At 41.5% G+C, this 144179-nt stretch overlaps 1 protein-coding gene and 1 pseudogene across 3 annotated transcripts; one reads left to right on the plus strand and one right to left on the minus strand.

The window, feature by feature from the left end:
- The first annotated feature begins 10086 nt into the window (after window positions 1–10086).
- On the plus strand, window positions 10087–102874 carry AKAP19 (A-kinase anchoring protein 19). 3 transcript variants are annotated; one of them, XR_016314990.1, is made up of 3 exons: window positions 10087–10547; window positions 19385–19480; window positions 19574–19860. XR_016314990.1 is itself a non-coding variant. In XM_089690197.1 (2 exons), the coding sequence occupies exons 1-2, from the start codon at window positions 10498–10500 to the stop codon at window positions 102742–102744; spliced, it is 453 nt and encodes a 150-aa protein (XP_089546323.1). In that variant the 5' UTR covers window positions 10094–10497; the 3' UTR covers window positions 102745–102874. The 3 variants fall into 3 exon arrangements, 1 of the variants encoding a protein (XP_089546323.1); XR_016314991.1 differs by lacking the exon at window positions 19385–19480; XM_089690197.1 differs by lacking the exons at window positions 19385–19480; window positions 19574–19860 and adding an exon at window positions 102342–102874 and having other exon boundaries at window positions 10094–10547.
- On the minus strand, window positions 41456–42932 carry LOC149451761 (uncharacterized; annotated as a pseudogene).
- Window positions 102875–144179: the final 41305 nt, after the last annotated feature.

Below are 144179 nucleotides of genomic sequence, written 5' to 3' on the forward strand. Positions count from 1 at the left end.
ACCCAAGTCCTGATTAAGTGGAAAGGTTATGGTCCTGAGGAAAATTCTTGGGAACCTGTTCAAAATGTTCATGCTCCTAGACTTATGCGGGAATTCGTGTGGGGTCACCCACAGTGGAGAGATCAATTGGGCACCCGGAGGGTACCCATGGGGGGGGGGCAATGTCAGGAACCATCGCGACGCATGGGTCTACACATGCGTAGGTGTCTGCCGAGACGTATAGGTGGCAGGGCACTAGGACCCAGGCGCACACGTCGTCTGGACAGTACTAGGCAGGCACTAGGACCCAGGCTACTCCTGTCAGGTGCAGGGCAGCCTATTTAAGCTAGCCCTGCACAGACACTTGTTGCCGAATGGTCTTTGTATCCTGTTACCTGTGTGTGAGTACTTCTGATCTGGATTGTTTTGACCTTGTTGCCTTCTCCCGTCCTGACCCCTTGGCTTGCCTGACTCTGCTCCCGGATGTTCCCGTTTAGATCTGACCTCCTGGTATTGACCCTGCATGTGACCCGACTATCCTTTGCCTACCGTTTTTGTACCTTACCGATCCTCTAGTTACCGTCCCGGCCTGCATGACTCTGATTTAGCTCATCCATCCATCCACCCCGCAGGGATCACTAGGCTCCCTTACATCAGACTCCTAGCTCTCTGGAGCCCCTGTCAGACTCCTCTACCCCTGTTGAAGATACCTGGTACCGGAGCGCTCAAAGTCCATCCCCACCATCAGGGGCCCTGGTGAACAAGTGCTCCGGTGCTTAGACTCCGCACGCTGGGGAGGCTCTACCGGGGGACTGATAGAGGTGCTGTCAGGTGGTCCCTTACACCATCCCTTGCAGACTGCCATATATTATCCTCTACTTCCATGCTGCCACAATCCTCCTCCTCCACCTGGGTGTTCTGCGGCCCCGCAGGAATGGTATCTGCATAAAGGGTGCCTTGAGAAGAAAGGAAGTCCTCCTCTTCCTCCCACCTGGGTGTTCTGTGGCCCCGCAGGAATGGTATCTGCATAAAGGGTGCCTTGAGAAGAAAGGAAGTCCTCCTCTTCCTCCCACTGTTCTGCCTCAAGTGCCCTGTCCATGGTTCCACACAGCGTGTGCTCCAGCAGGAAGAAAAGAGGGATAGTGTCACTGATGCATTCATTTTCATGGCTCACCATCCTTGTGGCCTTCTCAAATGGTGACAGGACAGTACATGCATTCTTTAGCAGCAGCCACTGGTGTGGCAAAAAGAAGCCAAGTTCCTCTGAGCCTGTCCTTGTGCCATACTCACACAGGTACTCATTGATGACTCTCTGCATGTGCAGCACTGCAGCATTGCCAGTGTTGAGTTCCACCTGGTGGGCATGTCACAAATGAGGTGATTGGTGAGGTTAGTGGGCCAGCTGAATTCCCGTTGAATTTCAGCCAGCCGAACAATGGCAGTGTATGATCCCCAGAAATGGGCAGAGACTTTTCTGGCCTGTGTCAGAAGATCTTGTAAGCCTGGGTACCTGTTCAGGAAAAGCTGCACCACCAAATTCAGGGCATGTGCCAAGCATGGAAAATGTGTCAAGTGTCCCTGTTGGACGGCGGAGAGAAGGTTGGTGCCATTGTCACATACAACCATTCCTGGCTCAAGCTGCCGTAGCGTCAACCATCTCTGAGCCTGCCCCTGCAGAGCTAACAGAATCTCTGCCCCAGTGTGGCTCCTGTTCCCTAGACACACCAGCTGAAGCAGCGCAAGGCATCTTTTAGCCTGACTGCTTGTGTAGCCCCTTGAACGCTTAGGGAGCACTGCTTGTTCAGAGGACAATTCACCAGAAGAGACCATAGAGGAAGAGGAGGGGGTGGAGCAGACAGATGTGGCAGAATCACCACCAGCTTTTTGGAGGTGTTGTGGCAGAAAGGGCTCCAGCGCTGAATAACTGGGTAACTACCCAGTGCGCTGTGAAGGAAATGTAACATCCCTGACCATACCTGCTGGGCCATGTGTCAGCAGTAATGTGGACCTTGCTGCTGACCGCACTGTCCAACGAGGCCAAAACATTGCCTTCCACATGATGGTACAGAGCTGGAATGGCCTCATGTGAAAAGAAATGTCTTTTCAGAACCTGCCACTGTGGTACAGCACATTCCGCAAATTCACGGGAGGGGGCAGAGTCCACCAGATGGAAAGGCAGAATTTATAATGCTAGCAATTTGGCCAAGCTAGTATTTAGACGCTGAGCATGTGGATGGGTGGGACAGTATAATGATGTAGAGAGCAGGTCTGACATCATCACATCAGTGGTGTTCTCTGCATCACTGGAGACTGCCCAGTACATGCTTTGCCATGGAGCTGGCCATGAGAGCAAAAGAGTTGGGGATAGCTAAAAAAAAAAAGTGTAAGTTTCCCCATAATTCATCCTAGGCTCGTTAGGCCTATCGGTGTAAGTGTTAATAAGGCTCTTTAGGCTTGGTATGAATTTTAAGGGGAACCCCATGTAAAAATCAAGAAAAAAAGAGTAGGGTTCCACCAAAAATCATACGCTTATCCTGGCATGCAGCATGGCTGGTCAGGAAGGGGGGATAATGAGCTCCCCCTCCTGAACCATACCAGGCCACATGTCCTCCATATGGGGGGAAACATCCTGGCAAAGCATGTTTGTTACCCCAATTACAAACAGAGCAAAGCAGCTGGGAACTGTTATTTTGTCAGAATTTTAATTTTGCAAATGTCAGTGTTGCTGTAGTAGGTTGTATACATTACACAAATATGCCACATCACAGGCAGAATTAGGGCATCTCCCATGTATGTTCTTTAATAAAGTTTTTAGCATTTTTAATGTTTCTATTTTTCTAACAATTTTGGTTTTGTCAAATATATTTAAGAAGCACTGGAAAATACTAAAAAATTATAAGATATTAGGACCAGTTTTAAGAACCCACCTATTTTTCGTAAAGCCTCAACATTGAGAGATTGTCTTGCTCCCCATGTGGTTAACCCTCCCCCAAAAATATCTACGTTTGGAGATTTAAAGGGCTTTTTTTCCATGCCGTATGTGTTCTATGAGTAAGGTACTCAAGAGAGGGGTAATGAAAACCAAGAATTTAGCTCTTATGTCACGCATAAACATGATAAAATGCAGGATTTTATTACATGTGTAGCACTGCCCCTTGGGACAAGCTGGAATATATTATGGGTCCTGCGATCAATAGATCCAACCCTAAGCAAACCCAATCCCTCTGGCACAACTGGTAATGAATAGCAAATACCCCACCAAGAAATTTGCTGATACAGGGTTAAATGAAACAAGAACAATTTTATGGAGAATGAAATGCAGTGTAGAGGGGTGGGGTTCCCCTTTCAACTTCAAAACTTACTTTTCTTCTTTTATGCAATGCAGTAAATTTGGTCTGCCACTAGAGGGCTTCACAGCCAAGAGTCTCCGGATGGCAGAGTCGCACTTTAAGCAGAATACAACTGATATCAAAGAAACAAACTTACTTATACTCTATCAATGAAATGTATTACCCACACCGGTGTATGATTCTGCTTCTGAGGGGCGTTAGCCAAAAATCACCTCAGAGTCAGAACAGAATGCAATAAAGAGGTACCTCTAATAAGGCTACTAAGCCAGATTCCCCCACTTCAGTCCTTGTAACGGTGGAGCTCTAGTTGGTGCACGTTTAGTCCTTACAATGAAGTAAATAGCAGCTGAAGGCTTCTTTGGAGTTTCAGCTGGTGTGGGTTACATCCAATTTCATTAGGTTTCTGGGCTGAGAGGGTCCAACCCCAGTGTCTAAACGCAACACAAAGCACCCCAAGACCAGGAGCAGTCGCAGGATGCAATCTCCCAGTATGTGTCAGTCCCCGGGGCAGACAGTCTCAATTACACTGGTGGTGAGGGACAAAGCAAGCAGAGGGATCTGTGGCTTGCACAGGGCCCCGGATGGGTGAGATCCCAGCAGTGGGGTGCGGATGTCCCAGTCTATATGCAAAGTGTAAATGGTGTGTCTTACTCTCTCCAGTGGGACAGCTCACCAGACTCTGAACACACAGCAGGGTCCCTCTATCCACGCTGGGTGCTGTAGTGCCTCCTCCTCTGCTTGGACGGGCTCCACATGTCCCTGTCTTTTCTCCAGCCTCGTGTCTCCCTGTTCTCCCCCTTCACTTCCTGCTTCCTCCCCCCCCCAGCGTTCTTTGCTGTGTAGTGGATGAGTCATGAACTTGGCAGAATGCCCATGTTTTACAAACAGGAGAGAGAGAGAAAGGACTGACTGCTGAACATGTGATTCCTTCTGAATCCTCTTGTACAAGGAGCCTGCTACACATGCTTTTCTAAATTTGTTGTTTACTTATTGGTTGTCCATGCAGATTTCAGTATATAGGGAGGACTTCACGAACCCTACAAGTGAGAATTAATGAACACATTGCTAATATTAAAAAAGGTTTTAAAGGACATAGTTTATCTAAACATTATAGATTACAGTATGCCATAATAAAGATCCATCTTCCCTTAGCCTTATAGGTATAGATAAATATAATGCTCATTGGAAGGGAGATAATAAGATCTGTAGAATAGGGCTGTAGGGCTGAAACTCGGTGGATATATTTACTAAAATCCTACCATCCCCATGGACTCAATATAGAGTGGGATCATAGAGTGGGATCTCAGCTGTTTTGTAACTTAATGGATATTTATGTGTAAACCCTTTTTTGTCCTGTTGTATATGAATTTTTTAAAACTATTTTGAAGTCATTTTTAGGAAGTTTGCCTATTTTGCGTTTTAAAATAAACTTCATCTTAACCACTTGAGCTCCTGAGGATTTATCCCCCTTAATGACCAGGCCTCTTTTTGCTACTCGGCGCTGCACTAATTCAACTGATAATTGCGTGGTCATGCAATGCTGCACCCAAACGAAATTTACGTCCTTTTTTTCACACAAATAGAGCTTTCTTTCGGTGTAATTTGATCACCTGTGCGCTTTTTATTTTTCACGCTATAAACAAAAAAAGGCCAAAAATTTTGAAGAAAAACAATATTTTTTATTTTCAGCTATAAAAAATATATAGTAAACTCAAAGTTGGTTATAAATTTAGGCCAAAATGCATTCTGCTACATGTTTTTGGTAAAAAAAAATCCCAATAAGTGTATATTGATTGCTTTTTGTGGAAGTTATAGCGTCTACAAACTATGGTATAAATACTGCAATTTACGTCCTTTTTTTGCTATACAGCGCTGCGCTGGTTTAATGGACAATTGCGCGGTCATGCAATATGGTACATAAATTAAATTTACATCCTTTTTTCCCCACAAATTGAGCTTTCTTTCGGTGGTAATTTATCGCCTGTGCGGTTTTTATTTTTTGCGCTATAAAAAAAAGTCTGACAATATTGAGGAAAAAAAAACAATATTTTGGACTTTTTGCTATAAAACATGTCCAGTAAAAAAAAATGCAAAAATCAAATTTAGTCATAAATTTCTGCCAAAATGCATTCTGCGACATGTCTTTGCTGGAAAAAAAAACCCAATACATGTAAATTAATTGGTTTACGTGAAAGTTATAGCGTTTACAAATGGCGGGAAAGATACTGGGATTTTTAGGGGTTTTTTTATACTAATAATGGCGGCGATCAGGGACTTATGGCAGCGACCAGCGACTTATGGCGGGACTGCAGCGGACATTCTGACATTGGGGGGTACTGACTTGGGGTCACTGACATCCCCAAAAACACTAATACAGTGATCAGTGCAAAAAAAAAAAACTGACACTGTACTAATGGCAATGGGGAGGAAGGGGTTAACTTTATTTTTCAGGGAAGGGTTATAGGAGTGAGGGGAGTGTTTTACTAGGGGGCGGGGGTGTGTACTGGGAGGGACAAGGCTGATCGAGAAAGAGAGAAACTGTTCTTTCTCGATCAGCTCATCCTCGAGCTGAGAAGGAAGTGACAGACAGCACAGCTACTGCAGCTGTGCTCTCTGTCACTGTTTGCTGCCGATCGCCGGGACATAGCCGCTAAGGAGCGGCTGTGACCCGACGACTGACATCTGCGGCGGTGATCCGCAGGACAAATAGGGCGGCGGCGCGCCTCGCGTGCGCCCCCTATTTGTTTACAAAACACACGTCTTAAAATGTGGTTTTGCCTGTGAGTGCCGCCCTGCTGCCGTATATGTACAGTGGCTGGGCGGCATGCGGTTAAGTTGTCCACTGGATGGCGTAGATTGATTGGTAATTTTTGAAATGATGCATTTAAGGGCTATTTCGATTGTTTTGATCAATTAGATATATAATATATCCTTTTCAAATTGCTCCAAGTATATAGCTTTTACAGTAGTTTGACACATCTATAAAGTTTGGTATCAAGCCATGTGTTTATACTATTGACAGTTCACACATGTGCAGAATAGAAAACCTCCGTGATATATAAGATCTGTTACTGGTGATGCCGACCATGCTCCATTCCTCTGACGATGCTGATTGGTGGCGAAACATGTTGGGCGGGGCCAAGCCAGTGATGTCATTGACATGCTGATATAATCCCTTCATTGGCTTCCACTAAACCAATGTATAAAATTCAAGATAGTAACCACAGCTTACAAAGCCATGCCCCTAGCTACACCACCAACCTCATCCACAGATATCGCCCATTCCGCTCCACTCAAGACATCTTCCTCTCTAGCTCCCTCATCACCTCCTCCCACGCTCGCCTCCAGGACTTCTCCAGAGCCTCTACCATCCTCTGGAACTCCCTACCTCAGTATGTCCGGTCAGCCCCTACCTTGTCGTCTGCCTTTAGGCGACCTCCACCAGATCATCCCCCGCAGCCATCACCTTTTGTATCACCTCCCCCTTCCTTTAGATTGTAAGCTCCATGAGCAGGGCCCTCCTATTCCTTCTGTACTGAAATGTATTGTAATTGATCTGCCTCCCTCATATTGTAAAGCTCTGCGCAAACTGTATATATAAATCCTGTATTATTTTATATACTCGAGGCTTTGATGTCTGTTTCTTTTGTGCTCCTATACTTCTTATGTTGGCGAGTATATATCTGCTTATTTTAAATAAAAAATTGTTTTATGATATAACACCATTGCAGTCCTGTGGTCTTTTTCTCCGGAGGGAATATCTGTTTATTACACAAGAAGATTCCTTATGGTGTCTGTCGCATTATGCTGAGGAGGAAAGTGAAAGTATCCTATCAGTGAGATGAGTGCTGAGTACGAGCACACAAGCATGTATTGATCTCTGGAAAGTGAGATCAATATTTTTGGTAAGAGGTTGATAATTTATTTGGTGGAGGAATCATGTTTTCTCACCACCTTTCAAGATTTGATGGAATCTCAGAGAATATATGCTGGACTAAGCACTTTTTATATGGCTGGTTTCACTTATTTATTATAAAGTTGTGGTTTGTTAGCCTTTGTCAGCCTAGAAAATAGTCAGAACTGATTGTCAACATTCAGCTCCCATTGACTTCAAAGGGGTGTGGATTCAGCAGCTGAACTTTACTCATGTTTGCCCATCCCTGCTCGAACCAAACCAAGGTGTGTTTGGCTCTTCACTTGTAAAAATCTGCCATAAAAATTGTCATAAATAATAGGCTGCTCATAAGTTCTCATTTGAAATCAGGCTGGCACCCATGCTGTGTGCATGAGCTATTTTGGTGTCTGCATCTGCCCCCAGCTGTGCGCAGGCCTATAAAAGCAGATGCAGCTGCATGTCAAAATGTTTACGTGTTAAGGTGTCCAGGAGTGGGTGCACGGCCCTGACTGCAGGTAGTGTGCATTTGAGGTTGTGCACCCGCTCCTACATGCCTGTAAAATTGTAAATTGCATATATGTCTGTAAAAAATCTATCCTGCTTCTTCTAGCTCCCAGAATTAAAAGGGGTATGATTTACACACTTATTGACATGTACATGTAAAATACTAAATTTTAACACAGATTTTTTTCTTTTCTGATTTTAAAGTGGTGCTAGTTTAGCTAATCAGCCTAATTGAATATATTCCCGTGAATCCACAACTAACTCCTCAGTCTGAGCTGTACATGATTGGGACTTCCAATAGGAAAGATTGTTCTGGTTGGTCATAATTATTTATTTATTTTATTTCAGTTACTTAAATAGAGCTGTCAATTTATGCAGTGCCTTACATATATATATTGTGCATTCACATCAATTCCTAACCCTCAAGGGGTGTACAATCTAGGGTCCCTAACTTACATTCATACCTACACATACTAGGGCCAATTAACCTACCAGCATGTCTTTGGAGTGTGGGAGGAAACTGGAGTACCAGGAGGAAAGCCATGCAGATATAGGGAGAGCATGCAAACTCCAGGTAGGTGGTGCTGTGGTTTGGATTATGAACCATTGACCCTAGTGCTGCCAGGTGGAAGTGCTAACCATTTAGCCACTGTGCTTCCTCCACTAGGCGTTTCTTTATTTTCAAAAGAGCTACTCTTACTTGCTGTTGTATTTTTACAATATAGTTCAAGACAAGAAAGTTAGAGTTGTGTTAATGCACTGTTTCCCTTTATTCTTGAAAGAGCTACACAAACTGGTGGTGTTATATAAATCCTGTAATAAAACAAAATCTTCAAATGGGAAGAGGAAAAAATTCTCCCCAAAACAGCAAGAAAAAAATAACATGGGTTTTAACCATTTGTTCCCTTATCCAAAAAAAGGTTTGGCTTTAGATATACTTTAATCCCTTAACACCGCCTCCCGGTGGTCCCTTAACCAGTTCTGCACCGCTCTATAGCAGAAATGCTGCTACAGGGCAGCACATGTGCGCAAAATCGCGTGTATATATATGTAATCTTGCAGATCCTGGTAGGGGGCGTGTGCAAGCCGTGCACGTGCCCTACCCGTGCCGCCATTCGCAGCCTCGGCTGTCAATCACCGGGTCCCGGCCGCTGATTACTCACTGGCAACTGGTGATCGCCAAGTATCTTCGACGGAGGATTGACCTGTATGTAAACAATACAGATCTCTCCTCTGTCAGCTCCTGCACACTACTTTGTATGGCTCTGCATATAAAGCAATGTGCTTACAGTTAATCACACACACAGCCTCCATTGTGAAACAACACACAGTTAACCCTTTGTTCACCCCAGATGGTAACCCCTTCATGCCCAGTGCTATAAGTACAGTGTCAGTGCTTTTTATTAGCACTGATCACTGTATTGGTGTCACTGGGGATGTCAGTGACACCAAGTCAGTTCCCCCCAATGTCAGAATGTCTGCTATAAGTCACTGATCACCGCCCTTACTAGTTAAAAAAAAAATATCCAGAATATATACCTCCATTTGTAGACGCTATAACTTTCATGTAAGCCAATTAATATACAGGCATTGGGATTTTTTTTTAGCAAAGACATGTAGCAAAATACATTTTGGCTTAAATTTATGACAAAATTTGATGGACATGTTTAATATCAAAAGGTCAAAAATATAGTTTTTTTCTCAAAATTGTCAGTCTTTTTTTATTTATAGTGCAAAAAATAAAAAACGCACAGGCGATCAAATACCACCAAAAGAAAGTTCTATTTGTGGGAAAAAAAGGATGTAAATTTAATTTGCAACATTGCATGACCACGTAATTGTCAAAGTAATGCAGCACCTTATCACAAAAAAAAATGGCCTGGTCAGGAAGGGGGTAAATCCTTTGGAGGGAAAGTGGTTAAGTGGGCTTTGATGCCTGGGAGGTGACACAGCTTCTTTATCATATGAACCATGTCAACGTTGCGATTGGCTCTCACAGCAGTCTTATGACTGGGAACAGGTCCTGCTGGCTCCCATTTAAAAGTCTTGACTGACAGCTGTCAGTGACAGCTCGTTCAGTGTGCTGAGAGTGCATAGTGAGCGTGCTCTCAGCATGTAACCTCATGGCGCTGTAGATGCATATGTGTTGTGTCTGGGCATTAAAGCCTACCTTTCTTGCCATTACATATGTTACACTGTCTGCAAGCAGTTAATTGTAGGAATTAGAATGATACATTTCTGAGTGTGAATAATTTTTAGTCATACCTGAATAATATGCATGATTATTCTTACCCATAGCACTTTGAAACAGGAAACGTATTAGCAGTATGAAATTCAATCACTAGGTGGCTCCATGTAGCTTCTGATCTAAGCACATTACAGCCCTGAAATTTTCAACCTTCTCCCAGTGTTTACTGTGTGCAAGATGTGGCTTCTCAGGGAAATGAATTCAGCCAGCTGGATCAGTTCTGGCAAGAGAGCAAAGCAGACGTGTGTGTTTACACCTCTTACGGTAATCCAGTGAACACATTTCTTGTTTTTGTAGCCATGCAAGCAGGATCTGCAGGAGAAAAGCACAGGTGCAAGAACAAGAAAAACTGCTGGAAGAAGCTCAGCTCATTCCTCAGGTTCAAGCTTTGCACTCCAGCCTCTCTACAATCAAAAAGATTACTTGACCAGATCGTCTGAAAGGAAGTCAAGTGATTGGAGCACCACCACTCCCCAAATGTGTCTGTGCTTGCTGATCCAGCTGTAGAAGAAGACAAACAGATGCAGACTGGGAGTTTCCTGCCAACGAGGAGACAAGGTTTCATCACCAGGTGAGATCCTCGAAATATGGCACACACACAGACATGTTGGGGGGGGTTTCCTAGAACCCCGCAATGTTGGGATTGTTAGAATTGTAACTTTTGGAATTTAAAACATACAGAATTGCAAGTTACTTTTCAAAACTCCTTTAGCTATAGTAACAGTATGCTTTTCTTTCTTTTTTTTTTTATATTTATTTTCTTCAGTGACTTTGCAAGGAAGAATGTAGATAAATCATAGATCCATAGAAAGGTTTGGGGCAAAATGTATAGGCCTAACATTACCTAGTTTTCTTGTGTGGATGTCCCCGAATGCAAATAATTTGGATTCAGGGTCACATGTCCACATCCACACGGATAACAAATTGGGAGCAGCAGTTTGCGTGCAGCTTTTGCATCCTAATTGACATGAATGGGGACAGCCTGCACAGGAATGCACGGAAAACACATCCTTCTACGTGAATGTATGCTTAAGTACACCCTGTGTGAGCGAGGCCTAATGACTGAATGAGAAAAGCTGACTATTATGGGCAACATCTCAAGCTGAGCTCTGACAAGAGGAATGCATACTGCTCAAAGTTCCTTTTTTTTATCAGACTCACCAGAACTGGGTGTTGGCCAATGTCAGGCCATGTCTAATCTCACAACTGGCACCTTGAATGTCCTTAACCACCTCCCGCTTGCCATATAGTAATATGATGGACGCAAGGTGGTTCTCTCGTTCTGGGAGGACGTCATATGATGTCCTCCCATTCTAACCGTGCATGCGCAGCTCCCGGAGCACGCAGTGTGGCGATCGGCGGTGCGCTGTGTCCCTCGGACACAGCGGATCACCGATCCACAGAAAGAGCTGAAGATGTTGGCTCGGTCATGTGATCAGCTGTGTCCAATCACAGCTGATTCCATTTAAAAAGGGAAATGCCGGTTATCGGTAATTCTCTCCTCTCGAGCTGTCACGCTGACAGCTCGAGAGGAGAGCCGGTAATTGGCATTCCACGGAGGGGACATGTACACTGATCATCAGGGCACTGATAATCAGTGTGCCCTGATGATCAGTGTCGCCCCAGCAGTGCCACCTGTCAGTGTCCATCAGTGCCAGCTGTCAGTGCTCATCAGTGCCATGTGCCAGCCAGTGCCACATCAATGCCACATATCAGTGCCTACCAGTGCACATCAATGCCACATATCATTGCCCATCTGAGCTGCCTTTCAGTGTCACCCATCAGTGCCAGTCAGTGCCACCTATCAATGCCAATCAGTGCTGCCAATCAGTGCTGCCTATTAGTGCCAGTCAGTGCCGCCTATCAGTGCCATATATCAGTGCTGCCTTTCAGTGCCCATCAGTGATGCCTGTCAATGCCCATCAGTGCCACCTACCTGTGCCTTATCAGTGCCAATCAGTGCAGCCTATCAGTGCCCATCACTGTAGCCTCATTAGCACACATCAGTGAAGGAGAAAAATCACTTATTTACAAAATTTTATAACAAAAACTAAGAAAAAACGTTTTTTTTTTCCAACATTTTCAGTGGTTTTTGGTTTGTTTAAGAAAAAATAAACCCATAGTTTATTAAATACCATCAAAATAAAGCTCTATCTGTTACAAAAAAATGATAAAAATTTCATATGGGTACAGTGTTGCATGACCGCGCAATTGTCATTCAAATTGCAACAGCGCTGAAAGCTGGAAATTGGCCTGGGCAGGAAGGGGGTATAAGTGCCCTGTAGGCTTGTGGTTAAAGGATAAGTACAGCCAAAGCTTGTTTGGCTGTATTTCTCCTGTGGATCTCAAGAGTGAAGTTCGTTATGCACTCCTGTGACGCATTTTCAGCTAACAGCAGACTGAAGTCCGCTGTCGAGTGACACCACTTCAAAAGTGACTTCAAAATCAGGATCCACCCAGGAGTCTGGAGCAGCACCTGGCTCAGCCTCCACAGCACTCCAGTGAGTGAGGGAGTGGGAGGGCCTGAGCAGACTGTGGTGACTGGCAGTCCCGCTCTCTGCTCAGAGCAGAGAGGAGAACTAAGTGATCAGCGGTCATGTGATTTCTGAGTTCTCACCCTTAGAGCTGCCGGGGGACAGATGAAGCATCGGACTGATGCTGAATCCACCTAGGTAAGTATAAATAGGGGGAAAAAAGCCCTACTTCTCTTTTAAGCCACACTCCGATGTGCTCTCAAATTACTTTTTTGCACTTTGTAAAATCCCACCCTGATAGACTCCCTCCATCTGACATGTATCACTCTGTAAGAAAGCTTAACTCCATTACATGAGGAAACCTTCTCTTCCACCCCATCTTTTTATTTTTGTATTCATTACACTGCAGGTTGGCTTAGGAAGAGTTGGACTTTAATCATAAAGACTAATCTGCAGAGAAATATATATTTTTAATTCTAGGAAGGTCCACTATAAAATATTAATGAGGCCAGTGATGCAGATTATGGCTCTCCTTGAGGATTAGCACTGGGTTTTTAAACTTTTCATTATAGCTCAGCTTGCTACCCCTTTGACTGACTGCTCATTTGCCTATATACCTCATACAGTTCCACCTCCATTACTGGTGCAGTGTTTGAGCTGATATTTTTTTAGGTTTCGACTTTCTTTTATAAAGCAAAAAGTGGCATACATTTGCAAGTAACAACTGACATCTGACACTGAACAATGGAAAGAAGTTGGCACCACTGTCCCTAAACAACTATATAATGCCAAGGCTCTGAGCAGATGACTACTTTCATATTTGTTGGCTCCATTTTTACTGTATTGAATTACCATGTTCCTTTATAAGAAGGGAAACTATATATAAATTATATGCAAGCACTTCATATTGTGTAGGAATTGTCTTTAAAATGAAGGTTAGAGAGGCAGGAAGGTCCCATAGAAGGTTTTCTATGGGACCCCATCATACATAGTTATGACCCTGATAAATGCTAATGAAGAAACACTTTAAAAAGTGAGCATGCTTCTATAATTGTATATATATTGATAGGGATGTTAAGGCTAAAGTTTAGGTATTATTTTCTTGCATAGTTACATTGGTCTAGCTTCGGGACCAACTGTGGGTACAGGATTCTGTATATAGACATTTCTTGAACTAGATGGAACTGAGTCTTTTTTTCAACCTGACTTACTATAGAACTATTTATATGTTCAGATCTGCATTTATTAGTGCACAGTTGCATCCTGTTGTTAATTTGGACAGGCGGCTGTATGCAACGTCCGTGACTACAGAAATAAGGCAGTTTTTTTACACTGTATGGCCCTCTGAAGACTCGTTTCAGTTGATTTCTAACAGCCTAGACACACCTGCTTATTGTTTACATTTTAGGGCTTGCAGCTTTCCAAGATATGTTCTCATAGGAAATAAGCTGTACCTGCGTGGTGAGATATGAAAATGAATTTCACCACAATGCTTATAGATAGAGCTGAATGAGGGCTTGTGTTTTTACCGCTTGCTCAGAATGTGTAAATACATGATATTGGCACATTTCTGTGCATGATCTGGGCACAAAATTCATTTAAAAATGTTAAACAAAAGAAATAAACCGAAACCCTAATGTTCACTGCTGCATCCCAATAGTGTCAAGGAGCACAAAAAACTGTGCTGCCTGAATAGCCAATAAAGTGTGTTACTGGAAAATGTACAAGCAAACAGACACACAGTTCCAAAGGTAACAATGACAATAACACATAAACAAGTCCAATCAAAGGATTTAAATACAGTGCTGTGGAAAAGTATTTGCCCCCTTTCTGATTTTTTAATATTTAGCATATTTGTCACATTTAAATGATTCAGATCATCAAAACAAATTTTAAAATGACATAAAGATAACCCGAGGAAATACAAAATGCAGTTTTTAAATGATGATATATAAAGGAAAAAAGCTGTCCAAATCTGCTTGGCCCTATGTGAAAAACATTTGCCCCCTAAACCTAATAACTGGTTGTATCACTCTTGGTGGCAACAAATGCATCCAGGCATTTGCGATAACTGGCAATGAGTTTTTCACATCATTGTGGAGGAATTTTGTCCCAGTCTTCTTTGCAGTATTGTTTTAATTCAGCCACAATGAGGGGTTTCCAAGCATGAACAGTCTGCTGTTTAAGGTCATGCACAGCATCTCACTCGGATTTAAGTCTGGACTTTGACTAGGCCACTCCAAAACCTTAATTTTGTTTTTTGAGCCATTCAGAGGTGGACTTGCTGGTGTGTTTTGGATTTTTGTCCCGCTGCATAACCCAAGTGTGTTTGAGCTTGAGGTCATGAACTGATGGCTGGGCCTTCCCGTTCAAGATTTTCTGGTAGAGGGCAGAATTCATGGTGCTGTTTTGGAGTAGACCAATTGTCTGAGTATCTGCCCCGTCCTGATTCGCTGTATGGTAATAGTGCATGCACGAGAAGAATCACACTGAAGCTGTGTTCAGACAAATGACACTTCCTTTATTGAACTAAGGCACAGAGGTTTTTATGGGCAAGCAGCTAGTGCAAAGGTCATGCAAGCGTAGCATCACTAGACTACTCATAAGCTTCTGATTGGTCATGTCCATATAAGGTAAACTTCCTCCAGGATCTAAACATCATCGTCTTGGGTGTAGCTCCGGATGGAGGCGCCATCTTAGTTACACATTCTTCACTCGATGGGAGGGGGTGCATCTGGCAGCCATTTTGAGCAAGGAATATAAAAGAGTAGCTGCATATATATATATATATATATATATATATATATATATATATATACATTACAAAATGGTCATTTTACTTAATTCCATCACAGTCCCCCCTTAAAATGACTATTTTATTCTGTCCCTATAAAACCATGAAACCTAACTCATCTGTCCTTATGTGCCTTGGAACTCTTTTGAGTTGCACGTTAGACGAGTGATGGCTACATTATCACCCCTCTTGCCGCAGACTTTGCACATAAGAAAGTCAGATGCTTTCCCTACGGGGCAATAGTATTGTAACTGGGGAGGAGGGACTGTAATGGAGTATATGATTTCTCTTCCTCTTTTGCATAGAAAACCCCCTCTTCTTGATTCAGGAAGGTTGGGGTGCCACTGTCTACTACCTTTTTCATTAGCTTCTTTATGCAAGGTAGGAAACAACAAACTATTAGGGCAAGAATGAATAGGATGATCAGTATGGTCATTCCCACTTGAGCCAGAATCTTCTGCCACCCACTCATCCAACTGAAATATCGGTCCCATGAGTCTGTGATACCTGAATTCTTTTTCAGTTCTACTGACAGGTCTTCTAGCTTCTTAATGGCTAATGTAACCTTACCATTCGGTCCAGTATTATCAGGAGTATAGGTACAACACGTCCCTGTACCTTCTATCATTTTACAAACGCCCCCTTTCTCTGCTAGAATCATGTCCAGGGCCATCCTATTCTGAAACGTCATAGGATGTAGGGGCTAGCTGATCAGCAATTCCTTGGAGGGCATCCCTAGTGCAGTTCACAAATCTCTGTTGGTTGTAATATATGTAATTTATCCAATCTACATACTTATTAACGGTTATTATGGGAATTAGGGTCTCGAAGCCTGCTTTAACCTGATCCCTGGCTTCGAATTCATCAGGCACCCCCCTTGGGACTGCAATGGCATCTATATACACATGAGGGTCAAAACTCCCAGGAGGAGCTTCACACTTCCTCCTGCGGCTTGGTGCTGGGTCAGAGTGTGTGTCAGGGGTGTCTTCTGCTAGGATATGGAGAGGCATAATGGCCTTTATAACGGCACATTCACCAGTCCAGGTTCCCTCTAACCTTGTCCTGAGTTTTAGGTCCCCGCAGATCCAGTATATGTCACCAAGGGACTGGGTTTGGTTTTGTACCAGCTCCCCTGGGACACTACTATAAGTGGAACAGTAACCTTTGGTAAAATTACCCAGGAACCTTCCTCTGCCCTTATAATTGGAGTAGCAGGTGATGCCCTCACCTGGCTTTGGGGTCTTGATGACTATGGAGTACTCCTTTTTCCAACTTTCACATGCAGAGTGATTGGTGCTGGTGTGTGTGAACAGACTGAGGAAGCATTCCTCACTTTCTGTGGGGATTGGGAGGGGAACAGTACCCAGATGTGGCCTAGCACTGCCACAGACATAAAAATTGGATTTATCGTGTGAATTTGCACTGTACCTCATCCATTCAAGCCAAACATTTGTGTCAGAGAACCCAGTTTCTGCGGCCATGGTGTCCTCAAAGGTGGGGTTTGCTATTGCTACCATGTCCTCCAGGGTGGAAACGTGAGGCCTGAGGGGGTTAACTACTGGATGGAGGGGTTGGGGAGGTTTCCAGTCTGTTGAATTATACATGTCTTTTAGTTGAAACTTTCCCCTTGAGCCACTATACCCGTCCCCAAAATGCAGTCCCCAGACATAGGTTTCAATGTTCGCGCGTCCTTGGTTCTTTATAGTCAAAGTAAATTTCCTATAATTATGTCCCTTACCTGTCTTCAGCAGAGTCATCCTGCTGATCAGGGATTTGCCATTCTTGTCTTTCCTTTCTAATGCACTCTGTGGTTTGTACCCCCAGTCTCTCCCCATATTCCACCCCACTGATCCCCAGTCATCCTCGAAGTGACCCTGAATTTGACAGGCTCCACAAAATTCAGCCCCTCGTAATTCACCTTAACCAAAAGTTTGCAGATGTCTATACTCCCCAGCAAAACATCTGTGTTGGTGAGTTCCTTATTAATTGTTTCTGTCTGCTTTACATTCAAACAATTTCTCCCCAGCAAGTGTGCCAGATATGGGGTCAAGATGTATAAGACCTGTGAAAGGGCAACAGGCTATACTAATAAGTTTCAGATTTACAAGGGAAAAGATAGTCATGTGGAGCCCCCCGGATGCCCAGACTACATGGGGAGCAGTGGCAAGATAGTTTGGGACTTGGTGTCATCCCTTTTCCATATGGGGTACTCCTTATACGTGGTAAATTTTTATTCAAGCGTGCCACTATTTAGACATTTGTACAATCTTGGAACTGGCGCATGTGGCACCGTGCGACCTAATGTGTGCCCACCATAAGAAGTGGGTGGATGCAGGGCGGTATATTCTAATGGTAGGCATACCACACACTTTTCTGGCAGAGATTTCTTCTTTTTTTTTTTTCATTCAGCCCACAGGCTGCATACAAAATAAAAAAGAACATAGCATACAGGTGAAACTCAAAAAATTAGAATGTCGTGCAAAAGTTCATTTATTTCAGTAATGCAACTTAAAAGGTGAAACTAATATATGAGAGACTCATTACATGCAAAGCAAGATAGTTCAAGCCATGATTTGTCATAATTGTGATGATTATGGCTTACAGCTCATGAAACCCCAAATCCACAATCTCAGAAAATTAGAATATTACATGCAATCAATAAAACAAGGATTGTACATAGAGCAATATCAGACCTCTGAAAAGTATAAGCATGCATATGTACTCAGTACTTGGTTTGGGCCCCTTTTGCAGCAATTACTGCCTCAATGCGGCATGGCATGGAAGCTATCAGCCTGTGGCACTGCTAAGGTGTTATGGAAGACCAGGATTATTTTTTTTTTTATTATACAGTATTTATAAAGCGCCAATAGTTCGCTCAGCGCTGTACATTACAAAAGGGGACAGAACATGTGACAGAACAATACCAATACAATGCAAAACATGGGGGGATTGAGGGCACTGCTCTTTCGAGCTTACAATCTAGGAGGGAGGGGACGATGGCACAGGAGGAGATAGCTGTGGGGGATGGAGTGGTAGGAAGAGTGGAGGAGGTTGGCAAGTTAGCAGGGGGTGGGGTAGGCTTCCCTGAAGAGATGGGTCTTCAGGGTGCACCTAAAGGACAGGAGAGTAGGTGATAATCTGATGGGTTGGGGCAGGGAGTTCCAGAGGATGGGTGACACCCTGGAGAAGTCCTAGAGGCGGGCATGGGAGGAGGACACCAGGGAACTAGAGAGAAGGAGGTCTTGTGAGGAGCGGAGTGTGCGTGCTGGGCGGTACTTGGATTTTAGGTCAGTGATGTAGTTCGGGTCAGTATGGTTGACAGCTTTGTACGTCAGCGTTAGGATTTTGAATTTGACCCGTTGCGCAATCGGAAGCCAGTGGAGGGATTGGCAGAGGGGGGTGGCGGAAACAGAGCAGTTGGAAAGGTGAATGAGTCCAGCAGCCGTATTTAGGATCGACTGAAGCAGGGATAGCCAGCGGCGAGGCAGGCCAGTGAGGAGGGAGTTGCCAGCGGCGTTGCTCCAGCGGCATTGCTCCAGCTCCATGCTAGGAAGGCACAAGGCTTTGAAAAGACTACCATAAGGCTACTATTCCAGCAGTCCGCACATGGCAATCCTAATAAGAGCATACTTCCACCGGTGGCAAGTTATCTTTGCTTATTTGGCTCAGTTAGCGGCTAGCAGCTGTTTAGATTTATAGAGCCTATATGGAGTTTATATTGAATGCTATATGTGCCTAGTACCCCTGTTTTTCAGGGAATTTTTTGGAAATCCTCTTTAGAGGAATATATTTACTCTATGTCACACATGTGCTGAACGCTGTGAAGTAGTCATATCCTTAAGGAACCGCTTTACTCTCTCAGTTTGAGCAATTTTTGTAAACCCTTCACTGGGTATATAGACTCAGGTATATACTGCCTGCTACATATATAATACTCTTTTTTGGAATTTATATATTGAGACTACCTGGCTTCCCACTCATATATTCACTATTGCTAAGCAGAAAGGACCTGATCTTATTTCAAGTCGACGTGAAGTCCTCTTGATCTTCATTGATGGTAATATATACCTTTATTTTGTTTTTTATTATTCAGGGATTCTGCTTGATATTCATGATCTATATCTTTATATATATCTCTAGAATCACTTGTTACTGTGGACTTTGTTTCACTTGGGGTGGTTACCCAGGAAGTCTCTACATTCATCATGTTGGTATGACAGCGTAGCTATTGAGAAGGTAATGGAACTATTAGTTCACTTTAGCATGGGGCAGCTTTAGTGCGATTTTTGTGAAATTTAAGTTTTTCATTACTATATCTTTTTGTTCTAGTTTCCATTCCTAGGAAGTTACTCTACATATCCTGGTATATACCAAGAATACGTCTGAAGAATGTATGCCTAATCTAAATACAAGATTGAATCATATGGAAATCTAGGATCATATAGGTGGATAAAACCCCATTGCCTTACATGGTTCCCTATGTGCCAAATATCACCCAGAAATGAGGACGCCAAGTGCTTTTAAATGATTTTATTTGTCTGATATGTTCTGTATACTTCTGTTTAACCTCCCTATGATCTATGTGATCAAATAAAGTACTGTTTGTAACTACTGAATATATATTACTCCGCGTGGATCTTTAAGTAACCACTTTTTTTCTGGGGGGTGTTGACCTTGTCACACTCCCATATTTTCTATTATGTATTCCCGGTTTATAAATCCACACTTTTATGACAAGTGAGTCGGAGATAGTATTAGGACACAAATTATTTGTGTTATTACAGGTGGCTTTTCTTTCTTATTTTCTTGATATGTCACTCAGTAGGTGTGTGATTCGGGCGGAGACCGAGGGGGTGAGGTGGGGGGTTGAGAGAGATTTGTGTGTCGTCAGCATAGAGGTGGTAGTTGAAGCCGTGAGAGTGTATGAGTTGGCCAAGGGAGGAGGTGTAGATGGAGAAGAGAAGGGGCCCGAGGACGGAGCCTTGAGGGACCCCAACAGAGAGGGGGAGTGAGGGGGAGGTGGTAGCATTATAGGTAACGCTGAAAGAGCGTTGTGACAGGTAGGATGAGAACCAGGAGAGAGCAGAATCTCTGAGGCCAAGGGAGTGTAGTTTTTTGAGGAGGAGGGGGTGGTCGACTGTGTCGAAGGCCGCAGAGAGGTCAAGGAGTAGGAGCACTGAATAGTGACCATTAGCTTTGGCGGTTAGCAGGTCGTTGGAGAGTTTGAGTAAGGCAGTTTCGGAGGAGTGTAGGGGGCGGAAGCCGAACTGTAGGGGATCAAGGAGGTTGTTGTCATCGAGGTGAGAGCATAGGTGGGTGTAGACTAGGCGCTCGAGGAGTTTAGATGTAAATGGGAGCAGGGAGATGGGTCTGAGGTTGTTCGAGTCATTGGGGTCCAGGGAGGGCTTTTTAAGTATGGGGGTGATGTGTGCGTGTTTCAGAGGGGAGGAGAGGGAGAGATTGAAGATGTGGGTGAGGGAGCGTAGGATGGAGGGGGAGGGAGGTCGTAGGAGTTGTGAAGGGATAGGGTCGAGGGGGCAGGTGGTGAGGCGGGCATCAGAGAGGATCTTGGAGACTTCCTCGATGGTAGTAAGGTCAAAGGTGCGGAGTGTTGGGGGAGCTTCAGTATGAGGAATGTAGGGTGGGGTGGAAGTGGAGGTCAGAGCAGTGGTGGGGCCGTGGGAGAGGGGTGATGAGGGGGTAGCTGAGTGAGGGGGAACGGGGTTGGAGGGAGTTTGAGCAGCGACGAAGTCCCTGCGGGTTATGTCGAGGGGGAGGGGGGATGAGGGGGTAGCTGTGTGAGAGGGGACGGGTTGAGAGGGCGTGTGATTTGCGGCGATGTCCTTGCGAATTGTGTCAATCTTGTTTTTGAAGTGATTGGCAGTCTCAAGGGCAGTGAGTGAGGTGCTGGGTGGAGGTGGGGGTGGCGAGAGTAGAGAGTTGAAGGTGGAGAAGAGTCGGCGAGGATTGGAGGAGAGGGCCTTGATGAGGGTCAGGAAGTAGGCTTGTTTGGCTGTGTGGAGGGAGGAGGTGTAGGTGTGGAAGGCAGATTTGTAGCGGGTGAAGGCTTGTTGGGATTTGGTTTTGCGCCATAGTCGCTCCAGGGCACGACTGTGTCGTTTGAGGGTTTTGGTGTGATCAGTCTGCCAGGGCTGGAGCGGTCGGGGTCTGATGTTGCGTGTGGTTAAAGGTGCTAGTGAGTCAAGGGTTGTTGACAGCGCGTTGTTGTAGGCAGTCATAGCCAAGTCGGGGCAGGACAGGGGGAGGATGCTGTCATGGAGTTGATCAGCTGCAGAGTGGAGGGGGGCAGGGTTAAGGTTGCGGAGGTTACGGCTGGTAGTAGTGTGACATTTGGAGGGGTAGGTGTTGGAGGACGAGGAGATAGAGAAGGTAATCAGGTTGTGGTCAGAGAGAGGGAAGGGGGTGTTAGTGAGGTTGTGGGGCGCGCAGTGGTTGGAGAAGACAAGATCAAGGATATTACCGTTAGAGTGGGTGGTGGATTGTATGTACTGTGCAAGTGCAAAGGAGGAGGTTAAGTGGGAGAGATGGGATGTGTCCGGGTTGTCGAGGTTGACAGGAATGTTGAAATCCCCAAGGATGATGGTGGGTAGCTCAGAGCAGAGGAAGAAGGGTAGCCAGGAGGAAAAGTCATCCAGGAAGCGGGATATGGATCCAGGAGGCCGGTATATCACAGCAATCTTCAGGGGGGGTTGGGGAGAATAGTCGGACACAGTGGGCTTTGAAGGAGGAGAAGGATAGGGAGGGGGTGTTTGGGAGGACTCGGAAGGTGCTCTGCGGTGACAGGAGCAGACCAACCCCACCACCTTTACGACCGCTAGGCCTGGGTGAGTGGGTCCAGGTGAGACCTCCGTAGGAGAGTGTAGCAGGGGAGGTAGAGTCAGTGGCCTGGATCCAGGTTTCCGTAATCGCTAGGAGGTTGAAGGAGCGGGAAACAAATAGGTCGTGGATGGCGGTAAGCTTGTTGCACACCGATCGGGCGTTCAGGAGTGCACATCCTTCAATAGCGGCCTTCAGCTCTTCTGCATTGTTCAGTCTCATGTCTCTCATCTTTCTCTTGGCAATGCCCCATAGATTCTCTATGGGGTTCAGGTCAGGAGAGTTTGCTGGCCAATCAAGCACAGTAATCCCACGGTCATTGAACCAGGTTTTGGTGCTTTTGGCAGTGTGGGCAGGTGCCAAGTCCTGCTGGAAAATGAAGTCAGCATCCCTATAAAGCTCATCTGCGTAAAGAAGCATGAAGTGCTCCAAAATCTCCTGGTAGACAGCTGCGTTGACCCTGGACTTAATGAAGCACAGTGGACCAACACCAGCAGATGAGATGGCTCCCCAATTCAACACAGACTGTGGAAACTTCAGACTGGACTTCAAGCATCTTGCAGTGTGTGCCTCTCCATTCTTCCTCCATACTCTGGGTCCTCTGTTTCCAAATGAGATGCAAAAGTTGCTTTCATCAGAAAAGAGGACTTTGGACCACTGAGCAACAGACCAGGTCTCTTTTTCTTTAGCCCAGGTAAGACGCTTCTGACGTTGTCTGTTGTTCAGGAGTGGCTTGACAAGAGGAATACGACATTTGAAGCCCATGTCCAGGATCTGTCTGTGTGTGTGTGTGGTGGCTCTTGATGCACTGACTCCAGCCTCAGTCCTCTCCTTGTGAAAGTCCCCAACACTTTTGAATGGCCTTTTCCTGACAATCCTCTCCAGGCTGCAGTCTTCCCTTCTGCTTGTGCACCTTTTTCTTCCACACTTTTCCCTTCCACATAACTTTCTATTAATGTGCTTTGATACAGCACTTTGGGAACATCCAACTTCTTTTGCAATTACCTTTTTGAGGCTTTCCCTCCTTATGGAGGGTGTCAATGATGGTTTTCTGCACAACTGTCAGGTCAGCAGTCTTTCCCATGATTGTGATTCCTAATGAACCAGACTGAGAGACCATTTAAAGGCTCAGGAACCCTTTGCAGGTGTTCTGGCTTAATTAGCTGATTAGAGTGGGACACTTTGAACCTAGAATATTGCACCTTTTCACAATATTCAAATTTTCTGAGATTGTGGATTTGGGGTTTTCATGAGCTGTAAGCCATAATCATCACAATTATGACAAATCATGGCTTGAACTATCTTGCTTTTCATGTAATGAGTCTATCTCATATATTAGTTTCACCTTTTAGGTTGTATTACTGAAATAAATTAACTTTTTGCACGATATTCTAATTTTTTGAGTTTCACCTGTATATACACAACAAGGACCAGAGACGTACTGGACTTTGAATAGTTTTTACCAGGATGATGCCTACAGCTGCAGGCATCATCCTAGTATCGTTTTTTTCAGCTGGTGATCAGCTTTCATGTAAAGGCAATCCTAGTGGCTAATTAGCTGCAGGATTGCTTTTACAAGCAGCGGGAGATGATGACCCCCTCCCTCGCTGCCATCCACGACCTTCTCGGGCAGTCCCGTTCCATCGGGGGAACCTGAGAATGCAGCCAGTGTTTCTGCCAGCTGACCATAAAGCTGATTGGAGACCAGAATGGTGCCAATCATCTCTATAGTCTAAGAAATTGGAAGCTACGAGCATTTCATCACTTTTGTAGTATATTAACAGTGCCATTTGTAAATTGGCAAAGTATCTGATCACACTGATCTTGGTTTGATTAGATAATGTAAGGGCAGAGGAGATATCTAGAGTCTGATAGACCCCAGATTTATCAAAAAAGAATATATGACAATGCCCATTGAAGTTATAGGGGATATTTGTATTCCCTGTGATAGCATTAACCACTTTAAGTCCGGACACTTTTACCCCCTACCTGTCCAGGCCAATTTTCACCTTTCAGCACGATCACACTTTGAATGACAATGGCGCGGTCATGCAACACTGTACCCATATGTATTTTTTAGCTTTTTTGAGACAGATAAAGCTTTATTTTGGTGGTATTTATTCACCACTGGGATTTTTATTGTTTTGCTATATAAATGAAAAATATAGCAAAAAAGTGTTTTTCTTACAAATTTTTGCAAATAAATAATATTTCATCGTAAATCTTGGCCAAAATGTATTCAGTTATCTTTTTAGTAAAAAAACAATAACCCAAGTTAGTTTATAACCAAAAATTTTTCACATTTTTATTTTTTTTATATTATTTGTTTTTTGTTTTTTTACATACTGTCACCATGGTGATACTGTACTACTTGTGGGGGGTGATGAAGATTTTTTTTTTTACACTGATTTCTTTTACACCCATAAAGGCTGTAAAAGCAACAATTTCTCCTTCTCTCTGGCTGCATTGTTGCAGCCATTGAGAAATACCGTGTGAGCTGTGATTGGTCATGAATAGCCTTGCTGTGAATAGCCTTGTACCATGTGACCTCTGTGATCATTCACAGATTTCACATGTAGTAAGCAATGATGTCAGACGTGATATCTTGCTTACTACTATTCATGTGATCACTGATTGGCCAATCAGTAATCACATGATTGGAAACTCGCACAGAGGTCCCGTACAATGATCGGTGTTCCACTGTGCCCAGAGGATACAGCGGGCACCGGATTGTAGTGCTGCACGCTCCAAGGGAGCACGTACAAGCAGGGGGTGGGGAGGCCATTCATAAACAACCACCCGCCCCTGCACTGCCACCACCCAGCCATTTATATACAACGGCCGGACGGAAGGTGGTTAAAAGTGATTAAAAAAAATAAAAATGAAAGGGACAGTGTAAAAATAATTTAAAAAATCAATAACTTAAAAAAAAAGTACTCTCGCCCCCCCTTCCCCCACGTGCATACCTGCGTGCGAGAGCGTTGACCCTATGCCGGTATGTAAACAGCAGTTGCACCATGCATGTGAGGTATCGCCGTAAACATCAAATCAAGGTCAGTAATTCTAACACTAGACCTCTTCTGTAAATTATTATTATTATTATACAGTATTTATATAGCGCTAAAAGGTTTGCTCAGCGCTGTACATTATAGTGGGGGACAGAACATGAGACAATACAGTAACAAAACACGAGGGATTCAAGGTCCCTGTTCTTTCGAGCTTACAATATAGGAGGGAGGGGATAGTGGTACAGGAGGAAGTGGCTGTGGGGGATCGAGTGGTAGGAGGAGTGGAGGAGATTGGCTGTTAGGTGAGGGCGGGGTAGGCTTCCCTGAAGAGATGGGTTTTCAGGGTGCGCCGAAAGGTGAGGAGGGTAGGTGACAGTCTGATGGATTGGGGTAGTGAGTTCCAGAGGATGTGGGAAGTCCTAGAGAAGTCCTGCAGTCGGGCGTGGGAGGTGGAGACCAGGGAGCTAGAAAGTAGGAGGTCTTGTAAGGAGCGAAGATTACGGGTAGGGTGGTATTTGGGTATCAGGTCAGTGAGGTAGTTTGGGGCAGTATTATGAATGGCTTTGTATGTCTGTGTTAGTAGTTTGAATTTAATGCGTTGGTCAATCGGGAGCAAGTGGAGGGAATGACAGAGGGGGGTGGCAGAAGCGGAGCAGTTGGGAAGGTGGATGAGTCTGGCCGCTGAGTTCAGGATAGACTAAAGCGGGGATAGTCTGCGATGAGGTAGGCTGGTGAGAAGGGAGTTGCAGTAGTCCAGACGTGAGACAATAAGGGAGTGAATGAGTTGTTTAGTAGTGTCTGGGGTTAGGAACAAACGTATTTTGGAGATGCTGCGGAGGTGGAGCCTGCATGAGTTTGCCAACAATTGGACATGGGGTAGGAAGGACAGGTTTGAGTCTAGAGGGACACCTAGGACTTTGGCTTGCGGGGTGGGACTGATGGTGGCGTTTTGGTCGTGATGGAGAGGGGGGGGGGGGGTACGGGCTGGGGGGAAAATCAAGAGCTCAGTTTTGGAAAGGTTCAATTTGAGTAAATGGAGCGACATCCAGTCTGATATGTTGTTCAGTGGGTGGGTGATACGGGTGGAGACTGAAGGGGTGAGATGAGGGGTGGAGAGGTAAATTTGCGTGTCATCGGCATAGAGGTGATAGTTGAAGCCGTGGGAGTGTATCAGTTTGCCGAGGGAGGAGGTGTAGATGAAGAAGAGAAGGGGCCCGAGGACCAAGCCTTGGGGGACCCCAACAGAGAGGGGAAAAGAGGGGGAGGTGGTAGCATTATAGGTAACGCTGAAGGAGCGTTGGGATAGATAGGAGAGCCAGGAGCGGATTCTCTGATGCCGAGGGAGTGTAGTTTGTTAAGGAGGAGGGGGTGGTCGACTGTGTCGAAGGCCGCGGGAAGGTCGAGGAGTAAGAGGACTGACTAGTGGCCATTAGCTTTGGCGGTTAGCAGGTCATTAGTGATTTTGAGTAGGGCGGTTTCGGTGAAGTGTAGGGGACGGAAGCCAGACTGTAGTGGATCGAGGAGGTTGTTGTCAGTGAGGTGGGCGCTTAGGCAATTGTAGACTAAGCGCTCAAGGAGCTTGGAAGTAAATGGCAGCAGGGAGATGGGTCTAAGGTTGTTCAGGTTGGTGGGGTCCAGAGAGGGTTTTTTGAGCATGGGGGTGATGTGCGTGTACTTTAGGGGGGAGGGGAATGCGCCAGTAGAGAGGGAGAGATTGAAGATGTGGGTGAGGGAGCGTAGGATGGAGGAGGAGGGTGACCGGAGGAGTTGTGTGGGGACAATGTCAAGGGGACAAGTGGTGAGGTGGGCTTCTGAGAAGACCTTAGTGACCTCCTCAGTGGTTGCAAGGCTGAAGGAGCAGAGTGTTGGGGAGGTTATAGTGTGCGGGACGTTAGGTGTGGTGGGGGGTAGGGCGGTTGCGAGGTCAGAGGAGGTAAGAGTTGGTGGGGTTGTGGTGGGAGGGAGGCTAGGTGGGGAGGTAGGTTGAGCATTGGCGATGTCCTTGCGGATTGTGTCGATCTTATTTTGGAAGTGATTGGCAATCTCGTGGGTGGTGAGTGAGGTACTGGGTGGGGGTTAAGAGAGTAGAGAGTTGAAAGTGGAGAAGAGCCGGCGAGGACAGGTGGAGAAGGTATTGATGAGGGTTACGAAGTAGGCTTGTTTGGCGGCGTGGAGGGAGGAGAAGTAGGTGAGGAAGGCAGATTTGTAGAGGGAGAACGCTCGAGGGGATCTGGTTTTGCACCATAATCGCTCCAGCGCATGACTACGTCGTTTAAGATTTTTAGTGTGGTCGTTCTGCCAGGGTTGAAGCGGTAGGGGTCTAATGCTACGTGTGGTTAGGGGTGCTAAGGAGTCTAAGGCAGCTGACAGTGAGTCATTATACGCAGTAGTGGCCAGGTCAGGGCATGACAGTTTAAGGATACTGTCGTACAGACGGTCAGCTGCAGAGTGGAGAGGGGCCGGGTTCAGGTTGCAGAAGTTACGGCTGGGGATGGTTTGACGTTTTGGGGGGAGGCGTTATAGGACGGGGAGATGGAGAACATAATGAGGTTGTGGTCAGAGAGAGGGCAAGGGGTGTTTGTGAGGTTGTGGAGGGTGCAGAAATGGGAGAAAACGAGGTCCAGTGTATTCCCATTGGTGTGGGTGGAGGACTGTGTGCACTGTGTGAGTGCAAAAGAAGAGGTTAAGTGGAGGAGTTGGGATGTGGCCGGGTTGTTGACATTGATAGGGATATTGAAATCTCCAAGGATGATGGTGGGTAGCTCAGAGGAGAGGAAGAAGGGCAGCCAGGCGGAAAAGTCATCAAGGAAGTGGGATATGGGTCCAGGAGGCCGATAGATTACTGCAATTCTCAGAGGGGTGGGAGAGAAGAGTCGGATGCAGTGGGCCTCGAAAGAGGAGAAGGATAGAGAGGAGGGGTTTGGGAGGACCTGGAAGGTGGTCAGCGGTGACAAGAGCACACCAACCCCACCACCTCTACGTCCGCTCGGTCTGGGTGAATGGGACCAGACGAGACCTCCATAGGAGAGTGCCACAGGGGAGGCGGAGTCAGTGGCTTGGATCCAGGTTTCGGTGACCGCTAGGAGGTTGAGGGAGTGGGAGATAAAGAGGTCATGGATGGCGGTGAGCTTGTTGCAAACAGATCGGGCATTCAGGAGTGCAACCGAGAGTGGAGGGATGGATGCGGGGAGGAGGGGGACAGGTATAAGGTTGAGGGGGTTGCGGCGGTTCGTGGGGGTAGGAGGGTGCCTAGTGGGTAAGTGAGGTGGAGAAGGACAAGGGTTTGGGGAAATATCCCCAGAGGTTAGGAGAAGGGTGAGGAAAGTAACATGGGAGCGGGATGTACATGAGCGCACATACCTTTCAGTCCTGGTGTTTGGGTCAGCAGGAGAGTGAAGTATCAGCAGGAGGTGATGAGAGCAGTAGTAGGGAGATGGTAGCGGTGAGGGTGAGATGTACAAGTTTTGGGGTGGAGCAGAGGGGTAAAGAAATTAGATTTTGGGAACACAAGAAAGTGATATGAAAAGGAGGAGTAGAGGGGACATATTAAAAAGGTACATGAAATGGGACTCAGAATTGCAAGAGATGTTTCCCAGGGTGTTTGCTTGCAGTCTGTCCAGCGTGCAGTAGAGTTTCTTGCTGTTGTGTCTTCCTGCTGCTTGAGTTCTCCTGCTTTAGTTCAACTGCTGTGTTTAACTGCTTCTTCTTAGCACTCCATCAACGCAGCACCCCCATCAGAGACTGTGCCCCCCCATCAGTGATCTCCCCCCATGAGCTGATCTAAATTTATAGGGAGATGCTCAAAGGAACATTCAACTCCACCCCAATTAGAAGCTGATAAGGATCACATGAATAGTGGGGGGTGTTTCTCAGGAAACAGACTACAGTCATAAAACGGGTGCAGCTAGAGGTGAGAACTGGTCAACATATACCGTTTCCCCGAAAATAAGACAGTGTCTTATATTAATTTTTGCTCCCAAAGATGCGCTAGGTCTTATTTTCAGGGGAAGACTAATTTTTCCATGAAACCCCTTTTGATCCTCCTGTGTCATTTTGATTGTTCCCTCTGATCCTCCTGTGTCATTTTGATTGCCCCCTCTGATCCTCCTGTGTCATTTTGATTGTCCCCTCTCATCCTCCTGTGTCATTTTGATTGCCCCCTCTGATCCTCCTGTGTCATTTTGATTGCCCCCTCTGATCCTCCTGTGTCATTTTAAGTGATCCCCCTCCCCCCACCCCTGTGCCACTGAACACCTTCACCAGACATCCCCCCCACCCCTTTATCAGACATTTCCCCCCTGGGGACTGTCACTGGGCTGGCTGGGGCCTGGACCTGGGCTGGAGCAGGGTCTGCCACTGACTGAGAACCTTCAGTCATCATGAGGGCGGTGTCACCAGAGACAGACAAGCACTCACCACCTTCGCCGCGTCCCGTCCGCTCTGATCCTCCTGTTCTTCTACATGCATCTCTCTCCCGCTCACTCCGACCTCCGCTCCGCCTCCACACAGCAGTGACGTCACTGGTTGCTAGACGCCAGTCGGGGCGGCCCTAGCAACCAGTTTACGGTAAATTAATTTTCATTCCGAAACAGAGCCTAGGGGGGCCTTATTTTCGGAGGGATGCCTTATATTTCACCCAGAAGGAAACCTGTAAGTAGGTCTTATTTTCGGAAGATGTCTTATTTTCGGGGAAACACGGTACACAAATATAAATACACTATTTGTTCTGAATTTAGCAGGAGTCAATGTGTTTCCTAGTTAAGAGTGGAGATAATCTAAAATGGTAGCTTGTAAAGGCTTTTAAACATTGTCTATGAATATTAAAAACGTATGCAGTTTGTCGCCGTTGCACGGATAATGCGCAGTTTTAAAGCATGTCATGCTTGGTATTTATTTACTCGGCATTCCATCATCTTTTACCAAATAATTGGCCAATATATTGTGTTTTTGTGCATTAAAAGTAAAAAAAAAAGGGTATATTTTTTAAAAATTGCGTTTGAAAAATCACGTACTATGTAACATATGTAACATAAAAAATTGCAGCACCCACCATTATCACTAGGGTGTTCGCTTTAAAAAAAATGTATAATGTTTGGGGGTTTAAATTAATTTCCTAGCAAAAAATACAGATTTTTTTTCATGTGAACAAAAAGTGTCAGAAAAGGCTTGATCTTCAGGTGGTTCGAAGAGTGAGTGATGTGTGGCATAAACTTCTAATGCTGGGCATAAAATTATCCACCCCCCAAAACTACCCCTTTTTGGAAAGTAGACACCCCAAACTATTTACTGAGAGGCATGTTGACTCAATAGAAGAATTAATTTTTTTACCACAAGTTTTTGGAAAAAGACAAACTTTTTTTTTTTTACACAAAATTGTCACCTAAATGATTTATTGTTTACACATGCCATTGGTATATGTGGAATTACTTTCCAAAATACATTCTGCTACCTCTCCTGAGTATGGGGGTACCACAAGTGAGAGACGTTTTGGCAGTCTAGACAAGTACTGGACCCCAAACCTTGTGAGAAAAAATTAGATCTGCAAAATACTCACCGTGCCTCTTTTTAAATTTCTTGGGGTGTCTACTTTCTAAAAAGGGATCCGTTGGGTGGGGGTTTGGTGCTATTCTGACATTTTAGGGCTTCCGAAACTGTGATTGGTAGTGAGGAAGTGAAATGAGGAAGTTACACACCTTCAGGCTTTCAAAGTGGTCATTGCATTTCAGGCTCCTGTATGTGGCTAGGCTCCCAAAAAGTCTCACACATGTGGTATCCCCATACTTGGTAGAAGTAGTAGAATGCATTTTGGGGTGTAATTCCACATATATCCATGGCTTGTGTGAGAAATATATCATTTAAATGACAACTTTGTGCAAAAAAACAAAAATGTTTTTTGTCATATTCCAGAAACTTGTGGGAAAACAATACATCTTCCATGGACTCAATATGCCTCTCAGCAGATAGCTTAGGGTGTCTACCTTCCAAAAAGGGGTCATTTGGAAGTGTTTGTACTATCCTGGTATTTTAGCACTTCAAGAAATGTGATGAGCAGTCAGAATGTAAAAGTTGTGTAAATTCCATTATCTATACCATAGTTTGTAGATGCTATAACTTTCACACAAAGCAATCAATATAGATTTGTTGGGATTTTTTTAACCAAAAACATGTAGCAGAAAACATTTTTGCATAAATTTATGATGAAATTTTTTTTTTGGGATATTTTTTATGACAGAAATGAGAATACATTGTTTTTTCAAAAAATATATTTTTTTCAAAACTCTTTGTTTATAGCGACAAAAATAAAAAAAGCACAGGTGATCAAATACCACCAAAAGAAAGCTCTATTTGTGTGAACAAAAAGGACATAAATTTCTTTTATGTACCGTATTGCATACTCGTGCAATTCTCAGTTAAACTAGTGCAGTGTTGTATAGCAAAAAAATTGCGTAAATTGCAGTATCTATACCATAGTTTGTAGAAGCTATAACTTTCACACAAACCAATCAATATACACTTATTTGGATTTTTTTACCAAAAACATGTAGCGAAATACATTTTGGCTTAAATTTTATAACTGACTTTGAGTTTACTATATATTTTTCATAGCCAAAAGTAAAAAATATAGTTTTTCTTAATGTTTTTTTGTTTATAGCGCAAGAAATAAAAGTGCACAGGTGATAAAATACAACCGAAAGAAAGTTCTATTCGTGTGAAAAAAGGACTTAAATTTTGTTTGGGTACAGCCTTGCACGACTGCGCAATTATCAGTTTAATTAGTGCAGTGCAGAGCAGCAAAAAGAGGGCTGGTCATTAAGGGGGGTAAATCCTCTAGAAAGCAAGTGGTTAAAGGGGTTATTCTTCCAGATATATTGGTTCTCCCACAAACCCATTGTTAAGTTAGCGTAACTGGAGCGAAATTGGCTCCCATAGCAGTTTCTTGCTTTTTTAAGCAGTAGTCACCGTCAAAGGCAAAATAATTACGTTCCAGGCAAAATGTAGTAGCTGTGAGGAGGAAATTAATTTGTTCGGTGTTTAAATACTGATCTTCCATTAGAAAATGTGACACGGCTCGTAGGCCTACCGCATGGGGAATCGATGTATAGAGGGAACTGATGTCTAATGATGCCCATGGATAGGATGGTTCCCATGAATAAGGTTTCAGGAGTTCCAGCAAATGAGTACCATTTCAGATATAAGAAGGAAGAGCGTGTTCCAGAGGCTGGAGGAAATTGTCAATGTACAAGGAGTAGCTGGTAGTGATGCTCTCCATGGCAGCGACAATTGGTCATCCCGGTGGATTTTTAAGGTCATATGAATCTTGAGTAAATTATAAAAATACAGAACCTTGTAAAAATCTTTTTTAAAGGATGCCTCAGCTTTTGTGAGGGTACCTTCTGTGAGGGCCTCACGGATAATGCATTGGGACTCTTCAATGAACTGAGGTAGTGGATCTGTTTTTAGGCGGGTGTATGTGTGGCTATATGATAAGAGTCGGTGGGCTTCAGTTCCTCCTCCTTTATCTGCTGATTTGATGATAATATCAGTATTGTGACTTAGAGTGTTGAGGGCTTTTTTTCTTGGCTGGATAGGTTGGATATGGGATGTCGATGTTTGGAAGTCTATAAGTGCACATGTCGGTGACTTCGCTAAAAACTACTTGGTAGAAGGTATCCACATAAGGTCTTTTAGATTGGGTGGGATTAAAAACTGATTTTGGTCTAAAATTGGTATGTTTAATGGGAGGGGACGTAATTGAATATTGTGACCAGAGGATGGCATAATCCTCTTCACTAGTATTCCAAAGATCACATAGATCCTTAAGGACAGATTCCTCCAGGGATCCTTGTCCCCATCCTCATCTTCCGATTGGTCGCCTGCCTGGTCCGGACTTCCGTGGACTCCACGCTGGTTACAGCGCTGGTCTCCAGCGTCCTCACCGCTGACAGCTGACGGCTTCCATCTCAAGGGACTAGGGCTCTGACTGACACCATCAGCCCACCACTGACCAAGCTGAGAACTGACATACTTGCTTGCCATTCTCCTACCTTTTGTGAGTAGCTATAGGCTGTTGTATTTTAATAAATGTTTTTACTCCTCTGCACTTAGGTTGGCGCCCCCTTGTGTCCTTTTATATTTCCTACAGAGTATTGCCACTGCACTTCAATATGGACTCAAAGGACTTCATGCGATATTTTTACATTTTATACAATTTTACATGGTTTATTGTTGCCACATTTGTTTATCCAGTTTTATCTTATCATGAGTTCCCTCTCAGCGCCAATTATCCTACTGGTTCCGCGACAATGAAGATTCAGCCTGATGAAAATTAACATTGCAATGGGCCAAGGTTTCCAGATTCAGGTAAGAGCTAATTCACACATGCGCAGTGTGGATTGAAGCTCAAGTTTCACAGCTAATTGATACAGTAGTTGTTCAGCGGTTCATGTCAAGTTTACATCAGGTTCAGGACAGAATAAGCTCAGGATTGTATCCTGTTCACATATATGTGGTTTAGAAACGGTTCCCATAGAAGTCAATAGCCTGTAATCCATACCTGAACTTGAAGGCACTGCTCAAAAATCGTACATGATTCTTTTTTAAACCGCATTAAATCCACACTACCAGTGCACCAGACATACAGTTGTGTTCAAAGTAATAGCAGTCAGACATCACTAACTTGATCAATCACTGTTTTTGGTAGAAATGATATTTCTACATGGCAAATAATTTACTAGCAGGTGTAGTAGAGTAATAGAAATCCAACAGACCCAACAGTCATGACATGCATGCTGCTGATTCTGTGTAATTGAATCACTAATTGAAAGGGGCATGTTCAAAATAATAGCAGTGTGGAGTTCTATTAGTGAGGTCATTCATTCTTTGAAAAACAGGTGGCAATTATTGCCCTTATTTAAGGAAGGAAGGCAGAAAATGTTGTGCATGCTGGTTACAGTGCATTTCTCTCTGAAATTCTGAGGAAAATGGGTCGTTCCAGACCTTGTTCAGAAGAACAGCGTACCTTGATTCAAAAGTTGATTGGAGAGGGGAAAACGTATAAAGAAGTGCAGAACATTAAAATGGCAACCAAAACCTGAAAGACGTGGAAAAAAGCGGAAAAACTACCATTCGAATGGATAGAAGAATAGCCAAAATGGCAAGGACTCAGCCAACAATCAGCTCCAGGAAGATCAAAGAAGGTCTAAAGTTACCTGTGAGTACTGTTACAATTAGAAGACGCCTATGTGAAGCTAAGCTATCTGCAAGAAGCCCCCGCAAAGTCCTACTGTGGAAAAAAAGACGTGCTGAAAAGGTTACAATTTGCCAAAGAGCACATTGACTGGCCTAAAGAGAAATGGCGCAACATTTTGTGGACTGATGAAAGTAAGATTGTTCTTTTTGGGTCTAGTGGCCGGAGACAGTTTGTCAGATGACCCCCAAACACTGAATTCAAGCCACAGTACACTGTGAAGACAGTGAAGCATGGTTGCGCAAGCATCATGATATGGGGATGTTTCTCATGCTACGGTGTTGGGCCTATTTATCGCATACCAGGGATCATGAATCAGTTTGAATACATCAGAATACCTGAGGTCATGCTCCCTTATGCTGAAGAGGAAATGCCCTTGAAATGGGTGTTTCAACAAGACAACGACCCCAAACACACCAGTAAACGTGCAACATCTTGGTTCCAGACCAACAAGATTGACGTTATGGAGTGGCTAGCCCAATCCCCAGATCTTAATCAAATAGAAAACGTGTGGGGTGACATCAAAAATGCAGTTTCTGAGGCAAAACCAAGAAATAGAGAAGAACTGTGGAATGTAATCCAATCATCCTGGGCTGGAATACCTGTTCACAGGTGCCAGAAGTTGTTTGACTCCATGCAACACAGCAGTTCTCAGAAACAGTGGTTAAACAACTAAATATTACCGTATTTTTCGCTCCATAAGATGCACCTGACCATAAGACGCACCTAGGTTTTAGAGGCAGAAAACAGGAAAAAAAAATTCTGAACTAATGGACTGCAGACATAGTACAGGAGATGACCAGAGACTGCGGACATAGTACAGGAGATGACCAGAGACTGCGGACATAGTACAGGAGATGACCAGAGACTGCGTACAGTACAGGAGATGACCAGAGACTGGCGGACAGTACAGGCGATGACCAGAGACTGGCAGACAGTACAGGAGATGACCAGAGACTGCGGACAGTACAGGAGATGACCAGAGACTGCGGACAGTACAGGAGATGACTGCTGACCTTTGGGGAGGGGGGGGAGTGGGTACCTGAATTTGACAGGTACCCGCTCTTACTTCCGCGGAGTTGTTCTTTGATCTTACCTGTTCCTCTATCCAGATGCCCAGTGCGCATGAGCGAGAAGCGCTGCGCTTTGTGATTGGTCCGGCGGCTTCTGGGATCTGTCATGTGTCCCTGGTACCGCCTTACCATTCACAAAGAGCGCCGCTTCTTGCACATGCGCACTTGGCACCCGGCTGTCAAGCACACTACAGAAGCCGGGAAGACCGCACGCTGCTGGATAGAGGAACAGGTAAGGTCCCACTGCAGAGCGGAGCAGCCGGCCCGGTATTCTGACATGGCGGCGGTGGAAATACCGGACCGGCCGCTCCATATTCGCTCCATAAGACGCACTGACATTTTCCCTCCTTTTTGGGGGGGGGAAAAAGTGCGTCTTATGGAGCGAAAAATACGGTAATTAAGTGATTCAAAGGAAAGCAAAATCTTCAAACATTTTTCAGTTTATATAGTGAATGTTTGAGTTTGTAAAGAAGAATACAAACACTGCTATTTTTTTGAACAGTCTAATATTCACTTTTCTTCAATTTTTTTAGAGGAACAACACAAATTTGATATATTTTCTTCATGTTTTGATTTGGAATAGAATGTGTAGTGTTCCCAATGCATTTGTGTGCATGGAAATAAAAGCTATTAGAAGGATTTTGAGCTTTATTCACTTTTTTCAACGCATTGCTATTATTTTGAACACAACTGTATGTGAACAGGCACCATAGGAAGCAATGTTTTTTCATATGTCATGCGGATTGGATGCGATTCAAACCGCATCCAATCCGCATATATGTGAACCGGCACAAAGTAAGCAGGTGGAGCACATGGGGTGTAAAAATACCAGTAGCTCAGCAGTTTTTTAAATAATCAGACCAGCCTGCCTGGCACCAACAACAATGCCATGTTCAAAGTCACTTAAATCCTCTTTCTTCCCCATTCTGAGGCTCTGTTTGAACTTCAGCAAGTCGTCTTCAGCACGTCTAGATGCCTAAATGCATTGAGTTTCTGCCATGTATTTGGGGGATTAGCAAATTTTGTTACCAAGCAATTGAACAGGTGTACCTAATAAAGTGGTTTATTTTCACCTGAGACCCAGAGTCAGCTAACAGTGAGCATTAGCCCGCTGTCAGCTGATGTCAAGAGCCACTCCAGACTCTGGAAGAATCTCGACCTTATTGTTGGGATCCACCCAGCTGCCTGATGGAAAGCTTGGAGGTGAGTACCGTATTTTTCGCACCATAAGACGCACTTTTTTCCCCCCCAAAAAGGGGGGAAAATGTCAGTGCGTCTTATGGAGCGAATGTAAAGCGGCCGGTCCGGTATTTCTGCCGCCACCATGTCAGAACACCGGGCCGGCCGCTCAGCTGTTCTCCCCTGCAGGGCCTTACCTGTTCCTCGCTCCAGCGCTGCACAGTCTTCCCGCGCTGGCTTCTGTGACAGCCGGGTGCCCACTGCGCATGTGCTGCGCTTTGTGAATGATCCGGTGTCTTCTGGGACACATGAAAGGTCACAGAAGGCGCCGGGCCATTCACAAAGCGAAGCGCTTCTTGCACCTGCGCAGTGGGCACCCGGCTGTCACAGAAGCCGGCCCGGGAAGAAGAGGGAAGGCAACTCCGCGGAAGTGGGAGCGGGTACCTGTCAAATTCAGGTACCCGCTCCCCCTCCCTCCCCAAAGGTCAGCAGTCTCTGGTCATCCCCTTCACTGTCTGCAGTCTCTGGTCATTCCCTGCACTGTCCGCAGTCTCTGGTCATCCCCTGTACTGTCCGCAGTCTCTGGTCATCCCCTGTACTGTCCGCAGTCTCTGGTCATCCCCTGTACTGTCCGCAGTCTCTGGTCATTCCCTGTACTGTCCGCAGTCTCTGGTCATTCCCTGTACTGTCTGCAGTCTCTGGTCATTCCCTGTACTGTCCGCAGTCTCTGGTCATTCCCTGCACTGTCCGCAGTCTCTGGTCATTCCCTGCACTGTCCGCAGTCTCTGGTCATTCCCTGCACTGTCCGCAGTCTCTGGTCATCCCCTGCACTGTCCGCAGTCTCTGGTCATTCCCTGCACTGTGTTCGCAGTCTCTGGTCATCTCCTGCACTGTGTCCGCAGTCCCTGGTCATCTCCTGTACTGTGTCCGCAGTCCCTGGTCATCTCCTGTACTGTGTCCGCAGTCTCTGGTCATCTCCTGTACTGTTTCTGCAGTCTCTGGTCATCTCCTGTACTGTTTCTGCAGTCTCTGGTCATCTCCTGTACTGTTTCTGCAGTCTCTGGTCATCTCCTGTACTGTTTCTGCAGTCTCTGGTCATCTCCTGTACTGTTTCTGCAGTCTCTGGTCATCTCCTGTACTATGTCCGCAGTCTCTTGGTCATCCCCTGTACTTTGTCCGCAGTCTCTGGTCATCTCCTGTACTATGTCTGCAGTCTCTGGTCATCTCCTGTACTATGTCTGCAGTCTCTTGTCATCTCCTGTACTGTGTCCGCAGTCTCTGGTCATCCCCTGTACTATGTCTGCAGTCCATTGGTTCAGAATATTTTTTTTTCTTGTTTTTCACCTCTAAAACCTAGGTGCGTCTTATGGTCAGGTGCGTCTTATGGAGCGAAAAATACGGTATGTATGTATTTTTGAAACCACAAAGCTCTCCTTTAAATCATCCAGGCACCCATGCTATGCCAACAACATACACTGCCCATAGACAGTTCAGGCTTCATTCATGAGAAAGAATGCTCCTCTGTGTGTCTTCCCTGCATTTAAAAGCCTACTCACCATCAATGTTTCATCAAAAGGCTTTGGTTCCACTTTAATTATATATTTCTAAAAAAAAATCTTGACTCTCAGCATTCTACTTTTCAATATTCCAGTTATGCACCATATTAGGCAACTTTAGCCATGCTTTTGGTTTACAAATAGGGCATATTCAGCAAGGAAACAGTCTTTACACACTGTTACTCTATGTGCTCTGCTAATGTTCAATTGTACAATGGGCTTTTGTGGTGTTTACCTGTTTGTGACTAGCAGGTCATGCTTACAGTTGTGAGCTTAGTAAGTCTTACCCTTCACAGCAGGCATGCTCGCTAGGTTTAGTCCTCTGACTAAGCCATAGTTATAGTAAAACGCATCAGAACATTGCCTGTGTCAGGCAGATCCTCTCGAATGTCTATACGTCTTCATCTTCAGTCATTATTTCCAGGATGTGACTGTCTATCATTTGTAATATTAGTGTTGGTTATAAAGAGATTTAATGTCTCTTGGATACACACATGACATGAATAAAGGTCCAATAAATCCTTTTTTATAAAACTATCAAATGAAAAATAGGAAGAATTTCTATTCTTAAAATAGGTCCTAACTCCAAACATTGCCATGTTTGACAAACTATATGATTAATTTCCAATCTAACAAAAAAAAACTATACTCACCAAACACGTAGGGTGAACTGAGGTTCTTCCTATGCCACTATGTTATGTTTACTGTTTAATCTCATTTTAACCTAGTTTGTACAGTGTTTCACTGCTTCATATGATCCCCATTGGGTGCTTAACCTAAAATAAGCCTCACTATTTAGTAACGTCTACCAATTTTGATTAAGTTGTGTTTGGGTTAAGAAAATGTTTCCCCCATTACACAGTGGCCCTCCCAGATTGGCCCTGGAGTGTGCACTGCCTTTTTTGTGTGCTGTAACCCAGATGGCTCCGAGAGTCCACCTCTTGTACTGACACTGCATCCAATTGCATGGCACACTTGCAGGTGCTTGTATTTTTTTTCATCCATGTCTTTTTTCTTCTTGTTTCTCTTTCCCTCCTCTCCCCCCTCCTCTCCTTCCCAATCTGTTATCCCACTTTGTACTTCATTGGGCACTAATATGTTGCATAGGGTTTTATTTACTAAAGCTGCAGAGTGCAAAATCAGGCTCACTTCTGCATAGAAACCAATCATCTTCTAACCTCAGCTTGTTCAATTTAGATTGGCAATAAAACCTGGAAGTTGGTTGGATTCTGTGCAGAAGTGAGCCTGATTTTGCACTCTCCAGCTTTTTAGTAAATAAACCCCATAGTGTTTTGTGTTTTTGTGTTACCATGGCGACCTTCACTACAGCTTCCTATAGTTTTAGGGGTCTCCACTCAGCAGGAAAATGCCATCAGCTATTTTGAGATGCATACTACTTCTACCAGGCTCAATTCACCTCTCTACCCAACATGGTATTATAGCAGGGCTTGACAAATTTGCTTTAAATCTAGGAGCCAGCTAAAAAAGTTAGGGGACTTTTTTCATATGGGGTGTTGCCAAAGTTTACAGTGGGAGGGGCTTAAGTGGCATGGTTAAACAAAACCCAGGTTTCGGGTATGCCTGGGGGGTTGCTTTCGGAGGGAAGGGGACGTGTGCTACAATGTGGGGTAGAGTGGGGAACAGATATATACTGGGGAGGATACTTTGGGAGGGAAGAGGACTTGTGCTATAAGGCGGGGGTGGAGGGGGGGTCATATATGTACTAAGGGGGCTTTGGGAGCAGGGCCGTCACATTATAACACATTATACTTACCTGTTCTGTGCAGTGGTTTTGCACAGAGCAACTCTGATCTTCCTCTTTTTGGGTTCTGTGCCGGCACTCCTGGCCCCTCTCCATTGCCGAGTGTCCACAAAGAAAGCTGCTTGCTCTGGAAGCACTTGTGCAGGCTCACTCCTGAGCCAGATCTGTCAGCAGGATGGGTCTCAGGTAATTTGGGGGGAAGGGGGGGTGGGATTAGCTGCGGTCTGCATACTGTTCCGGTTCACACCGATGCAATGTTGGAAACACAGCAAATCCTGTGCGTTTACCGCACCACATTGAAGTCGCACAGCATCCATGAGATCTGCTGCGGGTGTCAATGTTAAATTAAAAGCACCCCAAAACAGATTGCAAAAGGCAGCACGATTGCCAGAAATTGGATCGAATGGGTGTGAATACCCATGTGATGCTGTAATGGTTTTGAGCCACAATCGGGTTCAGGTTTGGATGTCTGCTGCTGTTTCTAATTTTAAGTATGGATGGGCGTGCACGCCAGAAATAATTACACTGACATTCATTCAGTTCAATTAATTCTTCATCTCTGTTTATTGCAGGGCGGTGCTTAACCTTTTATACACAGAGAACAATAGAGTATACGTCACTATTATATAAAAAAACAATCACAATCTAAAAGACACATTTTGGTTGGCTGAAATACAGAAAAAGTGCAGGAACTTGATGCTTGCTGCTTGTTATCTCTTTACTCCCTCACATATCCAAGGCGTAGTTACAAGATCTTCAGAGCTCGACGGGAGGGGTTGAGAACATTGAGCAGACATTTTTGCGTTAAGGAGGACTACAAAGCCCAGCAGACAAAAGATATACACACAACATATATATTTAGAAATATGAAAAAGTATAAAAGCAGATATGTATAAAATGTATAGAAAAATGTATATATTCAAGAGGAAACCAGATAGGCATTTTACCATATCCATCACAGTCCCCCCTTAAAATGACTATTTTACTCTGTCCCTATAAAACCTAGCTCATCTGTCCTTATGTTCCTTTGAACTTTTTTATGCTGTACGTTAGACAGGTGATGACTATTTCATCACCCCCTCTTGCCACAGACTTTGTACATAAGGAAGTCAGATGCTATCCCTACAAGATTGAGAGATTACTGTTGGCGGGGAGGGACTGTAGAGGGGTGAAGGGTTTATCCTCTTCCATCGTAAAGGGGTCCTCCTCTTTTTGATGGAGAAATGTAGGTGTGCTGTTGTCTACAGCCTTGCTCATTAACTTCTTTACAAATGGTAGAATACAGCATACAATCAGGGCTAAAAGAACTAGAATTATTAATACCGTTACACCTATTTCGGTGAGCACTTTTTGCCACCCACTCATCCAACTAAAATATTGATCCCACGGGTCTGTGATACCTGAGTTCTTCTTCAGCTCCACTGACAGATCTTCCAATTTCTTTATAGCCAGAGTAACCTTACCATTTGGGCCGGTATTGTCAGGAATGTAGGTGCAACAGGTTCCCGTTCTTTCTACAGACACCACCTTTCTCAACTAACACCATGTTTCAGGCCACCCAGTTCTGGAATGTCTTATAGGAGGTGGGGGCTAATTGGTGAGCAATTCCCTGGAGGACATCCCTGGTGTAATTCACAAACCTCTGTTGGTTATAGTATATGTAGTTAATCCAATCTACATTCTTGTTAACAGTTATTATGGGGATTAAAGACTCAAAACCTGCTTTTACCTGGTCCCTGGCTTTGAATTCATCAGGGACCAGCCTTGGGACCCCTATGGCATCTATGTACACATGAGGGTCAAAGCTTCCGGAGGGAGCTGTCCGCTTCCTCCTGTGACTAGGTGCTGGGTTAGTGTGTGTCAGAAATATCTTTTGTTAGAATATGGAGAGGCATAATGACCTTTGCAAGGGCACATTCACCGGTCCAGGTTCCCTCTAACCTGGCCCTGATTTTTAGGTCCCCGCAGATCCAGTATATGTCACCAAGGGACTGGATTTGGTTTTGTATTAACTTTCCTGAGATGCTACTGTAGGTAGAGCAGTATCCTTCGGTGAAATTACCCAGGAACCTTCCCTTACCCTGGTAATTAGAGTAACAGGTGTAATTCCCTGGATAGATAGTAATACCTTCTCCAGGCTTTGAGCTTTAAGTAACCATCGGATACTCCTTTTTCCACGTTTCGCACGCAGAGTGATTGGTGGATGTATTAGTGAACAGGCTGAGGAAACATTCCTCACTGTCTTGTGGGATCTGGAGAGGGACTGTCCCTAAATGTGGCCTGGCACTACCACAGACATAGCAGTTACATCTGTTATGTTGGTTGGCACTGAATCTCATCCACTCAAGCCACAGGTTAGTGTCAGAGAACCCGGTTTCAGCCGCCATTGTCTCTTCAAAAGTAGGGTTTGCTATTGCTATCATGTCTTTTATAGCAGGGATGGAAGGTTTAAGGGGATTTTTTGTTGGTTTTGATGGGTTATACATGTCTTTTAGGTCAAATTTTGCTAGAGGTATACCATACGATGGGTACCTGCCTAACCAGTAAAGTCCTGCATCACAAGGGCTGGGATTCTCAATGTTTAGGATGAGTCTTTCTCCATCATCACTGCACCCTGACTTCCAGATGGACATGTGTTTAATGAGAGGCTTCCCCACCTTATCTTTCCTATCCAAGGCACTCTGTGGTTGATACCCCCAACCTGCTGCTGTACTCCATCCCTTTGATCCCCAATGGTCACAGTTCTGTCCCCAAAAATCATCCGTTATACATTTGTATATCTGATCCGGGCGGATCGCCATGCAAGCGCGCTGTGCCCAACCTGGTCCACATCTGTTGCAATATCTAGGTATCATACTACAGAAATCAAAGGTGAACGCAGCCACTTGTGTGTTGGATGAATTGTACCAAAATGTGGTGGTGCCATTCATCTTAGTGATGGCCACATGTTGAGCACCTGTTTTGGTGATAGCCACCTGCTGAGCTTTTATCAAACTTATTAGAAAAAGGATATACAACACAATCATCGTGGTGCAGGCAGGGTCTTGTCTTCAGGAGATAGGGCTTTCTTGCAATGGGAGGCATGTATCCAGGTGCTTTTCCCTTCTAGCTTGACTGATGTAGCTGTGGTCAACAGCACCTGGAATAGTCCTTCGAATCTGGGATCAAGTGAATTTTTCCTCGTGAATTTCTTCACCAACACCCAGTCTCCTGGCTGAAGACTGTGGATTCCCGAGTCTGTCTCTGGATCTGGAATGGAGGAAAACACTCAAGAATGGATATTGGTTAATTCTCTAGACAAACAAGTGACATACTGTAGCTAGTTAACACATTAGATTGTAACTGGTTCAAACTGCTGTTACTTCCCACAGCAGTTGCAAACAAAATTTCATAAGGGGACAGGGCATGTTTCCCCGGGGGTGTGTCTGACACTGAACAGGGCAATGGGCAAACTGTCTGGCCAACTCATGTTAGTCTCTTGGGCTATCTTTAGCATCCTGTTTTTTAGAGTCCCATTCATCCTTTCTACCTTCCTGCTGCTTTGAGGGTGGTATGGGGTGTGTAGGGCCAACTGAACCCCCAGTGCTGTCCAAATCTCTTTTGTAAGGGTTGCTGTGAAGGCTGGACCCTGATCACTCTCTTTCACCTCTGGGACCCCAAATCTACAGACTACCTCACTCAGTAGTTTCTTAGCCGTGGTCTTGGCTGTCATGTTTGTAACAGCATAGGCTTCCGGCCAACCAGAGAATATGTCCACCACCACTAGGGCATATTCGTATCGGCCACTTTTTGGTATCTGTATATGATCAATCTGTACCCTCTAGAATGGATAGAGGGGGTTTTGCCAGATGTTTCTGTGGTGTCTTTTCTGTCCTCCCTGGATTGAATTTTGCACATACTACACAGGAAGTGCAGTAATTTCTGGTTAAAGTGGTTATCCCTGGAGCCCAGTAATACTTGCTGATCAGTGAGTTCATTAAGTTCTTAGAGAGATGTGCATGTCCATGCGCCCATTGGACAACTGCTGGGTACATATATTTTGGTAAACAAGTTTTTCCTTTCATCGAATACAGTTCTCCATCGTAGTCTGCTCCTTTATCGATTCATTCCAACCTTTCTTCTGTGTAAGCAGCCATTTGCATAGAGACTAGGTATTGCTTGTCAGATGGCACATGCACCGCCAAAGGCATCTGTGCTGAGGTCTCACTCTCCTCTTCGGCCACCTCGGCCGTTTTTTGTTGGTTTGTCGCTGCTTCTTTGGCAGCTATATCCGCCAAGTGGTTCCTTCTGGCCTCTTGAGAATTCAGCTTGCCATGCGCTTTAACCTTTAAAACAGCTACTTGGTCAGGCAGGAGCAGTGCATCCATTATAAATGCTTGATGGCTGGGCCGTGTTTCACCGGTGTTCCAGCCACTGTCAGAAACCCTCTGGCTTTCCAGATGATACCGAAGTCATGAGCTACTCCAAAGGCGTACCTTGAGTCTGTGTAAATGTTGGCTCTTTTGCCTTCTGCCATCTTACATGTCCTAGTGAGGGCTTGAAGCTCTGGTTTCTGGGCAGATACAGTTGTTGGTAATACTCCTTCTTGTAGAATTTCAAATTCAGAGGTCACAGCATAACCTGTGTGGTACTTGCCTCCTTCATCTGCATATCTGGAGCCATCCACAAAAAGTGTGTAATCAGGGTTTTCCAGAGGAAATTCACTCACTGCAGGGAGATGTGTGGTTTCCATGCGCATCATTTCAAGGCAATCATGTGGAGTAGTGCAGGGGTCTCCTTCTTCACCTTCTCCTTCTTCTCCCCCCTCGAAAAATGGCAGAAGGGTGGCTGGGTTGAGGGTGAGACACCTTTGGAGGGTCACATTGTCAGGAATAAGGAGAGAGATTTGCAACCGTAGATGTCTGGCCGTGGACAGGTGTCGGGGTTGTACCTGATTCAGGATGGCAGCAATGTCATGCGGTGCCAGAAGAAGCAGGGGGTGTGCTAAAACGAGGTCTGAAGTTTTGTCCAACAGTGCTTGAGCAGTGAAGACAGCTCTTAGACAGGAAGGGCCACCCCTAGCTACGGAGTCCAAGTGGCAAGAATAGTACCCCATGGGTCTGGTCTGCCCTCCATGTACTTGAGCCAGGACCCCCGTGGCGTGGCCTTGCTTTTCTGACACAAACAGTTTGAAGGGTTTCTCATAATCTGGAAGGCCCAAGGCAGGAGCGGTGGATATTGTTTGCTTCAGCAGAATAAAATTGTCCAGGGCCTCACTTGACAAGGTAAATGGCACAGACTTGAGAGCATCATAGAGTGGTTGCATGAGGACCGATGCATCAGGGATCCATGCCCTGCAATAGGATATGAGTCCAAGAAAGGCATGCAGTTGTTTAGCTACTTTTGGTTGGAGAATGTCCTGGATTGCAGCTACACGGTCCGGTGTAATATGTATTGTGCCCTTGGAAATACAGTGGCCCAAAAATGTGACTTTCTTGGAACACCATTGTAGTTTGCCTTTGGAGGCCTTACAGCCTTGTTCGGCCAAGTACTGGAGCAGCTTTTCAGATGCTTCTGCTGCTAAGGACAGGGTGTCTGCACACAGCAAGAGGTCATCGACGTATTGGAGCAGGGTCACAGTAGGATTCTCTGCCTGCCACGTGCCTAAAATCCCTGCCATTGCCTGAGCAAATTGGTTGGGTGAATTTTGGGCTCCTTGCGGTACAACTGTCCAGGTGTACTGCCGGCACTCATGGGTGAAGGCGAAAAGGTACTGGCTATCTTGGGCAAGGGGCACTGTCAGGGCTCCAGGAATGACCAGAGGTGTGTGGATCGACACAGGGAAACACAGACTTCAGGTATAGTGTGTAAACAAGATAATTTATTAAGGACAACACAAACATAAACGCAGTGCAACAAACCAAACCCAAAGCTAACACAAATACATACAACAAGGTGAAACAAACCCAAACCCAAAACTAAACTGATATACAAATCAAACGTAGTCGGGCAGGCTGGGTCGGTAGCAAATGGGCAAACAGGGTACCAGGAGTGAGCAGAAGAGTGGTCAGGAATAGCCGAGGTCAGGACAGGCGGAGTTCGTTCAGAGTCAGGATCAAAGCAGGATCAGGCAGGAAGCAGACAGGACGCAGGTACAGGGGCTCATGGGAAACATACACCAAGGCACTGACTGCAGGTCTGGCCATTCCTTAAATACACCTCCTGCACTCAGCCTCAGGTGATGGCCTGATTGCAGGAGTGAGATTCTGGCTGCTGAGAGCACTCGCTGGCAAGCCTTGGTACTGCAGCCCACAAGGCAGGTGAGTCCCACCACCATTGGTGAGTCCATTCCTGACAGACACACTGAAGAAGGCATTGGCCAGGTCCACCACTGTGAAGTACTCAGCCTCTGGAGGTACACCTGATAATAAGGTATGTGGATTTGGCACAATTGGGGTACCCAACACCATGGCTTCATATGGCTCGCAGATCCTTCACCATTCTGTACCTGTTTGTTTCCCCCTTCAGCATTTTCTTCTTGACAGGAAATAGGGGTGTGTTACATGGTGAGGTGCAGGGGACCAAGGCTCCGTTCTGGACTAGAGCAACTACATGTTTTGATATAGCTGCTGACTGTGCCAGTTTGAGTGGGTATTGAGGCTTTCGGGGCAATGATGTGCCCTCTTTAAGCTTGACTGAAACCGGTGGCACCTTCAAGTGACTAATGTCTTCGGGTCCTGTGGACCATAAGCATGTAGGGATTCTATCAAGTACTTCCTGTGGTATTGCACCTGGGGTTATTGCTTCATGTAATGTCGTCATGAGGGGTAAGGAGCACAAGGCAGAGGAGTCCTCCAAGGATAGGGGAGTGTGTAGTTTTACTCCCCCTTCAGGCGTGAAAATGATTGAGGCCTGCAGTATGGACAGCACATCAGCTCCTAGCAGATTTAAGGGACATGTAGAGGACACCACAAATCTGGCAAGCAAATCAGGAAATGTTCTGACTTGGAGTGGCTCTGTAAGTGGGCTGGAGTGGGGCACCCCATCCACACCCACGCAGGAAACGTCAATAGTGGAAAGGAAAGAATCAGCAGGCAGGTCCTCAGCCCTCAGCGCACTCCTGGCTGCACCCGTGTCAACGAGAAAGGTGGTAGGTTTTCCTTGTATGGGTAACGTGACTTTTGCAAGGGGTCCCCCAGTCCCATTCGAGGACACTGCCATAAGGGGTGACACGGGTTTGCCCATTTCCCAGCGAGAGTTGGGGCGTGGTGGTTGATGTTCGCGCTGCCCTTCCCGGGGGTCCCTGTCTTGTCTGGGATGTCTGGGATGTCTCTTCTAAAGTGTCCCCATTTCCCACAGTTATAACAGGTGATCCTTTCCCTAATATTGGGCAGTGGTGGTGGACGAGTATAGGTGGGATCTTCGTCATTGACCACCATGAGGGGCGTTGGTTTTTTCCCTATTTGGTTTTCTATGCCTCTGGCCACCAACAGTAAATCGGACATCTTCATAGAGTGGTACTCAGGGCTGGCCACCATCAGGTCTTTTCTGATATCCTCTTTGAGCCCTGAGACAAAAGCAGTTGAGAACGTGTGTGTGTGTGCCTTTTCATATTGAGAGAAGTCCAGATCATCAAAAGCCTGTGTGGGTCTGGCATGATACTTCTACACAGACTCCCCTTTATCTTGGGTGATGTCTTGGATCGTGGTGGTCTGATCTGCCAAATTTCTCCTTTGCCCAGTCGTGGAGCTGGGCACAGAACTCCACACCTGAGGAATTGGAAGTGGCACTTGTCAGGCAAGCATCACTGAAGGCCGTCTGCATGACCGGACAGAAAACATGTCCTGCTTTAAATTGGCATAGGCTGGTCAAGTCTCTCCAGGCTTCTTGTATCTGCACTACCCAGCGGTAGAAGGGCAGGCAGTTTCTCTGGGTCAGGCCGCTGCTTGTGATGGGGTAAAAGCGACATACATTACCGGTGCCCCTTTTGGTAATCGGGATTGGTGTTGAGGCGGAGGCTGAAGAATGGCACCGTTCCTAACGGTCGCCAGTATACGCCTGAGATCCTCTCGGAACTGTGAATCCGGAGCCAGATTGGGGGTGAAATCGGCAGGTGGCCTTGCTGCCTGCTGTTGGTCTTCCAACTCGGACGCTTCTTCATCATTAATATATCTGGCCTGTGAAGGTGGCGCTTCCGTATTGGGGAAAAACAGGAGTGTGGTAGGAACCATCCTGGTTGAGAACAGGGAGAACTGGGTATATGCCTTGGCTGGGCCTTCTGGGTGTACCAAGATGGCCGCCAGGCGGAAGTGAACTGGGCTGGACAGGAAGTGACAAATCAGGTGCAGCAAGATGGCTGCTACCAGGAAGTGTACTGGGCTGGGCAGGAAGTGACAATACAGGTGCAGCAAGATCGCTGCTACCAGGAAGTGTACTGGGCTGGGCAGGAATTGACAATACAGGTGCAGCAAGATGGCTGCTACAGGAAGTTGTCATGGTGGGTTGTGCTTGGGCTGGGGTGGTGGGAATAAAGTGGGCATTAGATGAAGGGCAGGGCTGTCCCTCCCCTCCTTTGCCCCAACTTCCGTCATAGGGTGGTGGTTCTGGCACATTTAAATTTTCATACTTGTGATACACATACATTGTACAGTACCATTTTTCTGAGCTTCTTTTATCCTTTTGTGTAATGCTTTTGCAGTTCTATACCAAGCTTCTGCCACATCCAGCAAACCTTTATCACATAAAATTCCTCTCGGTTCCTTCAATAACATAGGCCACTCTGGCTGTAATTGGGCAGCACCATCCTTCAACTCACAAACTTTTGCTACTTTAGATAACTTTTTAACTGCTTCACTACCTTCTCTCCTCTTCACAATATCACATGCTAGCAGTCCTTTCTGTGGTTTGGTTGTCTTCTGACCCATTTTCCCCTCCGCTCTCTGGGTCACCCAACTCGTATCCAAGCTCTCTAACTCTGTTCTGTTCTTTCACCGTAGTCTCGGCTAACAGCTTCAGGAGGCAGCGCGGGTAACTAATGGGTTAATATTCCCTCTCTGCTGCTTTGTTTTATCTCCTCTGTACGTTTAATCTCAGAACATACACTCAGAACAGGACATTACCCCTGCCGCCCCTCGTGCCGCGAAGCCTCAGCAGCTGAGCTAACCCTCAGGGGTCTCTCATACCGTCAACCCCGAGTCACCGTCCATAGACGCTTGTTGCAAGGTTCCGTCTTCTCAGGGGCCAACAGCTCACCTGGGTCAGAACACTCAATTGCAACTATACTTTCAGTCTGCTGAGTCTCAGTCCCTCAGGACGACAGACACTGAACAAATAATACACAGTAAGCAGAGATCCAGTGGCAGGTTCGTTAAACAGCCCCAGACGAGGAATAAAGGTTACCTGCCTCTAGATGACCTCCGGAAGCTGACAAGACCGGCTGCCAGACCGGACAGAAACAAGTCGTACAGTGGTAAGAGTAAATATGCCTACCATACTCTTAGGGTTGCGCAGGCCCTCTTGGTCTGTCCCAGCCAGCCACTCAGCCCCTCGATCGCGGTCTCCCTTTCAGTCGGAACCTGGGGCCCCACATATGGGTCGCCAGCTGTAATGGTCCAGCTGTAATGGTGTTGAGCCACAATCGGGTTCAGGTTTGAACGTCTGCTGCTGTTCCTAATTTTAAGTATGGATGGGCATGCACGCCAGAAAGAATTACACTGACATTCATTCAGTTCAATTAATTCTTCATCTCTGTTTATTGCAGGGCGGTGCTTAACCTTTTATACACAGAGAACAATAGATTATTTGTCACTATTATATAAAAAACAGTCACAATCTAAAAGGCACATTTTGGTTGGCTGAAATACAGAAAAAGTGCAGAAACTTGATGCTTGAGGCTTGGTTGCCGCTTGTTATCTCTTTACTCCCTCACATATCCAAGGCGTAGTTACAAGATCTTCACAGCTCGACAGGAGGGGTTGAGAACATTGCTGAGCAGACATTTTTGAGTTGAGGACTACAAAGCCCAGCAGACAAAAGATATACACACAACATATATATTTAGAAATATGAAAAAGTATAAAAGTAGATATGTATAAAATGTATAGAAAAATTTATATATTCAACAGGAAACCAGATAGTCATTTTACCATATCCATCACAATGCAATTCAGGTGCAGAAAAAAAAAAAGGGTTGTGCGCCATTGTGGTGGATTCCATTCAATTTGAGCCATAAAAAATGCATGACTCAAAAATCACTGCACAGACATCTCATGTGATGTGCACAGGAATGCGGTGAGATTCCTGTGTGAATCTAATGCGTTATCCCACACTGCACAAATGTGAAGCTAGGCTGAAGGTTTTTTACCTTCATGCATAGAATGTTCTTTATGTTCACATTATTTTAGGAGTACAGCCAAAGCTCTTTTGGCTGTACTTCTCCTGTGGATCATAGGAATGCAATTTGTTCTGCACTCCTGTGACCCGTTTTCAGCTGACAGCAGGCTTAAGTCACTCGGCTGGCCCAGGCTGAGGAAAGATCCTGACTTCAAAGTCAGAATCCACCCTAGAGTCTGGAGCGGCACCTGACTCAGTCTCTCAGCAAGCCCCTGAGAGCCTGAGCCAGCTGCTTCCTCCCCCTCCACCGCCCATCGCTCCAGTGAGCGCAGGGTGGGGGCAGAGCAGACAGCGGTGACTGACAGTCACAGCTCTCTGCTCACAGCGGCGGTGAGAAGTCAGTGATCAGTGGTCATGTGATCGCTCAGTTCTCACCCTTAGAGTTGTCGGGGAACAGATGCAGCATCAGACCGATGCTGCATCCACCTAGCTAAGGATAATTCGGAAAAAAATACCCAAACTGCACTTTTAATTACTAGTATTTGTTTTTTGGGGGGGATGTTGGAGTGAAGAGTGAAATTGTTTGTGGGGTTGTGGGGGCAGGAAAATGTTTGCCCATGATCCAATCAATATTAATGATGGCCTTGTTTGGGAGGGGAGAGGACTTGTACTAGAAGGTGGGGTGGGGGGGGGTCATATATGTACTAGGGAGCCTTTGGGAGAGGAGAGGACTTGTGCTAGAAGGTGGGGCAGAGTAGGGGATCAGATAAGTGCTGGGGGGGTGCTTTATGAGGGGAGTGGACTTGTGCTGGGGGTTGGGGGAGTTGGATATGTACTGGGGGTGCTTTGGGAGGGTAGAGAACTTGTGCTAGAAGGTGGGGGGGAACATTGGAAGGGAAGTGTACCTGTGCTGAGGGGTTAGATACGTACTGTGGAGGTGCTTTGGGAGGGGACTTGACTTATGCTGGGGGGGTCAGATATGTACTGTGGGGTGCTTTGGGAGGGGAGTGCTGGGGGGGGTTTGGGAACTTGTGCTGGGAGGTCAGATGTATACTGAGAGGATGCTTTGAGAGGGGCTTGGAATTGTGCAGGGGGGCACTTGTGCTGGCGGGTGGGGGATCAAATACTTACTGGGGGGGTGCTTTGGGATGGGAGAGGACCTCCATCACAAGTTCTCTACCCTCCCAAAGCACCTCCCTGTTGTCTTAAAATAATGAAGTCCACACAGAAACAGTTCATAAGACAAATCTGTTGTTTTATATCAATAATGGAAGATGTATGACCAGTGTATATTTATATATATATATATATATACTATTCCCGCAGCAACCAATAGTCCTTTTCCAGAAAGATGCATTTATTTGGATAAAGATATTTGTTACAGATGACAGAAATTCAGTTGAATACTTGTAAATGTTACAATGAACAACAGCTCTCAAAGTCCTATTCAAGATACCTCATATCAAGCATAGAGATACTACACCATCCAGCATATGTCCAATTTATAATATGCAACTAGGTAGCTTCCATGCAACCTGTATTCTGTCCCATGTATCCTGACCTGTGCTCTATCCCAAATATACTATCCTGTGTTCTATGTCCTGTGTTAATATACACATTTTCCCCATTCAGTACAATGGCAAGCACTCTGATTGGCCACTTTTATTAGCATGTTTGATCTTATGTGTCTACACTTAGAATAGCTGTATGCATAGCTTTTAATTAAAAAGTTAAACAGATACTACTTGTCTTGTTTATGGCAAATCTTCTCTCTTCACCATAAACAAGCACATCATGAATATTTAAGACTTTTCCCAATCTATTTGCAACTAATTGTTCTTAAACTTCCCCTGACACTCCATATATTTACCCAAAACAGGTTAACCCCACACAACAAAGGTAAGGTAATTACCTCCTGCATACATTAACATAGTAAGGTGTCCTTTTGGTGTGTAAAGTGGTCTTATCACTGGCCTGTCAGTATGTGTTTCAATGTCTTCAATATATATATTACACACAATATACTACACTCCCCAGTACATATCTGACTCCCCCAGCACAGGTCCACTCCCCTCCCAAAGCACCTTCCCCCTCCCCAGTTACTATGTTCCCTACCCAACCCGCTGCACAAGTAAAATGTTGTTCCTTCTCCCCGGCTTCACCTCCTGTCTGTGTACAAGAAAACATCAGAGCCGGGGAGGAGGAAAAGGCGGTTTCTGTTTGATCATATGCAGTAGGTTTCATGGGCATGGGTTGCCCCTGACCGGCTGCTTGTGATACCACACAACATGATCCAATCTCTATTGCAGTTGACATCTGCCCACTGGCACTTACAGGCAGTCAGCAGGGAGATGTCGGCTGCAATGCATTGGGCGTAAAGCTTCTCTGTCACTGTCCAAAAAAAAAAGAAAAAAGTTTTTTTGCCTATGCAGACTTTTGCCTATTGCTTTATTTTGCGATGCAGTCTCTATTGCAGCCAACATCTCCCCACTTGCTGCTTGCCACAGTAACTTACTGTGACAAGCATCCGGAGGGGAAATGTCAGCTGCAATAGAGACTGGATCATGGTGTGTGGTATCACATACACTCTGCACAAGCAGCGAGGCAGAGTCAACCAGTGCACATGCTAGCGCGCCCCCGCAGGACAAGTCACTGAAACCTGTTCGGCACTGGTCTCCACTCTGGGACTTACATCAGATCACAGGAGGGTTGGGAGTTATAGGGGCTGACAAAAGCCCAGGTGCCCTGGCACCTGGGATTTGTCATCTCTGTAATATAGTTTCTCAGACATTACCAAAGCTAAAGGTTTCGACATTTACTTTCATAAAAACATTAGCTTTCAATTTCTAGATATGGCAGCGGACCCCCAAGGTAGATTTTTGTTTCTAAAGGGACACATTGGGAATACGCTTTGTACCTTGGCAAGTATTTACTCTCCTAACCAACACCAAGTCAACTTTCTATCTCATATCCTCTCTAAACTGGCAGATTTCTCCAAGGGTTCAGTTATCCTAGCTGGTTATTTAAATATTGCCGTAGGCCGGTGTATTGATATTTCCCAGGGTTCCTCCTCAATATCTGTTAGGCATTTGGCCTTTACACAAAAGTGCCTCCATGAGAGCCAGCTACTGTAATTGATACCTGGTGTGTAGCTCACGCAAAAGGCCAGGACTATTCACATTGTTCCTCTTTACACAGTACGTACTCAAGGGTCGATTATATTTTTGTCAACCATCATTACCTAGATTTGCTACTTAATGCCTCTGCAGAACTAGTCACTTTGTTTCTGGCCATGGCCCAATTAAGTCTCAATTTCACATACCCTCGCTCCTGGCTAAATTAAATAATTGGAAATTACATGACTCTCTCTTCTCCAACCCAGTTGATGTGTCTTAATTGACCACTCACCTTCAGCAATATTTCTTTGACAATGCCTCTTCAGGGGTTACCCCGTCTGTGTTTTGAGAAGCCCACAAAGCGTTTATGAGAGATAAACTTGTAGAATTGGACACTCGTAAGAAAAGAGAACACCCCTCCTATCTTAAGGAATTGTTGCAAGAGACTGGAGAACTGGGGAGTCTACATAAGCAAACAAACTAATCATCATACCTCCTTTAACTTACGCAAAAATATGAAGAATTAATATCCCTCGTGCAAAATCAAACGAGCCTTCCTCTTAGTCACGCATGATATCTGTGAATGGGGCAACAAGCCAAGTAAATTACTGGCTCGTGCTCTTTATGTTTCTAAAATTAAATCAACTAAGGATACTCTGGCACATAGCTCCACGAAAATAGCTCAGGTTTTCAGGGACTTTTATCAACATTTTTAATAGGGTTGCACCGATACCATTTTTTTTAAGTACGAGTACCAATACTTTTTATCAGGTACTTGCTGATACCAATTACCAATACCTATTTTTTGTATATTATATTATTTGTATATTATTGTAAAATATATTATATTTTACAAAATAAATGGGCTCAACTTGCATTGCAAAGAATGGCATGTGATTTGAACAGGATTGTGGTGCAAACCCTCAAGACAGCCCCCACACAGTACAATGTAGATTGGAGGATCTTCCTCACCTCTCCATGTACTCCATCATTAGGCTGATCAGGGCTCTCCCCAGCACAAAACAGTACTGTTCTGGGGTCCTGCCACCCATCTGCTCCTCAGTATCCCTCACATGGAGGGAACAGCAAACTCTCTGTACCGAACACCGCCCCTCCTTCATCAGATTCCCGCATCAAAGCACCCCATACATAAAATTATCCCATCAGTCTCTCTTACATCAGATTCCTCCATCAGAGCACCACTTACATCGGATTCCCCCATCAAAGCCCCCCTTACATCATATTGCCCTGTCAGAGCCCCCTTTACATCAGATTGGTTGCTATGATGCCGGTAGTCATAAAAACCAATGACTGCAGGTTCCTGAGGATTCAGAGCAGCGGAATGGCTGGCTGATGGACTGGACTGTCAGTTGGTGTGCCATTGGCTGCACTGGAGCTGTGCACATGCCCCACCTCATCCTCCTGCAATTTTAGGACAGTACAGAGTGCGCACCACCGGGAGACGAGCCTGTCACTTCTACACGCAGAAGCCAGTCTTCTGTGTGTGCCAGTCACAGTAGCAAGCCGTGGGCAGACGTTATCGATGCATTTGCACGAGTACCTATACTTGTGCAAATGCTTAGTATCGGCACCAATACTGGTATCAGTGCAACCCTAGTTTTTTATAATGTCCCAAAGGACGGTTCTGCATCTTCCCCAGAAGTATATTGTTCTTTAATTATTAATTATTAGTATTCATTTTTAACTCGGGCTAAACTCCCCTTACTCCCCATGGGCATCCTTTAAAAGTTGGAAGCAGATATTACGGAAGCAGAATTTACTACGGCTGTGAAATCTCTGTCCTCTGCCAGAGCCCCAGGCCCTGATGGCTACACGGGGAAATATTACAAAATATTTCAAACTATTCTCCATTCTTTATTTGACCTCTTACTCCAATTTTGTCTCTTTTCCTGTTGAGTTTAGACCCCAAACACTTCATGCTCACATTACTATATTACCCAAACTGGGTAAGGACTCTGCATTGTGTGGCAGTTATAGGCCCATTTCTTTACTGAACATTGATGCTAGGCTATATGCAAAGGTGATAGCAAACAGACTGCTATCCCTACTACTAATGAAATGGGTCTCCACATCAGACGGGATTCATCCCCGGAAGGGAAGCTAATAGATAATTCACTTATTATGTTAATGTGTTACGTTAATAGCACATGCTCATCACCAATCCCAGACCACCCTGCTCCTATCTATTGACGATGAAAAAGTGTTTAACAGGGTGAACTGGGACTATTTAATGATGGTTTTATCCTTCCTGCCCACATATGATTAGCTGGATTGCGCCGCTCTGCCATAATCCCACTGCTCAAATTGGAGTTAATGGTATTCTTAGTGATACACTCATTTTACACAGCTTTACACATCAAGGATGTGTGCTGTCCCTTCTCTGGTTTGCTGTCTCCCTAGAGCCTTTTCTCTCCTTTAATAAGTGTGATCCTAATATCTATCGCATCACCACAGGGCAATGTGAACACAAATACGCTGCCTAGACATATAACAGGGTGTCATTATCCAATTCCATGGATGCTTTCGATGCATTTGGGAAGATTTCAAACTTCAAGATCAATCTCACCAAATCTGAGATTTTGAACGTCTCCCTACTAGCACATGAAGTCTGGACATTGAAACCGGATTTCCCCTTCTCTGGCAAAGTTCCTCTATGAAATACTTGGGGATTTTCTTAATGCCTAAACTCTCCAAACTTTTCCAAGCTAATTATTGTACATGCCCTTCTCAATAATATCATACAAGACCTAAACTGTTGGTCCTTGCTCTCCCAATCCTGGGTGGGCAGAATCAACGTAATTAAAATGAACATGTTGCAAAGGCTGTTAATTTTGTTTCAGATTATACCTTTTGACATTCTCCCCGGTTATTTTACTCTACTTCACTCTATTATTATTAATAAATATTTGTGGAGACAGTCTAACTCCAGACTGTCCAGAGCTATTTTTTTCAGATGCAAATACCGAGGGAGTCGTGTGCTGCCAGACTTCAAAGATACTTTCATGCTGTTGTCCTCAATAGAATAGCAGAGTGGAAATATTTTCAAAATTGCAAACTCTGGGTCCATTCGGAGTATATGTCTCTTCAAGTAGCACCGTGGTTACCTAAACAGTATTGAAACCTCTCCCATACCACATCACCTTTGACTGTTTCTACTTTAACCATTTGGGATTTTCTACATAAAAAATACCGTTAGGACTACAACTCCTCCCTGATGCCATTGCTGGGACACTTATATTTCCTTCCAGGTCTTATGAATACCAGCTTCTGCGACTGGATTGATTCTCCACCTTTGCAGCTTCATCACATAATGGAAAATGCAGCGTTTATTTGTCTTAATAAACTCAAATATCCATCCTAATGAAGTTGGATGAGTGGAGCAACACTATATGATCAAAAGTTTGTGGATACCTGACCAACACACCTACAATATACAAATTTGTTAAATATGCCATTCCAAAACCATGAGCATTAATACATAACTGAACAACACTTTGGGGCTATAACAGGTTCCACTGGAAAGGGTGTCTGTGGGAATTTGGCCCGTTTAGTAAAAAAGAGCATTTGTGAGTTTTAGTACCGAGATTGAACGAGAAGGTCTGGCACGCAATAGGCATTTGAGTATATCCCAAAGATGTTTAATAGGGTTGAGGTAAAGGCTCTGTGAAGGCAACTCGGGTTCTTCCATACCAAGCTCATCAAACCATATAATTTTGGGCCTGACTTTTGTGCACAGTCACATTCTAAAAGTGTCATCACAAGGTTGAAAGCACACAGTTGTTTAATATTTCTTTGTACACCTTCATTGGAAACACTTGCGCTCAATAATTAGGAGGGGTGTCACATACAGTAATTTTTGCTATATAGTATGTGAGATTATCAGGTATCCACAAACTTTTGATCATATAGTTTATATATAGCTTTCTCAGTTTCTGAAAGCTCTACCGAAACCATTGAGATTTCGTAAATAGCTTACAGTAATCCTACTGAGAAAATTTTTGCATGCAAGAAAGGTCCCTCTCATGGTGTCTTGGAAATTCGCTTTAACGAATTTCTCCTTACCGTGAGTACTCGCAGTTGGATGCGCAGAAATCCCCCCATAAAGCTCTGCGAATCTCGCTTACCACGACTGCAGCTAAACTACACGATTCCTGCCCATCCAAATGGGTTAGCTCTGTTGAAATGTGGGTGATTGGAGCTCCGTTACCCAAGAATGATCAGGCGACACTCTCAGGATGATGTTTGAATTCACATAAGGGAAATTTTCATTCTCCCCTCTGGTTTTATTACAAATACACACACGCCCCCCACATGAATAAGGTCAATCCCCTCCCACCGAACAATGCAATGGGGAGTGCCTATACACAGGATGTACATTCCGATTGGAGCATAGCCTTTCCTATTATCTATCACTGGTCCTCCCCCATGAGCCTTCTGAGGTCAGCAGACTTCCTCCCCTTCCACCCATGAGCCCTCTGTGGAGAGCATATCTCCTCCCCTTCCCCCCATGAGCCCTCTATGGAGAGCATATTTCTTGTTCCAGCTCCTAGCAGTATGTTCATTCTCTGTACAAGCATTCCCTAGAAACATCAGTCTGTACCTGGATGGGCCCGATACGATCTTTATTAAAACACATCCATCCGGATACAGTTCAGGTCGGTAATGGGTTGTAAGATATGCATAAGCCTACACGCGGAGTTCGTACCGCTTGGCGCCTTGCGTTACGAAGTCCATGTGGTACTATGCTGCTGATATGTGGATACAGGCCCGCGGTCTACTGCCAGCGGCATTCGCATCGAATGCCGTGGTGGTATACACGCCGGTCTATAAGCGCAGATCCGCCATCTCATCCATTACCGAGCTGAGTACTGTAATACATACATTGTACATGCGCATGGCCCAATTGCAGCCTTCAGGGCTTTAATTAAGCCACACGAGAGACATATGAATAACACTCATATATGACACATTTAAAGTTCAACCAACAATACAAAATTTCCATGACATTCCCTCCTGTTTTATCATATTCTCCTCGTGTCCCTTCTTGATCTTCTTCAGCTTGATGGGTGTAGTCTCTGAGAATAAAGCTCCACGGGGTACCTGAAACAACAAGACCCGACGCAGACTCGACGCAAACAGGCTTGATTGAAGCAATGATCCTCAAGAGCGTTGGAACCTTCACTACAGGAAGGCTCTTGCAAAAACCACAAACAGACTTGTGATATGAATAAGGCTTGTGATCCCACGGTGGTCTGGGGAGATCCAGCAGCAGATTCTCAAATTGCCCCTGCAGACGGGGCCACACAAGGCTGGTCTCGACCCAGACAGTTTTCCAAATCGCAGACACAAACCAAGGCTTGAAGCTTGCTTGGAGGTCTTGGAGAATGTGGTCTTCAGGGAGATAAATTAGAGGGAAGCCAGGACGTAATCTGTAGAGAAGGTGGTTGGTTGGTGAGGTCTTCCTCCGATCAGTGGTTGGAGTGGAATCCCAGGAGCGGGCATGGAGATGTGGTCGTCTGCCCGAGCTTGGCTTACACGGTCGATGAGGCAACAGGAACATCTCACCGCGGCATATAAGAGGCAGAGGAAAAAGAGAAGCATCAGGATATACACTCCCACTTCCTTCAACCAAGATCCGATGGAGAACAGGAAATCTCCCAATCCTCCCAAACCCTTGAACGGATTCCAACCCTCACTAGCTATAGCTCTAGCTTTTCCCTGTAGTTCACTAACTTTGTCCATATGGGCCTGGACCTTGTCATCGGTGTCTTCTATCCAAGTACAACAATCCTCTCCGATGAACTCACAGAACCCCCCTTTGGCAGCTAAAAGGTAATCAAGGGCCATCTTCTCCTGAAGTACTAAAATTCCCATCTGCCGTTGTTCTTGGCAATTTCTCTGACAGCCTCTACGGTCTCGTTAAACATACTATCCACGATGACAGAAAAATTGTTCAGGCGCTTCATAAGTTCTATTCCCCATCCTGTCCATGAGGGGAACCAAGCCCATGCCTGGTCGCCCTCAGAGAACAGCTCCCTGCGAACTCTCCCTGCCATCCTTACCTTCTTGTGGACCATCAACTCTTCATGATCCATCACTACATAGGATGCGGGGACTAGCTTTATGAGGGCACACGAACCTTTTGCGTTCTGGGGAAATGTTCTATAGGCTGTCGAACCACACAGAAAATAGTATGGACCTGTCAGAGCAGAGCAGGAGGAGTTCCTCGTTCGGCCTCTGGCACTGAGCAACAGTTGCACAGACTGGGGGATTGCTCCCTCAGTCTGCACATCACATCCGTCCTTCCAACAAACGTGGTCTGGTCGGTCAGTGTGGTTACTCAGAAGGGAAGTTTGGTTAGTCAGATTGACAGTTATACCTCCCTCACAGGTGGTAGTTCCAACGAACTTGTTACCTGTGCCAAAGCTGATGTTAAAGCACACTTGAGGGCTGCCTAGCTGTCCAGTTACCCATAATGGACTGGTGAGGGCCCTACAGGAGCTAGAGCTAATATTGGTGCTAAAACTGATGTTACCTGCTAAAAATGTGTCATTAAGTTCTACCGACAAATGTCTATGTGGGGGCTGACCAGGGGTCCTGTCAGGAATGGACTGGCCAGCAATGGTGGGACTCGCCTGCCTTATGGGCTGCAGTACCAGGGATGGCCAGCGGGTGCTCCCAGCAATCAGAGACTCAACCTTGCAGCCAGCCAAACACCTGAAACTGCTTATACTGGTGTATTTAAGGGATGGCCAGACCTGCAGACTCTGCCTTGGTGTGTGTTTTTCCTGGGCCCTGTATCCTGTTCCTGCATCCTGTTCCTGTTCCTGTCTTGTTGCTGACCCTGCCTGATCTGGACCTCTGCTGACTTCTCCTGCTCTGACCCCGGCTCGTTCCTGACCATCCCTCTGCCTGACCCTCTGTACCACGCTGCCCGCTACCTGCTGAACCTGGCTTGTGACCCCGACCATTCTCCGCTTGCTCCCCCTGTACCTACCTGCCCGATTGATATTGACCCGGCCTGCCTGACGACGCTTGCATTGTATGTACTGTTATCTGTGGGTGGTTGGTTTGGTTTGTTTGCACTGTGTTATGTTTTAGTATTGCACTGCGTTTATGTTTGTATTGTTAGTGTTAATAAATTATATTGTTTATAACATATCTGAAGTCTGCGTTTCCCTGCGTCAGTCACACACCTCTGGTCATACCCGGGAGCCCTGACAGGTCCCTTGCTTTTTCATGCCGACGCGGATGTCATATAGGGCAAGAACAGCGGCCATTGCAGACATGTGATGACTGGGTGGGGGCTTAGAGCATACCCAACAGTTGGTTTTGTTGGCGGTTCTGGCTAAACGCAGATGCATTTTAAATAAAAGGTTGGGGTATCTGCTGTCTTTTCCTCCGTTCACACACATGTAAGACATACAAACAAAAAGAAAAAGGAAAATGACACCCCTCATTCTCTGGTGTAGCTGAAAAGCTTCTTGCAGCGGCTTGCGTGCACCCAGTTGTCTCGTCCCTCGAGCTTGAGTGAGGTAGGTGTCGTCAGCTGGACTTGGTATGGTCCGGTGAACCGTGGCTCGAGTCCGGTTCTTTGATGTTTCTTTAGGACGACCCAATCACCTGGCTCAATAGAAAGAACACCTGTTATTGCATTTGGATCGGGGAGCGATTCGCGAACCCGGTGGTGTATCTTCTGCAGCTCCCGTTGCAGAGATTGCACGTAACCTGTAAGCTGTGAATGCAAAGACGACAACTGTTGAGGAAAGTACAACCCTGTTTTGGGAGGTCCCCCAAATAACACCTCGTAGGGTGACAGCCCATGTGGTTGCCGAGGGGCATTCCGGATGGAATAGGGGCAATGGGGAGACACTCAGGCCAAGGTTTTTGGGTATCGGCCATGATGTTGGAGATCCTGTTTTTAAGGATTCCGTTAAGACGTTCAACCTTACCGCTACTCTCGGGGTGATATGGGGTGTGTCGCCGCTGACTCCAGTTCCACCAAAGAAATGCAGTCGTGTCCTTTGGAAGAGAGGTTAGTAGTGGACAAAGAAGACATGTTAGCAGAAGAGGTGTTAGTATTGTTAGTCGTGTTGCAAAATTCAGCACTGTCATTGCTGTCCCCCCCCCCCTTCTCATCTTCCGACACAGGAAGAAGAGAAGCTGGGTTAAGAATAGTGCATCGTTTGATAGTGAGGTTAGTAGGGGTTAGGAGGGCTTTTCCCCTGAGAGGGGTACCTTGCCTTGGATGTCCTGTTTTCGCAAGACCGTTCTTGCTGCACTGGTGTCGGTGAGGCAAGGGAGGGGATATTTTAATTCCTCTAGAAAAAGATGGATCTGGGCCGACACCGATTTGTCAACTTCCTATGAGAATTCATAGGAGTTACTTACCATGGTGGTCACAGGGGCGGAGGACTCATCAGGAATGAACTGCCACCGACCTTTAGGTAATTGGGGACAGCTCCTCCTCATGTGCCCCGTTTGGTGGCACTGGAAGCACCTGGGTGGGGGCCTATCCTTCCTGTGACCCAGATCCCTTGGTTTTTCGTGTGAGGTCTGGGACATAAGAATTTTGGCCTTGTCCTGTTTTCTTCTATCCATTTCCCTGTCTATTGCCGCAAGAGTGGAAAGGATAGCAGGGATAGACATCTCATTATATTCGGGTCGGGCCAGAACCAGCCTTTCCCGAATTTTAGTATTGATGCCTTCCAAAAATTTGGCCCGCAACAGAATGTGTGTCGCGGTCACCTTTACCCCTTCAGTTGGAGCATCAGGTCCAACTTCCAGATCCGCATCCAGTGCCGTCTGCTTGAGACAGTGCCAGAAGCAGGCGCTTTCCTCATTAGGACCCTGGGTGAGCTTCATCATGTCCGTAGTAGAGGTAGCACCATACATTTCTGGAAGCTTTGCCTTTAGCTGTGCACAGAACTCTTTGCCCCCTGAAGTCATCTCCTCATGAGTGGTTATAGAGCACCCTGCAATCACTGTACTGGCCACTTCCATGCCCACCTTCGCCCGCAGGATCTGCGCACAATCTGACCCGCTCATACCATAGCTGAACTGGTTTTGTCCAAACATTCGAGCAAATCCTCTCGGATTGACTCGATAGTCCGGGAGCTCAGCCAGAATAGTGCGGATCTCTGCCGGGGTGAAGGGGACATGCCAAACTACCCGTTCCCCTAAAGTCCACTCCCCCTGTGAATTGGGAGGACCTTCAAATTGCTGCACCCTGACTGGATAGGCCTCGGTCCGGGAAGAGTGCAAGGGCTGGCCCAGCTTCATCGGGGGGCTTAGATTAACCACCTCGCTTACTGCACCTTCAGGTTTGAGGTCCCTCAGATCAGGGTATAGCTGGGGGGCAGGGGTCTGATCAGTGGTTCGTAGCGCTTTGATGCAATCCGCCCTGTTTCTTAACCGGGCGTCTATTCCCCTTGATTCACAGATAGTCTGCAAATCGGTTGTTGAGAAGGCTTCATAGTTGGAAACAGAAGGAGCTGGGGTGAAGCAGGGAGAAGAGAGAGGTAGAGGCTGAGGCATAGATACAGAAGACACGGAAGGTACGTCAAGAGTGACGTCACTAGCAGAAGAGACAGGTGCAGTTATACTTATCTCAGCCACTGTTGGTTGTTCGGGAACCCTAGCAGACCCTGATCCTGCCTGCCTTAGTAGAGTCAGTCCTGAAAGAGCTTCCTCCACCTCTGACACCGGATCATCCTGTTTTATTCCCTCTGGAGGCCAGGTATACATCACCTGGTTCTTCCGGACAGACACCAGTTTATGTATGCCCTGCTTCCCTAATCGGATTGACCTGTGAAGCCATAGCTGTGCGATCTCTAGTTCTGACGCCTGCATCCGTGGTTCAAATTCAGAGATGAATTTTTCCCACCTCCATGCGTCAAATGTACCTTCCCGGGGAATTTCCCATCTGGTACCCTTCGACCATTTATTCCACCTTTTGAGGGGTTCTGTAGACTTCCCCCCCAAACTCACCTTCATCAGTTGTGCAGCTGTCCTTACCCTGAAGAGGGCTGGTTCCCCCTCTCTCTTCATGGACTGACTACTGCCCATCGTGACTAGTCACTGGTATATATCCCACGTCCGGGTACCTGTTTACCCCCTGGAGCACTCGGTGGGATCCTACCGAGAGGCCTGATTCCACCACTTTCCCAGCACAGCGTAATTTATGTGATTCTTATCGATCACCCGAAGCGCATCAAGTGGCGGTCAGACTGAGAGCACACCTCCCACTCCCACAGCGCAATTTATGTGATCCTGACCACCCGAAGTGTTTGTGGTAACCAGGCTAAGCGTTACACTTCCCTGGACCGCCCACTCACACAGCGTAATTTATGTGGTTCTCATCACCCACTGTGTTTGGCAGGCCACACCGCACAATGATGAAAGTGGCTTTTCTCTCCCTGCACACAGTAGCTAACACAAGTCAAAACAAAAAGAGGGGTTCTTGAATGTTACTTAGGGGTCACTGGTTGGCAGGAAAGCTGCTAACTGACCTTTAGGAAATTTGTGTAAAGAAAAAAACTTTCCTAATACACACAGAAAAACCCCTTTTCAACCTGAAAAACCGTTAAAAAGGACAAAGTGGATCCTTATGAAAAACACGGGACATTTCGCAGTAAAACAATTACACGGAGGTAAACCGAAAAACTGCGCCAAAAGTAACCTTGTTGCTGACGCAAAAATCACTCATACCAGCGCCGCTAAACGATCCACGTTACACACGCAATCTTCGCTGCAACCACCTAAAACCGTTTACACAAAAAGTCTGCTGGACGTGAAACACGTGATGCAGCAGCTTAAAACAAACCCGCTTTACAATAAGGAACTACTTTTAACAAGAAAAACACAAGAAAAACATAATCACTATACAAGAAATCTATGTGCAAAAACCCAAACTTCACCGCGCTCACTAAATGTGGAACACGTGAGGGGAAAACTCGCTTAACACACTTTAAATTGGCTGGAAATACGCAAATTTAAAGCTAAAAGCAAACAACTTAAACTGTAAAAAATTTGGATTAAAAACACAAAATGGGTCAAATGCATATAGGAAACTTCATGCACATTGCATAGAGATTACTGCACATGTGGTAGTCAACAAAATGGCCACCAACAGGGAACACATGCCAGTCAACAAAATGGCCACCAACAGGGAACACATGGCAGTCAACAAAATGGCCACCAACAGGGAAAGCACATGGGAACACTAGCCTCATAAATTGCCTCTAACCTCTTACATAGAACAGACTTTTGGACAGAACATACACTGGACAATTACACAACAATATGCAGCACACATACAACACAATTTGGTATAATCACAGAACAGACATAAAACACCAACATATCACACGAACATGCACATGTAACAGAAAGGACCCCCTGCTGCATGCTTGCTGGGAGCAGTAGTACCGACAAAACACTGCACAGACTACATACACACGAAGATCTTACAACAGTTAACAATTAACCTAAACCTTTCAGCACTGTAATAATTACCTCACGTGGAGGGGGGTAAAGCAATTACCACAGTACCTACAACCCGCAAATACTTACCTAACGCTATGCAACAACTTTTATCCGCTAAAACATATACCCGTTTAATTTTTGGTTGGAAGATTTTTAAACTTGACCAAATCCAGCCAACCAAACCCACCCCTCTGCTGCTCTCCGCAGAGACAAACCCTTGTCTTTCACCCACAAATCAAGATTTTAGGACAAAACTAGGTCCTTGTTAAGCGGAATTCACGTTAGCTAACAGAGAGCGAAATCAGCCACACGAACATGCAAAAAGCGATCCTCTTAATGGCAGAGAGACCTGAAATGTGCCGGCATACTTTTTGCTAGTTCATGATGGCTCATTCCCCCCTCGAACTTGGTTAGCTATCGCAGAATTCGCGTTAATATCCACTGGCTCGCCAAACTGTCTTGGAAATTCGCTTTAACGAATTTCTCCTTACCGTGAGTACTCGCAGTTGGATGCGCAGAAATCCCCCCATAAAGCTCTGCGAATCTCGCTTACCATGACTGCAGCTAAACTACACGATTCCTGCCCATCCAAATGGGTTAGCTCTGTTGAAATGTGGGTGATTAGAGCTCCGTTACCCAAGAATGATCAGGCGACACTCTCAGGATGATGTTTGAATTCACATAAGGGAAATTTTCATTCTCCCCTCTGGTTTTATTACAAATACACACACGCCCCCCACATGAATAAGGTCAATCCCCTCCCACCGAACAATGCAATGGGGAGTGCCTATACACAGGATGTACATTCCGATTGGAGCATAGCCTTTCCTATTATCTATCACTGGTCCTCCCTCATGAGCCTTCTGAGGTCAGCAGACTTCCTCCCCTTCCACCCATGAGCCCTCTGTGGAGAGCATATCTCCTCCCCTTCCCCCCATGAGCCCTCTATGGAGAGCATATTTCTTGTTCCAGCTCCTAGCAGTATGTTCATTCTCTGTACAAGCATTCCCTAGAAACATCAGTCTGTACCTGGATGGGCCCGATACGATCTTTATTAAAACACATCCATCCGGATACAGTTCAGGTCGGTAATGGGTTGTAAGATATGCATAAGCCTACACGCGGAGTTCGTACCGCTTGGCGCCTTGCGTTACGAAGTCCATGTGGTACTATGCTGCTGATATGTGGATACAGGCCCGCGGTCTACTGCCAGCGGCATTCGCATCGAATGCCGTGGTGGTATACACGCCGGTCTATAAGCGCAGATCCGCCATCTCATCCATTACCGAGCTGAGTACTGTAATACATACATTGTACATGCGCATGGCCCAATTGCAGCCTTCAGGGCTTTAATTAAGCCACACGAGAGACATATGAATAACACTCATATATGACACATTTAAAGTTCAACCAACAATACAAAATTTCCATGACAGTGGAATATCTCAATTCTATCATGCTCTGCTGGATGTGAACACTACCTCATACCTGTCCTTCCTGTCTGCCTGGGAGACAGATTTGCAACAATTCCTCACTGATGACCACCGAGACAGAATTCTACAACTAGCCTGCCTTATCACTCTCCACCATGCTGGAAAGGGTGTGGTTTGAAAGGCATTCATGCCCATATTTGGTGGGAGTGTTCTTTTATAGGACCCTACTGGTCCTCTGTTTTCGCTCAAACAGGACATTCAGGGCTCCCCAGTTCCTTGTGACCCCTGGGTGGTTCTGTTTCATTGAATCTATAGGTCATTCTAAATGTTCCATCACCCCCCACATATTAAATGCAGTTAAATCCTTGATTTAATTATATTGGAAAAGGCAGGCAATTCCCCCTCATAAAACTTTGGTTCCAAGGTATAGAACAAATTTGTATAATGGAAGATCTTACCTATGATCTGCGCCAATCCCCTTCCACTTTTAATAGAATATGAGCATGCTGGTTTGCTTTCAAGTTCACTCCCCAATACCTAGACATAATAGCCTCTAATATCCTTGAAGTTCAACAGGTTTAAGGTATCTCAATATTTGGTATTATACACCGGTTATATTGTTAGTGATCCGTATTAAGACCAGTCCTTTGCGGACTGATAATCTCTTCCTCCTTTCCCCTTCCCATGTCCCTCTCTCCCTTGTTTTTTCTTCCCCCCCCCCCCCATTTCCATTCCTATTTTTATGTACAAATTGACCATGTGTCCTGATATTCCATAAGTGTATAGGAATCTTACTAGCTGTTGTATATTTGAAACCTTTGATTTTGGTATGTCAGTCATGTGTTTCTTTCATGTGTTTTTACACTGTTGCTTTTTTGTATCATACATACTATAGGAACCTTTGCCAATTTTCTAATCAACATTTATTAACCATTAAAACTACATTATTAAGACACAAGAAGGACATTGCATGCTCGCGGACAGTAGCTGAACAATCCTTCAGTTAGTTTTGCTTCAGGCTGCATGCAGACAAACCCAATATGTTACATACAAAGCTCCAACGGTATCTTAATTAGCAAGATCTTTGAATATGCTGTGTGAATTCCATGTGTGGCAATGGTATTACAACTGACACCTTGTCTCACAACTTTTTTTTTTTTGCAGGGTTTTTTGCCACGGAGTCCTGTAAAGGAGTCCTGGATATGCTCAGTTCTCCAGTTACAGAAGGCAAGGGGGCAGAAGCAATTGTCTTGAAAGACGGTAAAATGGACATTCTATATAGCTTATTTAATGAAAAAAAAATGTTTCCCTTATCCTGATATTTCATCATACAGAACAATTTAACACATTTACAGAGGGACATAAAATCCACACAGATATTCTCTCTGTTGCTCTTTAAAGCATACTTGTCATAGCCCAGTGCGAAAAAAGGTTTAGTGAGTACATAAGCAGAGATTACTTCCAGTGAAAACACATGTCAAAATAGGCAGCAAATTTGGAGATATAGACAACTGATATATGTAAATAATTTCTAGTAGATTTTCAACTTTGTTTATTCCTTGCCCGCTCTCCAGATTCTCCCTTTCATCCAGTAGGGTGCCTCACTAACCAGTAGGAAAGGTTTAAGAGGGAACATGGCCATCCTCAACTTACTTTTACAAGAACAGCCAAGTTTTGAATCAGCTGCCTTTATTCCTAGACCCACTGAGTATTTTGACATAAATGTAGACAATTCAAACTAAGCATATGAAAAAATACATAAGCAGAGGTTACCTCCTGTGAAAATCCTTAGTTTGAATTGCCTACATTTATGTAGTCCATTGTAAACAACTACAGGCCAATGCCAGTTACTATTAATGGCTTAAAAGAAAACCAATTTTTTTACAAACATTATTTTGTAGAAGACTGATAAGTGGATTGGCTTCAAGGCTAAGTTAACTTTTTTTCCTAAATTGAAGCTCCCTTATGTACCAATATACCATTAACCTCCCTGGCGGTATTCCCGAGTGTAGCTCGGGGTAAAGTTTCTGTACCAAAAGCGGTAACCCCGAGCTACACTCGGGCTTACCATGCGGCGCTGCATAGGGAGTCCCTCCAGCACTTACCTTGTCCTATGCTCCAGCGATGTGTCCCCTGCAGCGTCCCCGGCCATCTCCTCCGGCTGATGCTGGCATCCGGCTTCTGTGTTCCGGTCCCTGTGACGTCGGGACGTATGGGCGCCGCCAGCGGCGGGAAATTTGAAAATTTTTAAAAAATGTCATTTTTTTCAAACCGAATTTTACATAGTAAAACATTGCTGTTTCAAACCATTTCACATACATTTTGTCCCTAGTGCTTTGTCCTGTCCCCTGTCTGCATTTTGACTGTTCTTTCTGCCTGGAAACTTAGAAAAGTCCATGGCGTCCAAAAAGCGTCCCTTTATGTCAAAAGCGGTTTTAGACCAGCTAGAGAACAGCGATAGTAAATCAGAACCACTTGCAGAATTGAGTGATAATGATTCATGGAGAAATTCGTCATCAGACACTGAAAACAATTTTGCGACTTTGCTCAGTGATGTGCGAACTTGGCGCTAGATTTCAAATTTCAGTGTTTTTGGTTTGATTATATTATTGAATTAAATGTATTATTATTATATTATTATTTTTTATGATTATTTATTCAATTATAGTTTATGATTTTGTGTTTAAAATTTTATCATACCCGGGATGTTTAATAGACTCTTGTTCAGACAGATTTCAGTGAGTTATTCCTAAATATTACAGCCTACAATAAAAAAACTACATATTTCCATGCAAAATAATGGTACCGCTATCAGCACCAAAAATCTGAAATAATCATACCGCCAGGGAGGTTAATGTACCTCTGTTGCAGAAAAATAAAAGCTTTCTTTGATTTTGAGAACAAGGCCTTACTTTAGCCCTTGCTAAATTTTTTAGAAAGCGTCATCACTTCATGGTATGTAGATTTAAGACAGGAAAACCAGTGAGACACAAGAAGGATTTCATCAGCTGACCTCATTAGCACACACCTGTGGCTGCCGTCCCCCCTTCCAGCAGATCACTACCACCCACTTCCACAGGTGCACAGTTTTGTAATGCAATTAATCAGTGATCATCGTTCTTATAAATAAAAGTGCAGCACTAATGAATTAATATTAATAATGTCCGTATAAATATATACGTATATAAGTATGTTGGAAAAATAAATAGTTCTTAAGGTGACAATCCGTGCATAAAGTGTCAACTGCGGTGATACTTCAGTGCTTGTGCTTTGAAAAGTGGGGTAAGAATACGCACTCACCAGATGCGTAATGTAAATACGCATATAAATCAATATACAGAGGTCCCTTAGGCCAGGCAAAGGATTATCCTCCCTCTGGGTGGTATATGGTACGTCAGGTATTTCTGGGTAGTATGGGGATCTAGTCAGCCAGAGGTCCCCTTTAAGGGATGGATGGGTGTAGCAGCCTGTGTGACAGGAACTCCCTTCTCTGGATTCTGCAGTTCTGGAGTCTTTGCCTGGCCTAATCCGCTTCCTTAAAGGGAACCTCTGTATATTGATTTATATGTGTATTTCCATTACGCATCTGGTGAGTGCGTATTCTTACCCCACTTTTCAAAGCACAAGCACTGAAGTATCGCCGCAGTTGACATTATTATTATTAATTCATTAGCGCTGCACTTTTATTTATATTGATGACTGAGGTTTTATTTGGTTACCTGTAGTGCAATAGCTGCTTTTATTGAGAGCGCTCACTTTTTTATCATATTTTTAGTGATCATCGTTCTCCCTGAGGCATGTGTGTGTATGAAAGAGAGAAAAGCCAAGATCCTGATGATCTTGGCTGATCTCTCAGGTGTGACAGTTTACGAAGCTGAGATGAGGTGCAAAGAACATGTTCTTTACCTTGAATCACAGGAAACACTTTTACAGAGATGGCTGGTTTATGAAGGTGAGATCTGAAGATCTTACTGGCTATCTCTGTAAAATATCTCTGTCCCAGATTGTTCAGCCCAAAGGTGGAGAATCTGGGTGAGAAGCTGCTGTGATGTGAGGAAGAAGGCTTCTTTCTTCCTAATATCAGCTGCATCGAGGTTAAAGATTGATATAAATAATAACTATATATGTTCATGTGTGTGTATATATGTATAAAGGTGTTTTATATATACAGTGTGTGTATGTATATATATATATATATATATATATATAGTTATAATGTATTGTCTTTTAGGACCAATTCACATCTGAGCAATGCAGAATTGTTGGCACAACTGCTCAATTCTTGCCATGGTTCCAAATTGCGTTGAAATTGTGTCAAAATACGAAGTATGCTTTTGGGTGTCATTCATTGTTAATGGCTTCCCAAATGCGATTAGCAGACATGCATTTTGCCACACATTTTGTCATTTGACAAATACACTACCAACGTGCCAAACTGCACATTGAAAAAACACACAATTCTCGATGCCCAGAAAAGTTCAGTTTGACTTTTTTTGGGCCTTTATTATGCACATTTTGGTGTGGTTTTTTAACACACATATTGCTGATTTTTTCAGCAAACATTTTGACGTGTTTTTGAAAACATACTTTGGCATAATTTTTTACCTGCATTTTTGTGTGCGTCACAGAAACGCATGCAAAATGCATGTCATGTTTGTGTTGCCATTAATTGTTAATGACACCGCAAATTGGCTAGCGAATGTGGTGTTTACTAAAATATGCATAAAAAACTAATTAAAAAAACTGCTGCTCTGTAATCTCACAGTCTCTTACGAGATCACAGGATCTCCCTTTTCTACACAGATCTCATCTGTTCTCAGAGGAAAAATTTCTCCTCTGTTCTCCTTCTGAGAACGAATGTTCTCCGCTTCATAAACCGGGTGCCAGAGGAGATGATTTTTCTCAGAGAACTGCTGAGAACTCAAATGAGAAAAATTATCTCTATGTAATAAACGTAAACCTAAATACACAGGCGTCTTTTTTTTTTTTTCTACCTTAATTTCTTCTTGCATAGATCGTTCATTTAGCAGAGTGTACTGAGTGAACAGATTACAGTCTATGTGGATAGAGCTGTAGTACTGAAAACAGGAGGAGAGTGTTCCAGGTTCTGTAAAACTCACCATACACTATACAATCCAATTGCACAATCTCCTTTAGATCTACCATCAACTATGGAGTGCAAGGGCCTGCCTGATTGGATACAGAGTGATTGGATAGATGGTGTGTCCTCCTGTGATATAGTCTTGGTAAATTTAAAGGAGATCGTACACAGATTATACAATCAGATTGTATAGTGTATGGCCACATTTATACACCTAAAATTGACTAGTTGTGCTTTCGGTGCCATTAATTGTTAACGGCACACCAAACAAGCACACATTTTGCCTTGTGAAAAAACAAGTGAAAAATGCAACAAAATGCACAGTAAAAAACATTCAACCTACATCATGCCCAAATGTCCAATGAGCTACTTTGCTGCGTGTTGCACAGCCCATTGAAATCAATGGGCTGCCCTATGTATGTCCCTGGAAAAATTAGCCAAAAAACATGTGCTCCCACTACTCTTGGTGTGAATGGGGCCTGAAAGTGAAATTGGAATGTTTGCCATGCATTCAGAAATACACAAATGTAAATGAAGCCTCAAACTGCACAGAAAATGATTGCTTTGCCATGTGTTTCAAAAACATGCTGCAAATGTGCAGCATGTTTGTGTTGTCATGTTAAAAAAAAGTTCTGGAGCCATTGTCGTGCGTAGAGCAGCCCATTCAAGTGAATGGGCTGCCCTATCTGTGACAAATCAAAACTCTCCAAAACAAATGCATGCCGGAATGTCAGTTTTTGCTATGTGGAGATGTGAACGGGGCCTAAAGTGGCTCCATCCATTCCCTCCTATGTACTTCTATAAATATAGCCATAAACTATACAAACTCTGCACAGTTTCGTTTAGATTTACCAGAACTATGGAATAGGAGGACACACCTGAACAATCTATTCAATTTTTATCAAATCAGACAGGCCCTCCCTTGTACTACGTAGCTGATGGGAGATCTAAAGAAGATTGTAAAATCAGATTGTACAGAAAGTGGGTGGAAGGTAGTATTGTAATGAGGGAGATGTGGTCCAGAGTGATGAACACACCCTATCGCACCCTGTTCTGTGTTGCTACAAGGAAGTGAAGGTTTCTGGGAGATGGCCTACAGGAAATGAATGCTGAGAGATGATCTACAGGAAGTGATGGAATCTAAAAATAATTTCAAAAATTCAAATAAACTGCCAAATGTTTACTCTCTTCTGGATAAGACAAGTTAGAGAGTAAGTGAGCATAAAGCACATTGGGATGGCTGGGACAGAAATGACATTGGAAAACTCTTCTATTGATTATGAAAAATGTAATTCTGCCCGAAAAGGTGAACTTATCTTTTCAGTTACGGATAAAAATAATTCAACATTGTTAGGAGCTTTAAGAGGGAAGCCCTAAAATGGGCCCCTTGTTAAAGTGGAAGTAAAATAAATTTTATATCTTTTACCTACCGGTAAGCCTTTAATTAGGCTTACCTGTAGGTACTGTAAATATTTCCTAAACGTGCACTGTTTAGGGGATATTTACTGTAGAAGCGCTGGTGATGTCAGTGGCGTATACGCACTGTGCTCTCAATGGACGGCGTATACGCATTGCACTCTCAATGGGCGGCGTAACATCCATTAAGAGAGCCATGCCGCGGCTGAAACTCATGTGCAGGAGTGACGACATCGTGGCTCGGCCAAACAGATGGCCGCTGCTCGTGAACCCAGAAGGAAGACTGGATGAAGATGGAAGCCTTGGAAAGCCATAACAGCACTCCGCTGGAGGGCTTCATTTTCAGGTCGTTCATAATGTGTTTGTATTCAATATACATTATGATCTTAACTTGCAGGGAGATTTTTTAGATTTTTTTTTTTTTTTATACTGCGGTTTACTACTACTTAAAAACCCTAACATATAGGGCACCAGGCTTTTCTGCACCACTTAGTTCTTCTATTTAGTTTTGCCACTTGCCTGGGTAAAAGGGGAACCCATTCACTCTGATACAAGTGTAAGTAAAAACAAAGCCTTTCCACCATCATTTAAAAAAAAAAAAGACATTAGTAATAAAACTCCAGTCCACAGTAAAAGTTAATAAAACATTTATAGGGTCTTCTGCTTTCTTCGTACCTCACTATATGTAGGGCTTAATGTGATACTTGTAGCCCTGGAATAAATTAATCTCATAGAACTTAATTTTTAGGATGTTTTGCATTGAATTTTTAGTTCATTATAGCAGCTAGAGTGTGATATTTCTAGATTTCTAATTGATTTCCATGTTCCTAGTCCTGTCTGTACTGAAACACATACACATTTAGGGCTGGTTCCCACCATAGAAATGCAGTCCAGATGCGTTCCGGATGCATCTCTGAATGCACGTTTTTGGCACGTTCCGGTGCGTTTTTGATACATTCCAGTGCATTTTTGATGTGTTCCGGATCATTTTTTTCCCCTCTCTTTTTCTGCAATATAAATGGGAACATATGCGTTCCAGTGCATTTTTTATGCGTTTTACCGCGTTCCAGTATAGTTCTGTGCAGGAAAAATGCAGCCTGTTTTTCTTTTTTTTTCTGCAACTGGAATGCACTGGAGCTCCAAGGACTGATGTGAACTATGACACTGACATATAACCTACTTTCTGTGCATTTTGGATGCAGAAGAAAAGCACACTGTGTGAACTGGCCCTTAGAGTATAAACATGTATGTTTAGCAGTTGGCACTCATGCCAGGGCCTTTGGTTTAATATAAACTAAGGGGTTAGTTTATTCTCTTTGTGGTATGGTGAGGTTTCTTCTTCTTACAATAAAAAAATAGACAATTATCCTCTACCCCCTAGCATGTATAATTGACTGTAGTAAGGAATTATAGTCTCAATTATACTCTGTAGAATATGGTAATGTTATAGAACTGTATTACCATTATTCATCAATTGCCTATTTTATGAAACAGTGACCTCAGTTTATATCTTCTCTGTCGTATGTCACAACAAACCTTTCTAATTGAGTCTAAATGATGCATAATTTCTCATATTCATGAATTTGAGGAAGTAATAGAAAGATGTGAATTTACAACACTATAAATCTTAGACCTCCTTTCTAAGTAGACCTGTAATTTATGTGCAACGCCTATGCATCCAAAGGTGATTAAAAGCCTCCACTCACTTTACCAGCTCTTCCCATACTACATTAAAATGTGCAGAAGGTGAAAAGAGATACACTGTATTAAATGCACCATTTTTTCCTGAGCAAAAGTATACCTAGTAGACCTTTCTTAAAGCGGAGTTCCACTCACCCTATCAAAAAATAAAAGTCAGCAGCTACAAAAACTGTAGCTGCTGACTTTTAAAAAACAGCCACTTACCTGTCCCTCGGTCCTTTCCCTGCAGCCCGTTTCACCGGTCGTCCTGTACTCCAGGAGGCTGACATCTTCAGTGTGGGCACCCGGCTGAGATAGCTTGCGGCTTGCACGAGTAGCGCTGCGCTTTGTGAATGGTCCTGTAGTCTTATCAGACCTGTCACGTGTCCCAAAAGACTACAGGGAGGGAGGACACCTTCCGCTTCTGATCGCCTAGGTGATTGGACCGGAAGTGGGAGCGGGTACCTGTCAAATTCAGATACCCGCTCCCCCCCTGCCCCCCAAAGGTGCCAATCCTTAATGGGGAGCGGGGCAGCAGTCCTTAAAGTGGAACTTCCCCTTTTGGGTGGAGCTCCAATTTAACTAAAGTCCCTAATCAGAGCAGGATTTATATTCCTTCACTGTAGGTCAGCTGTCTTGTTGTTTACCCACATCTTTTGGTTGCCTAGCTTTGGTACAACACCAGTGGGAACAAATGTTCTAGCCATACATGGCAAGCCATAGTTTGGGACATAGAGGCAAAAACAGACTGGTCTGCAAATAGATTGGTAGGGATACACCGGTACCAGTACCGATACCCAGTACTCGAATACTCAAATACTGAGTAATCGAGAAAATGCTCCTGATACCCAAAACTAAAACTTTGCAGTGCGATTTGCGTCAATACAAAATGTATGGACACAAATTGCACCGCAAAGAATGGCATAGAATATGAACAGGAATGCTATTCCTGCCAAATCGCACGTGGTTTCCCCACTGCTTCTGTGTGAACCCAGGCTTGTCACACGGTAGCGGTGCGGGAAACCTCCTTGCACTGATCCCATGCTGAGTGGTGGTGTTGGCCATCAGGCGGAGGATGAAGGCAGATGTTCCATATTCTCAGCTGTAGGAAAGGAGAGAAAGCCATGATGGTGCTGACCAATCTATCCCTGCAAGAAGAGGGGAGAAAGCCACAGGGATTTCAAATCCTCGCGGCTTTCTCTCCTTTCCTACAGCTGAGAATCCAGAGCATTACCGCAGCTTTCTCTCCTCTCTTACACTCACAGTAGCTTGGCATCTTAGACTACTGTCTGTATTCTGATATACCTCCATTATATCCCAAAACTATTTCTTGAAAGCAGCACCAATTTCCTGTAAAAATTGGTAAGAAGTAATCAGTAAAATATTGTGCTAGCTCTAAACTCCCTATCACTTAACATTGAACCTTCACCTATGCTTAAACATTTAACTATTAACATTTATCTTGACTTTAACTTTAAAAGCTAGACACGCGTGGCTTTAACATGGGTCTGTCAAAGTAATAATAATGAAAGGCATGCACAACAAGTACCAGTGTTGTCCCACAAAAACTCTTGTGTCCCTGTGGATCCCCTTGAAGTCAAGACCCAGGCTGTACATAGGATATCAACCTCTGCCCAAAATCAGCACTAAGCCCCACCCTTGTTTTTCAAATGCCAGATATTAAATGTCTACTGGATAGTAAATGTATTACACTGTTGAAAGATAAGGGGCAAGGTTTAGTTTTCTGTGAATGTGGGGTCCTAAAAAATTATTTCAGGAATTTAAGAGCTATATTAAAGGACTTCCAAGGCAGTATTCTCAGAAAGCCACACTACAAATGCAGCAGGAGCTTAGGGAACTTAACAAGTGGCTGAGGAACTGGTGCACGAAGGAGGTTTTTGGGTTCATGGAGAACAGGGCTGACTGGTTGGTTACCGGCTCTATTGCAGAGATGGATTGCACCTAAATGGGGCTGGTGCAGGTCTGTTGGAAAAGAACATGGCCAAAAGGTTGGAGGAACTTTTAAACTAGGTGGTGGGGGGAGGAATCAGAGGAAGATATAGCCGGCAGTGAGTGAAGGTCAAATAGTGCTACTGGGGGCAATAATTAGTAGTGTAACTACAGTACCTAAACTCAAAGTGTGGAGGTTGGCAGAATCCAATTGGAGGCTCAGAACAAATAAGGAGAAAATAATAAGCACCCATACAAAACTAAATGGCATGTTTTACAAATGCTAGAAGTCTATTTAACAAAACAGAAGAACTGGAGCTGCTGATTGCCATTGTCCTTGTATCGGACAGACAGGGAAGGTAGAAGAGGGGGAGGTGTGTGATTGTTTGCAAAATATGATTTGTTAGTGAACATGAGGGATGACATTGCTAATGGGGCAATGGGGGAGGAGGTGGAATCCACGTGGCTGGAGCTTTAAAGGAAATAATCAAATGGCAAATAATAGTGGGTCCAGGACTTTGATAAATCACTATCGTGTGAAACGTGTTGTCATGGCAACTTCTATATGTCCTGCTGGCTGTTTCTATCTAGCTCCACCTCACTGAAGTTCTAAGGCGCCTGTCCTGATTCAGTTGCGGTCCAACTGAGTTCACTTCTGGTGCGGTCATCTCACTGAGGGTCTGAGGCGGTCCTCCTGGTCCATCTGAGATCACTTCCAGTGCGCACCCGGTTGTCATTTCCGGTGCACGGTTCACACTGCTTACTGCAGTCAGCCCTGGAGGCTAGTACTGCATGGAACATCTAGGCTTACTAGCCATTTGCCTCCCCAGCCATTATCCCACCAGACTGATATGTCACAGTGTACCTCAGCTCAGCTCATGGTTTCTGCCTATCTACACCCTGTCATATACACAGCCGTTTATTGCTGGGTAGTTTTATTGCTGGACAATTATATTTTACATTTTTACTAAGAATCATTAAACTTCATTCTTTATGCCCAATGATTCAAATGTGCCTGATTACAATATTGGGTCTACAATTGGACATTTCAGTGGGATTAGCACCAGTTTGTGGTCTCCAACCATAGTGCTCTTTTTCAGTGCCTATAACTACAAATTATACAGATCTGATTGCAGATGTGGAAATAGGGGACAACTTAGGAAACACAGATCACAGGGTGATTACATTCAGTGTAAATCATTGATAAAGGAGGTGCAAGGGTAGTGCAAGAACACTTAATTTCAAAAGAACCAACTTTTCTAATCTGTGCTCCATACTACAAAATATTAAATGGGATCAAATTCTAGAAACATTAAACAGTGAGGGAAAAATGGGAGTGCTTTAAGAACATATTAACGGCATTGGCCAGTGCATTCCAATGGACAACAAATATAAATGAGCAAAGATTAAACCTCGGTGACTAAACTGTAGCGTGAAGCATATACATTAAAACAGTAAAAAATTCCTTTAATAGGAGGTCATCTTTGGCATTCCAACACTACAAGGAATGCAATAAGCAATGTAAGAGCTCAATCAGGGCAGCTAAAATAGAACAAGAAAGAAAAGAAACAGAAGCCTCCTGCGCTGCCGAATGTACTAACCCAAAATAAAGTGGTTGCAGCACCTAACTATAATCAAATAGTGAAATCGATGTGTGAAAAAAAATGGTGCTGCTCTACTTATCCTAAAAGTGAATAAAACTGAATAAACAATACACATAAACAAAAACAATATGTGTATAAAAATCTGCACTACTAATAAATAAATGAGTGAACAATCACATAAACCCAAACATGAGTGAACAATCCACATAGAACCATATAACTAATGTGTAAATTAATATCCACAGGAGTGAATCCACAATATGTGTATCAAGTGGCAGTACAGATGAAAAGTGGTCAAATAGTGAATGCAGAAAACATCAAGTGTTCAGTAGATACATAGCATAAAGATAACATATAGGAAAACCAAAATCGCTGTCAATGGCAATAAAAAAGTGGCATAAGAAAATGGCAGCAAAGATGAAACGTGGCCTAATAATGAATGTAAAAAACATTAAGTATTCAGTGGGTAAATAGCATAAGGATAACATATAGGAAAAACAAAATGCTGTCAATGGCGATATAAAAGTGGCATAAAAGAGTGGCAACAAAGATAAAACGTGGCCAAATAGTGAATGTAAAAAAAATAATCAGGTGTTCAGTAAATGAAATAATATATGAAAAAACAAAATACGATTAATGGCAATAAATAGGTGGCAAAAATAGACACATAGTTCTCAAAAAAACAGTCCCAAACAACACAAATGGTGTGTGTATCTTCAACACAAAGCCGTGAAAAATAAGTGACCACAGACAAATGGGTGATCCTTCACCGCCTAGTGTGCACTCTCACCTTCAAACTGAGACCCGCAAGGAGTCACAAAGCATAAATGCAGGTAGATGATCCCCATTTGGATGGATCTCAATGGTGAGACAAACGAAGGCTCCTCTCCATGGCATATACAGCAATCAGTAATACCGGTATCCTTAAGGGTGTGTAACTTTAAATCTCCTCCTCCTCCAAATTCCTCATAAGAAGGGATCAAAAGTAAGCTTCCGTAGTGCTGTCAGTAAGGCTTTATTAATATGTATAAAAAGAAACTACTCACAAGTGTAAATGGGGTCTGCAGACCCAAAAGGCAATCACTGTATTTCAAACAGTACAGGGTGTATGAAGTTGGGAGTACCAAGATGGCGGCTGCCGTCCATACCGGAATGACGTCACCACGATTCCGTCCAATGGGTCGCAGTTTGAAGGTGAGCGTGTACACTAGGCGGTGAAGGATTGCCCATTTGTCTGTGGTCACTTATTTTTCACGGCTTTGTGTTGAAGATACACACACCATTTGTGTTGTTTGGGACTGTTTTTTTGTGAACTATGTGTCTATTTTTGCCACCTATTTATTGCCATTAATCTTATTTTGTTTTTTCATATATTCTTATGTATTTAATTCACTGAACACTTGATTTTTTTTACATTCGCTATTTGGCCACATTTTAACTTTGTTGCCACTCTTTTATGCCACTTTTATATCACCATTGACATAATTTTGTTTTTCCTATGTTATCCTTATGCTATTTATCCACTGAACACTTGATGTGTTTAACATTCACTATTTGGCCACGTTTCATTTATGTTGCCATTTTCTTATGCCACTTTTTTATCGCCATTGACAGCGATTTTGGTTTTCCTATATGTTATATTTATGCTATTTATCCACTGAACACTTGATGTTTTCTGCATTCACTATTTGACCACTTTTCATCCGTACTGCCACTTGATACACATATTGTGGATTCAATCCTGTGGATATTACTTTGCACATTAGTTATATGGTTCTATGTGGATTATTCACGCATGTTTGGGTTTATGTGATTGTTCACTCATTTATTTATTAGTAGTGCAGATTTTTATACACATATTGTTTTTGTTTATGTGTATTGTTTATTCAGTTTTATTCACTTTTAGGTTGAGTAGCACAGCACCATTCTTCTTCACAAAATAGAACAAGAGAGACATATAGCAGAGGACAGTAAATTAAAAAAAAAAATCTCAAAGTTTTTAAAATATATTAATAGTAAAAAAGCAAGGTCAGAGCATATTGGCACCATAAAGAATGATCAGGGGAAGTTGGTTACAAATGACAAGGAGCAGGCAACTGTACTAAATGCATTCTTCTCCTCAGCTTTTACAAAGGAAAATGAGGGATAAAATAATAAGGACAGTATTGTTAGTACCCTTGTGGCTACAGAAGTCAGTGTCCAAACAAAACAACATAACTAAATCACCAGGACCAGATGGCTTACATCCGAGAGTCCTCAAAGAACTTAGCCAGGTATTAGCCAGACAATTATTCCTAATTTTTAAGGACAGCGTAGTGACTGGAATGGTACCAACTGACTGGCGAAAAGTCAATGTGATACCAATATTTAAAAAAGGCCCAAGCTATACCTGGAAACTACAGGCTAGTCAGCCTAAAATCAATAGTATGTGTAGTGCTACCCCCGGAGGAGCCCCTTGTATTTTTGCCCAGGTTTTCCCCTTTCTTCGCCCCACAGCCAGGCACAAAGTATTTTCCTCAAATAGGTACACACACTCTTTCGCTCGATGTCTTCAATGCCCAGTCTAGGGGATATTTGTTTTTGGAGTTTTATTGTAGAACCGGGGATAGGAATGGATAATTTAGTAGGATACTCCAAAATTAGAACTAGTCACAATGAGGACATCTGAACTTCTTTTAGCTGAGCACTGTTGAAGTCCTGGCTGAAAGCAGATAGCAAACCTCTCTTTAAAGTGTAGCAACAAGTAGTTTCAGAGTTTGCAAGGCCCCTTTTTTTTTTAGTAGTAGTGATTACAGAGCTAAGTTCCTCAAGTACAAGCCAGTTACGGCACACTGCGACAGCCCAAAGGTAATGTAGCTGAGCAAAGTCCTATGCAGTAGCAACAGTTGGACCAACTCTTCAGAGCACTAGCCAGTGTTCCCTTTTTCTCAGACCCAAGCTGACTATCAAGCACCAGAGAGGTAACAGAGTGCACAGAGTCCCCAAGATGTCTCAATGTCCGTACTCACAAAGCCCAAGGACAGAATGGTAGCCTCCTTCCAAACTTCCAAGCGAAACCCTCTAGTGATACCAGACGGATCTTTGGCAGACGGCTCCCCTCAGTCAGCTTACTGTAGAACCAGGCAGGTAGGTAGCTTTAATACAGAACAGGCAAAGCATGTTTAAAAATCCTGCCTGTCCACCCATTTCTAATTCTTACCTAAAGTTCCACTTTAATAAGGGGAAAGAGTAGTGTTAGATGAACTAGCAGATTCAGATGAAACCGGACTAATAAATTAAACTCCAGCTGACACTTAAGCAGTTACAGCAACTATTTTTAAGCTTTTGGAACAAAGGTTTTTATTTAATTGAATAGTGGTCTGCAGAAATCTTACCAGCAATGCAACCATTGGCTCACCAGCTGCTGACATCTTCCTGGCTTTTTCTGGATACCAGGTTTTTAGCCTCTTTGTTGGCCAGAGGAGATGACGCACATGCGTCATTCATTCATCTTGGCACACTCGCGCTGAGCTGCGTATTTATGTGTGTGTGTGTGTGTGTGTGTGTGTATATATATATATATATATATATATATATATACACACACACATACACACATACACGCATACATACACGCAGCTCAGCGCCAGTGTGCCAGGATGAATGAATGATAAAATCACAGCCAGAGAAGCTTACATCTTTTTGCAAACAAACTTAGCCACAGCAATGACTAAGGCTGTTTGCCAAAACATGTAAGCTTCTCTTGCAGTCATTTTCCAGTTGTATTAGGACTGCAACTAACATATATTTTCATAATCGGTTAGCTGGCCAATTGTTGTTTCGATTAATCGGATAAAAACTTTAAAAAAAAAAGTTTGGTGTATAATGTAGCCAGAATAGAAAACTTCTTTCAGTACCGGTTCATATGTATGCGGATTGGATGCAGTTTGAACCACATCCAATCCGCATGACATGTGCAATAACATTGCTTCTTATGGTGCCTGTTCACATATGCCCGGTACACTACTGGTGCTGATTTAGTGCGGCTTGAAAAAGAGTCATGTACAATTTTTGAGCAGTGCTGTCAGATTCAGGTGCGAATTACAGGCTATTGACTTCTATTGGAACCATTTCTAAATAGTTTCTAAATCTAAAAATGGGTGAACAGGATAAAATTCTGACCTAATCCTGTCCTGAACTTGATGTAAACCTGACATGAATTGCTGAACAACTACTGTGTCAATTAGCTGTGAAACCTGAGCTTCAACCCGCAAACCACGGCACGTGTGAATCAGCTCTCAATCAAACCAATTTTCAAACGTGTATGTGGTTCTTGTTCAAAATCTATATTCATTTTAAAACTGAATGTTAAAAGCAAGTGATATTCATCAAATGTACAAATAATTTTTGAAAGAACATTCTTATGAATATTCTTGTCCGAAAATCAATACATGTATGGCCAGCATAAGACATTTAGTAGCAGCAGCAAGCTTTTTTTTATCACCTGTCGTGATGGGGTAAAAAAAACCAAATTGTCAAAAACAGCAGATAATCATCACTATAAAGGGTTTATTTATACTGTGAAACCGTGATATATATATTATATATACATACACACACATACATACTGTACATATATACACACTGTCACGTGTGCCAGGCTTGCTCCTCTCCCTCACTGCAGCTTCGCCCACCTCTCCCCCTTCTCATCCTGTCACGGCTCTTTGAAGCTGAGCCACCCAGGATGAGAGGTGGGACTCAGTTGTCACTGTGCCCGGCTCGCTCCCTTCCCCCTCACCGCACACAGCCCTGAAGCAGGCTGTGCAGGATGAGGGGAGGGGACCACTGTGACCCTCCCCTTTCCAGGAAATCCCGGCGGGGGGCCGCTGGGAGGTCTCTGCACGCCCCCGGCAGGCGCAGGGCTTCCCTCGCTCAGCGCCCCGCCGGAGACAAAGGCCGTGCTTCCTGTGCATGGCCAGAGTGAGGGGGGGCGAGCCAGAAGTGTCCCGCACAGCTTTTAAAAGGCCAGCGCGAGACCAGGCTCGCTCTCTCTCTCTTCCTCCTACGCTGTCCGGGCGCTCTCCCTCGACCCGCCACCACCGCTCTTGTGGGAGGTCTGGGTGGGGACCGAGCCCCCACAGCCATCCCCGCTGAGTGCTCTGCATGAGCCCCCTCCTCAAAGGTCAGGCCCCACAGCCATTACTCCCGCTGCTGTTCAAGGCAAGCCGGATGATCGCTGGGCCCCTGGAGAAGCTGGCCGCTGTGAGGGCCCCTGCCTGCTGATCACTGGGCCCCTGGAGAAGCTGGCCACTGTGAGGGCCCCTGCCTGTTGATAGCTAGGCCCCTGGAGAAGCTGGCTGCTGTGAGGGCCCCTGCCTGCTGATCGCTGGGCCCCTGGAGAAGCTGGCCGCTGTGAGGGCCGATGTCCATTGCTGAGGGTCCCTGGAAGCTGCCTGCTGCCGAGCGTCCGCAAGTCGCCTACCTCCCTGGAAGCCGCCTGCTGCTGAGTGTCTGCAAGTCGCCTACCCCCCCCTGGAAGCTGCCTGCTGCTGAGCATCTGCAAGACGCCTACCGTGAGTGTCCCTAGAAGCCCTGAACTGCCCCTAGTGTGCGCACAGACTACCCGTGTCCTGAACTGTCCCTGTTGTGCGCACTGACCACCCGTGTCCTGAACTGTCCCTGTTGTGCGCACCAACCACCCGTGTCCTGAGCTTTCCCTGTTGTGCGCACCGACCACCCATGTCCTGAACTGCCCCTGTTGTGTGCACAGACCACCCGGGTCACGAACTGCCCCTATTACACTCCCAGACTACCCTTACTTGAACCGCCCCATGGCGTGCCTGGAGTATAGCTACCTGTGATGCCCCTGAGTGCTTGAGCCATCGCTACCCATTGAGTCTCCGTGAGCCCGATGTCCCTAGAAAGCTGGGTGGGAGCTGTGCTAGGCCAGACTCCACAGCCCAAGTCCCGTTGAGTCCCCATGAGCCCGATGTCCCTAGAAAGCTGGGTGGGAGCTGTGCTAGGCCAGACTCCACGGCCCAAGTCCCGTTGAGTCCCCGTGAGCCCAATGTCCCTAGAAAGCTGGGTGGGAGCTGTGCTAGGCCAGACTCCACAGCCCAAGTCCCGTTGAGTCCCCGTGGGACCGATGTCCCTAGAAAGCTTGGTGGGAGCTGTGTTAGGCCAGACTCCACAGCCCGAGTCCTGTTGAGACCCCGTGAGCCCGATGTCCCTGGAAAGCTGGGTGGGAGCTGTGTTGAGGCCAGACTCCACAGCCCAAGTCTCGTTGAGTCCCCGTGAGCCCGATGTCTCTAGAAACCTGGGTGGGAGCTGTGTTAGGCCAGACTCCACAGCTAAAGTCCCTTTGAGTCCCCGTGAGCCCAATGTCCCTAGTACGCTATGTGGGAGCTGTGTTGAGGCCAGACTCCACAGCCAAGGTCCCGTTGAGTCCCCGTGAGCCTGCTTACCGTGGGTGTCCCTACAAGCCGCATGTCGCGGAGTGCTATGAACTGTTCTGATTGATTGTCTTTCAGAGTTCAATAAAGCTTTGTGTGTTCTCCATCTTCTTTGTGTGTTCTGTCCTGCCTGTGCTTCCATTACACACACATTAATAAATTTACCCAGAATTAGGCTATACAGGGTATTTTACCTGAGCTTCAGACATGAAGCTATATGAAGGGTGGAGGGGGAATAAAATCTTTTATATTAAATTAGTTCTAAAGGTTGAGACTTTTTTTTGCATGGATATAATCATTTTAAATATAATGCACAATACTGGTAAACTTTTACATAAAATGTAATTGTAATGCCATATTACCTTCAGTCTATCAGCCTCCAACTTCCCTGCGTTCAGATGCTGATCTTCCCTGCACAGAGCCCATAAAGTGGTTGTAAACAATTTTTTTTTTAAGCAACAAACTTATCATGCTTACCTGCTCTGTGTAATGGTTTTGCACAGAGCAGCCCCAATCCTCCACTTCTAGGAGTCCCTCAACGATGCTTCTGCTTCCTCCTGCCTTCAGAGTGCCCCCATAGAAAGCTGCAAAGTATAGTATAGCATGCCCCTATATCAGGGTAAAAAAACCTTCTACCTTTGTCACTTTCTTCTCCTGCCCCATGAGGCATTGCTCCTCACACATTCACAAGTTCTCTGGCATTTACTGCCATGTATGGACAGTTTACTAAGCTGTATGTGTGCTTCACTGTATTTTCTGGTATATAAACAAATAATACATTCTGTATGCAGGCCTAACTAATCAGCTGACCCCCCTGCCCCAAAGCACCCCTCCATGTTAACAGGTGACCCTGTCCCTTTGTTTATTTACTGTCGGCACTGGGCGCTGGAGCTGTCAGATTATGAAAATATTTGACAACTATTTTCATAAACGACTATAATCGATTAGTTTCAGCCCTAGCGTTAATAAAAACTATGTTTTAGCAAGGATATTTGTCGGGTACATGCCTTCCTATCTTGGGCTAGACCAGGGGTGGGCAAACTTTTTGACTTGAGGGCCGCAATGGGTTCACATATTGGACCCGGGGGCCGGACCAAGAGTAGATGAATGATGTGTATGTGTCATCCATAGTAAGTATAGTAATATTCCCCCATAGTAAGCATAGTAATTAATCCCCCATATAGTAATTCATCCCCCATATAGTAATTCATCCCCCATATAGTAATTCATCCCCCATAGTAATTCATCCCCCATATAGTAATTCATCCCCCATAGTAATTCATCCCCCATATAGTAATTCATCCCCCATAGTAATTCATCCCCTATATAGTAATTAATTCCCCATATTAATTCATCCCCCATATTAAGTCCCCAAGTCCCCCCTGTGTCAATTCACTTACCTTTGTTCCTCTCGCCATGTTCCCGCGCCGTTCCGGTGTAGTATGAAAATCTGTCTCCTATGAGGATCTGTCCCCCTCGACGTATCTGCGCATGTGCCAGTTTCAGGCATTAGCAGCCGATCGACGATCTCCGGCACATGCGCAGATACGTCGAGGGGGGGCAGATCCTCATAGGAGACAGATTTTCATGCTACACCGGTCTTCAGGGCGGACTGTGAGAGGAGCCTAGCTCCCCACGCTCCGCGGGCCGGATTAAAAGGTCCGCCGGGCCGTATACGGCCCTCGGGCCGTAGTTTGCCCATTGCTGGGCTAGACATATGCGGTTCGATTTGTTCCGAATTTCAATTTGGAAAAAATGTTCATTATTCGGAAAGTAGGATGCATCCAAATTTCTGAATATAACAGTAATGTATTTCAATGAATCCGAGTGAAACATTACAAAAATTAATTTGTTTCATTTGGATCCGAATAAAAAAAAAAAAGATTCTAATTTTTTTAATAACCCTAGGTTAACATCTAAGCGTTTTCCGCAGTGTTTTGCGTTTTGCAGAAATGCATTACAGTCCATTTAACATGATTTTCTATGAGGCACATTCACATCTCTGCATTTTCACCCGGTGCGGTTTTTGGAAAGGGTCAGGAACTTTTTTGAACACAAAAAGTTGCGTTTTTGGTTCTATAGACTTCAATGGAAATGCTTGCAGAAAAGCAAGTAGTTCATTTGTGCTGCGTTTTAAATCTGCCTAGCAATAAAAAAAAGACACCAAACGTGTAAAAAAGTGTGTGCAAAAGCACAAAACGCACTAGAGAAATGGATCAAACGCAAACTGCATAGGCATGAACCTAGCCTTACCAGAGCAGAACCGCATGCCAAAAAACAAAACAAAACACAGCGTGGGATCCCCTAAAAGATCAATACCAGACCCTTATCCAAGCATGGAGCCCAGCAGATCAGGAAAGGGGGGGAGAACTAGCTGCCCCCCCCCCAAACCATAACCAGGCCACATGCCCTCAGTACATTATTTTAAAAGAAAAATAATTAAAAAAAAAAAAAGCAATGTCCCCTGAAGTAAATGCAATGTCAATCACGATTACCACTGCCACTATCACCTAGCTGAAAAACAAACAAAAAATACAGTCCACTCTCCTTACTGGATCTCACCAACTGACAGCTCTGGTTCCCACCAACAGTAAATAGACAAAGTGGCGTGGTCACCGGTGACAGCGGGTGGCCTCGCACCTTTGTTTACCATTGCTAGGCAGTCTCTGACTGACAGCTCCAGAACCTAATGCCAATGGTAAATAAACAAAGGGGTGGGGTCACCTGTCAATGGGTGACCACACCCCTTTTTTATTTACCAACAGCAGAAATTGGAGGTGTCAGTCAGAAATCACTTAGAGAGCAAGAATCCCGCTGCCAGCAGATGAGTCATGGTTTTTAGGGATGCAGCAGCTGGGAGGCCTCGCCGTTCCTTAACAACCAGCTATTCGTCACAATTAATTTAAATGGATTCCAAATTTTCCATTTGAATTCCATTCAAATACTTCAGATCCATTGGAAAAATTTCAAATCTGGTCGCAACTAAATTAAACGAATTTCGTTACGAAAGCAACAAAACAAAACTAGTAACTTAATGAACTGAAATGAAACAAAATTACTTATTTTGTTCTGTACATGGCTATTGTAGGAGTTTAAAGTGCCATGAAACACCAATGACTGTGGATTTTACAAAGTCACAGACCACCAATGATTGTGGGATTGTTTGGGGAGGTTAAAGTTTTTTGGGTTTATCCATGACATCAAGCAATTACAACAATGCATTTTCAAAGAATGCAATGCAATATCATCCCGGAGGGAACTTCCACCAATAACAGAAGACTTGCACTTGTCAGTGGGTAATTTAAGATTAAGCACACCTTAAACCCATTAAAAACAGCAAGTTTCCTCATTTCTAAAAATTGTTGCAGAAAATAAGATTAACTAAAAATATAACCTAGTTGTTATAAAATGTCACCAAAGAAAGTTCTATACAGTATGTCTAAAATAATGATATTAATGGTATAAATGATCAAATCAATTTCGGTAGTGTTGCACAACTGACTAATTGTCAGTCAAAATCTGACAGCACTGAAAACTGAAAAATGGCCTGGAAAGAAAGTGCGTGGAACATGCTGGTATTGAGATTAACATTTAGACTTAAAGTACACCAGTCACCTCAGCAAATTCTTTTAAAAACATGTAGAACTTTAAAGCAATTCTAAAGGTTCATTTTTTTAAAAATAACAAACATGTCTATACTTACCTGCTGTGTGCAGTGGTTTTGCACAGAGCAGCCTGGATCCTTCTCTTCTCGGGTCCCCCGCAGGCTCCCCTGGCTCCTTCTCAGGTGCCCCCACAGCAAGCAATTGGCTATGGGGGCACCCGCTCCTCCGTGTGTCCATTCACACATAGATCTGTGGCTTGGCCCCCCTCTCCTAATTGGCTGACTGACTGTGATTGACAGCAGCGGGACCCAATGAAAGTAAAAAACCTTGAGCCTTTATAACCACTTTAATTAAACAATTTAAATAAAGGAATGCGCTAAAACCACAAACTATTCCTAATTTAGTGTAGAAACATTAGTGCAAAAGATATATATATCTATTCTCAATTAATATAAAAAAACATCAAAATTATGTGCAAAACAATTTTTTTGTGCATAAGTAATTTAAATAATTAAATTTGTGAATATAAAAATTGTCCAATTTTGAATTTCTTCAAATGTCCAAACAAATCCTTTTCAAATTCAAGTGCTCTCAAAGAAATTGTGCCAAAATCCACCACCAAAGTAAAGTTGGGTAACTCACCAGAGCTCCATGCTGATCAATCTGTAGATCAGCAAAAAACGCTTTTTGCTCTGGGAGCAGATGCAATAAATCAACTTCTCAGGTGTGATGATCAATAGCTACACAATCATCCATAAGGTAGGTATCCACCACAAAATATAACAGTTCCAGGAGCATTATATCACTGTAAAGGACCGCCCGGCGGTACCACTAGCACTCCACTGAATAGGCATCCCCAGCGCACGGAATCTAAGTCCCAGGGTGCTTGTTCACCAGGGCCCCTGATGGTGGGGATGGACTTGGAGCCCCCCGAGACCAGGTCGTGGCTACTGGGTACGTCCGTCAGTGGTGGTGGTATGCGCCAAGGGCTTCCACGGGGTAGAGTCTGATATGAGGAGGTCAGAAGATCCCACTGCGAGGGATGGACGGATGGATGGATGAGCAAGGTCAGACGGGCCGGGTCGGTGACAGAGAGGACGGTAAGGTACAAGGCAGCGGGCAGAGAATGGTCGGGTCACACGCCAGGTCAGCAACAGCAGGTCAAATCTAATAGGGGGCATCCAGGAGAGAGGTCAGGCAAAGCAAGGGTCAGGACAGGAGAAATTGGCAAGGTCAGGTACAATCCGGGTCAATAACTTACAGGGTACAGGTTCTCAGAATCACAGGATGCAGGAAAGACCAGAAGGCACTGAATGACAGCTCAGGGCCATTTAAATATCCCGCCCTGCGCTGCCATTGGTGCCCAGCGGGCGGCCGCGGCTTCTACTGCGCATGCGCAAACTCGAGCGCCGCGGCCGGCCCGGACCTAGTGCCCGTATCCCTGCACAGGGTTGTGCACTGCGCCTGCGCCGGGACCATCGCGGCGGGGATCGAGGAGATCCCTGACAATCACTCTCTCTTTTTAGATCTCTCCACCGAGGTCATGTTTGGGAATGAAAGAAAAAATCATGGTGCAGCCAGTTTTTTTATAAAAGTATCCAACAATTTTAATAAAGATTTACACTCACAAAAAGGGTGTCTTCACCGACACCAGTATAACAGCATAAAACAGCAAATGGTATAACAGTCTCCTGCTCCCCACACACTCACTACAGCGCTCGTGACTCAATCCTCTCCACAGACGTCAGCATCCAGCAAGCCAAGCCCTACTAGTTTCATCATGAATGACGTCTTCAAGGGGCGGTTTAGCGCATTCCTTTATTTAAGTTATAGCACTAAGAAATTTATTTGGTTTCTTTGAGGTGGAATTGCTGCTTTAAAGTATTAAGGGTGTGGTGCTTTTATTACACTTGTGATATTAATTAAACAATTGCCAACTCCCTTCCCTTCAGCCCTAACCCCACATTCCAGCTCTTTACTTACAGTAATCTGAAAACGTAAGTACACCTCATGGAAAATGTTGCTATTTTCAAAATTTGTGTACAGGCAAACATAAGATAACATAAGATTGTCCTTCAATTGGTACCTACAGATAAAGGTGATATACTGGAACAAATAAAACGGACATAGTATTTGTCAGTTTGTTATCATCATAGTTACATTGGTAAGGTTGGATAAAGACACCAGTCCATCCAGTTCAACCCGTGTGGTATGTGTGTGTTTATGTCAATACCCTTTCCCATATTCCTGTATAATGCGTCTGTAATGATGCCCATCTAATAGTTGTTTTTAAATTATCGACACTCCCTGCTGACATCACCAACTGTGGAAGAGAGTTCCACATCCTTTCCACTATGACAGGAAAGAACCCCTTGCACAGTAAAGTTAAACCGCTTCTCTTCCAACTTGATTGAGTGGCCACGTGTCTTCTTAAGAGAGAAGTATGGGATTTGTTTTTTTTTAAATCATACCTAGGTCGATGCAGCATTGATTCAATGCTGCATCTGTCCTCCTCCGGCATCAAGTACAAGAACTCTGCGATCACATGGTCGCTGAGTTCTCACAGCTGCTCTTGAGCAGAGAGCAGTGACTGTCCTTATCACTGCTGTCTGCTCTGGCACCCCTCTCCCCCACTGTGGAGGGGGCTGTGGAGGGGGAGGAGCTGCTGGCTCAGGCTCTCAGAGGCTCACCAAGAGGCTGAGCCAGGTGCCTCTCCAGACTCTGGGGTGGAACCCAATTTAAAGTCAGGATCTTTCCCCAGCCTGGACCAGGTGAATGACATAGGGCTTCAACCAGCTGCCAGCTGAAAATGAGTCACAGGAGTGCAGAACAAACTGAACTCCTGTGATCCATGTTTCATGTACAGGAATGCAGACAACACAAGATGCTGGTGTGAGGAATCATGTTGTACAACAGAACTACATCCAGGTCTGCATAGAACAGGAAACAGGAAGTATAAGGCAATGCAATATTACCATATGCAAGTAGGGTCACAGTATTTGCATAATAACTCTATAACAATCCACGAGAGAAGCACAGCCAAAAGAGCTCTGGCTGTATTTCACCTTTAAGTGGTCTGAGACTGAATAGCTTTCTATGGTAGATTCACTATTTAGATATTTGTATATCAATATCATAACTCCTCGTAATCGTCTCTTGTCTAGGGAGAATGTTTAATGCTTGTAGTTGCTCCTTGTAACTGTGGTCCTCCAGTCCCCTTATTAGCTGTATTGCCCTTCTCTGAACACTCTTCAGTTTCAGCACATCCTTCCTGAGGACTGGTGACCAGAAACGGGTGGCATACTCAAGATGTGGCTGAACAAGAGATATGAAAAGTGGTAGAATTATAGTTTAATCCCTGGAGCAGATACCCTTTTTAATGCATGCTAATATTCTAGTAGATTTTCTTGCTGCAGCTTGGTATTGCATGCTATTGCTGAGCCTGTGATCTACTACTACCCCCAGATCTTTTTCCGTCTTGGATTCCCCGAACATTTCCCCCCCTAGTGTGTAACTTACGTTCATGGTTTTAGTCACCCCAGTGTATTACTTTACATTTTTCAACATTAAACCTAATTTGTCATGTAGTTGTCCACCCCATTATTTTATTGAGGTCTTGTAAAAATTTCTATATCCTGTGGTGAAGTTACTGCCCTGCTAAGCATTATATCATCAGCAAAGAATTAACTATTTATACCTACCTCTTTATCATTATAAATAAATTAACCACTTTGCATCTGGCCCATGTACATAAACGGCCGGACAGGAGCAATGCAGGAGCGGATGGCCGTTTTTAAATGTCCTCCCACTTCCCTGCCTGTGTGTGCTCCCTGGGAGCGTGCGGCACCGCGGACACGGAGTAACACCGATCACTGTACAGGACCTCTGTGTGGAGTCCCGTTCATGTGATCACTGATTGGCCAATCAGTGATCACATGAATAGTAGTAAGCAAGATGTCACTTCTGACATTGCTTACTACTAGTGAAATCTGTGAATGATCACAGAGGTCACATGGTACAAGGCTATTCACAACAGCCTTGTATCATGTGACAAGCTGTGACCAATCACAGCTCTCACAGTATTTCTCAATGGCTGCAAGAATGCAGCCAGAGAGAAGGAGAAATGATTGCTTTTACAGCCTTTATGGGTGTAAAAGCAATCAGTGTAAAAAAAAAACAAAACTTCATCACCCCCCACAAGTAGTACAGTGTCACTATGGTGACACTGTACCGCTAGGGTGACAGTATGTTAAAAAAAAACATAAATAATAATATAAAAAAAATAAAATACAAAAAGTAAAAAAAAATTTAGAAAAATTATAATTTTTGGTTATAAACTAATTTGGGTTATTTTTTTTTACTAAAAAAGATAGCTAAATACATTTTGGCCAAGATTTATGAAGAAAGATTATTTATTTGCAAAATTCTATAAGAAAAATACTTTTTTTTCAAAATGTTTGGACTTTTTCAAAAATCCCAGTGGTGAATAAATACCACCCAAAAAAAGTTTTAATTGACAAAAGTTTTATTGTCAAAAAAATGCTAAAAAATTCATATGGGTACAGTGTTGCATGACCGCGCAATTGTCATTCAAAGTGTGATAGCACTGAAAGCTGAAAATTGGCCTGGACAGGAAGGGGGTGAAAGTGTCTGGACTTGAAGTGGTTAAACAGAATTGGTCCCATGACAGAGCCTTGGGGTACCCCGCTCACAACTCCAGACCATTCTAGTCTGGTCATGCAATTTATCACCACTCTTTGGATGCATCGCCATAACCAGTTTTCCAGGAGCATACACTGTCGTCAGTGTCAACAGACTTCAATTTGTAAATTAAGTGTTTATGGTGAACTGTATCGGATGCTTTGTCAAAGTCCAGGTACATGTCCTCAGCTCACTTCCTCATTGAATGTTAACAGATTGGTCTGGCATGAACGATCCTTTATGAATCCATGCTGGGTTCTACTAATGATACCATTTTCTTAGGCAAATTCTTGGATATAAACCATTAACATTCCTTCCAATACATACGTAGCACCCTCCTAGTTATGTGCTAGGATTTGTATAGTTAGGATAAGTATAGCTGTGTTTCTCTGCTTAACAGAGAGACTTTTAGGAAAATATAATTGCTCTAACAGAGTGCTGTGATGGATTAGTCAGGTCGCTCATGATGCTCTGGTGCTGTTTGAGTTCTACCCTTCTTCAGGAAGCTATGAGAACCTTCCAGAACAAGGGTAGGGACTAGGCAAATGAACAGCATGAATACAGATACAGCCCTAGCCATTGCATGCTAGGAGTGGTATTTATATTCTGTGAGCACATGGGTTCAGCATCTTTCCTGGGAAAGGATTGAACCAAGTCAGGTTGGAGGCAGGCTTGACTCACCTGGCACTTGCGGCCATGCGGGCCTCAGGTGCGGGACCTGAGGGTTTAAAGTCAGAGACAGTGACAAGAGAGCAGCAACTGCACATCTCACTATACAAATTCGGCAATGCCGAATCTGACTGAACTCCCTCACATGTGTGGGAGTGACATCATCCCTGCCAATGACAGCGATTTGCATTCGGGACCCGGAAATCTGCCGCCTAAAGATGTCAGCAGCCAGGCAGGGAGCTCCAGGACTGAGCATTAAGGGTGTGTATTGTTCTACTTTAACAATGTTCCTGTCCAAAGGAGGCTCCTTCATCCAGCGTGGGGACCCCCTAAGGCTCCATTCACACTATGGTGTTCTGAATTGTGTGCTCCTGAACTTTTTTTAGGTGACAACGCTTCACGTGATGCAGCCTGTCACAATTTCAGCGTGATTTATCATGCAACAGTCGTGGTAGAACCGCACCCTGTTTTTAGGTGCCATTAAAATGAATGCTGTGATTTGTTATTTTAGCAAAGTGTTATGAAATTGCGGGTAGGATCACCAGGATTCAAAACACTGTAGTGTGAATGGGGCCTAAGACAGGAAGTGTGTTACTGGCTGGAGCACCAAGTGAAAATAAAGTGGGGAAAAAAAAGAATACAAATGCAGCCACCACATTTAAGGATTGGTAATCTGTAAACTGGGTTTAATTGTGCTTTAAAGCAGAACTAAACCCATCAAATTAACGGTTTCCTAAAATCCCAGTTGCGGGTGTCTTAACTGATTATATGTGCATGACCATGGCAACTGCAGATCAAACAGAGACTAAGATAGCCACATCCTTGGCTGTAAAGAATAGGAGGATTTAGTTTTGCTTTTAAGAGCACAATATTAGTGGTTAGCTAGGGGTTGTTTGCAGGCATTCATGCTGGCCGCCCGATTTCTAAACACAAATGGTCACATTGTGATAGTGGAATTCACTGCAGATAACTCTGATGCTGGCTTATTGGAGGTGAACAAAGGCATACAGACAAGGTTTTCTGTATGCATATCTGGTCCATTTCTGCTCCTGACAAGCCTTGGTGTCAGGATGTGGATCACCTGCTGGTTGCACTGTGGTTCCAAGAGCTGAGAGACATAGTTCTAGTGACTACCAGTGGGTGTCTCCCAGCAGTCAGTAGATCCCAGTATTTATGTTCCACCTGATGCTGACTATTAGGAAGGTATATAATCTTTCCCTTGACTTCATGTCTGCTTGCTAATTTATCCTGATTCCTGCTCTAATCCTTTTTCTGCCCAGTACCTGCTTCCTGTACCCTGATAACTCATATCTGCTCCCCTGGTTCCTCCCTTCCTGACTGATTCATGCTCCTCTTCACTTACTCTTTTACACCTGGTTCACACCAGTGCGTTTTTTTTATTGCTTTTTGCAGAAATGCACTACTGTCCATTTAACATGGTTTCCTATGAGACATGTTCACATCTATGTGTTTTTCAGCTGCTGCATTTTGGAAAATGTCAGGGACTTTTTTAAACACAAAATATTGCGTTTTTGTCACGTTTTGCGTTTCTATTTTGCCCAGAAGCAAAAACATTTCCCCTTTTGAAAACAAAAAAAAAGCTGGTTGAGACTTGCACAAGTTCCCGGGCATAAAGAACCACCAAAATAGATGCTGATTCATATAAAACCTGAATACTTATTAAAAGCACAATTTTTACATAAACAGATCAGAGCACACCCTTACATTGTGAAGAGCATAAAAGCAATGCACATATGCTAATGAAATCGAAAAGTTCCTAATATTTGTGTGATCTCTATCTGTGTGACAGCTAGCACTAGATCGGTGTGTGTTCTGAGCTGACGCATTTCATAGGGCATGCCCTCTTCCTCAGAGATGTATTCATGAGCAGCAAGGTGGTCTGGAGTCATTTTACCCTAGCTCTAAATTATCCATAGAAGGGTTTATACCTTACCAGGTGCATCCTTTTTGTACTTGCACAATTTTTTACAACTACACACTTAGAACGCCTAATGAGAGGATTTGGTTCCTCTGAGAATAAAATATTGTCTGGAAAACTAAAAGGTAAGAGAGGAATGAGAAGACCAGCTGAACTCAATTGTGAAGGCAATGGGAGCATCCATTTACCTTGCGTTCTGGCAAGCGCCTGTTCACTTGGTTGCCAAGAATAATTTTTTTACATTCCTTTATTTTTCTTTCTTTAAAACTGATCTCCAAGTTTTCTGTGACTTTAAATAGTTAATTTGGACCAAGCTCATCCATGTCCTTCAATAATTGCTGCACTGGCTCTAAGCACTGTATGTACTGCATGTAGCTTCAGTTACATACAGTACACAGTGCTGGGTTCTGGATGTGAGACAGAGCTTTCCTGTCTGACACCCAGAACACAACCGAGTTGGTCTGAGCGGTATTCAGCCATTCATAGGCAGCTTTGTATTCTGTGAGCCAATATAAAGCTTCCCTTGATTGGCTGAGGCAGAGAGGCGGGCTGATGACGGCACACCCTCTGACTCAGCCAATCGGAAGAAGCTTTGTATTCATTCACAGAATACAGAGCTTCTTATGAATGGCTGAGCACCACTCACACTGACTCTGTTTTGTCAATCCATTCACAGATATCAGCAGTGGGATTGACAGAAAATGATGGCAGACATGGAACAGTTGGTAACGTGGATGAGTCTGGCAGCATCATTCATGATAGACTGAAGAGGGGATAGCCTGTGGTTAGGTAGGCCAATGAGGAGGGAGTTACAATAGTCAAGGCCAGAGATAACAAGAGAGTGAATAAGTTGTTAGTGGTTTTGGTTGTTAAAAACAGGTGTATCTTGGAGATGTTGCAGAGGTGAAGTCTACAAGATTTGGACAGTGATTGGATTTGGGGCTGAAAGGACAGATGGGACTCCAGGATTACACCTAGTACCCTAGCATGAGGGGAGGGACTAATGGTTATATTATTGATCTCGATGGAGAAGTCAGGGGAGGGGGCAGAGGCTGGAGAGAATAGTATGAGCTCAGTTTTATAAATATTGAGTTTGAGGAAATGGAGTGACATACATGCTGATACGTCACTTAGTAGGTTAGTTATGCGAGAGGAGACTGAAGGAGCGAGGTGAGGAGTAGAAAGATAGATTTGTGTGTCATCAGCATAGAGATGGTACTTGAAGCTATGGGAGTTTATCAAGTGACCAAGGAAGGAGGTGTAGATGGAGAAGAGAGGGGGTCTGAGGACAAAACCTTGAGGGCCCCTTACAGAAAGAGGAAGTGAAGAGGAGGAGACAGAGTTATAGGTAACACGGAAGGAGTGCTGTGATAGGTAGGAGGAGAACCAGGAGAGAACAGAGTCTCGGAGGTCAAGAGAGTGGTGTTTTTTGAGGAAGAGGGGATGGTCCACTGTATTAAGAGCCACAGAGAGGTCAAGTAGTAAAAGTATGGAATAGTGGCCATTGGTTTTAGCAGTTAGTACATCGTTAATAATCTTTAGTAGGGCAGTTTAAATGGAGTGGAGTGAAAACCAGATTCTAAAGGGTCAAGAAGGTTGTTGTCAGTGAGCTAGGAGCTCAGGTTATTGTAGACTAGGCATTTTAAGAGCTTAGAGGTAAATGGGGAGTAGGGAGATGGGTCTTAAGTTGTTCAAGTTGGTGGGGTCCAGTGAGGGCTTTTTAAGTATGGGAGTGATCTGTTCATGCTTTAGAGAGGAGGGGAAGGTGCCAGTAGAGAGGGAGAGATTGAAGATGTGAGTGAGGGAGCATAGGATAGAAGAAGAGGGTGACCGTAGTAGGTGTGAGGGAACAGAATCTAGGGGGCAGGTGGTGAGACGGGCTTATGAGAAAACTTTAGTGGCCTCTTCAGTAGTAGCAAGGTCAAAAGAGGAAAGTGTTGAGGGAGATTTAGTATAAGGTATGCTAAGTGGGATAGATGTCTGTGCAGTGGAGATGCCCTCAAAAATTGCATCAATCTTGTATTTGAAATGATTGGCAATCTCATAAGCAGTGAGTGAGTTACTGCGTGGAGGTGGTGGTGGAGGAATTAGAGAGTTAAAAGTAGAGATGAGACGACGAGGACTAGATGACAAGGTATTAATAAGAATGACAAAGTAGGCTTGTTTGGCAGCATGGAGGGAGTAATTGTATTTTAAGAAAGCAGATTTATACAGGGTGAATTCTGGCTGGGATTTGGTTTTACGCCACAATCACTGCAGTGCATGGCTATGTGTCTTAAGATTTTCGGTGTTGTCAGTCTGCCAAGGTTGTAATGGTCGGGGCCTGATACTTTGTGTAGTTAGAGGAGCAAGTGAGTCTTAGTGTGGAAGAAAGCGAACTGTTGTAGACAGAAGTGGCCAAGTCAGGGCAGCAAAGGGACACTGTGATGGCAATGAGATCAGAGATAGGAAAGGGAGTGTTGGTGAAAAAATAAAAAACCCAGTAGTGATCAAATGCCACCAAAAGAAAGCCAGGGACATATTTCGCTATCCTTTGGGGCACCAGATACCGCCTGGATATTACTTCGAAGATTTTTTCTATACTTGATATATGTTGGGACAGTTTCTGAATTGCTAGCTAAATGTCCATCCTGTCTTCTGGCGTAAGGTCCAGTGAGAGTTCTGCTGTCCATCTGTCGACATAGATGGAGGTGGAGGGCTTTAGGTTGTATAACAGGACCCTATAGAGTGTGGAAATGAAAATGGAGCTGTATGTTTGAAGTATACAAGTGTCTCATCAGGATGTACCTAAAAAAAATTCTGAACTTGGGAGTTTATGGTGTTTTGGTAGGAGAAGGGGGTTTGAAGCTGGCCGAATTAAATGCAGGCGTGACCAGTGGTGAAAGGTAGAAGATGATTCCAAGCCGGATTGTGGAGGAAGGATAACAACAGGATGTGTAAGGATATAAGTTTCAATTTATGTTTTATCTTGTTCTTTAGAGGCAGGGAATGTTGGGCCAAGGGGTTCAAAGGTGGTACTCAGTCTCTTGCAGGGAGCCAATTCAAGTTGTCCAGGGTGTTGGTATTAGCATCTACAGCCTCTTAGCCAACCCAGAGTGGTGCTTCTTGGGTTACATGGTATTTGAGGAGGGGGCCAACTGGACTGCTTGGTAATATTTAGTGAAGTGATAGATGTCTAGGCCACCGTCAAACTTAGAGTGATGACTTCAGGAGGTGGCGTCGGGTTGACCCAAAATAAAACAGGAGACCTTACGCTGTAGTAATCAAAGATAATAAGAGGGAACTGGGATCAGTAATACTCTAAACAAGTAGAGAATTTTTGGTTATAGGGTCATCTTAACTGCAGAGATCTTACCTAAGCAATAGATTTGGAGTGATGACCACTTAGACATTAAATGGGATAAGTGAGTTATCATTGGAGGGTCATTCACCCTATATAGAGAATCAGGGTGTCTCATGAGCTGAATGCCTAGGTATTTCATGCTCTGGTCTGACCACTGAAAAAGGGATTGGCGCTTGTAGCACCTTGAGCTCTGCATCTGTCAAAGTGACATTTAGCTCCCTAGACATGGATCAGTTAATCTCCAGCCCAGAGATTTGCATGAATTTATCCAACAGAGGGAGGAAGTTTGGAGTTGAAATAAGTGGAGCTGCGATGAAGAAAAGGACATTGTCCATGAACATACAAAGTTTACGGTGGATACCTGCTACCTCAACCTTGGATATTAGGTTCATTACAATTTAAATGTGTGAGCAGTTCAATTGCCAAAGCAAACAGTAAGTAGGATAAGGAGCATCCCTGCCTGATCCCCCATGCTATAGGAAACACTGTAGATTTGTAGTTGGGGTAGCAGAGGTAGGCACTTGGGCTGTTGTACATCGCAAAAGTCCAGCACTGAAAGTTCATGCCAAAACCCCAGCAAATTAGAATGTAGCGTAAGGACAGTCAGGAGACGAAATCAAACACTTTAGGAAAATCAAGCAATAAAAGGTAGGCTGGGATGTGAGTGCATTAAGTGGAGTATCAATGCTATCCTAATTGTGTTATCCTGGGTTTGTCTTTGCGGTATAAAGTCAACTTGGTCTGTATGAACCAAAGTGGCTATGAGGGAGTTCACTCACAGGGAGAGTATTTTTGTTAGCAGCTTAACATCGAAATTTAGCAGCCAAATGGGTTGATAGTTTGACCATTTCAGGTCGTTAGTGTATGGTTTTGGAGTCATAAAAACTATGGACCAAGGGCGGACTGACAACTCATGGGGCCCTCGAGCAGTAGGGGATCATGGGGCCCCTGTGTCCTTGCCCAAACTCAAAAAAGCCTATGAAAAAGGTACCAGGGGCATCTCATGGGACCCCCTACTGACCCTCAAGCAGTGTCCGAGTTTCCAAATGGTCAGTCTATGGACTAAGTTTCTCTGGTCAAAAAGAATGACCCTCAAGTAAGGAGCTCAAGTAAGGAGGTGAATGCTTTAGCCAGGAGGGGAGCTTGTGGGACTGATTTTCAAAAACACGGTTAGGGCTTGTTAAGGCCAGAATGCTGTGTGGGAAAACCCATGTTCCATGAGTATTTCTCGCACTGTGTTTGTGATTTGCTGCAGGTGCCAGTATAATCCTAATTACACCCAAAAAGCAGATTTCAAATGAAGTGCATTTGATTGCACCAGATTACATGGTACTGCATTACCATGAGATCTGGTGCAGTACATTTTTGTAGAGTAGTATATGCACTATTTTGGTGTGATCCAGTGAAATTTCAGCTCATTCAAATGAATGGGCTGAAAATTGCACTGCACTGAGTTGCAGGTGTGAACCAGCCCCTAAGGGGAAATAGCGGTGCTGTAGTTGTTTAGATGTTTGTTTTTAAATTGAAAGCTGCACATGGAAAATAACAGAATTTGTATGCTATAGACCAGGGGTGGGCAAACTTTTTGACTTGAGGGCCGCAATGGGTTCATATATTGGCCCCGGGGGCCGGACCAAGAGTAGAGGAATGATGTGTATGTGTCATCCATAGTAAGTATAGTAATATTCCCCCATAGTAAGCATAGTAATTAATCCCCCATATAGTAATTCATCCCCCATATAGTAATTCATCCCCCATATAGTAATTCATCCCCCATAGTAATTCATCCCCCATATAGTAATTCATCCCCCCTATAGTAATTCATTCCCCCTATAGTAATTCATTCCCCATATTGTGTCAATTCACTGACCTTTGCTCCGTGCGTTCCTCTCGCCGTGTTCCCGCGCCGTTCCGGTGTAGCATGAAAATCTGTCTCCTATGAGGATCTGTCCCCCTCGACGTATCGAGACAGATTTTCATGCTACACCGGTCTTCAGGGCGGACTGTGAGAGGAGCCTAGCGGGAGCCTAGCTCTGCGGGCCGGATTAAAAGGTCCGCCGGGCCGTATACGGCCCGCGGGCCATAGTTTGCCCATTGCTGCTATAGACTATGGTTACATTTGTTCAAATCAATCTTTCTTTGTCTTTTTGTGCATTGTGTTTTTATAGCATGATTTTGATCTTTTCTATTGGTATCTACTTGGTGACATTTGCAAACATGTGAAAATAAATGAAAACATGCATCTTTCAGCTGAAATTTAGGAAAGTAGCCAAACACAAGAATTAAATAAATAAATGTCTTACCAAAAGACTTGCTACGGATTTGGCTGTTCAGCCAGTCTTTTGATTCACAAACTCCTGCCAGGTGGCATAGCCAATCCCCATAACAAGATAGTAATGTGGGTTCGTCAATGTAGAGCCTGCTCCCCGAGGTCCTGTGGTGCAGAGGAGGAAGCAGATTACAGGAAGCTAAAATAAAGACAGATATAGGTACTTATATTAGCTGTATTGTAGACAGTTTTGAATAATGAAAAAAAAAAATACTTAACCTTTAAATTGCTCTGAATCTAAGCTTTAAGGTTTGTCTAATCATTGCTAATTCACAGCAGTTAGAGCTATTAGAGCGCTGTCTGCCTGGGAGGGGGATAATTAACAAGAACAAGAGCTTTAGAACCACAGTATGTCAGCATTGAGGCAGGAGTTTATGTTTACAGAGTAAATGCTTCACTGATTTTTAGTCTGTGTCAATTAATACAAATCTTGTACATCCAAGGACCAAATGCCATCCGCCCCTGTAGGTTTGCAGTGTATAAGGGCTGCATGCACACTAAGAGTTTACCTTTCTAATTTCTTGTGAATTGATGAGATGTCATTGTCAGACTGGGATACCTGAATCTCCCGAAAGGAAATGTGAGTGCTCACCTTCAAGTGATGAGTGCAGTGTGTTGCAGTCAAATGCAGAGGTGGCTTACTTGGACTAAACTGCAGTCTCAATCCCGTGAAGACTGAGATTGAGCTGTGCAGTAACTTTTGCAGAAGTTGTTTTCATATTCTGGGTCATAATCCTGCAAAATGTCCTTCTGTCCCTTTTGGTTAGTTGACCATGTCGCTTGCGCTTGTCCTTATCAGACAACATTTTCCCAGAACCTGTATATGCCGTTATAACCTGTGATACTGTACCTTGTGACATGGCAAATAATTTGTCAACTTCAGTCACAAAGGCACCAGCTAAGTGGACACCAACAGTTTGGCCTCTTGGAAGCTCAGTAAACTCCAACAAGACTCTATATTTTTAGCAGCACCCTCAGTGAATGATGAAAGTGAGGCTTCACACCTGTTAGCTAGGTGTCTCATTACACAGCTGAAGCAAAAGAATGTTACATCACTTCCTCTTTCAATGTGAAACATGTTGTCACTTTTCACACCTGCAAATAAGGTAGTGTTTTTATTTTTGTCCAATCTCTGTATGTGTGCATTACATGTTATACTGACACAGGTTTTAACCCTTCTCTATTTTTGCCTGGAGATACAGTTTATATTTGCTGGAGTATATGTTTGCATGTCACATGCCCCTAGCCCTCCACAAAATAATATTTGTGTATTAATGCATTTTATATCTTTTATTCCAGGAATAATTGGGATGGAAGAAAAAATGGTCATAAGCTACTGTTGGGATCTCTCACGCTTCATATAAGGCATGACAGGCAAACTCACTTTACTAGAGCTGCTCCTGGAATTACTGTTCAGTTGGTTGCTATTATTATGGGATGCATAAAGTCGAAGCGTGATTACACTGTAAAGAACACCATACATTTGCAGGACAGCCACAATAATGACAAACATGCAGGGGAAAATATTGCTTTGGTTGAAGCCACTGAAGAAGACAGTAAAGATTTCCCCCCTGCCAATCCAGTGCTCTTGGAATACGCTGAACGCTTATCAGAGGAAATTGTAACTAAAGCTGTAAAGCAATGGGCAGAAGTGGACAGGAAATACAGTGACATACCATATATAGAAAGTGATTTTCCCTAACATCCATAGACAGCATACTTTTATAGGAGTTCACAATTTACTGACTTGTCAAGTACACTGCAAATCAATGCTTTAAGAATCTGTGGGAGGAAGGCGTTAAAATGCAAAATAAAACAATTATTTATTTTAACTGTTATCTTAACTTTCTTATACAGTTGCAAGAAAAAGTATGTGAACCCTTTGGGATTACGTGGAGTTTTGCATGAATTGGGCATAAAATGTGCTCTGAATGTCATCTAAGTCACAACAATAGAAGAACACAGTCTGCTGAACATAATACTACACAAACATTAGATGTTGCCATGGTTTAATTGCACATAACATGTAAACATTCACAGTGCAGGGAGGAAAAAGTATGTGAACCTTTGGACTTAACTGGTTGACCCTCCTTTGGCAGCAATAACCTCAACCAAACGTTTCCTGTAGTTGCAGATCAGACCTGCACAACGATCTGGAGTCATTTTGGACCACTCCTTTTCACAAAACTGTTTCAGTGTAGCAATCTTCTTGGGATGTCTGGTGTGAATCGCTCCCTTAAGGTCATGCCACAGCATTTCAATCGGGTTGAGGTCAGGACTCTGACTGGACCACTCCAGAAGGCATATTCTGTGCTGTTGCAGCCATTGTTTTGTTGAATTACTTGTATGCTTTGGGTCATTGTCTTGTTGCATCACCCATCCTCTGCGGAGCTTCAGTTGGCGGACAGATGGTCGTACGTTTTCCTGCAAAATGTCTTTATAAACTCTGGAATTCATTTTCCCATCAATGACAACAATCCGTCCTGGCCCTGAGGCAGCAAAGCAGCCCCAAACCATGATGCTCCCTCCGCCATGTTTTACAGTGGGGATGAGGTTTTGATGTTGGTGTGCTGTGCCTTTTTTTCTCCACACATAGTGTTGTGTGTTCTTCCCAAACAACTCAATCTTGGTTTCATCTGTCCACAGTATATTTTGCCAGTAGTGCTGTGGAACATCCAGGTGCTCTTTTGCAAACTTCAAACGTGCTGCAATATTCTTTTTGGACAGCAATGGCTTCCTCCGTGGTGTCCTCCCATGTACTCTATTCTTGTTTAATGTTTTCCTGATTGCAGATGTGTCAACAAAAATATTAGCATGTGCCAGAGATTTCTGTAGGTCTTTAGCTGACACTCTGGTATTCTTCTTTACCTCATGCAGCATTCTGCGCTGTGCTCTTGCAGTCATTGTTACAGGACGACCACGCCTAGGGAGAGTAGTAACAGTGCTAAACTTTCCCCATTTGTAGACAGTCTGTCTTACCATGGACACATGAACATCAAGGCTTTTGGAAATACTTTTGTAACCCTTTCTAGCTTCATGCAAGTCAACAATTCTTGATCGTAGGTCTTCTGAGAGCTCTTTTCTGCGAGGCATGGTTCACATCAGACAGTGCTTCTTGAAACCAGTAAACCCAGAACAGGTGTGTGTTTAAGGGCAGGACAGCTGTCAGCAACACATCCAATATCATCACACTGATTGGAGTCAAGGTTGGCTCACTCCTGGCTCCAAATAGCTGTGGGAGAAGTCATTAAGCTAGGGCCTCACATACTTTTTCCTCCCTGCACTGTGAATGTTTACATGTTATGTGCAATTAAACCATGGCAACATCTAATGTTTGTGTAGTATTATGTTCAGCAGACTGTGTTCTTCTATTGTTGTGACTTAGATGACATTCAGAGCACATTTTATGCCCAATTCATGCAAAACTCCACGTAATCCCAAGGGGTTCACATACTTTTTCTTGAAACTGTACAGTTGTGTTCAAAATAATAGCAGTGTGTTGAAAAAAGTGAATAAAGCTCAAAATCCTTCTAATAGCTTTTATTTCCATACACACAAATGCATTGGGAACACTACACATGCTATTCCAAATCAAAACATGAAGAAAAATATATCAAATTTGTGTTGTTCCTCTAAAAAATTGAAGAAAAATAAATAAATATTAGACTGTTCGAAAAAATAGCAGTGTTTGTATTCTTCTTTACAAATTCAAACATTCACTATATGAACTGAAAAATGTTTGAAGATTTTGCTTTCCTTTGAATCACTTAATGAATATTTCGTTGTATAAGCACTGTTTTTGAGAACTGCTGTACATCTGTGTTGCATGGAGTCAACCAACTTCTGGCACCTGTGAACAGGTATTCCAGCCCAGGATGATTGGACTACATTCCACAGTTCTTCTCTATTTCTTGGTTTTGCCTCAAATTGCATTTTTGATGCCACCCCACAAGTTTTCTATTGGATTAAGATCCGGGGATTGGGCTGGCCACTCCATAACATCAATCTTGTTGGTCTGGAACCAAGATGTTGCACGTTTACTGGTGTGTTTGGGGTCGTTGTCTTGTTGGAACACCCATTTCAAAGGCATTTCCTCTTCAGCATAAGGCAGCATGACCTCTTCAAGTATTCTGATGTATTCAAACTGATTCATGATCCCTGGTATGCGATAAATAGGCCCAACACCGTAGTATGAGAAATATCCCCATATCATGATGCTTGCGCAACCATGCTTCACTGTCTTCACAGTGTACTGTGGCTTGAATTCAGTGTTTGGGGGTCGTCTGACAAACTGTCTCTGGCCACTAGACCCAAAAAGAACAATCTTACTTTCAACAGTCCACAAAATGTTGTGCCATTTCTCTTTGGGCCAGTCAATGTGCTCTTTGGCAAATTGTAACCTCTTCAGCACATCTTTTTTTCAACAGTGGGACTGGGCGGGGGCTTCTTGCAGATAGCGTGGTTTCACATAGGCGTCTTCTAATTGTAACAGTACTCACAAGTAACTTTAGACCTTCTTTGAGCTTCCTGGAGCTGATTGTTGGCTGAGTCCTTGCAATTTTGGCTATTCTTATATCCATTCGAATGGTAGTTTTTGCTTTCTTCCACATCTTTCAGGTTTTGGTTGCCATTTTAAAGCATTTGCGATCATTTTAGCTGAGCAGCCTATCATTTTCTGCACTTTTTTATATGTTTTTCCCTCTCCAATCAACTTTTTAATCAAGGTATGCTGTTCTTCTGAACAAGTTCTGGAATGACCCATTTTCCTCAGAATTTCAGAGAGAAATGCACTGTAACCAGCATGTACAACATTTGCTGCCTTCCTTCCTTAAGAGCAATAATTGCCAGCTGTTTTTCAAAGAATGAATGACCTCACTAATAGAACTCCACACTGCTATTATTTTGAACATGCCCCTTTCAATTAGTGATTCAATTACACAGAATCAGCAGCATGCATGTCATGACTGTTGGGTCTGTTGGATTTCTATTACTCTACTACACCTGCTAGTAAATTATTTGCCATGTAGAAATATAACTTCTACCAAAAACAGTAATTGATCAGGTTAGTGATGTCTGACTGCTATTATTTTGAACACAACTGTATATCTATCTGCTGAAATACAGCCCATGGATGGTTCCCAACAAAGACCTAGGGAAAGCTACACATCAGGGCTATTTAGTATGGCAAGATATAAATGCTAATATTAAATAAGCAAAGCAAATTACGACTACGTTTTGGGTTTCAGCTGTAACAATTTTTAATTTAAAAAAATTCATTAACTGGCAAAGATAACAAAAGAAAGCCAGACCGTACACAGCAGTGTCATATCATTACACCAGCTGAATTGTTAAGATGTACCATTTCTGAAACTGCTTCATACAAAATGTCCAAAAGCAAGTTTGTCTGTTATATTTAGCTATTTTCAGATGGATGATTACAGTGTTTTGTTTCTATTTTTAAATTGCATACAGAAGAAGATCAGAGACAAATGTAAAACCAATCAAATGTTTTACTTTTATGTTTATTCTGCGTCTTTTTTGGTAAAGAGAAAGCATTTATAGGAAAGGCTGGTGGACTTATAAGGTTGGCTCATTAGGCATCATCCTTTTTTCATATGATCATTTTTTCATCAAAATGATAAAATCAGAAACATGAATTTCTGATTTTATTTCTGAGAAATCATTATCTTTATTTTCATGAAGTACTTATTTAACCATTGAAAGTTTTTATTATTATCATTAATTGGTATTTTAGCGTATAAATCTTAATTTCTTTTCTTTATAAATAAAGATAATCCAGAATAAATTATAACATGTTTACATCTACAAGAAACAATTATACAATGTCAGTCCAATTATGTACATCTGTAATGTTTTCCAGTATCCAGTTATAGCAACTCTATCTCCATTGTATGAAAACATAAATAAGGTTAGAATATGATAGACGTGACCAGCACTCTCAAAATGATAAATTCAGTATTGAAGATCAAATGTACTATATCCATCAACTTCTTCCTGTGAGTCCAATCTTCCCATACGGTGATCTCCAATAAAAGAAATATAATATAGTGTAGTATGCTCAATACACCATGCCTCAAATCTTGTCCACTGTGCTCACATTTATAAAAAAAATAACCATATGTGTATTTGTTCACCAGTATTCTTCTTTATCTACCCTTACCCTTCATATACTTGGTGCATATCCAATCAGTTATTCTCAGATTCACTTCAGCTCTGTGTCTCCTTGTGTCCGTGCTTCAATGATCATCTCACATGAAGATCCACACGGTTTTACCCAAAATACAAAATAACAAATATAGTGCAATACTGTTTTCTAAAAATCTCTCTCAGATAGAAAGCCACTCACATTATAATATATTTACTGTGCATTCCCATTAATACCCATAGAAGGATCCAACAAGTGTATCACCGCACCAAAGAGACTCCAAGCTCCTTACCAAGCTTCCCATAAACTGTGCTTTTAATAAACCACTCCACCTCCTTCCTGTAAAATGTGAACACATTGGAAAGGATTTGATGCATGGTGTATTGAGCATACTACACTATATTTCTTTTTTTGGAGATCACTGTATGGGAAGATTGAATTCACAGGAAGAAGATGATGGATATATGACGTCTTTTTCAAGCTGCAGTGTGCAAGAGGCCTTACCATCTCTTTCTGTGAGGGGATCAGATTGACACCAGCTGCTAAGGGAATGACAATTGTTTACTACATTTTGTTTGTATTAAAAAAAAGGGGGGGTTCCAGCACCTTTCTTTTATTATGTTTGACTTTCTCAAATTAATTGGTCTCCACTAGGTAGCTAAATGTAGGGAATAGAGACTTCACCATTGAATGTTAAGAGTAATAATCCCATAGGCAACCCTTCCCATGGCACCCGGTTGTAAGAATGTTGGAGAAAATGTAATAATGGGGTCAGGCTTTATGGAAGTTGTCCAACCTGGACAATAGAAAATACAAGCTATGTTTCATAATATATGTTCAAATAAGTTGGTGCAGCGCTAGACAGTAATACATATTGATAAACATATTGCCATGCAATTACAAATGAATGTGGATAGGTGATATCACCTTAAGGTGATTAATCGTGATATATAGTTCAAAATAATTAAATTAAATTAAAATAAAAATTAAAATAAAATTAAAAATAAAATAAAAAAAAATAAAAATAAAAATAAAAATAAATAATTGATATCCCGGATAAGACACTATGTTTCTTTTCTTTAATATTTAATTAATACTAATTTTAGCACGCAATTGAACTTGGCAAGTTTAAAAAGCCTGTTTAGAACAGGCATGCTGACATTCCTCTCAGAGTGAGTCATAGCAACCCAGCTGTCTCAGCACAGTGAGCCTACTCCGCCCTCTCCAGGTGCAGCAACCAAAGGTCACTCAAGAGGCAGATGACTCACGAGGATGGACTGTGAGCTTCAAAATACAAGCTGAAATGCATTTCTCACTATCAGGCTTGCAATGTGCCCTGCTTACATTTCATCAATCATTTGGTAAAGGTTGCGGCAAGAACACTTTACACAATTTCCACAGAAATTGTAGATTGTCTAGTTAAGTGTTCTTGCATAGCAAGGAACACTTATTGTTATCTCAGATATATATTCTTATTCTTATTCTTATTTTTATTCCGTTTCTTATTATAGCCATATTTGCCACGCTAACTCCTCCCACAGTTTTTACACTACAAAGACAAGTAATATATCAAAACGTGCGGATTGTTCCCGATCGGATTGCTATTACTTTGTGGAACGTTTCGCCAAATCGTTCACGAAATATCGCGGTTTTTGTGGCGACATTTTCCCATAGGAATGCATTGAGCAACTAGAGTGAGAAGTGACAAATCTAGAGTGTAGAAGGAAAAATCAGAACATGATTTGTAAACTGCCATAACTCGGCCATTTTCAAGCCCACCTACACTTATATCTTATATCAAAACGTTCAGCTAACCCTGCTGTCACTAAAAATGTTCACGGCTAGGACATACTCCTGATAGTTTCACAATATGACCATTTGTTTGGACCTCACCCCTCCCATTGACTTTCATTGAAACTCCACTTTAGACACAAGAAATTTTAAGGGACGTTTTTAAACTGCGACTGTGCCTTCATTTTTTATCTTTCAGAGACATACTATACATCAAAATGTAGGTTTGTTTCTTGTGATTGTCACAGTATAAACCTTTTCACTGTAGCATTTATACTTTTAAAACTACAAGCGTTTGAAAATGGCAATCGCCAGTGAACTTGGCAAGTTTAAATAGCCTGTTTAGAGCAGAGCTCCTCACACACCTGTGACTGACTGAGGTAACAGGTGCAAGCAAAGGTCACTCAGGGGGCAGCTGAGTCACATTAGAGTGAGAAAGCTGCAGTGTGAAAGGAAAAATCAGAACATGATTTGTAAACTGCCATAACTATGTCATTTTCAAGCCCACCTACACATATCTTATATCAAAACGTTCAGCTAACCCTGCTGTCACTAAAAATGTTCACGAATGCCAGTAGTGTACCGCGCTCCAATATATTCTACCTTATGTGATATAATGAATTCATAAGTGTACCACCGATAATCAAATAATTACATCAATTAATTATACTTAAATATATGATTTGTGTAAATATATAAAATAAATTAATTTATCAATGTGAAAAAACAAAAACTATGAATGAAAAATATAAATACAAAAATAAAAAATATTTGCAGTGGGAATGACAGTTCCTTCTGTATAAATGAGATGGTGTTATTATTCAGTCTGGATAAAATAAAATAAAATTAAAATTAAAATAAAAAAATAAAATTAAATTAAAATAAAAATAAAATTAAAAATTAAAATTAAAATAAAAATAAAATGAAAAATAAAATAAAAATTAAATTAAAATTAAAATTAAAATAAATAAAAAATATTTGCAGTGGGAATGACAGTTCCTTCTGTATAAATGAGATGGTATTATTATTCAGTCTGGATAAAAATAAAAATAAAATAAAAATTAAATTAAAATAAAAAAAAAATTAAATTAAAATTAAAATTAAATTAAAAATTAAAAATAAAAATTAAAATAAAAATAAAATTAAAATTAAAAAAAAAAATTAAGTAAAAATAAAATTAACATAAAATTAAAATAAAAATAAAATTAAAATAACATAAAATAACTAGAAAATCTACAATTTCTGGGGAAATTGTGTAAAGTGTTCTTGCCTCCACCAGTAGTCTACAATTGGAGTGGGCGGAGTAACTGGGTGGAGTGGGTGGAGTAACTGGGTGGAGTGGGCGGAGTAACTGTTGTGTGGTTGGAGTGGCTGGAGTAAGTGTAAAAAGGTTGGACTGGGCAGAGTAACTTTATGGAGTGTTTGGAGTGAGTAAAGATAGTAAACATTACATTACCCAATTGATTGATCAAATTTAAAAAGTACACATGGCAAGCTTGATAGAGTGAGTAATGCATTTCAACTTTTATTTATTTATATAGCAAATTTAATTGCAATTTTGTTGCCCAAAGGGCTTCACAGTTACATTAAAACATAGATTTATAAAAACATTAACAGGCTCTAAGCATGTTCACAACCACTGCTCAAAACACAATACACAGGATCATGATAGCTGTAATAACTGTGCAGTACTCCTGACTGGAGACAGTGCTGCACCCTGGAGATGTAAATGTGATCCAACAGTGTGTTTTTTTCTGTGGTGGCTGCCCAGACCAGTTGGGTATATCCTCTTGAGTGAAGAAAGTCAGATATTGGCTTCTTTGCTCTGGACAGAAAATCTTCATTGAAATCTCCACAGAGTACTATAGGTTGGCAATCCATTCTTTCCAAAGATTCCAAGAGTCCCAGCAGGTTAGTAAGGAATTGGCCAATACTGTAATCCGGTGGCCTGTAAACAGTGGCGATCAAAGCTTGTACAGGGGACTCCAGTTTGACAACCAAGAACTCCAAGTCAGTCACATTGTGATGATACTGCTTTTCAAAGGCCTTGAAATGATTTCTGACATACATGGCGACACCTCCGCCACTTTTACTTGCAATGTCAGGAACGTTTGTGTACGAGAGGTGTCTGTTGCGTTTGAACAGGTTGTAGCCCTCCAGCTTGAGACTTTTAGCAACAGAAGAGCCTGAGAGATGAGTTTCAGTGAAACATAAAACATCTCCAAGTATCAACTCGTGGTGAGATTTGATATCTTCAATGTGAGCTGGTAATCCTTCCGTGTTGTGATGGATAATTGTTAATGTTTGCTGTTTGTCTGTTGTCTGTAGAAACTTTAAGAGGGGCATAACACTTTCCAGTGATGCATTCTTCATTGAGTCCAGGGAGGCTGTGATTTCAGGATCAGCAAAGATCTTCTTCTCATCAAAGTCGGTTATGTGCAGTCCTTGCAGTGTAGTCGTTCTACTCAGAGCAACATAGGCCATTCCCGGTTGGAAGACCCGTTTCAATGAGACCACTGCTGACTGTATCGACATCCCCTGACACTTATGAATCGTACATGCAAAAGCCAACTTCAGGGGGAACTGCCTGCGAACAACTCCTTTCTGTCTCAGGTTTTCCTCTACCCTTTCCAAGTACACCAAGTTGTCAGCATCACCAGACGACTTGTTACGGTATCTCTGTCCTGCATTTGGATTGTCCAGCACAAGGCCAAGCTTGTTTACCGTAGTAGCACCATTCTCAGTCTGGATGATTATTCTTGCAATCTTGCCAAATGTCCCGTTAACAAGCCCGTCTTCAACATCAATGTTTCTTGTGATCATGATACGGGCACCTTCAGCTGCTTGCAGTGTGTCAATCAGATTGTCTTTGTGTCCTTTGAAGGGTTGGTCTTGCCTTTGCATCACTCCTGTTTTAGGGTCTTTTTTGTAATCTTCGGCATATATGTTGGTGACGTTTGAATGGAGAACAGACACAGTTGCGGCATTATGTTTGTGAACCTCTTTGTTGGTGGCAAAGATGTGCAGCACATCATTAGGGTAGTGGGTGGGATCTGTCAAAGCCTGAGCAAGCAGAGCTTTGTCATCATTGCTTAAGGTGCCAGTCGTCTGCTTCACTCTGATTCTATTCAAAAGCTCAGCAAATGAAATGTCATCCTTCTGTCGCATGATTTCTGTCAGCGTGATCATCTGAAAGTAGTCTTTCCAGACGTCATAGCTATTTTCCTCAAACACGCAGAGTGGCTTACTTTTTCCCAGTGGTGGGACCTGGTAAAAGTCTCCTGCTAGTACTGACATACCACCAAAAGGTTTCTTACTGCCTTTGATTTGCTGTAATCTCCAGTTGATGTAGGCAAACAGGGGCTTTGAAATCATTGACACCTCATCAATAACAATGATCTCCGCATTTGACAGCTGTGCCCTCACTTCATCTATGAGATTTCCAAGTCCTTGGTAGGGTGGCTTCAAGCTTCTTGGCAACTTCAGCAGAGAATGCAAAGTGTTGCCTGAAATGTTGAAAGCTGCTGTTCCTGTAAATGCAGTTAGTAAAACGCTGGGCATGGATATGTCTGCTTCCTCACGTAGTCTGGGACGTTTACTGAGTATCTTTGTTGCCTCAGCATAGATGCACTTTATCAGGTGTGATTTGCCTGTCCCTGCGCCACCAGTGACAAAGTAATAGAATGGGTCAGGATTTAGGCCACTCACGCGGTTAGTGCACCAGTCACAAACTGAGTAGAATGTCTGAGCTTGCGTCCGGTTAAGGTTTCTGTACATTTTCCTAAGGAAATCAGGGCACATTTGTGGGGCCTTCACAGTAAGCGAAATTCCACCTGTTTGTTTGTGACGTGTATACTCCGGAACATCATCTTGTTCATTCTCATGAAGTGGCTCCCCTTCTTTGCGTTCCTCTATACATTCCAACCTATCCAACTCGGCTTCTGGGGCAAAGGTGTTCCAAGCATCTTCAACAGGGCCGTTTTTTACAAAGTCATCCAAGACTTGTTCCACAATTTTGTTGTGTTGTTCGAACTTTTTTTGGTTGCTGGTAACAATTGCAGACACTGCTCGGATTGCTTCTTCTCCTGGTAAGCTTACACAGGCGCCTTGGTAAAACGCCTGGTATGTTGGCAACCTTACAGTTTTCAGTGATGACTCTGAACGGTGGGGGAGGTAGAGTTTAAGCAGTCTGCCGTAGTAGTTCTCGGGGTCCTTCTTCTCTGAGAAGCGTGCGTACCTGATGATTGCAGGATTCCCTCTCGTGCGTTTTTGAATCATTCCCATTTCATTCAATAGGCTGACACGCTTGCCGTCTTCCTTTTGCTTGCCATCTTCCTTTTGCTTGCCATAGACAACCCTGTAATGGGATGCAAAGTCTGCCAGACACATGGACTCAAACTCTGGTGTTTCGGGTCTGGCTCTGTATTTGTCGACAAAACTCGTCATCCACACATTAAGAGAATCGGCTGGTTTGTTCTGCAACGCACTGAGCGGGAGACTCATTTTCAGTGTGTTGTCAGCAGTTGGCAGAAAAACAACCTCACGTGAGCAAGACTTCATTTTCAGGCTGCACGTACGGGCCACAGACTCCTGGGCGCTGACCTCTCTGTGTTTTGAATAAGCCTGAAGAACTTCTTTCATTTCTTCTCGTTCTGTCTCTGTTTCTGGGCTCATTTCTTTGACTATTGTTTTGAGATAGTCACTAAGCTCGCGTTCTGGTTTGGATATGTAGGACAACATGTACATGATGCAACCATACTCATCAAGAATGTACTGGATGTCCATGTTGGCATTCCAGGCCATCAGCAAATGGGGATTGTAGTTGTTCACCCAGCAGTCCTTGACATCACGCTTCATTAGAATAACGCTTGAGGAGGTCAATGCCTCAGTGTATGAGTTGTACTGATTGAAAGTCATATCACACTGTGCCAGTAGCTGTGACATGTCTTCAAGCTGCACTTTCGGGTTATTAAGCAAATCCCAGACTGGTTTCAGTTTGTTTTTGGCTGCTTGTGGTTTCATTGCACAATCTCCTTGTTCTTCTGGCATCGGATAAGTTATCCTCGTTTTTCTAACCGGTGGCTTTGGAAATCCAAATCTGCATACTCTGTTACCTTTCTTGCACGATTTTGAATGAGATCTGCTGTGCATTTGAAGTTCTGTTACAAATCTGTGAAGTAAGGCCTGTTTGCCTTCATCAGGCAGCTGGCATGAGATGTTATGATCTATAAAGGCACACACCTTGTCATCACTGTGTTGTCCAAATATAGGAGCTCCTGCTACCCAACAGAGACAATGTATATGAGGGCTCCCTCTCGCCTGAAATTCAACCCGGTAAAAGTAGTCGATAACTTCACCGATTGGCTGTGCAGGACCCAACAGCAGCTCTCGCATCAGAGCATCAACCCGTTTGTCAAACATGCGCATGGTGGTCACTGGGTTTCCTCGAAGAATGTCACACTTTTCAGCCCAGTCTAGCTCTGCAAAATCCACCTTTTGACCCTGTTGCGCCTTTATTGCCGTTATTACCTCTGGCCATCTGAATTCTGCAGCAGAGAAGGTAAGAAAAAAAGTTGGCTTACCCAATTGTCTGACCATGGCTAGCAAATTCTTCAGATTTTTATCCCAGTAAGCTGGACTCCCTCTCAGTGGTTGCATGAACCTAGTGGCATCTCGGTTTCGCACCAACCTCTCAACCTCACGCTTGTCCTGTAGCAACTTGTTGGATAATTCCGTCCATCCCTGGTATTTGGTTTTCCTTTTCTTAACTGGATGGACATGCTGCTTTTGGCCATGTGTGTCTCTGTGACAAACTGCGCAAAGAAGAGGTAGCTTGTGTCTCTTGCAAAACGAGTATCAACACAAAAAAGCCTTGCATTGAAATACATGCTCGGGGACAGTTTGACTTGTCTTGCCTGGTCCAATGTATTCTGTCCAGTAGGGAACTGAACAGGGAAAGCCATTGCCTCAAGCCTTGGAACTTTAAAGAAGCTGACAGGTGTGTTTCCTTGTGCAGGTGCAATGCTGAATATTCCATCACCATGTGTCAGTGCTTCCTCTCCAAGGTCAGATGGCTGTAAACAACTGTCTAGTCCAATTCCAGGTCTTAGTGCACCCTTCTCATCCTCTGCATTGGGAGGTTGTTGGTTATGGCCTTCCTGTTGCTCAGAAGCAGCCGGTAAACCTGCAGACTGTACCTCTGATGGATCACAATTTTCGATGCATTCAAGTATCTCCATCATTTCAGTTTCATCACAACTGTCGAGTTGCATCCCATCATCATTATCAGCATCATCATCAGCGATTGGCTCATCCACTCTGATTGAAATGTCCCTGTAGTCGGGGTGTGTGTCAATGAGTTTTGACAGACCTACTACTACATTTCTCATGTTGACATTGTGAAACAGCTGGTGGCCTTTGTAAGTCAGACGTCTTTTCAGCTTCACTCTGTGTAACTGGGATGTGCTGTGTGATCTTGGTAGAGTATTGACCGTGGTTTCCACCTCGGATGGCACACACACTACAGCGCCATGTATAGCTGCCTGTCGACCTTTGGGAAGTGTGATGATCTTGGCAAATGGCAGTATTTTGGCCAAAAGTTGTCTTTCCAGCACATTCAAATCGCAGAGTTCTGGGGGAATGGGCGCCAGCTCCATGTTGTTAGCCACAGCGATGGATGATTTGTGTCCTGCTTTTAAATGTGAATCACAGTTGTGACAAATCCATTCTTTGGTCCTTTCATCTGGTATGGTGCATTGTTCAGGGCCTTGACAGTGATTGTTGCACACATGGACATATTTCCCTGTCAAACAGGCAGCAACAATATGTAGATTCTTCTTGTAATTGCTGTGAATGCAATGTTTCACTTGGTTAGGGAAAAGGGTACGATGACACATCGTGCACACAAAAGTTGGCCCAGCTTTAATGCATTTATGGAAAGTGGATATAGCTGTCTGCATTAGGCTGTTGTCCACTGGTTGACAGCATTCCTGCATGACACGAGTCCATCGTCTGTATTTCATTCTTATTTTGAAGGCACATTGCATCTTATGGATTATGTGAAAATCTGCTTGAGTGTGACGCTTCATTTTCATGTAACTAATGCACTGTTGCAAGTGATGTTTTCTGAAAGCAGGATCATTATGATATTTTCTGGTGATGTATTGCTTCTTCTTCAAGGTAAAATTGGCATCTGTCGCATATTTGCTGGTTGTGTATTGCTTCTGCTTTAACTTGAAACATGCATCTGTTGCATATTTTCTGGTGATGTATTGCTTCTTCTTCAAGTTAAAATTGGCATCTGTCGCATATTTGCTGGTTGTGTATTGCTTCTGCTTTAACTTGAAACATGCATCTGTTGCATATTTTCTGGTGATGTATTGCTTCTTCTTCAAGTTAAAATTGGCATCTGTCGCATATTTGCTGGTTGTGTATTGCTTCTGCTTTAGCTTGAAACATGCATCTGTTGCATATTTTCTCGTGATGTATTGCTTCTTCTTCAAGTTAAAATTGGCATCTGTCGCATATTTGCTGGTTGTGTATTGCTTCTGCTTTAACTTGAAACATGCATCTGTTGCATATTTTCTGGTGATGTATTGCTTCTTCTTCAAGTTAAAATTGGCATCTGTCGCATATTTGCTGGTTGTGTATTGCTTCTTCTTTAACTTGAAACATGCATCTGTTGCATATTTTCTGGTGATGTATTCCTTCTGTTTCAACTTGAAATCAGCATCTGCTCTGTATCGGCTGATGATGTAAGTCCTCTTCTTATTGGTGACAGACATCTTTGTAGCCTTGAAATCACGCCTTCTTTCATTTCTGTGTCTTGTGTTCAGTTTTTGTCGCTGCTGTACATTTAATTTGGAAAATGCCTTACTGTCCTTCCATATGCCCTGTGAGGATTTTGCATCAAGTGACCATGTAGAATGCTTGTTGGCTGGGAATCCAGTGTGTGTTGCATCTTTGGTCATCTGTGTAACTTTGTTCTCCACATGCTTTCCATTATGTGGTTTGTCAGATTGCACCGGTGGGGACAGCAAACCATCTGCCAGACGTCTTGCACAATGAAATGAGACTGGCATGAAGTCATACTGCAGTCCATCAATAGGGCCTCTGGTGTCTGTAAGGAGCAATTCATACAACTTATAAATCCTTGCTCCCATATCACTCAAATGTGTAAAAGTGATCATAACAGCTTTTCCTTTTCCAGTGGCAGGAAGTCCATCTTTATTTCGACTATGAGAATCAAACAGTCCATATCTCCCAGACTTGTCTCTGAACAATGCAATACAAAATGGCGTTACTATAAAAAGTGCATGTGTAACATCTGCATTGAGGCACTGAAGTCTTGTTGAGAGGTCAACAAACCAACCTTGGTTGTCACTGTCGACCGTGGCTCTCACACATCCCGATAACACTGTAGATTTAACAACATTATACTCATATTTGTCAGTGTTGACTCTGAGGGGCACTTCTTCCATTGTCAAGTGTTGGTGCTGATAGACATTTCTTCTTTTTAGCTGTTTTATTGTTGTGCCATACAAGCTATTGCCCTTCTTCAGTATTTGATCAAGATCATCCTTCCTCACATCATTAAGCTCACTGTGGTATGCCAAAAATGTCAGAGCCATGCATGTACACTGTTTGTTCCTTAACCTTCCATAGCCATGATGACCCTGATGAAATGATGCCTGCACAGATATCTCACTTGGTACACATGGTTCTTGCATGCCATGGTTTTCAGAAGTGCCCATCACACTGTCACTGTGCTCTTGAACTTGACACTGAGTTGAACATGGGAATGACACCACAGGTTCACTATATACCTCGAGGGCACATTCACTGTCACAAACCTCCATTTCCACTATGCTGCTGTGGGGCTCTGGATCCAGAATGTCACAAACCTCCATTTCCACTATGCTGCTGTGGGGTTCTGGATCCAGAATGTCACAAACCTCCATTTCCACTATGCTGCTGTGGGGCTCCAGATCCCGAAAGCATGGGTCTGAAAGGTTAAGTTTAGCCCAGCGTATCTTTGCAGCTTTAGATCTCTTTCCTTTAGATGGCATGATGATATTCACACAGCTCTAATTTCTTTTCAGAAATGTAGCTAGTTGAAACACCTCAAATACTCTCTACTATAGAAAACTTATTTCCCAACCTTTAACCAGAAGCCGGGAAAACTGTCCCGAATTCAAAATTAGATTTCAAATATGGCAGAGAAGAGCGGTAAAAACAAACTGCTTAAAATTGCTCACTTCACTGGCGTCTTCACAATTTCTGTGGAAATTGTGTGGTGTTCTGGCCTCCACACACTGGAGTGGGCAGGTTAGCTTTTGTCTCTCTGCTTCCTGCTCACACAGCTGGGTTCCTATGGCAACTCCCTCCACACCAAGGGCAGAGTCATGGTTATAAACAAACTGCTCCAAGTTGCTGACATCACTGGCGATTGCCATCTTCAAACGCTTGTAGTTTTAAAAGTATAAATGCTACCGTGAAAAGGTTTATACTGTGACAATCACAAGAAACAGACCTAAATTTTGGTATATAGTATGTCTCTGCAATATTAAAAATGAAGGCACAGTCGCAGTTTAAAAACGTCCCTTAAAATTTATTGTGTCTAAAGTGGAGTTTCAATGAAAGTCAATGGGAGGGGTGAGGTCCAAACAAATGGTCATATTGTGAAAACTATCAGGAGTATGTCCTAGCCGTGAACATTTTTAGTGACAGCAGGGTTAGCTGAACGTTTTGATATAAGATATGTGTAGGTAGGCTTGAAAATGGCAGAGTGATGGCAGTTTACAAATCATGTCCTGATTTTTCCTTCTACACTCTAGATTTGTCACTTCTCACTCTAGTTGCTCAATGCATTCCTATGGGAAAATGTCGCCACAAAAACCGCGATATTTCGTGAACGATTTGGCGAAACGTTCCACAAAGTAATAGCAATCCGATCGGGAACAATCCGCACGTTTTGATATATTACTTGTCTTTGTAGTGTAAAAACTGTGGGAGGAGTTAGCGTGGCAAATATGGCTATAATAAGAAACGGAATAAAAATAAGAACTAGACAATCTACAATTTCTGGGGAAATTGTGTAAAGTGTTCTTGCCGCAACCTTTACCAAATGATTGATGAAATGTAAGCAGTGCACATTGCAAGCCTGATAGTGAGAAATGCATTTCAGCTTGTATTTTGAAGCTCACAGTCCAGCCTCGTGAGTCATCTGCCTCTTGAGTGACCTTTGGTTGCTGCACCTGGAGAGGGCGGAGCAGGCTCACTGTGCTGAGACAGCTGGGTTGCTATGACAACTCACTCTGAGAGGAATGTCAGCATGCCTGTTCTAAACAGGCTTTTTAAACTTGCCAAGTTCAATTGCGTGCTAAAATTAGTATTAATTAAATATTAAAGAAAAGAAACATAGTGTCTTATCCGGGATATCAATTATTTATTTTTATTTTAATTTTAATTTTTATTTTATTTTAATTTTATTTTAATTTTAATTTTTATTATTTTATTTTATTTTATTTTATTTTTAATTTTATTTTTATTTTTATTTTATTTTAATTTTTATTTTAATTTTATTTTTATTTTAATTTTATGTTAATTTTATTTTGATTTTAATTTTTTTTTAATTTTAATTTTATTTTTATTTTAATTTTTATTTTTATTTTATTTTTAATTTTATTTTAATTTTAATTTTATTTTTTTTTTATTTTAATTAAATTTTTATTTTATTTTTAATTTTTATTTTGTTTTAATGTTAATTTTTAATTTTATTTTTATTTTAATTTTATTTTATTTTTATTTTTATCCAGACTGAATAATAACACCATCTCATTTATACAGAAGGAACTGTCATTCCCACTGCAAATATTTTTTATTTTTTATTTATATTTTTCATTCATAGTTTTTGTTTTTTCACATTGATAAATTAATTTATTTTATATATTTACACAAATCATATATTTAAGTATAATTAATTGATGTAATTATTTGATTATCGGTGGTACACTTATGAATTCATTATATCACATAAGGTAGAATATATTGGAGCGCGGTACACTACTGGCATTCGTGAACATTTTTAGTGACAGCAGGGTTAGCTGAACGTTTTGATATAAGATATGTGTAGGTGGGCTTGAAAATGAAAGAGTGATGGCAGTTTACAAATCATGTTCTGATTTTTCTGATTTTTCCTTTGCACACTCTATCTGTGCTGTGCTGCTCAATGCATTCCTATGGGAAAATTTCGCCGCAAAAACCGCGATATTTCTTGAACGATTCGGCGAAACGTTCTACAAAGTAATAGCAATCCGATCGGGATCAATGCGCACGTTTTGATATATTACTTGTCTTTGTAGTGTAAAAACTGTGGGAGGAGTTAGCGTGGCAAATATGGCTATAATAAGAATAAGAATTAGATTTCAAATATGGCAGAGAAGAGCGGTTAAAAACAAACTGCTTCAAATTGCTTACTTCACTGGCGTCTTCACAATTTCTGTGGAAATTGTGTGGTGTTCTGGCCTCCACACAACTGGAGTGGGCAGGTTAGCTTTTGTCTCTCTGCTTCCTGCTCACACAGCTGGGTTCCTATGGCAACTCCCTCCACACCAAGGGCAGAGTCATGGTTATAAACAAACTGCTCCAAGTTGCTGACATCACTGGCGATTGCCATCTTCAAACGGTTGTAGTTTTAAAAGTATAAATGCTACCGTGAAAAGGCTTATATTGTGACAATCACAAGAAACAGACCTAAATTTTGATATATAGTATGTCTCTGCAATATTAAAAATGAAGGCACAGTCGCAGTTTAAAAACGTCCCTTAAAATTTCTTGTGTCTAAAGTGGAGTTTCAATGAAAGTCAATGGGAGGAGTGAGGTGCAAACACATGGTCATATTCTGAAAACTATCAGGAGTATGTCCTAGCCGTGAACATTTTTAGTGACAGCAGGGTTAGCTGAACGTTTTGATATAAGATATGTGTAGGTGGGCTTGAAAATGACATAGTTATGGCAGTTTACAAATCATGTTCTGATTTTTCCTTTCACACTGCAGCTTTCTCACTCTAATGTGACTCAGCTGCCCCCTGAGTGACCTTTGCTTGCACCTGTTACCTCAGTCAGTCACAGGTGTGTGAGGAGCTGTGCTCTAAACAGGCTGTTTAAACTTGCCAAGTTCACTGGCGATTGCCATTTTCAAACGCTTGTAGTTTTAAAAGTATAAATGCTACCGTGAAAAGGTTTATATTGTGACAATCACAAGAAAAAGACCTACAGTTTGATGTATAGTATGTCTCTGAAAGATAACAAATGAAGGCACAGTCGCAGTTTAAAAACGTCCCTTAAAATTTCTTGTGTCTAAAGTGGAGTTTCAATGAAAGTCAATGGGAGGGATGAGGTCCAAACAAATGGTCATATTCTGAAAACTATCAGGAGTATGTTCTAGCCGTGAACATTTTTAGTGACAGCAGGGTTAGCTGAACGTTTTGATATAAGATATGTGTAGGTGGGCTTGAAAATGGCAGAGTGATGGCAGTTTACAAATCATGTTCTGATTTTTCCTTTGCACACTCTAGCTGTGCTCTGCTGCCACTCTAGATGCACCATTCATTCCTATGGGAAAATTTCGCCACAAAAACCGCGATATTTCTTGAACGATTCGGCGAAACGTTCTACAAAGTAATAGCAATCCGATCGGGAACAATCCGCACGTTTTGATATATTACTTGTCTTTGTAGTGTAAAAACTGTGGGAGGAGTTAGCGTGGCAAATTTGGCTATAATAATAAGAATAAGAACTAGACAATCTACAATTTCTGGGGAAATTGTGTAAAGTGTTCTTGCCGCAACCTTTACCAAATGATTGATGAAATGTAAGCAGTGCACATTGCAAGCCTGATAGTGAGAAATGCATTTCAGCTTGTATTTTGAAGCTCACAGTCCAGCCTGGTGAGTCATCTGCCTCTTGAGTGACCTTTGGTTGCTGCACCTGGAGAGGGCGGAGTAGGCTCACTGTGCTGAGACAGCTGGGTTGCTATGACAACTCACTCTGAGAGGAATGTCAGCATGTGTGTTCTAAACAGGCTTTTTAAACTTGCCAAGTTCAATTGCGTGCTAAAATTAGTATTAATTAAATATTAAAGAAAAGAAACATAGTGTCTTATCCGGGATATCAATTATTTATTTTTATTTTTATTTTAATTTTTTTTTTATTTTAATTTTATTTTAATTTTAATTTTTATTATTTTATTTTATTTTATTTTATTTTTAATTTTATTTTTATTTTTATTTTATTTTAATTTTAATTTTATTTTAATTTTAATTTTATTTTAATTTTATTTTTATTTTAATTTTATGTTAATTTTAATTTTATGTTAATTTTAATTTTAATTTTATTTTAATTTTATTTTTAATTTTATTTTAATTTTTATTTTTAATTTTATTTTTATTTTTATTTTAATTTTAATTTTAATTTTATTTTTATTTTAATTTTATGTTAATTTTAATTTTATGTTAATTTTTATTTTAATTTTATTTTTATTTTAATTTTTATTTTTATTTTATTTTTAATTTTATTTTAATTTTAATTTTATTTTTTTTTATTTTAATTAAATTTTTATTTTATTTTTATTTTTATCCAGACTGAATAATAATACCATCTCATTTATACAGAAGGAACTGTCATTCCCACTGCAAATATTTTTTATTTATTTTAATTTTTTTTTAATTTTAATTTTATTTTTATTTTAATTTTTATTTTTATTTTATTTTTAATTTTATTTTAATTTAAATTTTATTTTTTTTTTATTTTAATTAAATTTTTATTTTATTTTTATTTTTATCCAGACTGAATAATAATACCATCTCATTTATACAGAAGGAACTGTCATTCCCACTGCAAATATTTTTTATTTATTTTAATTTTTATTTAATATTTATTTTATTTTTAATTTTTATTTTGTTTTAATTTTAATTTTTAATTTTATTTTTATTTTAATTTAATTTTATTTTTATTTTTATCCAGACTGAATAATAACACCATCTCATTTATACAGAAGGAACTGTCATTCCCACTGCAAATATTTTTTATTTTTTATTTATATTTTTCATTCATAGTTTTTGTTTTTTCACATTGATAAATTAATTTATTTTATATATTTACACAAATCATATATTTAAGTATAATTAATTGATGTAATTATTTGATTATCGGTGGTACACTTATGAATTCATTATATCACATAAGGTAGAATATATTGGAGCGCGGTACACTACTGGTATTCGTGAACATTTTTAGTGACAGCAGGGTTAGCTGAACGTTTTGATATAAGATATGTGTAGGTGGGCTTGAAAATGGCAGAGTGATGGCAGTTTACAAATCATGTTCTGATTTTTCTGATTTTTCCTTTGCACACTCTAGCTGTGCTGTGCTGCTCAATGCATTCCTATGGGAAAATTTTGCCGCAAAAACCGCGATATTTCTTGAACGATTCGGCGAAACGTTCTACAAAGTAATAGCAATCCGATCGGGATCAATGCGCACGTTTTGATATATTACTTGTCTTTGTAGTGTAAAAACTGTGGGAGGAGTTAGCGTGGCAAATATGGCTATAATAAGAATAAGAATTAGATTTCAAATATGGCAGAGAAGAGCGGTTAAAAACAAACTGCTTCAAATTGCTTACTTCACTGGCGTCTTCACAATTTCTGTGGAAATTGTGTGGTGTTCTGGCCTCCACACAACTGGAGTGGGCAGGTTAGCTTTTGTCTCTCTGCTTCCTGCTCACACAGCTGGGTTCCTATGGCAACTCCCTCCACACCAAGGGCAGAGTCATGGTTATAAACAAACTGCTCCAAGTTGCTGACATCACTGGCGATTGCCATCTTCAAACGCTTGTAGATTTAAAAGTATAAATGCTACCGTGAAAAGGTTTATATTGTGACAATCACAAGAAAAAGACCTACAGTTTGATGTATAGTATGTCTCTGAAAGATAACAAATGAAGGCACAGTCGCAGTTTAAAAATGTCCCTTAAAATGTCTGGTGTCTAGAGTGGAGTTTCAATGAAAGTCAATGGGAGGGGTGATGTGCAAACAAATGGTCATATTCTGAAAACTATCAGGAGTATGTCCTAGCCGTGAACATTTTTAGTGACAGCAGGGTTAGCTGAACGTTTTGATATAAGATATGTGTAGGTGGGCTTGAAAATGACATAGTTATGGCAGTTTACAAATCATGTTCTGATTTTTCCTTTCACACTGTAGATTTCTCACTCTAATGTGACTCAGCTGCCCCCTGAGTGACCTTTGCTTGCACCTGTTACCTCAGTCAGTCACAGGTGTGTGAGAAGCTCTGCTGAAAACAGGCTGTTTAAACTTGCCAAGTTCACTGGCGATTGCCATTTTCAAACACTTGTAGTTTTAAAAGTATACATGCTACCGTGAAAAGGTTTATATTGTGACAATCACAAGAAAAAGACCTAAATTTTGATATATAGTATGTCTCTGCAATATTAAAAATGAAGGCACAGTCGCAGTTTAAAAACGTCCCTTAAAATTTCTTGTGTCTAAAGTGGAGTTTCAATGAAAGTCAATGGGAGGGGTGAGGTCCAAACAAATGGTCATATTGTGAAAACTATCAGGAGTATGTCCTAGCCGTGAACATTTTTAGTGACAGCAGGGTTAGCTGAACGTTTTGATATAAGATATGTGTAGGTGGGCTTGAAAATGACATAGTGATGGCAGTTTACAAATCATGTTCTGATTTTTCCTTTGCACACTCTAGCTGTGCTCTGCTGCCACTCTAGATGCACCATTCATTCCTATGGGAAAATTTTGCCGCAAAAACCGCGATATTTCTTGAACGATTCGGCGAAACGTTCCACAAAGTAATAGCAATCCGATCGGGAACAATCCGCACGTTTTGATATATTACTTGTCTTTGTAGTGTAAAAACTGTGGGAGGAGTTAGCGTGGCAAATTTGGCTATAATAATAAGAATAAGAATAAAAATAAGAACTAGACAATCTACAATTTCTGGGGAAATTGTGTAAAGTGTTCTTGCCGCAACCTTTACCAAATGATTGATGAAATGTAAGCAGTGCACATTGCAAGCCTGATAGTGAGAAATGCATTTCAGCTTGTATTTTGAAGCTCACAGTCCAGCCTCGTGAGTCATCTGCCTCTTGAGTGACCTTTGGTTGCTGCACCTGGAGAGGGCGGAGCAGGCTCACTGTGCTGAGACAGCTGGGTTGCTATGACAACTCACTCTGAGAGGAATGTCAGCATGCCTGTTCTAAACAGGCTTTTTAAACTTGCCAAGTTCAATTGCGTGCTAAAATTAGTATTAATTAAATATTAAAGAAAAGAAACATAGTGTCTTATCCGGGATATCAATTATTTATTTTTATTTTAATTTTAATTTTTATTTTATTTTAATTTTATTTTAATTTTAATTTTTATTATTTTATTTTATTTTATTTTATTTTTAATTTTATTTTTATTTTTATTTTATTTTAATTTTTATTTTAATTTTATTTTTATTTTAATTTTATGTTAATTTTATTTTGATTTTAATTTTTTTTTAATTTTAATTTTATTTTTATTTTAATTTTTATTTTTATTTTATTTTTAATTTTATTTTAATTTTAATTTTATTTTTTTTTTATTTTAATTAAATTTTTATTTTATTTTTAATTTTTATTTTGTTTTAATGTTAATTTTTAATTTTATTTTTATTTTAATTTTATTTTATTTTTATTTTTATCCAGACTGAATAATAACACCATCTCATTTATACAGAAGGAACTGTCATTCCCACTGCAAATATTTTTTATTTTTTATTTATATTTTTCATTCATAGTTTTTGTTTTTTCACATTGATAAATTAATTTATTTTATATATTTACACAAATCATATATTTAAGTATAATTAATTGATGTAATTATTTGATTATCGGTGGTACACTTATGAATTCATTATATCACATAAGGTAGAATATATTGGAGCGCGGTACACTACTGGCATTCGTGAACATTTTTAGTGACAGCAGGGTTAGCTGAACGTTTTGATATAAGATATGTGTAGGTGGGCTTGAAAATGACATAGTTATGGCAGTTTACAAATCATGTTCTGATTTTTCCTTCCACACTGCAGCTTTCTCACTCTAATGTGACTCAGCTGCCCCCTGAGTGACCTTTGGTTGCACCTGTTACCTCAGTCAGTCACAGGTGTGTGAGAAGCTCTGCTCTAAACAGGCTGTTTAAACTTGCCAAATTCACTGGCGATTGCCATTTTCAAACGCTTGTAGTTTTAAAAGTATAAATGCTACCGTGAAAAGGTTTATATTGTGACAATCACAAGAAACAGACCTAAATTTTGATATATAGTATGTCTCTGCAATATTAAAAATGAAGGCACAGTCGCAGTTTAAAAACGTCCCTTAAAATGTCAGGTATCTAGAGTGGAGTTTCAATGAAAGTCAATGGGAGGGGTGAGTTGCAAACACATGGTCATATTCTGAAAACTATCAGAAGTATGTCCTAGCCGTGAACATTTTTAGTGACAACAGGGTTAGCTGAACGTTTTGATATAAGATATGTGTAGGTGGGCTTGAAAATGAAAGAGTGATGACAGTTTACAAATCATGTTCTGATTTTTCCTTTCACACTGTAGCTTTCTCACTCTAATGTGACTCAGCTGCCCCCTGAGTGACCTTTGGTTGCACCTGTTACCTCAGTCAGTCACAGGTGTGTGAGAAGCTCTGCTCTAAACAGGCTGTTTAAACTTGCCAAGTTCACTGGCGATTGCCATCTTCAAACGCTTGTAGTTTTAAAAGTATAAATGCTACCGTGAAAAGGTTTATATTGTGACAATCACAAGAAACAGACCTAAATTTTGATGTATAGTATGTCTCTGAAAGATAAAAAAATGAAGGCACAGTCGCAGTTTAAAAACGTCCCTTAAAATTTCTTGTGTCTAAAGTGGAGTTTCAATGAAAGTCAATGGGAGGGGTGAGGTCCAAACAAATGGTCATATTGTGAAACTATCAGGAGTATGTCCTAGCCGTGAACATTTTTAGTGACAGCAGGGTTAGCTGAACGTTTTGATATAAGATATAAGTGTAGGTGGGCTTGAAAATGGCCGAGTTATGGCAGTTTACAAATCATGTTCTGATTTTTCCTTTGCACACTCTAGCTGTGCTCTGCTGCCACTCTAGATGCACCATTCATTCCTATGGGAAAATTTCGCCACAAAAACCGCGATATTTCTTGAACGATTTGGCGAAACGTTCCACAAAGTAATAGCAATCCGATCGGGAACAATCCGCACGTTTTGATATATTACTTGTCTTTGTAGTGTAAAAACTGTGGGAGGAGTTAGCGTGGCAAATTTGGCTATAATAATAAGAATAAGAATAAAAATAAGAACTAGAAAATCTACAATTTCTGGGGAAATTGTGTAAAGTGTTCTTGCCGCAACCTTTACCAAATGATTGATGAAATGTAAGCAGTGCACATTGCAAGCCTGATAGTGAGAAATGCATTTCAGCTTGTATTTTGAAGCTCACAGTCCAGCCTCGTGAGTCATCTGCCTCTTGAGTGACCTTTGGTTGCTGCACCTGGAGAGGGCGGAGTAGGCTCACTGTGCTGAGACAGCTGGGTTGCTATGACAACTCACTCTGAGAGGAATGTCAGCATGCCTGTTCTAAACAGGCTTTTTAAACTTGCCAAGTTCAATTGCGTGCTAAAATTAGTATTAATTAAATATTAAAGAAAAGAAACATAGTGTCTTATCCGGGATATCAATTATTTATTTTTATTTTAATTTTAATTTTATTTTAATTTTAATTTTTATTTTATTTTATTTTAAATTTTATTTTTATTTTAATTTTATGTTAATTTTAATTTTATTTTTAAGTGTTCTTGCATAGCAAGGAACACTTATTGTTATCTCACAAATATATTCTTATTAAGTGTTCTTGCATAGCAAGGAACACTTATTGTTATCTCACATATATATTCTTATTAAGTGTTCTTGCATAGCAAGGAACACTTATTGTTATCTCACAAATATATTCTTATTAAGTGTTCTTGCATAGCAAGGAACACTTATTGTTATCTCACAAGTATATTCTTATTCTTATTAAGTGTTCTTGCATAGCAAGGAACACTTATTGTTATCTCACAAATATATTCTTATTCTTATTTTTATTCTTATTCTTATTATTATAGCCAAATTTGCCACGCTAACTCCTCCCACAGTTTTTACACTACAAAGACAAGTAATATATCAAAACGTGCGGATTGTTCCCGATCGGATTGCTATTACTTTGTGGAACGTTTCGCCGAATCGTTCAAGAAATATCGCGGTTTTTGCGGCAAAATTTTCCCATAGGAATGAATGGTGCATCTAGAGTGGCAGCAGAGCACAGCTAGAGTGTGCAAAGGAAAAATCAGAACATGATTTGTAAACTGCCATCACTATGTCATTTTCAAGCCCACCTACACATATCTTATATCAAAACGTTCAGCTAACCCTGCTGTCACTAAAAATGTTCACGGCTAGGACATACTCCTGATAGTTTTCACAATATGACCATTTGTTTGGACCTCACCCCTCCCATTGACTTTCATTGAAACTCCACTTTAGACACAAGAAATTTTAAGGGACGTTTTTAAACTGCGACTGTGCCTTCATTTTTAATATTGCAGAGACATACTATATATCAAAATTTAGGTCTTTTTCTTGTGATTGTCACAATATAAACCTTTTCACGGTAGCATGTATACTTTTAAAACTACAAGTGTTTGAAAATGGCAATCGCCAGTGAACTTGGCAAGTTTAAACAGCCTGTTTTCAGCAGAGCTTCTCACACACCTGTGACTGACTGAGGTAACAGGTGCAAGCAAAGGTCACTCAGGGGGTAGCTGAGTCACATTAGAGTGAGAAATCTACAGTGTGAAAGGAAAAATCAGAACATGATTTGTAAACTGCCATAACTATGTCATTTTCAAGCCCACCTACACATATCTTATATCAAAACGTTCAGCTAACCCTGCTGTCACTAAAAATGTTCACGGCTAGGACATACTCCTGATAGTTTTCAGAATATGACCATTTGTTTGCACCTCACTCCTCCCATTGACTTTCATTGAAACTCCACTTTAGACACAAGAAATTTTAAGGGACGTTTTTAAACTGCGACTGTGCCTTCATTTTTAATATTGCAGAGACATACTATATATCAAAATTTAGGTCTGTTTCTTGTGATTGTCACAATATAAGCCTTTTCACGGTACCATTTATACTTTTAAAACTACAACCGTTTGAAGATGGCAATCGCCAGTGATGTCAGCAACTTGGAGCAGTTTGTTTATAACCATGACTCTGCCCTTGGTGTGGAGGGAGTTGCCATAGGAACCCAGCTGTGTGAGCAGGAAGCAGAGAGACAAAAGCTAACCTGCCCACTCCAGTTGTGTGGAGGCCAGAACACCACACAATTTCCACAGAAATTGTGATGACGCCAGTGAAGTAAGCAATTTGAAGCAGTTTGTTTTTAACCGCTCTTCTCTGCCATATTTGAAATCTAATTCTTTTTCTTATTATAGCCATATTTGCCACGCTAACTCCTCCCACAGTTTTTACACTACAAAGACAAGTAATATATCAAAACGTGCGCATTGATCCCGATCGGATTGCTATTACTTTGTAGAACGTTTCGCCGAATCGTTCAAGAAATATCGCGGTTTTTGCGGCAAAATTTTCCCATAGGAATGCATTGAGAAGCACAGCACAGCTAGAGTGTGCAAAGGAAAAATCAGAAAAATCAGAACATGATTTGTAAACTGCCATCACTCTTTCATTTTCAAGCCCACCTACACATATCTTATATCAAAACGTTCAGCTAACCCTGCTGTCATAAAAATGTTCACGAATACCAGTAGTGTACCGCGCTCCAATATATTCTACCTTATGTGATATAATGAATTCATAAGTGTACCACCGATAATCAAATAATTACATCAATTAATTATACTTAAATATATGATTTGTGTAAATATATAAAATAAATTAATTTATCAATGTGAAAAAACAAAAACTATGAATGAAAAATATAAATAAAAAATAAAAAATATTTGCAGTGGGAATGACAGTTCCTTCTGTATAAATGAGATGGTGTTATTATTCAGTCTGGATAAAAATAAAAATAAAATTAAAATAAAAATAAAATTAAAAATTAAAATTAAAACAAAATAAAAATTAAAAATAAAATAAAAATTAAATAAAAATTAAAATAAATAAAAAATATTTGCAGTGGGAATGACAGTTCCTTCTGTATAAATGAGATGGTATTCTTATTCAGTCTGGATAAAAATAAAAATAAAATAAAAATTTAATTAAAATAAAAAAAAAAAAAATTAAAATTAAAATAAAATTAAAAATAAAATAAAAATAAAAATTAAAATAAAAATAAAATTAAATTTAAAAAAAAATTTAAATCAAAATAAAATTAACATAAAATTAAAATAAAAATAAAATTAAAATAAAAATTAAAATAAAATTAAATTAACATAAAATTAAAATAAAAATAAAATTAAAAATAAAAATAAAAATAAAATTAAAAATAAAAATAAAATAAAATTAAAATTAAAATAAAAATAAACATAAAATTAAAATAAAATAAAAATAAAATTAAAAATAAAATAAAATAATAAAAATTAAAATTAAAATTAAATTAAAATAAAAAAAAAATTAAAATAAAAATAAAAATAAATAATTGATATCCCGGATAAGACACTATGTTTCTTTTCTTTAATATTTAATTAATACTAATTTTAGCACGCAATTGAACTTGGCAAGTTTAAAAAGCCTGTTTAGAACACACATGCTGACATTCCTCTCAGAGTGAGTTGTCATAGCAACCCAGCTGTCTCAGCACAGTGAGCCTACTCCGCCCTCTCCAGGTGCAGCAACCAAAGGTCACTCAAGAGGCAGATGACTCACCAGGCTGGACTGTGAGCTTCAAAATACAAGCTGAAATGCATTTCTCACTATCAGGCTTGCAATGTGCACTGCTTACATTTCATCAATCATTTGGTAAAGGTTGCGGCAAGAACACTTTACACAATTTCCCCAGAAATTGTAGATTGTCTAGTTCTTATTCTTATTATTATAGCCATATTTGCCACGCTAACTCCTCCCACAGTTTTTACACTACAAAGACAAGTAATATATCAAAACGTGCGGATTGTTCCCGATCGGATTGCTATTACTTTGTGGAACGTTTCGCCGAATCGTTCAAGAAATATCGCGGTTTTTGTGGCGAAATTTTCCCATAGGAATGAATGGTGCATCTAGAGTGGCAGCAGAGCACAGCTAGAGTGTGCAAAGGAAAAATCAGAACATGATTTGTAAACTGCCATCACTCTGCCATTTTCAAGCCCACCTACACATATCTTATATCAAAACGTTCAGCTAACCCTGCTGTCACTAAAAATGTTCACGGCTAGGACATACTCCTGATAGTTTTCAGAATATGACCATTTGTTTGCACATCACCCCTCCCATTGACTTTCATTGAAACTCCACTCTAGACACCAGACATTTTAAGGGACGTTTTTAAACTGCGACTGTGCCTTCATTTGTTATCTTTCAGAGACATACTATACATCAAACTGTAGGTCTTTTTCTTGTGATTGTCACAATATAAACCTTTTCACGGTAGCATTTATACTTTTAAAACTACAAGCGTTTGAAGATGGCAATCGCCAGTGAATTTGGCAAGTTTAAACAGACTGTTTAGAGCACAGCTCCTCACACACCTGTGACTGACTGAGGTAACAGGTGCAAGCAAAGGTCACTCAGGGGGCAGCTGAGTCACATTAGAGTGAGAAAGCTGCAGTGTGGAAGGAAAAATCAGAACATGATTTGTAAACTGCCATAACTATGTCATTTTCAAGCCCACCTACACATATCTTATATCAAAACGTTCAGCTAACCCTGCTGTCACTAAAAATGTTCACGGCTAGGACATACTCCTGATAGTTTTCAGAATATGACCATTTGTTTGCACCTCACTCCTCCCATTGACTTTCATTGAAACTCCACTTTAGACACAAGAAATTTTAAGGGACGTTTTTAAACTGCGACTGTGCCTTCATTTTTAATATTGCAGAGACATACTATATATCAAAATTTAGGTCTGTTTCTTGTGATTGTCACAATATAAGCCTTTTCACGGTAGCATTTATACTTTTAAAACTACAACCGTTTGAAGATGGCAATCGCCAGTGATGTCAGCAACTTGGAGCAGTTTGTTTATAACCATGACTCTGCCCTTGGTGTGGAGGGAGTTGCCATAGGAACCCAGCTGTGTGAGCAGGAAGCAGAGAGACAAAAGCTAACCTGCCCACTCCAGTTGTGTGGAGGCCAGAACACCACACAATTTCCACAGAAATTGTGAAGACGCCAGTGAAGTGAGCAATTTGAAGCAGTTTGTTTTTAACCGCTCTTCTCTGCCATATTTGAAATCTAATTCTTATTCTTATTATAGCCATATTTGCCACGCTAACTCCTCCCACAGTTTTTACACTACAAAGACAAGTAATATATCAAAACGTGCGCATTGATCCCGATCGGATTGCTATTACTTTGTAGAACGTTTCGCCAAATCGTTCAAGAAATATCGCGTTTTTTGCGGCGAAATTTTCCCATAGGAATGCATTGAGCAGCACAGCACAGCTAGAGTGTGCAAAGGAAAAATCAGAAAAATCAGAACATGATTTGTAAACTGCCATCACTCTTTCATTTTCAAGCCCACCTACACATATCTTATATCAAAACGTTCAGCTAACCCTGCTGTCACTAAAAATGTTCACGAATGCCAGTAGTGTACTGCGCTCCAATATATTCTACCTTATGTGATATAATGAATTCATAAGTGTACCACCGATAATCAAATAATTACATCAATTAATTATACTTAAATATATGATTTGTGTAAATATATAAAATAAATTAATTTATCAATGTGAAAAAACAAAAACTATGAATGAAAAATATAAATAAAAAATAAAAAATATTTGCAGTGGGAATGACAGTTCCTTCTGTATAAATGAGATGGTGTTATTATTCAGTCTGGATAAAAATAAAATTAAAATTAAAATAAAAAAATAAAATAAAATTAAAATAAAAATAAAATTAAAAATTAAAATTAAAATAAAAATAAAATGAAAAATAAAATAAAAATTAAATTAAAATTAAAATAAATAAAAAATATTTGCAGTGGGAATGACAGTTCCTTCTGTATAAATGAGATAGTATTATTATTCAGTCTGGATAAAAATAAAAATAAAATAAAAATTAAATTAAAATAAAATTAAAAATAAAAATTAAAATTAAAATAAAAATAAAATTAAAATTAAAAAAATAAATAAATAAAAATAAAATTAACATAAAATTAAAATAAAAATAAAATTAAAATAACATAAAATAAAAATAAAAATAAAATTAAAATAAAAATAAAAATAAAAATAAAATTAAAAATAAAATAAAATTAAAATAAAATAAAAATAAAATTAAAATTAACATAAAATTAAAATTAAAATAAAATTAAAATAAAAATAAAATTAACATAAAATTAAAATTAAATTAAAATAAAAATAAAATTAAAAATAAAATAAAATTAAAATTAAAATTAAAATAAAAAAAAAATTAAAATAAAAATAAAAATAAATAATTGATATCCCGGATAAGACACTATGTTTATTTTCTTTAATATTTAATTAATACTAATTTTAGCACGCAATTGAACTTGGCAAGTTTAAAAAGCCTGTTTAGAACAGGCATGCTGACATTCCTCTCAGAGTGAGTTGTCATAGCAACCCAGCTGTCTCAGCACAGTGAGCCTACTCCGCCCTCTCCAGGTGCAGCAACCAAAGGTCACTCAAGAGGCAGATGACTCACCAGGCTGGACTGTGAGCTTCAAAATACAAGCTGAAATGCATTTCTCACTATCAGGCTTGCAATGTGCACTGCTTACATTTCATCAATCATTTGGTAAAGGTTGCGGCAAGAACACTTTACACAATTTCCCCAGAAATTGTAGATTGTCTAGTTCTTATTCTTATTATTATAGCCAAATTTGCCACGCTAACTCCTCCCACAGTTTTTACACTACAAAGACAAGTAATATATCAAAACGTGCGGATTGTTCCCGATCGGATTGCTATTACTTTGTGGAACGTTTCGCCGAATCGTTCAAGAAATATCGCGGTTTTTGCGGCAAAATTTTCCCATAGGAATGAATGGTGCATCTAGAGTGGCAGCAGAGCACAGCTAGAGTGTGCAAAGGAAAAATCAGAACATGATTTGTAAACTGCCATCACTATGTCATTTTCAAGCCCACCTACACATATCTTATATCAAAACGTTCAGCTAACCCTGCTGTCACTAAAAATGTTCACGGCTAGGACATACTCCTGATAGTTTTCACAATATGACCATTTGTTTGGACCTCACCCCTCCCATTGACTTTCATTGAAACTCCACTTTAGACACAAGAAATTTTAAGGGACGTTTTTAAACTGCGACTGTGCCTTCATTTTTAATATTGCAGAGACATACTATATATCAAAATTTAGGTCTTTTTCTTGTGATTGTCACAATATAAACCTTTTCACGGTAGCATGTATACTTTTAAAACTACAAGTGTTTGAAAATGGCAATCGCCAGTGAACTTGGCAAGTTTAAACAGCCTGTTTTCAGCAGAGCTTCTCACACACCTGTGACTGACTGAGGTAACAGGTGCAAGCAAAGGTCACTCAGGGGGCAGCTGAGTCACATTAGAGTGAGAAATCTACAGTGTGAAAGGAAAAATCAGAACATGATTTGTAAACTGCCATAACTATGTCATTTTCAAGTCCACCTACACATATCTTATATCAAAACGTTCAGCTAACCCTGCTGTCACTAAAAATGTTCACGGCTAGGACATACTCCTGATAGTTTTCAGAATATGACCATTTGTTTGCACCTCACTCCTCCCATTGACTTTCATTGAAACTCCACTTTAGACACAAGAAATTTTAAGGGACGTTTTTAAACTGCGACTGTGCCTTCATTTTTAATATTGCAGAGACATACTATACATCAAAATTTAGGTCTGTTTCTTGTGATTGTCACAATATAAGCCTTTTCATGGTAGCATTTATACTTTTAAATCTACAAGCGTTTGAAGATGGCAATCGCCAGTGATGTCAGCAACTTGGAGCAGTTTGTTTATAACCATGACTCTGCCCTTGGTGTGGAGGGAGTTGCCATAGGAACCCAGCTGTGTGAGCAGGAAGCAGAGAGACAAAAGCTAACCTGCCCACTCCAGTTGTGTGGAGGCCAGAACACCACACAATTTCCACAGAAATTGTGAAAACGCCAGTGAAGTGAGCAATTTGAAGCAGTTTGTTTTTAACCGCTCTTCTCTGCCATATTTGAAATCTAATTCTTATTCCTATTATAGCCATATTTGCCACGCTAACTCCTCCCACAGTTTTTACACTACAAAGACAAGTAATATATCAAAACGTGCGCATTGATCCCGATCGGATTGCTATTACTTTGTAGAACGTTTCGCCGAATCGTTCAAGAAATATCGCGGTTTTTGCGGCGAAATTTTCCCATAGGAATGCATTGAGCAGCACAGCACAGCTAGAGTGTGCAAAGGAAAAATCAGAAAAATCAGAACATCATTTGTAAACTGCCATCACTCTGCCATTTTCAAGCCCACCTACACATATCTTATATCAAAACGTTCAGCTAACCCTGCTGTCACTAAAAATGTTCACGAATACCAGTAGTGTACCGCGCTCCAATATATTCTACCTTATGTGATATAATGAATTCATAAGTGTACCACCGATAATCAAATAATTACATCAATTAATTATACTTAAATATATGATTTGTGTAAATATATAAAATAAATTAATTTATCAATGTGAAAAAACAAAAACTATGAATGAAAAATATAAATAAAAAATAAAAAATATTTGCAGTGGGAATGACAGTTCCTTCTGTATAAATGAGATGGTGTTATTATTCAGTCTGGATAAAAATAAAAATAAAATAAAATTAAAATAAAAATAAAATTAAAAATTAAAATTAAAACAAAATAAAAATTAAAAATAAAATAAATATTAAATAAAAATTAAAATAAATAAAAAATATTTGCAGTGGGAATGACAGTTCCTTCTGTATAAATGAGATGGTATTATTATTCAGTCTGGATAAAAATAAAAATAAAATAAAAATTTAATTAAAATAAAAAAAAAATAAAATTTAAATTAAAATAAAATTAAAAATAAAATAAAAATAAAAATTAAAATAAAAATAAAATTAAAATTAAAAAAAAATTAAAATAAATAAAAAATATTTGCAGTGGGAATGACAGTTCCTTCTGTATAAATGAGATGGTATTATTATTCAGTCTGGATAAAAATAAAAATAAAATAAAAATTTAATTAAAATAAAAAAAAATAAAATTAAAATTAAAATAAAATTAAAAATAAAATAAAAATAAAAATTAAAATAAAAATAAAATTAAAATAAAAATTAACATAAAATTAAAATTAACATAAAATTAAAATAAAAATAAAATAAAATTAAAATAAAAATAAAAATAAAATTAAAAATAAAAATTAAAATAAAATTAAAAATAAAATAAAATTAAAATTAAAATAAAAATAAAATTAAAATTAACATAAAATTAAAATAAAATTAAAATTAAAATTAAAATTAAAATTAAAATAAACATAAAATTAAAATTAAAATAAAATAAAAATAAAAATAAAATTAAAAATAAAATAAAATAAAATAAAATAATAAAAATTAAAATTAAAATAAAATTAAAATAAAAAAAAAATTAAAATAAAAATAAAAATAAATAATTGATATCCCGGATAAGACACTATGTTTCTTTTCTTTAATATTTAATTAATACTAATTTTAGCACACAATTGAACTTGGCAAGTTTAAAAAGCCTGTTTAGAACACACATGCTGACATTCCTCTCAGAGTGAGTTGTCATAGCAACCCAGCTGTCTCAGCACAGTGAGCCTACTCCGCCCTCTCCAGGTGCAGCAACCAAAGGTCACTCAAGAGGCAGATGACTCACCAGGCTGGACTGTGAGCTTCAAAATACAAGCTGAAATGCATTTCTCACTATCAGGCTTGCAATGTGCACTGCTTACATTTCATCAATCATTTGGTAAAGGTTGCGGCAAGAACACTTTACACAATTTCCCCAGAAATTGTAGATTGTCTAGTTCTTATTTTTATTCTTATTCTTATTATTATAGCCAAATTTGCCACGCTAACTCCTCCCACAGTTTTTACACTACAAAGACAAGTAATATATCAAAACGTGCGGATTGTTCTCGATCGGATTGCTATTACTTTGTGGAACGTTTCGCCGAATCGTTCAAGAAATATCGCGGTTTTTGCGGCGAAATTTTCCCATAGGAATGAATGGTGCATTTAGAGTGGCAGCAGAGCACAGCTAGAGTGTGCAAAGGAAATATCAGAACATGATTTGTAAACTGCCATCACTCTGCCATTTTCAAGCCCACCTACACATATCTTATATCAAAACGTTCAGCTAACCCTGCTGTCACTAAAAATGTCCACGGCTAGGACATACTCCTGATAGTTTTCACAATATGACCATTTGTTTGGACCTCACCCCTCCCATTGACTTTCATTGAAACTCCACTTTAGACACAAGAAATTTTAAGGGACGTTTTTAAACTGCGACTGTGCCTTCATTTTTTATCTTTCAGAGACATACTATATATCAAAATTTAGGTCTGTTTCTTGTGATTGTCACAGTATAAACCTTTTCACTGTAGCATTTATACTTTTAAAACTACAAGCGTTTGAAAATGGCAATCGCCAGTGAACTTGGCAAGTTTAAATAGCCTGTTTAGAGCAGAGCTGTCACACACCTGTGACTGACTGAGGTAACAGGTGCAAGCAAAGGTCACTCAGGGGGCAGCTGAGTCACATTAGAGTGAGAAAGCTGCAGTGTGAAAGGAAAAATCAGAACATGATTTGTAAACTGCCATCACTATGTCATTATCAAGCCCACCTACACATATCTTATATCAAAACGTTCAGCTAACCCTGCTGTCACTAAAAATGTTCACGGCTAGGACATACTCCTGATAGTTTTCAGAATATGACCATTTGTTTGGACCTCATCCCTCCCATTGACTTTCATTGAAACTCCACTTTAGACACAAGAAATTTTAAGGGACGTTTTTAAACTGCGACTGTGCCTTCATTTTTTATCTTTCAGAGACATACTATACATCAAAATTTAGGTCTTTTTCTTGTGATTGTCACAGTATAAACCTTTTCACGGTAGCATTTATACTTTTAAAACTACAAGCGTTTGAAAATGGCAATCGCCAGTGAACTTGGCAAGTTTAAACAGCCTGTTTAGAGCAGAGCTCATCACACACCTGTGACTGACTGAGGTAACAGGTGCAACCAAAGGTCACTCAGGGGGCAGCTGAGTCACATTAGAGTGAGAAAGCTGCAGTGTGAAAGGAAAAATCAGAACATGATTTGTAAACTGCCATCACTCTTTCATTTTCAAGCCCACCTACACATATCTTATATCAAAACGTTCAGCTAACCCTGCTGTCACTAAAAATGTTCACGAATGCCAGTAGTGTACCGCGCTCCAATATATTCTACCTTATGTGATATAATGAATTCATAAGTGTACCACCGATAATCAAATAATTACATCAATTAATTATACTTAAATATATGATTTGTGTAAATACATAAAATAAATTAATTTATCAATGTGAAAAAACAAAAACTATGAATGAAAAATATAAATAAAAAATAAAAAATATTTGCAGGGCGAATGACAGTTCCTTCTGTATAAATGAGATGGTGTTATTATTCAGTCTGGATAAAATTAAAATAAAATTAAAATTATAATAAAAAAATAAAATAAAATAAAATTAAAATAAAAATAAAATTAAAAATTAAAATTAAAATAAAAATAAATGAAAAATAAAATAAAAATTAAATTAAAATTAAAATTAAAATAAATAAAAAATATTTGCAATGGGAATGACAGTTCCTTCTGTATAAATGAGATGGTATTATTATTCAGTCTGGATAAAAATAAAAATAAAATAAAAATTAAATTAAAATAAAAAAAAATAAAACTAAAATTAAAATAAAATTAAAAATAAAAATAAAAATTAAAATAAAAAAATTAAAATTAAAATAAAAAATTAAATAAAAATAAAATTAAAAATAAAATTAAATTAAAATAAAAATAAAATTAAAATTAACATAAAATTAAAATTAACATAAAATTAAAATAAAAATAAAATTAAAATAAAAATAAAAAAAAAATTAAAATTAACATAAAATTAAAATAAAAATAAAATTAAAATAAAAATAAAATAAAAATTAACATAAAATAAAAATTAACATAAAATTAAAATTAACATAAAATTAAAATTAAATTAAAATAAAAATTAAATTAAAAATAAAATAAAATAAAAATTAAAATTAAAATTAAAATAAAAAAAAAATTAAAATAAAAATAAATAATTGATATCCTGGATAAGACACTATGTTTCTTTTCTTTAATATTTAATTAATACTAATTTTAGCACGCAATTGAACTTGGCAAGTTTAAAAAGCCTGTTTAGAACAGGCATGCTGACATTCCTCTCAGAGTGAGTTGTCATAGCAACCCAGCTGTCTCAGCACAGTGAGCCTACTCCGCCCTCTCCAGGTGCAGCAACCAAAGGTCACTCAAGAGGCAGATGACTCACGAGGCTGGACTGTGAGCTTCAAAATACAAGCTGAAATGCATTTCTCACTATCAGGCTTGCAATGTGCACTGCTTACATTTCATCAATCATTTGGTAAAGGTTGCGGCAAGAACACTTTACACAATTTCCCCAGAAATTGTAGATTGTCTAGTTCTTATTCTTATTATTATAGCCAAATTTGCCACGCTAACTCCTCCCACAGTTTTTACACTACAAAGACAAGTAATATATCAAAACGTGCGGATTGTTCCCGATCGGATTGCTATTACTTTGTAGAACGTTTCGCCGAATCGTTCAAGAAATATCGCGGTTTTTGTGGCGAAATTTTCCCATAGGAATGAATGGTGCATCTAGAGTGGCAGCAGAGCACAGCTAGAGTGTGCAAAGGAAAAATCAGAACATGATTTGTAAACTGCCATCACTCTGCCATTTTCAAGCCCACCTACACATATCTTATATCAAAACGTTCAGCTAACCCTGCTGTCACTAAAAATGTTCACGGCTAGAACATACTCCTGATAGTTTTCAGAATATGACCATTTGTTTGGACCTCATCCCTCCCATTGACTTTCATTGAAACTCCACTTTAGACACAAGAAATTTTAAGGGACGTTTTTAAACTGCGACTGTGCCTTCATTTGTTATCTTTCAGAGACATACTATACATCAAACTGTAGGTCTTTTTCTTGTGATTGTCACAATATAAACCTTTTCACGGTAGCATTTATACTTTTAAAACTACAAGCGTTTGAAAATGGCAATCGCCAGTGAACTTGGCAAGTTTAAACAGCCTGTTTAGAGCACAGCTCCTCACACACCTGTGACTGACTGAGGTAACAGGTGCAAGCAAAGGTCACTCAGGGGGCAGCTGAGTCACATTAGAGTGAGAAAGCTGCAGTGTGAAAGGAAAAATCAGAACATGATTTGTAAACTGCCATAACTATGTCATTTTCAAGCCCACCTACACATATCTTATATCAAAACGTTCAGCTAACCCTGCTGTCACTAAAAATGTTCACGGCTAGGACATACTCCTGATAGTTTTCAGAATATGACCATGTGTTTGCACCTCACTCCTCCCATTGACTTTCATTGAAACTCCACTTTAGACACAAGAAATTTTAAGGGACGTTTTTAAACTGCGACTGTGCCTTCATTTTTAATATTGCAGAGACATACTATATATCAAAATTTAGGTCTGTTTCTTGTGATTGTCACAATATAAGCCTTTTCACGGTAGCATTTATACTTTTAAAACTACAACCGTTTGAAGATGGCAATCGCCAGTGATGTCAGCAACTTGGAGCAGTTTGTTTATAACCATGACTCTGCCCTTGGTGTGGAGGGAGTTGCCATAGGAACCCAGCTGTGTGAGCAGGAAGCAGAGAGACAAAAGCTAACCTGCCCACTCCAGTTGTGTGGAGGCCAGAACACCACACAATTTCCACAGAAATTGTGAAGACGCCAGTGAAGTAAGCAATTTGAAGCAGTTTGTTTTTAACCGCTCTTCTCTGCCATATTTGAAATCTAATTCTTATTCTTATTATAGCCATATTTGCCACGCTAACTCCTCCCACAGTTTTTACACTACAAAGACAAGTAATATATCAAAACGTGCGCATTGATCCCGATCGGATTGCTATTACTTTGTAGAACGTTTCGCCGAATCGTTCAAGAAATATCGCGGTTTTTGCGGCGAAATTTTCCCATAGGAATGCATTGAGCAGCACAGCACAGATAGAGTGTGCAAAGGAAAAATCAGAAAAATCAGAACATGATTTGTAAACTGCCATCACTCTTTCATTTTCAAGCCCACCTACACATATCTTATATCAAAACGTTCAGCTAACCCTGCTGTCACTAAAAATGTTCACGAATGCCAGTAGTGTACCGCGCTCCAATATATTCTACCTTATGTGATATAATGAATTCATAAGTGTACCACCGATAATCAAATAATTACATCAATTAATTATACTTAAATATATGATTTGTGTAAATATATAAAATAAATTAATTTATCAATGTGAAAAAACAAAAACTATGAATGAAAAATATAAATAAAAAATAAAAAATATTTGCAGTGGGAATGACAGTTCCTTCTGTATAAATGAGATGGTGTTATTATTCAGTCTGGATAAAAATAAAAATAAAATAAAATTAAAATAAAAATAAAATTAAAAATTAACATTAAAACAAAATAAAAATTAAAAATAAAATAAAAATTTAATTAAAATAAAAAAAAAATAAAATTAAAATTAAAATAAAATTAAAAATAAAATAAAAATAAAAATTAAAATAAAAATAAAATTAAAATTAAAAAAAAATTAAAATCAAAATAAAATTAACATAAAATTAAAATAAAAATAAAATTAAAATAAAATAAAAATAAAAATAAAATTAAAAATAAAATAAAATAAAATAAAATAATAAAAATTAAAATTAAAATAAAATTAAAATAAAATAAAAATTAAAATTAAAATAAAAATAAATAATTGATATCCCGGATAAGACACTATGTTTCTTTTCTTTAATATTTAATTAATACTAATTTTAGCACGCAATTGAACTTGGCAAGTTTAAAAAGCCTGTTTAGAACAGGCATGCTGACATTCCTCTCAGAGTGAGTTGTCATAGCAACCCAGCTGTCTCAGCACAGTGAGCCTGCTCCGCCCTCTCCAGGTGCAGCAACCAAAGGTCACTCAAGAGGCAGATGACTCACGAGGCTGGACTGTGAGCTTCAAAATACAAGCTGAAATGCATTTCTCACTATCAGGCTTGCAATGTGCACTGCTTACATTTCATCAATCATTTGGTAAAGGTTGCGGCAAGAACACTTTACACAATTTCCCCAGAAATTGTAGATTGTCTAGTTCTTATTCTTATTATAGCCATATTTGCCACGCTAACTCCTCCCACAGTTTTTACACTACAAAGACAAGTAATATATCAAAACGTGCGCATTGATCCCGATCGGATTGCTATTACTTTGTAGAACGTTTCGCCGAATCGTTCAAGAAATATCGCGGTTTTTGCGGCGAAATTTTCCCATAGGAATGCATTGAGCAGCACAGCACAGCTAGAGTGTGCAAAGGAAAAATCAGAAAAATCAGAACATGATTTGTAAACTGCCATCACTCTTTCATTTTCAAGCTCACCTACACATATCTTATATCAAAACGTTCAGCTAACCCTGCTGTCACTAAAAATGTTCACGGCTAAGCCATACTCCTGATAGTTTTCAGAATATGACCATTTGTTTGCACATCACCCCTCCCATTGACTTTCATTGAAACTCCACTCTAGACACCAGACATTTTAAGGGACGTTTTTAAACTGCGACTGTGCCTTCATTTTTAATATTGCAGAGACATACTATACATCAAAATTTAGGCCTTTTTCTTGTGATTGTCGCAATATAAACCTTTTCACGGTAGCATTTATACTTTTAAAACTACAAGCGTTTGAAAATGGCAATCGCCAGTGAACTTGGCAAGTTTAAACAGCCTGTTTAGAGCAGACCTTCTCACACACCTGTGACTGACTGAGGTAACAGGTGCAAGCAAAGGTCACTCAGGGGGCAGCTGAGTCACATTAGAGTGAGAAAGCTGCAATGTGGAAGGAAAAATCAGAACATGATTTGTAAACTGCCATAACTATGTCATTTTCAAGCCCACCTACACATATCTTATATCAAAACGTTCAGCTAACCCTGCTGTCACTAAAAATGTTCACGAATGCCAGTAGTGTACCGCGCTCCAATATATTCTACCTTATGTGATATAATGAATTCATAAGTGTACCACCGATAATCAAATAATTACATCAATTAATTATACTTAAATATATGATTTGTGTAAATATATAAAATAAATTAATTTATCAATGTGAAAAAACAAAAACTATGAATGCAAAATATAAATAAAAAATAAAAAATATTTGCAGTGGGAATGACAGTTCCTTCTGTATAAATGAGATGGTGTTATTATTCAGTCTGGATAAAAATAAAATAAAATTAAAATAAAAAAATAAAATAAAATAAAATAAAATTAAAATTAAAATAAAATTAAAAATTAAAATTAAAATAAAAATAAAATGAAAAATAAAATAAAAATTAAATTAAAATTAAAATAAATAAAAAATATTTGCAGTGGGAATGACAGTTCCTTCTGTATAAATGAGATGGTATTATTATTCAGTCTGGATAAAAATAAAAATAAAATAAAAATTAAATTAAAATAAAAAAAAAATAAAACTAAAATTAAAATAAAATTAAAAATAAAAATTAAAATAAAAAAATTAAAATTAAAATAA

Source organism: Staurois parvus, unplaced genomic scaffold (genome assembly GCF_062004578.1).
Source record: "Staurois parvus isolate SC_StPar_1 unplaced genomic scaffold, SC_StPar_1.0 ptg000522l, whole genome shotgun sequence".
NCBI lineage: Eukaryota > Metazoa > Chordata > Amphibia > Anura > Ranidae > Staurois > Staurois parvus.

Excerpts from the sequence above, each read along its gene's own strand:
- AKAP19 (XM_089690197.1), top strand. The coding sequence starts at position 10,498 with ATGCAGACTGGGAGTTTCCTGCCAACGAGGAGACAAGGTTTCATCACC. Across the intron at positions 10,548-102,341 it reads AGACAAGGTTTCATCACCAG|GAATAATTGGGATGGAAGAA; the intron begins GTGAGATCCTCG and ends CTTTTATTCCAG.